Source organism: Chelonia mydas, chromosome 5, assembly GCF_015237465.2.
Source record: "Chelonia mydas isolate rCheMyd1 chromosome 5, rCheMyd1.pri.v2, whole genome shotgun sequence".
NCBI classification, from domain to species: domain Eukaryota; kingdom Metazoa; phylum Chordata; order Testudines; family Cheloniidae; genus Chelonia; species Chelonia mydas.
In genome coordinates, this window is record NC_051245.2 from 244,172 (window position 1) to 385,320 (window position 141,149).

The 141,149-nt window shown below is 51.7% G+C and overlaps 2 protein-coding genes across 6 annotated transcripts; one reads left to right on the plus strand and one right to left on the minus strand.

Moving 5' to 3' along the window:
* Positions 1–28,937: 28,937 nt before the first annotated feature.
* Positions 28,938–92,499, plus strand: CA9 (carbonic anhydrase 9). Of its 3 annotated transcripts, none has more exons than XM_043546467.1 (13): positions 28,938–29,166; positions 52,171–52,200; positions 63,644–63,814; positions 71,244–71,386; positions 72,701–72,793; positions 73,342–73,408; positions 73,977–74,134; positions 74,387–74,528; positions 81,145–81,219; positions 90,525–90,548; positions 91,327–91,362; positions 91,694–91,787; positions 92,155–92,499. In XM_043546467.1, exons 1-13 carry the CDS (start codon positions 29,064–29,066, stop codon positions 92,219–92,221), a joined length of 1,203 nt encoding a protein of 400 aa, XP_043402402.1. In that variant the 5' UTR covers positions 28,938–29,063; the 3' UTR covers positions 92,222–92,499. The 3 variants fall into 3 exon arrangements, with proteins under 3 accessions (XP_043402402.1, XP_043402403.1, XP_043402404.1); XM_043546469.1 differs by lacking the exon at positions 28,938–29,166 and adding an exon at positions 30,847–30,955; XM_043546468.1 differs by lacking the exon at positions 81,145–81,219.
* Positions 92,500–93,632: 1,133 nt separating this feature from the next.
* On the minus strand, positions 93,633–121,550 carry LOC102930463 (gamma-secretase subunit Aph-1b). 3 transcript variants are annotated; one of them, XM_007071318.4, is made up of 7 exons: positions 121,166–121,456; positions 114,038–114,208; positions 99,802–99,875; positions 99,415–99,537; positions 95,756–95,883; positions 95,002–95,125; positions 93,633–94,683 (listed from the first exon to the last, which is right to left on the minus strand). In XM_007071318.4, exons 1-7 carry the CDS (start codon positions 121,276–121,278, stop codon positions 94,646–94,648), a joined length of 771 nt encoding a protein of 256 aa, XP_007071380.1. In that variant the 5' UTR covers positions 121,279–121,456; the 3' UTR covers positions 93,633–94,645. The 3 variants fall into 3 exon arrangements, with proteins under 3 accessions (XP_007071380.1, XP_037758362.1, XP_037758363.1); XM_037902434.2 differs by having other exon boundaries at positions 114,038–114,540; positions 121,166–121,291; XM_037902435.2 differs by lacking the exon at positions 114,038–114,208 and having other exon boundaries at positions 121,166–121,550.
* Positions 121,551–141,149: the final 19,599 nt, after the last annotated feature.

The window sequence follows — 141,149 nt, forward strand, 5'->3', positions numbered from 1 at the left end:
TCGTTTCTTAAATATAGGTGCAATGTAAGCTGTTCTCCAGTCAGACGGTACTACCTCAGAATAGATTTATTAAAAATTCTTGCTACCAGACTAGCAATCTCATATACCAGTTCTGTCGGTATTCAGGGATGGAAATTATCTGGTTCCCTTGCTTTGAGCACATTAAGCTCCTTAAGTCTTCCTTCCACCAGATGTGGTAATTTCCACTTCTAGACACTCATTTCCATGAGCCATATTGCCTTCATGCACATGTTCTATATTGTCTTCCTTCTTGAAACCCAAGAATTCATTTAGTTTTTCAGCCAGACCTAGATTCTTTATCCTCTTTTCCATCTATATTGCATAGTGGCCCAACCTCATCCTTCTTTATTCTCTATTTATATATCTTAAAAATACACTTATTAGTTATTTTAATTTCTTTTGCAAGAGCTAATTCTGCTTGACTTTTAGCAATTCTCACTTTATTCTTACATTTTTCTAACCTCCATGATGTAGCTTTCTTTGCAGATCAGCCCCCTTTTCCATTTCCTGTAGGATCTCTGTTTACTCCTAATAACCTTTTTGAGGTGTTTATTCATCCAGCTGGGTCGGGAGCCTTTCCCTAAAATTTTTTTCACCTTGCTTGGGATGCAAATTTCAGATAATTTTTTTTATAGCTGATTCAAAAAAATTACAAGCTGCCTCTGCATTTAAGTTCTTAAGCTCTTCACTCCAGTTGATGTATTTCACTAATTCCCTTAGCTTCCCAAAGTCTGCCCTTTTGAAATAAAAAATTATAGCTGATGAGCTGGTTTTAATGATCAACTCACAATCACTTGAGCCAAAGTTATTGCCTATGAGTAGCTCTTCTATGGTGTCCTCACTACTTACCAAAACTAAGTCTAAATTTCATCACCTCTTGTTGGTTCAAGTGACTATTCAATTAACACAACTGTCATCTACTGCATCCAGGAATAAGTGAGCCCTACCAGTGTCAGTAGCATTTATTCATAGAATCATAGAATATCAGGGTTGGAAGAGACCTCAGGAGGTCATCTAGACCAATCCCCTGCTCAAAGCAAGACCAACACCAACTAAATCATCCCAGCCAGGGCTTTGTCAAGCCGGGCCTTAAAAACCTCTAAGGACGGAGATTCCACCACCTGCCTAGGTAACCCATTCCAGTGCTTCACCACCCTCCCAGTGAAATAGTGTTTCCTAATACCCAACCTAGACCTCCTGCACTGCAGCTTGAGACCATTGCTCCTTGTTCTGTCATCTGCCACCACTGAGAACAGCCTAGCTCCATCTTCTTTGGAGCCCCCCTTCAGGTAGTTGAAGGCTGCTATCAAATCCCCCCTTACTCTTCTCTTCTCTTCAATCTATGTCCAATTCTCCAATCTATGTCTGGAAATGCCCCAACTTGATTATCATACACATTGTAAGGAGAGTGATCACTTTAGATAAGCTATTACCAGCAGGAGAGTGGGGTGGGGGGAGAGAAAACCTTTTGTAGTGGTAAACACCCATTTTTTCATGCTTTGTGTGTATAAAAAGATCTTCTATACTTTCCACAGTATGCATCCGATGAAGTGAGCTGTAGCTCACGAAAGCTTATGCTCAAATAAATTGGTTAGTCTCTAAGGTGCCACAAGTACTCCTTTTCTTTTTGCGAATACAGACTAACACGGCTGTTACTCTGAAACCTGTCATTATGCAAGGCACTGCATTTAGCTGTATGGAGTGGAAATCTATCAACTGCATGAAAAAACTTGTACAGATACATACAGACATCATCTTCCTTTCCAAATGCAAACAGATGGACATCATACCAAAAGGACTGAATGTAAAAAATCCATTACAATCTACATACCACACAGACTATGCTGACAGCTTGTGCCACACACTCTCAAAGAAACTGCGGAACCATCTGATCAACATCCTCTACAGCAAACAGGGAAAGATAAAGAATGAGCTCTCAAAACTGGATACTCTCATAAAAAAACAACCTTCCACACAAACTTCCTCGTAGCTGGACTTTACTAAAACTAGACAAGCCATTTACAACACACACTTTGCTTCTCTACAAAAGAAAAAGGACACTAAACTTTCTAAACTACTACATGCCACAAGGGGCCACAGCAATGGTTCCCTCAACCCACCCAGCAATATTGTTAACCTATCCAACTATACTCTTAGGACAGCTGCTTCTGCTGTGCGATCTCGGGGCCTCTCCTTCTGCCCGTCCACCCCCACGAACATGATACAGTTCTGTGGTGACCTAGAATCCTATTTTCGACGTCTCCGACTCAAGAAATATTTCCAACACACCTCTGAACAACATACTAATCCACAGAGACCTCCCGACCAACATTACAAAAAGAAGGATTCTAGGTGGACTCCTCCTGAAGGTCGAGACAGCAGACTGGACTTCTACATAGAGTGCTTCCGCCGACGTGCACGGGCTGAAATCGTGGAAAAGCAGCATCACTTGCCCCACAACCTCAGCTGTGCAGAACACAATGCCATCCACAGCCTCAGAAACACCTCTGACATCATAATCAAAAAGGCTGACAAAGGAGGAGCTGTTGTCATCATGAATAGGTCGGAATATGAACAAGAGGCTGCTTGGCAGCTCTCCAACACCACTTTCTACAAGCCATTACCCTCTGATCCCACTGAGAGTTACCAAAAGAAACTACAGAATTTTCTCAAGAAACTTCCTGAAAAAGCACAAGATCAAATCCTCACAGACACACCCCTGGAACCCCGACCTGGGATATTCTATCTACTACCCAAGATCCATAAACCTGGAAATCCTGGGCGCCTCATCATCTCAGGCATTGGCACCCTGACAGCAGGATTGTCTGGCTATGTAGACTCCCTCCTGAGGCCCTAAGCTACCAGCACTCCCAGCTACCTTCGAGACACCACTGACTTCCTGAGGAAACTACAATCCGTCGGTGATCTTCCTGAGAACACCATCCTGGCCACTATGGATGTAGAAGCCCTCTACACCAACATTCCACACAAAGATGGACTACAAGCCGTCAAGAACACTATCCCCGATAATGTCACAGCTAACCTGGTGGCTGAACTTTGTGACTTTGTCCTCACCCATAACTATTTTACATTTGGGGACAATGTATACCTTCAGATCAGCGGCACTGCTATGGGTACCCGCATGGCCCCACAGTATGCCAACATTTTTATGGCTGACTTAGAACAACGCTTCCTCAGCTCTCGTCCCCTAACGCCCCTACTCTACTTGCGCTATATTGATGACATCTTCATCAGCTGGACCCATGGAAAAGAAGCCCTTGAGGAATTCCACCATGATTTCAACAATTTCCATCCCACCATCAACCTCAGCCTGGTCCAGTCCACACAAGAGATCCACTGCCTGGACACTACAGTGCTAATAAACGATGGTCACATCAACACCACCCTATACCGGAAACCTACTGACCGCTATTCCTACCTACATGCCTCCAGCTTTCACCCTGACCACACCACACGATCCATCGTCTACAGCCAAGTTCTGCGATACAACCGCATTTGCTCCAACCCCTCAGACAGAGACAAACACCTACAAGATCTCTATCAAGCATTCTTACAACTACAATACCCACCTGCGGAAGTGAAGAAACAGATTGATAGAGCCAGAAGAGTTCCCAGAAGTCACCTACTACAGGACAGGCCTAACAAAGAAAATAACAGAACGCCACTAGCCGTCACCTTCAGCCCCCAACTAAAACCCCTCCAACGCATTAAGGATCTACAACCTATCCTGAAGGATGACCCAACACTCTCACAAATCTTGGGAGACAGGCCAGTCCTTGCCTACAGACAGCCCCCCAGCCTGAAGCAAATACTCACCAGCAACCACATACCACACAACAGAACCACTAACCCAGGAACCCATCCTTGCAACAAAGCCCGTCGCCAACGGTGCCCACATATCTATTCAGGGGACACCATCACAGGGCCTAATAACATCAGCCACACTATCAGAGGCTCGTTCACCTGCACATCCACCAATGTGATATATGCCATCATGTGCCAGCAATGCCCCTCTGCCATGTACATTGGTCAAACTGGACAGTCTCTACATAAAAGAATAAATGGACACAAATCAGATGTCAAGAATTATAACATTCATAAACCAGTCGGAGAACACTTCAGTCTCTCTGGTCACGCGATTACAGACATGAAAGTTGCGATATTACAACAACAAAAACTTCAGATCCAGACTCCAGTGAGAGACTGTTGAATTGGAATTCATTTGCAAATTGGATACAATTAACTTAGGCTTGAATAGAGACTGGGAGTGGCTAAGTTATTATGCAAGGTAACCTATTTCCCCTTGTTTTTTCCTACCCCCCACCCCCTCCTCAGACGTTCTTGTTAAACCCTGGATTTGTGCTGGAAATGGCCCACCTTGATTATCATACACATTGTAAGGAGAAAAAAGAAAAGGAGTACTTGTGGCACCTTAGAGACTAACCAGTTTATTTGAGCATGAGCTTTCGTGAGCTACAGCTCACTTCATCGGATGCATAGCATATCGTGGAAACTGCGATATGCTATGCATCCGATGAAGTGAGCTGTAGCTCACGAAAGCTCATGCTCAAATAAACTGGTTAGTCTCTAAGGTGCCACAAGTACTCCTTTTCTTTTTACGAATACAGACTAACACGGCTGTTACTCTGAAACCTGTCATTGTAAGGAGAGTGATCACTTTAGATAAGCTATTACCAACAGGAGAGTGGGTTTGTGGGGGGGGGAGAAAACCTGGATTTGTGCTGGAAATGGCCCAACTTGATTATCATACACATTGTAAGGAGAGTGATCACTTTAGATAAGCTATTACCAGCAGGAGAGTGGGGTGGGGGGAGAGAAAACCTTTTGTAGTGGTAAACACCCATTTTTTCATGCTTTGTGTGTATAAAAAGATCTTCCGTACTTTCCACAGTATGCATCCGATGAAGCGAGCTGTAGCTCACGAAAGCTTATGCTCAAATAAATTGGTTAGTCTCTAAGGTGCCACAAGTACTCCTTTTCTATTTGCGAATACAGACTAACACGGCTGTTACTCTGAAATATGTCTGGGAAGTTAGTCTCCCATTGACACAATTCCCAAAAGTATTTCTATCTCTAATAATATTAAAGAGATCACTGTCCATATCTGAGTCTGATCCTCAGGGTCTGTAGCAGACCCCATAACGCTCTCCCACCAGAACCTCTTTTACAATCTCTTCCCAAACAGAATCTGTATTGTCCATATCATCACTTTGTATTTCTTTACAGTTAACTACAGAGAATGCTACCCCACCATCTTTACCTTTGTTCCTATTTCTCCTAAAAGCACATGTCCCTCAATACCTGTCCCTCAATACCAGTCATGAGTTCTATTCCACCATGTGTCTCTAATCCCTATAATACCTGGCTTGACCTCCTGTTGCACCAGTAGTGCCAGTGCCTCCATTTTATTGCCCAGACTCCTTGCATTCATGCACACGCCTTTCAGTTGTTTACCTTAGACCACATGCACATGGGTGGCGGGTATAAGAGCTCAGGGGAGGCTAAGCATCCCCAAACAGGATGTGTCGCACCTCCCTTTGGACCACTGCCACCGAAAGGGCACCCGGGCCATGGCTCTGCCTCGAGGCCCCGCTCTTGCACTCCGCTCTTCCCCTGTGGCCCTGCCTGCAATGCTCCTATTCCCACTCCCAATCCACTCTTCCTCCTGAGGCCCTGCCATCGTTCTGCCTCTTCCCGTCCCTGCTCCACCCCCTCCCCAAGACCCTCGTGCCTGCCGCTTGTGCCCCTTCCCCCATGGCCCCCCGTTGCCTGCCACTCATGCTTCCTCGCCCCTTCCCCCATGGTCCCCCTGCCCGCCACTTGCCCTCTCCTGATCCACACCCCGCTGAATAATACTGACTGCAATGGCCAGGAAGATCCCCTGCCACCTCCACCAGGCCTAGAGCCCTTTGGAGAATTCTGGTAAGCAGCTGGCAGCAATTAGGGGTGCCTGGGGGCAGCGAATGCCCCCTCCCCAAGTTTTTGTACTTGGGGGCCTGATGGGGGAGGGGGCGAAGAGGTGTGAGTGGTGGGAAGGGTGGCCCTCAGGGGTGGGGGCCAAGCAGGAGCAGGGCCTGGGGCAGAGTGGGAGTGGAATGTGGGTGGGGCCTCAGGGGGAGGAGGCTGAGTGGGGAGTGGACCTCGGGGCAGAGCAGGGGGTAGGGCCACTGTCTGGGCACAGGTGGTCCCCCCACCCCCACTTCTAGGGAGCTTCCAGCACTCAGACCTAGACTCCCCAAATGCAGGCGTCACATGCTGCCCATGCGCACCCAGTTTTCTAGCTGGATTGGATATAGTTCTTTCACTAAGTGTAATGGTTATCTGACTACTACTCCAGTCAATATTTGTATTCTCTTTCTCATTGCTGCCCAGGTTGTCACCCACTTCTACTTCCCCTACCAATTCTTCCCTGTTCGTAAGCAGCAGGTCAAGAGGAGCACAGCCCCTAGTTGGTTCCTCCAGCACTTGCACCAGGAAGTTGTCCCCAACACTCTCCAAAAACTTCCTGGATTGTCTGTGCACTGCTGCATTGCTCTCTCAGAAGATGTCAGGGTGATTGAAGTCCCCCATGAGAATCAGGGCCTATGATCTGGAAACTTCTGTTAATTGTCCAAATAAAGCCTCATCTACCTCATCCTCCTGGTTGGGTGGTCCGTAGCAGACACCCACCACGACATCACCCTTGTTGCTCTTACTTCTAAACTTCACCCAAAGACTCTGAACAGACTGTTCTCAGTTTCATACTGAAGCTCTGAGCAATCATACCGCTCCCTTACATACAGTGCAACTCCTCCACCTTTTCTCCCCTGCCCTTCCTTCCTGAACAGTTTATACCCATCCGTGACAGTGCTCCAGTTAAGGCCTTTACTAACTCTAGTTACTAAAACTAAAAGTTAAGGCTTTTACTTTTCTTGCTTAGCTGAGATCTTTGTGATTACTGAGTTCGTGACCTTTAAAATGGCTCTAAAGGCTGGCTTTTTTAGCCACCTCTCCTTCCCTTTATAGAGGAAATATTCATAAAGTAAGTCACAATGGAACACAAAGTGTGATGATGTTAGTGACTCACAGTGCTCTGATCAGCTCATTGTGTCTCTGCACTCTGTAACCAGTGAATTGCGTACATCGGTGGGGACAGAGTTTACAGTTGTGGGGAATTGGGAAAGAGCAGCATTTCCCAACCTTCTGAATGACACACTGTCCTTTAGCAACCCTCAGAACTTGCCTGTATTCTGGGGCATCAGCCTCCCCGCCCCTGTGGCCACCTTTCATTAGCGTAATACAGAGGAACTGAGAGGGGCATTTCCTGCTGTCTACAGGACCCCCTAATGGGAGAGGGGCTTTACTCAAATGCCACCATGCTGGTCTCTGCTTAGCTGCTCCTCCTCACGGTTGCTTGCACAGTTAAAAAAAAATGGTGCATGTGTTTTGCAAGTAAAAGTGCCATGTTCTGATTCATGGGATTGAATTATTCGCTACTTGGGAGAGTTCGGCATGCTCAGCGTTGCAGGAAGTGAACAGCAGTCCTCAAAACACCAGTGATTATCCCTATGGGGCAGTGCATTCTGCATAATTTGCTAACAGCTAATCACTGTCGCGGGGATGCTTTATTCATGTACAGAGCCCCAAACAATACCAGGCTCCAGACAGAGACTCTTAGCCTTTATCTCCTAGTTTAAACGCTTCCTTATCCAATTGGGAAGAGGAAACCATTCCGTGTGACAGAGGTGACCAACCACATACTGCGAATAGCAAATCCGGTGGAGAAGCAGTGTATGAACAGCCATAATCTGTAAATTATGCAGCCCCATGATGGGGCACCTCCTGACAAATAGTGAAGCTATTTGCAGAGATTCTGGCTCAGGGAGTCATTTGCTAACCCTAGCCAGGACAGGATATTGACCAGCCCTGTTCCTTTATGTGGGCCAAGCCCTGGTCTACACTAGGACTTGAGGTCGAATTTAGCAGCATTAAATCGATGTAAACCTGCACCCGTCCACACGATGAAGCCATTTTTTTTTGACTTAAAGGGCTCTTAAAATCGATTTCTTTACTCCACCCCTGACAAGTGGATTAGCGCTTAAATCGGCCTTGCCGGGTCGAATTTGGGGTACTGTGGACACAATTCGATGGTATTGGCCTCCGAGAGCTATCCCAGAGTGCTCCATTGTGACCGCTCTGGACAGCACTCTCAACTCAGATGCACTGGCCAGGTAGACAGGAAAAGAACCGCGAACTTTTGAATCTCATTTCCTGTTTGGCCAGCGTGGCAAGCTGCAGGTGACCATGCAGAGCTCATCAGCAGAGGTGACCATGATGGAGTCCCAGAATCGCAAAAGAGCTCCAGCATGGACTGAACGGGAGGTACGGGATCTGATCGCTGTATGGGGAGAGGAATCCGTGCTATCAGAACTCCGTTCCAGTTTTCGAAATGCCAAAACCTTTGTCAAAATCTCCCAGGGCATGAAGGACAGAGGCCATAACAGGGACCCGAAGCAGTGCCGCGTGAAACTTAAGGAGCTGAGGCAAGCCTACCAGAAAACCAGAGAGGTGAACGGCCGCTCCGGGTCAGAGCCCCAAACATGCCGCTTCTATGATGAGCTGCATGCCATTTTAGGGGGTTCAGCCACCACTACCCCAGCCGTGTTGTTTGACTCCTTCAATGGAGATGGAGGCAACACGGAAGCAGGTTTTGGGGACGAAGAAGATAATGATAATGATGAGGTTGTAGATAGCTCACAGCAAGCAAGCAGAGAAACCGGTTTTCCCGACAGCCAGGAACTGTTTCTCATCCTGGACCTGGAGCCAGTACCCCCCGAACCCACCCAAGGTGCACTGTACCTTTTAAAATACTATACATGGTTTAAAAGCAAGCATGTGAAAGGATTAATTTGCCTTGGCATTCGCGGCTCTCCTGGATGTACTCCCAAAGCCTTTGCAAAAGGTTTCTGGGGAGGGCAGCCTTATTGCTTCCTCCATGGTAGGACACTTTACCGCTCCAGGCCAGTAGCACGTATTCGGGAATCATTGTACAACAAAGCATTGCAGTGTATGTTTGCTGGCGTTCAAACAACATCCGTTCTTTATCTCTCTGTGTTATCCTCAGGAGAGTGATATCATTCATGGTCACCTGGTTGAAACAGGGTGCTTTTCTTAAGGGGACATGCAGAGGTGCCCGTTCCTGCTGGGCTGTTTGCCTGTGGCTGAACAGAAATGTCCCCCCCTGTTAGCCACGGGGAGGGGGGAGGGTTGAGGGGGGTAGCCACGCGGTGGGGGGGAGGCAAAATGCGACCTTGGAACGAAAGCACATGTGCTATGTATGTAATGTTAACAGCAAGGTTTACCCTGAAAGAGTGTAGCCATTGTTTTATAAAATGTGTCTTTTTAAATACCGCTGTCCCTTTTTTTTTCTCTACCAGCTGCATGTGTTTCAATGATCACAGGATCTTCTCCTTCCCAGAGGCTAGTGAAGATTAGAAAGAAAAAAAACCGCACTCATGATGAAATGTTCTCTGAGCTCATGAGGTCCTCCCCCACTGACAGAGCACAGACGAATGCGTGTAGGCAAATAATGTCAGCGTGCAGGAAAGCACAAAATGACCGGGAGGAGAGGTGGCAGGCTGAAGAGAGTAAGTGGTGGGCTGAAGACAGGGCTAAAGCTCAAATGTGGTGGCAGCGTGATGAGAGGAGGCAGGATTCAATGCTGAGGCTGCTGGAGGACCAAACCAGTATGCTCCAGTGTATGGTTGAGCTGCAGCAAAGGCAGCTGGAGCACAGACTGCCACTACAGCCCCTGTGTAATCAACCGCCCTCCTCCCCAAGTTCCATAGCCTCCTCACCCAGACGCCCAAGAACGCGGTGGGGGGGCCTCCGGCCAACCAGCCACTCCACCACAGAGGATTGCCCAAAAAACAGAAGGCTGGCATTCAATAAATTTTAAAGTTGTAAACTTTTAAAGTGCTGTGTGGCATTTTCCTTCCCTCCTCCACCACCCCTCCTGGGCTACCTTGGTAGTCATCCCCCTATTTGTGTGATGAATGAATAAAGAATGAATGAATGTGAAGCAACAATGACTTTATTGCCTCTGCAAGCGGTGATCGAAGGGAGGAGGGGAGGGTGTTTAGCTTACAGGGAAGTAGAGTGAACCAAGGGGCAGGGGGCTTCATCAAGGAGAAACAAACAGAACTTTCACACCGTAGCCTGTCCAGTCATGAAACTGGTTTTCAAAGCTTCTCTGATGCGTATCGCGCCCTCCTGTGCTCTTCTAACCGCCCTGGTGTCTGGCTGCGCGTAACCAGCAGCCAGGCGATTTGCCTCAACTGCCCACCCCGCCATAAACATCTTCTTTACTCTCCGTAAAGTTTAGGGGACTCATTCCTCTCCGCTGCTCTGACGGAGGGAGGGGCGACTGACGACATGGCTTACAGGGTTGGCTTACAGGGAATTAAAATCAACAAAGGGGGTGGCTTTACATCAAGGAGTATTTCAGGCAGGACTTCATGGAGGGTTCCAATAAGAAATGGTGCACCTAAGTAATTGTTCTTATTGGAACAAGCAGATTGGTCTGGCCTCTGATTGATATATGGCTAGATTTACCTCGCTGCACCTTCTCTGTGAGTGACTGCAGTGTGACCTAGAGGAATGAGTCACCATAAACGTCTCCCCCTTACTCTCACAGATATTGTGGAGCGCACAGCAAGCAGTAATAACAGTGAGAATATTGGTTTTGCTGAGGTCTAAGTGAGTCAGTAAACTGCGCCAGCAGACGGTGCAGAAGGACTGCAAGCCACCCACATCTCATGGCTGCTCGACAGAAGATGGTACAATAGGACTGCTAGCCATCCTCATCTCTTGCCTGCCCGGCAGAAGATGGTATAATAGGACTGCTAGCAATCGTATCACCTGCCTGCTCACCATAAGATGGTTCAATAGGACTGACTGCAGGACTAAAGAGAATGACCTGATCAAGTCACTCCAAATTTAGTCCCTGCGCCCATGTCTGCCCAGGTGCTCCTAATCGACCTCACAGAGGCGACCAGGAGCACCTCGGACATGACGATGACGGCTACCAGTCCTACTGTACCATCTGCTGCCACAAGGCAATGGGTTGCTGCTGCTGTGTAGCAATGCAGTACCACATCTGCCAGCACCCAGGAGACATACGGTGACGGTTACCTGAGCGGGCTCCATGCTTGCCGTGGTATGGCGTCTGCACAGGTAACTCAAGAAAAAAGGTGCGAAACGATTGTCTGCTGCTGCTTTCATGGAGGGAGGGAGGGAACGGGGGACTGACGATATGTACCCAGAACCACCCGCGACAATGTTTTAGCCCCATCAGGCATTGGGATCTCAACCCAGAATTCCAATGGGCAGCGGAGACTGCGGGAACTGGGATAGCTACCCACAGTGCAACGCTCCGGAAGTCGACGCTTGCCTCGGTACTGTGGAAGCACTCCGCCGAGTTAATGCACTTAATGCACTTAGAGCATTTTCTGTGGGGACACACACACTCGAATATATAAAACCGATTTCTAAAAAACCGACTTCTATAAATTGGACCTAATTTCGTAGTGTAGACATACCCCAAGTCTCTGCATGGTGTGATGACATTTACTATAGCAGCTCTCCTGCACTACATGATCTGAGGCCTAGCCAGCGTATTTAAATACACAGGTAGATAACAACCCTCTCTAGATTCATTAGCGCTCCTCAGTTGAGTGACGTGTACTATTAACTTACCCCCTTCGTTTTGTAGATCTGCCAGACAAAGCCATCAAGTGTCTCTGGTGTGATTTGCTCAGCAACTTATAATGGGGAGGACTGTATAGTGACTGTGGCTAGGGACATAGGTTGCATGTGGTGCAAAGGGGTTATAGATCTGCCTCACTCATGGTACAATTACCCTCTACACACTCTTGGCTATTTTCTCCCAGTTCTTGGTTCTTTAGCGTGATGTGACAGTTCAGTGTTTGTCTGTCAACGAGTCACCTTTGATATAGAGAGGAATCAGAGGCATGGAAGGTAGTCAGCAAGCTGGACTCAACTAACCTCTCCAGCCAGGGCTTATCATGCATGCACCTAGGACACAGGGCATGGGAGCCCCTGGAGTGGGGAATGCTGCTTTGGAAATGTGAAGGTGATAAGTACGCTGTGTGTGCTTGGTGTGACCTTCCAAAGGACTATCTACATTGTAAAAATGAGACCATAAAACCAAGAATGAACCTTTGTGTTGAAGCCGGGAATGCAGTCTGGATTGGATTTGGGATACAGGCAATGGGCATTAATAAGGGGCTGTCATCCCCTCCTTGTAGAGCCTATCTCAGGAAATACCTACGTGGACGAGGGCACTAGGCAGCCGAACAAAGCGACCTGGATGGAAGAAGAGAGGGACCCCAGGAGCAGGACACCAGGCTGATGGCTGAAGCTTACCCTGCTCAGGGGTCTCAGTCCACACGGCATGGACTTATCAGGCCTCCGTCACTGTCCTATCTCAGCACCTCACAATTGTGACTGCATTTATCCTTACGAGTTGTGAGGGCAGCACTTCTATTATCCCTGTTCTACAAATGGGGTCTGAGGCACAGACAAGCCCTGGGTATGTCTATGCTGGAACTGGAATGTTAAATTCCGGCATGAGGAGACACACACACTAACGCTGATTGAGTTAGCACGCTGAAATAGAAGTTTCAGAGTGGTAGCCGTGTTAGTCTATATCAGCAAAAAGAACGAGGAATCCTTGTGGCCCTTAGAGACTAACACATTTATTAGGGCATAAGCTTTCGTGGGCTATGGCAACACCCATTTTTTCATGTTCTCTCTCTCTCTCTCTCTGTGTGTGTGTTCCTACTGTGTTTTCCACTGCATGCATCCGATGAAGTGGGTTCTAGCCCACAAAAGCTTGTGCCCTAATAAATGTGTTAGTCTCTAAGGTGCCACAAGGACTCCTCGTTGTTTTTGCTGAAATAGAAGGTATAGGTGCTGTGGAGGGGCTGGCTGCTCTGAGTACATACCTGTGGTCTCAGACGGGATTGTACTCAGGATGGCTAACACCTCCTGCCACGCGTGCTCTGGGGGCTACACTTTATTTTTAGCAAGCTCACTTGATGAGAGCTAATGTGGGTATGTCTCCTTGAGCTGGAATTGACACCTTCCAGCTCTAGTGTAGACATACCCTAAGTGACTTGCCCAAGGTCCCACAGGAAGTCTGTGCAAGGAATTGAACCTGAGTCTCCCAAGGCCCATATTTGAGACCTAATCACTTGGCTATCCTTCCTCTACAGCCTAAGGAGTCCTGTCCTGTAAGGTGTGCCGTGTCTGGGGCTGTGGCCCTTCCAGAGACATGAGTAACACTTCACCAAGGTTACAGACAGCACAAGGAGTGTGAGATGGTGTTTTCGAGGGGAAGAGATGAGAGTTTGCAGACAGCACTTGCAAGGATTGCTCCTCTCCTTTGGTGAAGATTAGGATCCCGTTCACTGTTGCCTTTCTCTGGTACCTCCCCACCCCCTGTGACTCTCCATGAATATTTACTGGCACATTATCATAGACTCAGAGAACTGTAGGTATGGAAGGGACCTCAGGAAGATATCTAGTCCATCCCCCTGTGCTGAGGCAGGATTAAGTAGATATAGACCAGAGGGTCTCAAACTGTGGTCCGCAGACCACCAGTGGTCTGCAAGCTCCATTCAGGTGTTCTGTGGATAGTTCCCTCTAAGATGCATGTCTGGGCAGCCGCACACAAGAGAATGGTCACCCACCTAATTAGTGGAGCCGTGCCTGGACCCTTGAGAAGACACACATGTAAGGTGAGGTGATGGCCTTGGGGGGCAATAAGCAGTAAGCGGTAGGTGGGAGGGGGCAGTGGGTGAGGGGAATTTGGGACATGCAGGGCTGTGGCAGCCAGGGAAAGAGGCGACTTTCCCCAGCTTTCAGGGTTGTGGCTGCCGGGGAGAGACGGCCCTCCTCCCCAGCCCCAGGTCTGTGGCTGCTGTGGCTGGGGAGAGAAGGAGAGACCCCCCCACTCCTTCCCAGCTTCAGCTCTGTGGCTGCTGTGGAGGGGCAGATACCTGCCTTCTTCCCAGCTCTAGTTTGGGGGCTGCCACAGCAGGGGAGAGAGGGCACATCCATCACATTAGAAAGACTACTGATATTAAAATGAGTTGTGTGCTTTTATTTGTAGAACAAAAAAATGTTTATTATTAAGGTTTTTTTATATAGCGCTTTTATCCAAAGCGCTTTACAATAGTTAGCTAACGGGACAAACAACATTTGGAAAGATGTTGGTCTGCCGAGGCCCTTAGCAATTTTCAAGTGTTCCACGAAATTTTTTTTGAGAACCATTGATCTAGACTATTCCTGACAGGTGTTTGTTTAAGCTGCTCTTAGAAGCCTCTAATGACAGGGATTCCACAGCCTCCCCAGGTCACCTGTCCCAGAATTTAACTGCCCTCATAGTTTAAAAGTTTTTCCTAATATCTAAACTGACCCTCCCTTGCTGCAGACTGAGACAATTACTAAGTGTCCTACCCTTAGTGGACATGGAGAACAATTGGTCATGGTCCTCTTTAAAACAGCCCTTAATATATTTGAAGGTTGTTATCAGGTGCCCCCTCAGTCTTCTTCTCTCAAGACTAAACATATCCAGGTTTTTAACCATTCTTCATCAGTCAGGTTGACTAAACCTGTTATCATTTTGTTGCTCTCTTTTGGACTCTCTCCAATTGATATAGAAGTCTATAAAATCATGACTGGTGTTGAGAAAGTAAATAAGGAAGTATTATTTACTCCTCCTCATAATACAAGAACTATGGGTCACCAAATGAAATGAATAGGCAGCAGGTTTAAAACAAACAAAAGGAAGTATTTCTTCACACAATGCACAGTCAACCTGTGGAACTCTTTGCCAGAGGATGTTGTGAAGGGCAAGATTATAACAGGGTTCAAAAAAGAACTAGCTAAGTTCATGGAGGATAGATCCATCAATGGCTATTAGCCACGATGGACAGGGATGGTGTCCCTAGCCTTTGTTTGCCAGAAGCTGGTAATGGGTGACAGGAGATGGATCACTTGATGATTACCTGTCCTGTTCATTCCCTCTGGGGCACCTGGCTTTGGCCACTGTCGGAAGAGAGGATACTGGGCTAAATGGACCTTTGGTCTGACCCAATATGGCCATTCTTATGTTCAATTTGTGCACATCTTTGTTAAAGTGGGGAGCCCAGAGCTGGACACAGTACTCCAGCTGAGGCTTCACCAATGCTGAGTAGAGCAGGAGAATTACCTCTCATGTCTTACAAACAACATTCCTATTAATACACCCTGGAAGGATATTAGCTTTCTTCACAACTGCATCACATTATTGATTCATATTCAGTTTGTGATCCACTATCGCCCCCACATTCTTTTCCGCAGCTCTGCTGCCTACCAGGTTTTTCCCTGTTTTGTATTTGTGCAATAAATTTTTTCCTTCCTTAGTACTTTGCACTTGTCTTTATTGAATTGTACCTTGATTTCAGATCCTTCTGAATTATAATCCTGTTCTCCAAAGTGTTTGCAAGCCCTCCCAACTTGATGTTGTCTGCAAATTTTATAAGTATATTTTCCATTCCATCATCCAAGTTATGAATGAAAATACCGAACAGTACTGACCCCAGGACAGACCCCTGTGAGACCCCCTGGATACACCCTCCCAGATTGACAGTGAACCATTGATAACTACTCTTTGAGTATGGTCTGTCAGGCTTCTCTCTCTTTGTGATGCTGGCTGCTCCTGTGTCTGTCTGTCTGTCTGTCTCTGTCTCTCTCTCTCTGAACGTTCTAACCATAGAATCATAGACCATCAAGGTTGGAAGGGACCTCAGGAGGTCATCTACTCCAACCCCGTGCTACAATATAGTAGAAAGATAAGTTGCCTCAGGATCCCTAATGGGAACTGTAAACCCTGCCTCAGCCTTTCCCCTTTCCTCCTCCCTCTCTCTGGGAGTAGCATTCCTGCCCCCAAGCATACGGGGACCCTGTGTCTGTTCTGCAGGATCTAGCCCTGCCTGTTCTCTTCCCTCACTGTGGGATGAAGTGGCTGCACTGACCAGGAGATTTTGGGTCTGTAGCAAGGCCAAAGGATGTGGTGGGGGGATGTTTTATTATTTATTTTGATTTCTAACTGTTCAGTTTGCCTGAATGTGGAACTGCTCCATGTCCTCTGACATCAAGGGTATGTTTAGTCTGCGGAAGAGAAGAGTGAGCGGGGGATTTGATAGCTGCTTTCAACTACCTGAAGGGGGGTTCCAAAGAGGATGGATCTAGACTGTTCTCAGTGGTAGCAGATGACAGAACAAGGAGTCATGGTCTCAAGTTGCAGTGGGGGAGGTTTAGGTTGGATATTAGGAAAAACTTTTTCACTAGGAGGGTAGTGAAACACTGGATTGCGTTACCTAGGGAGGTGGTGGAATCTCCTTCCTTTGAGGTTTTTAAGGTCAGGCTTGACAAAGCCCTGGCTGGGATGATTTACTTGGGGATTGGTCCTGCTTTGAGCAGGGGGTTGGACTAGATGACCTCCTGAGGTCCCTTCAAGCCTGATATTCTATGAATCTATGATTCTATGTCTACACTGCATTGTAAACCCAAGCTCAGATTCAGGTTTAAGCCCAAACCCCTTTATTGTCCACACTCAAATCTTTCTGATTTGGGCCAGTAAGCCCTCAGGACCCAAGCCCATGGACTGAGCCAAGTCCCACTGGGCTTCAGGTCCAAGCCCTGCCATCTTGCAGTGTGAATGCAGCTCAAGTTGCAAACCCGAGTCAGAAAGTCTGTCTAGTGCCATGTGGACGCGTTAACACAGTTGTGAGATTCGGGTCCAGCAATTGGAAACCCAGGTTTACAATGGAGTGTGGGCTTGGAAACACTGAGTCCACAAACATGAGCCCAGAGACGCAAGTTTAGGGTGCAGTGTAGACATGCCCTGAGAGGCTTCATATGGTGTGCTGGGCTGAAGTCCTGCAACCCATCCATCCTTTCTTGGCTGTGTGCCCCTGCCCAGCGCTGAGCCCAGGAGTGTTCAGTGCCCTTTGGAGACCTCCACTGTTTTGCAACAGGTTGACTCTGCGTTGTGTGAAGAAATACTTCCTTTTATTTGTTTTTAAACTGCTGCCTATTCATTTCAATTGGTGACCCCTAGTTTTTGTGTTTTGAGAAGGAGTAAATAACACTTCCCCATTTACTTTCTCAACACCAGTCATGATTTTATAGACGTCTATCATATCCCTCCTTAGTTGTTTCTTTTCCAAGCTGAAAAGTCCCAATCTTCTTAATCTCTCCTCATACGGAAGCTGTTCCATACCCCTAATCATTTTTGTTGCCCTTTTCTGAACCTTTTCCAATTCCAATATATCTTTTTTGAGATGGGATGACCACATCTGCATGCAGTATTCAAGATATATATTCAAGGCAAATATAGTGCCCATATTTTAAAAAGAGAAGAAAGAGAACCCGGGTAACTACAGGCCAGTCAGCTTCACTTCAGTCCCTGGCAAAATCACGGAGCAGGTCCTCAAGGAATCCATTTTGAAGCACTTGGAGGAGAGGAAGGTGATCAGGAACAGTCAACATGGATTCACCAAAGGCAAGTCATGCCTGACCAACCTGATTGCCTTCTATGATGAGATAACTTGCTCTGTGGATATGGGGAAAGTGGTGGATGTGATATACCTTGACTTTAGCAAAGCTTTTGATATGGTCTCCCACAGTATTCCTGCCAGCAAGTTAAAAAAGTATGGATTGGATGAATGGACTATAAGGTGGCTAGAAAGCTGGCTAGATTGTCAGGCTCAACGGGTAGCGATCAACAGCTCGATGTGTAGTTGGCAGCTGGTACCAAGCGGACTGCACCAGGGGTTGGTCCTGGGGTCGGTTTTGTTCAACATCTTTATTAATGATCTGGATAATGGGATGGATTGCACTCTCAGCAAGTTCGCAGATGGCACTAAGCTGGGGGGAGAGGTAGATATACTGGAGGGTGGGATAGGGTCCAGAGTGACCTAGACAAATTGGAGGATTGGGCCAAAAGAAATCTGATGGGGTTCAACAAGGACAAGTGCAGAGTCCTGCGCTTAGGACAAAAGAATCCCATGCACTGCTACAGGCTGGGGACTGCCTGGCTAAGCAGCAGTTCTGCAGAAAAGGACCTGGGGATTACAGTGGATAAGGAGCTGGATATGAGTCAACAGTGTGCCCTTGTTGCCAAGAAGGCCAACAGCATATTGGGCTGTATTAGTAGGAGCATTGCCAGCAGATCAAGGGAAGTGATTATTCCCCTCTATACGGCACTGGTGAGGCCACAGCTGGAGTATTGTGTCCAGTTTTGGTCCCCCCCACTACAGAAAGGATGTGGACAAATTGGAGAGAGTCCAGTGGAGGGCAATGAAAATGATTAGGGGGCTGGGACACATGACGTATGAGGAGAGGCTGAGGGAACTGGGGTTATTTATTCTGCAGAAGGGAAGAATGAGAGGGGATTTGATAGCCTTCAACTACCTGAAGGGATGTTCCAAAGAGGATGGAGCTTGGCTGTTCTCAGTGGTGGCAGATGACAGACCAAGGAGCAATGGTCTCAAGTTGCAATGGGGGAGGTTTAGGTTGCATATTAGGAAACACTATTGCACAAGGAGGGTGGTGAAGCACTGGAATGGGTTACCTAGGAAGGTGGTGGAATCTCCATCTTTAGAGGTTTTTAAGGCCTGGCTTGACAAAGCCCTGGCTGGGATGATTTAGTTGGTGTTGGTCCTGCTTTGAGCAGGGGGGTGGGACTAGATGACCTCCTGAGGTCTCTTCCAACCCTAATATTCTATGATTTTGATATAGAGGAAATTTGATATTATCTGTCTTATTATCCCTCCCTTTCTGAATGATTCCCAGCATTCTGTTAGCTTTTTTGACTGCTGCTGCACATTGAGTGGATGTTTTCAGAGAACTATCCACAATGACTCCAAGATCTCTTTCTTGAGTGGTAACAGCTAATTTAGACCCCATCATTGTATATGTATATTTGGGATGATGTTTTCCAATGTGCATTACTTTGCAATTATCAACATTGAATTTCACCTGCCATTTTGTTGCCCAGTCAGCCAGGTTTGTGAGATTCCTTTGTAGCTCTTCACAATCTGCTTTGGACTTAGCTATCTTGAGTATCAGGGGGTAGCCGTGTTATCCACAAAAACAACAAGGTTTTGTGGGTTAAAAAACCACTTCTTCAGATGCATCTGAAGAAGTGGTATTTTACCCACGAAAGCTTATGCCCAAATAAATCTGTTAGTCTTTAAGGTGCCACCGGACTCTTTATTATCTTGAGTAGTTTTGTATCATCTGCAAATTTTGCTACCTCACTGTTTACCCCTTTTTTCAGGTCATTTATGAAAATGTTGAACACTACTGGTCCCAGTACAGACCCCTGAGGGACACCACTATTTACCTCTCTTCATTCTGAGAACTGAACATTTATTCCTACCCTTTGTTTCCTATCTTTTAACCAGTTACTAATCCGTGAGAGGACCTTCCCTCTTATCCCATGACAGCTTACTTTGCTTAAGAGTCTTTAGCGAGGGACTTTATTAAAGGCTTTCTGAAAATCTAAGTACACTATATCCACTTGATCACCCTTGTCCACATGCTTGTTGACCCCCTCAAAGAATTCCAGTAGATTGGTGAGGCATGATTTCCCTTTACAAAAACCATGTTGACTTTTCCCCAACAAATCGTGTTCATCTATGTGTGTGACAGTTCTGTTCTTTGCCATAGTTTCAACCATTTTGCCCAGTACTGAAGTTAGGCTTACGGGCCTGTAATTGCTGGGATCAGCTCTGGAGTCTTTTTTAAAAATTGACATCACATTAGCTATCCTCCTGTCATCTGGTACAGAAGCTGATTTAAATGATAGGTTACAGACTACAGTTAGTAGTTGTGCAATTTCACATTTGGGTTCCTTCAGCACTCTTGGGTGAATACCATCTGGTCCTGGTTGCTTCTTCCTGTTTAGTTTATCAATTTGTTCCAACGCTTCCTCTAAAGACACTGCAATCTTGGACATTTCCTCAGATTTGTCACGTAAAAAGAATGGCTCAGGTTTGGGAATCTCCCTCACATTCTCAGCCGTGAAGACCGAGGCAAAGAATTCATTTAGTTTCTCCGCAATGGCCTTATTGTCCTTGAGTGCTCCTTTAGCATCTTGATCATCTAGTGGCCCCACTGGTTGTTTAGCAGACTTCCTGCTTCTGATGTACTTAATTTTTATTTATTTTTTGCTATTCTTTTTGGGTCTTTGGCTATCTATTCTTGAAATTCTTTTTGTCCTTCCTAATTACATTTTTTACACCTCACTTGCCAGAGTTTATGCTCCTTTCTATTTTCCTCAATAGGATTTAACTTCCAATTTTTAAAGGATATCTTTTTGCCTCTCACTGCTTCTTTTACTTTGATATTTAGCCATGGTGGCACTTTTTTGGTTCATAGAATCATAGAATATCAGGGTTGGAAGGGACCTCAGGAGGTCATCTAGTCCAACCCCCTGCTCAAAGCAGGACAAATCCCCAATTTTTTTTTACATCGGATCCCTAAATGGCCCCCTCAAGGATTGAACTCACAACCCTGTGTTTAGCAGGCCAATGCGCAAACCACTGAGCTATGCACTCCCCCCTTCTCTTACTATGCTTTTTAATTTGGGGTATACATTTAAGTTGAGCCTCTATTATGATGTCTTTTACAAGTTTCCATGAAGCTTGCAAGGATTTCACTTTTGGCACTATACCTTTTAATTTTTGTTTCACCAACTTCCTCATTTTTTATAATTCCCCTTTCTGAAATTAAATGCTACCATTTGGGGCTGCTGTGGTGTTTTCCCCGCCACAAGGATGTTACATTTATATAATTTATTGTGGTAACTATAACCAAGAAGTCCAGCTATATTCACCTCTTGGGCCAGATCCTGTGCTCCACTTAGGACTAAATCAAGATTTGCCTCTCCTCTTGTGGGTTTCAGGACTAGCTGCTCCAAGAAGCAGCCATTTAAGGTGTCAGAAACTTTATCTCTGCATCCTGTCCTGAGGTGACATATACCCAATCAATATGGGGATGTGAAATCACCATTATTATTGAGTTTTTTATTTTAATGGCCTCTAATCTCCCTGAGGATTTCACAGTCACCATCACCATTCTGGTGAGGTGGGCAGTAGTATATCTCTACTGCTATGTTCTTATTATTCAAGCATGGAAGTACTATCCATAGAGAGTCTATGGTACAGTTTGGGTCATTTAAGATTTTTACTTCATTTGATTCTACGCTTTTTTTCACATATAATGCCACTCCCCCATCAGCATGACCTGTTATGTCCTTCCGATATATTTTGTACACTATTACTACTGTGTCCCATTGATTATCCTCATTCCAGCAGGAGAAAAAAAACTTGTGTAGTGATAATCAGGGGCTCGTTCACCTGCACATCTACCAATGTGATACATGCCATCATGTGCCAGCAATGCCCCTCTGCCATGTACATTGGCCAAACCGGACAGTCTCTACACAAAAGAATAAATGGACGCAAATCGGACTTCGAGAATTATAACATTCAAAAACCAGTCAGAGAAGACTTCAACCTCCCTGGACACTCAATTACAGACCTAAAAGTGGCAATTTTTCAACAAAAAAAACTTGAAAAACAGACTCCAACGAGAAACCGGAATTAATTTGCAAACTGGACACCATCAAATTAGGCTTGAATAAAGACTAGGAATGGATGGGTCATTACACAAACTAAAAACTATTTCCCCATGCTAATTTTCCCCCTACTGTTACTCACACCTTCTTGTCAACTGTTTGAAATGGGCCATCCTGATTATCACTACAAAAGTTTTTTTTTTCCTGCTGATAATAGTCCACCTTAATTGATTTGTCTCGTTAGAGTTGGTATGGCAACCCCCATCTTTTCATGTTCTCTGTATATATATATCTGCCTACTGTATTTTCCACTCCATGCATCTGATGAAGTGGGTTTTAGCCCACAAAAGCTTGTGCCCAAATAAATTCGTTAGTCTCTAAGGTGCCACAAGTACTCCTCGTTCTTTTTTCATTTGACTGTTTCTCATCAGATCCTATCTGTATTTTATCTTCCATCCTCTCCTCCTTACTAGGACATAGAGAATCTCCATTAATAGATCCTCCCCTAAGGGATGTCTCTGTCCAAATTATGTGCTCCTCTGCACCTGTCGGCTTTCCTTCAGTCTTTAGTTTAAAAACCTGCTCTACGACCTTTTAATGTTAAGTACCAGCAGCAATCTGGTTCCATTTTGGTTTAGGAGGAGCCCATCCTTCCTGTATAGGCTCCCCCTTTCCCAAAACATTCCCTAGTTCCTAATAAATCTAAACCCCTACTCCCTACACCATTTTCTCATCCCTGCGTTGAGACTCTGCAGTTCTGCCTGTCTAACTGGCCCTGTGCGTGGAACTGGAAGCATTTCAGAGAATGCTACCATGGAGGTCCTGGACTTCAATCTTTTACCTAGCAGAGGATGTAGGATGCCATGCTCATCTACCTGGCATGGGAGGTCTCCTGTGATGAAGCCAGGCCCTGGGGAGTGGCTGAAGGCATGTCCCACTGTATCCCAGCTGAGGAGCTGGAAGGAGGAGCTGATGGACATTCTGAGTGACACTCAGTTCAACCCAGAGCTCCAGGGAGTACCCAGGCTAGGCACGTGGACACAGAGAGATTCCATCAGCAAGTCCAGAGGTGCCTGTATTGGCCTGGCTGGTGCATGGGCCAAGCCCTACTATTAGGGTGACCAGATGTCCCGATTTTATAGTCCCGATATTTAGGGCTTTTTCTTATATAGGCTCCTATTACCCCCTACCCCCATCGCGATTTTTCACTCTTGCTGTCTGGTCACCCTACCTGCTATAGCTACAAAAGAACCTGACTTGCCTGGAGACAAGGGGATTAGGGATAACCTGTGCTCACTACCAGCTCTGGAAAGAAGCAGCAGGTACACTCTGGTGAAGGACATCAAGTGGGCAGCAGCTCCTCCGCTGCCCAACCAAGGAGCTTGGATGCTCTCCAGGGGCTTTGCTGAGCAGTTTGTGGCCAGGCCTGGGCTGCTGCACTCTGTAGCCTGAGCAGGCCTGGAATTTCCAGCTGAGGTTGTTCTGGGAGGAATGTGCTTCTCCCTCCCTCCATTCACAGCCAGTGCAACTGTCACCTTTCCTCAGCGCCGGCAGCTGCTCCTCGGGGTACCCCTGGCACAATCCAGCGATGAGCAGTCCTCCCCTGGTTGCCCTCTTGGTGGCAATGACTGAGTTCAGCCCAGTAACATGGCTGCAGAATGTGGCCAGTCACCTGAGGGACACACTGAACCTGCCAAGTATGTGACCTATTTAGCAGGAGCCCTTGGCACAGTGAGCCAGGCTGAAGAAGCAGTCCCAGCACAGGGGTGCCCAAAGGCAGAAAGAGTCCATTGCATTAAGGACAGGCATAGCAGCAGGGCAAGCTGGCTCGGGCCTGTATGTTTAACTGCAGAGGAGGTAGCAGGGCCCATGTGAGCATGGCTTGCAGGAGATGGGATGCATGCTCTTTGAGCAACCACTCCCTATGGGTTGAAGGGTGCGACTGCCACAAGCAGGAGTTTAGGCAGACTAGCATCCTGGTGGGGGAATTTGTGATTATGGCATAGAACTGGGACGCTGGAGACCTGAAGTCTATTTCCAGCTCTGCCACTGACCCCTCTGTGACCTTGGGCAAGTCCCTTCTGAGATCTCTGCCTGTTTCCCCATCTGTACAGTGGGGCTAGTAATATGCCTTGCCTCCCAAGCATGTGAAGCTAACTCCATTCATGTCTGGGGAATTGGGTAACAGCTCCAAGGCTCTGTTGCAAATGTGAGCGCATGGCCTCTGAGGTTAGCTAGGGCATGCACGGCTTTTAAGACTTGACTGGACCACTATGATTATCTAGGTTGACCTCCTGCATAACACAGATCATCGAACTTCCCTGTATTAAAACCTGTGACAAGGCCAAGAGCTGTGCTGGAGTTTGAGCATATTTTTTAGGAAAACATCCCATCTTGATTTAAAAATCTCCAGTGATGGAGGATCCACCACATTCCTTGGTAAATTGTTCCAATAGTTAATTACTATCACTGTTAAAAATTTGCACCTTATTTCTAGTCTGAATTCATCTACCTTTAACTTCCCGCTGTTGTGTCGAGTTATACCTTTGTCTGCTAATGTCCATGTAGGTAGTTATATGTTGTGATCATCACCCCTTCATCTCTTTGAGAAGTTAAATAGATTGAGCTCCTTAAGAATTTCACTACATGGCATGTGTCAAGGCTGATTCCTCACTCTGGCACTTCGAGGGCAGAAGATGGGGGCCCACAAGGATTCTAAAAATTAACACTGGCCGCTCCAGGCTTGTATTAAACTCCCAAGGTTACAGCTTCTCTCTGACCTTGGATTGGTAGATGCTGCCACCACCCAAGTGCAGAATCCCTTTGAGAGCCCAGGAAGGCGCACTTGGGAATTCCTTCCTGTGGGGCACCCTCAAGCCCTTTCACCCGCACCCCCAGGGAAGAGCTGAGAAAGAAAAGAAAAAAAGAAATCAGCTGTTTCCACCAGCTAATAAAAAAAAAAAAACCACATGCACAAACCTCGTAAGACACAGAACTTCAATCCTGTTCTTAAAGAAAGGTAAATTTTATTAATAAATAAATAAAAATACATCTGAAAACTCAGGCTATTGCTAGATTTTAAGAGAGAAAATACAAGGATTAAGCACCAAAAGTAGCTTTCTTGAGGTCCAACTTAAAGGTTACAAGCAAAACAAAAGCACCTGGAGTTAACACAGAGGAATCCACAAGCCATAAAGAAATAAGAGATAAACCTGATCACGTCTTTCTAGACATTTCCTGATCCACTTACATATCTGGGGTTTCAAATGAGTAGTTTCTTGGTTTGATCTGATCATTTTTCATACCTGGCCCAAGCTTTTTAATGCATAGTTGCTGTCCTGGCCCTCTCCCCGGGAGAACAACCACAGACAGACAAAGGGGAAGTTTTTCTCAATTTTAAAATGTTCTAGCCTTCCCATTGGCTCTTTTGGTCAGGTGCCCACAGCTGTCCTTTTACCCAGGGCCGAGTCCAGTGTTTTTGGTGCCCCAAGTGGCAAAAAAACCAACAATTTGCCGCCGAACACAGAGGTGGAGTCCTGCCCGCCGAACACAGAGGCGGAGTGATGGTGCAGCTGCCGAATTGCTGCCAGTGACAGAAGAAGAGTTACATCCCTGCCGCCGAATTCCCGCTGCCGCAGAGGGCGGATTGCTGCCCCAGAGCCCAACGTCCTGCCACCCCTTTACATTGCCCGCCCCAAGCACCTGCTTGGTTCGCTGGTGCCTGGAGCCGGCCCTGCTTTTACCTATGCATAGCAGTGAGACTTTTTAACCTTTTACAGGTAAAGCAAGTAGAGAACAGCTACTAAGAGGAATTTTATAGCTAACTGGCTGGCTGGGTGTCCATAAAAAGGAGTTTACTCCCCACCCCCTTCGTTTATCACAGCATGTTTTCCCATGAGTCAGTCATTCTCATGGCTCTTCTCTCAACGGTCTTTCCAATGTATCCACATCCTTCTTGAAGTGTGGACACCAGAATTGGACACAGGATTCCAGCAGTGTTCGAACGAGTGCCAAATACAGATGTGATATAACCTCTCTACTCCTACTCACTATTCCCCTCTCTATACATCCAGAGGTCACATTCGCCTTTTTGGTCGCTCTGGGAGATCATGATCTGCTGATTATCCCCCAGAACCCCCAACTCTTTTTCAGAGTCACTGCTTCCCTGGATGAAGTCCCCCTGCCTATAAGTATGTCCCACGTTCTTTGTTCCTATATGTATGCCCTTGCATTTGGACGTATTTAAATGCATATTGTTGCCTGTGTCCCATTTGCTAAGTGATCAAGATCCCTCTGTATTATCAGTGACCTGTCTTCTTCATTATTTACCACTTCCCTAATCTTTGTCACCTTTATCAGTAAACATTATCAGTAAAAATTTTGTTTTTTTCCAAGTCATTGATAAAAATGTTTAATGGTGTAAGGCCAAGAACTGATCCTTGCAGGACTCCATTAGAAACACACCCACTCTGACGATGACTCCCCATTTATAATTACATTCTGAGACCTACGGTGTAATCAGTCTGTAATCCATTAGATGTTTGCCATGTTAAATTTATATCACTGTAGTTTATTAATCAATATGTCCTGCAGTGCCCAGTCAAATACCTCACAGATGTCTAAATATTACTATGAGCTTTGTTAGCCAAACTTGTGATCTCATCAAAAAACGGTATGTTACTTTGATGAGACCTGTTCTCAGACATAGCTGTTGAGTGGCATTAATTATATTACATTGTTTTAATTAGTTATTAATCAAGTCTTAAATCAACCATTCCATGATTTTGCTCAGGATCAGTGTCAGGATGACAGGTTAAAGTAACCTGGGTCATCCCATTTACCTTTTTAAATGTTGACACAAGAGCTTTCTTCCACTCCTCTGGAACTTTCCCAGTGTTCCAAGACTTATTAAAAATCAACATTAATGGTCAGTGAGTTCCTCAGCCAGCTCCTTTAATACTCTTGGATGCAAGTTATCTGGACCTGCTGATGTAGAAATGTAACAGTAGTAGATGCTGTTTGACATCCTCCTTGGTTGCTATTGGAATGGAATGTATTTCATCAACATATAATAGGATATGAACACATCATCTGTTTATTTCCCAAATACAGAGCAGAAATGTTACCAAACACTTCTGCCTTTTCTGTATTATTATTGACAGGTCGACCATGCCCATCTAGCTATAGACTATGATCACTGTTAGGATTCTCTCTATATACTTAAACTCCTTTGTATTGTCCTTAACTCTGCTGAGCAGTGGAATGAGGGCAATATCTGCCTCAGGCCTCACTCTCCTGTCAAAGGGTGTCCCCTGGGGCGTGGGCTCCTGAGCCCTCTGTGTCACAGGAAGGGTGGGGGGTGTAGTTATAAGTGGATGGGTCACAAATGCTGTGTTTATGGGGCTCATGGACGAATCTATCCCCAGATCCCATTGCTGTGAGAAGGGCGCTCTGCTTCTGGGGCTCACGGAGGGGTCAGTTCTCAGGTCCCATTGCCAGGGGAGGGGAGGTGTGTTTACGGGGCTTACAGGGGGAGGGGGCCAGGCCACAGCCCCCATTGCTATGGAAGAGGAGCTGTGGTTATGGGGATAATGGAGGGTCGGTCCCAGGCCCCGTTGCTATTGGAGAGGAGCTGTGCTTATGGGAGGGTCAGTCCCAGGCCCCATTGTTATGAGAGAGGAGCTGTGGTTATGAGGTTCACAGAGGGTCAGTCCCAGGCCCCACTGGTATTGGAGGGGAGCTGTGGTTATGGGGATAATGGAGGGTCAGTCCCAGGCCCCATTGGTATGGGAGGGGAGCTGTGGTTATGGGGAGGTCAGTCCCAGGCCCCATTGTTATGAGAGGGGAGCTGTGGTTATGGGGTTCACAGAGGGTCAGTCCCAGGCCCCATTGTTATGAGAGGGGAGCTGTGGTTATGGGGTTCACAGAAGGTCAGTCCCAGGCCCCGTTGCTATGGGAGGGGAGCTGTGGTTATGGGGTTCACAGAGGGTCAGTCCCAGGCCCCATTGGTATGGGAGGGGAGCTGTGGTTATGGGGCTCATGGAGGGGTAAGTCCCAGGCCCCACTGGTATTGGAGGGGAGCTGTGGTTATGGGGTTCACAGAGGGTCAGTCCCAGGCCCCATTGGTATGGGAGGGGAGCTGTGGTTATGGGGCTCATGGAGGGTCGGTCCCAGGCCCCATTGGTATTGGAGGGGAGCTGTGGTTATGGGGCTCATGGAGGGGTAAATCCCAGGCCCCACTGGTATTGGAGGGGAGCTGTGGTTATGGGGCTCATGGAGGGGTAAGTCCCAGGCCCCACTGGTATTGGAGGGGAGCTGTGGTTATGGGGATAATGGAGGGTCAGTCCCAGGCCCCAGTGGTATGGGAGGGGAGCTGTGGTTATGGGGCTCATGGAGGGGTAAATCCCAGGCCCCATTGGTATGGGAGGGGAGCTGTGGTTATGGGGTTCACAGAGGGTCAGTCCCAGGCCCCATTGGTATGGGAGGGGAGCTGTGGTTATGGGGCTCATGGAGGGTCGGTCCCAGGCCCCATTGGTATTGGAGGGGAGCTGTGGTTATGGGGCTCATGGAGGGGTAAATCCCAGGCCCCACTGGTATTGGAGGGGAGCTGTGGTTATGGGGCTCATGGAGGGGTAAGTCCCAGGCCCCACTGGTATTGGAGGGGAGCTGTGGTTATGGGGATAATGGAGGGTCAGTCCCAGGCCCCAGTGGTATGGGAGGGGAGCTGTGGTTATGGGGTTCACAGAGGGTCAGTCCCAGGCCCCGTTGTTATGAGACAGGAGCTGTGGTTATGGGGTTCACAGAGGGTCAGTCCCAGGCCCCACTGGTATTGGAGGGGAGCTGTGGTTATGGGGCTCATGGAGGGTCGGTCCCAGGCCCCGTTGCTATGGGAGAGGAGCTGTGGCTGTGTTTGAGCTGCATTGCTGGTAGGTTGTCTGAAAAGGAAACCCTGTTCAAGCTCCAGGAGCGTCCCTTGGCTCTAGTCCATGTTAAGGCTCAGTGTATGCACACCCTGGTCCCAGCCCAGACCCCCAGCTGGCAATGACATTGAACTTCAGGCAAGCTCCCAATGCAGCATGTATTTCACCCTTCACCTGCCCCGCAGACTTTGCCTGCAGTCTCTATAAAAGGTAAAGGCTGGTGACTCACTGCCCCCTCCCGCTCCTGCCCTCTCTCTCTCCCTCTCACGTAGACACAGTTCAGCTCCAGCCGCCCAGCACAGCTTGCTGCAGCTCTGGCAGCCAGAGGCAGGCTCTGCAGTGGAGAAGTGGGGCCGTCCCACTGAACTGGTACTTGTTAGAGGATGAGCTGCACCAGGCTGGGTCTCTCTCTCCTGCTGCTGGCTGCCCTGGGCTGGACTGAGGACGAGCATGGCTCAGAGCACTCTTCTCACCCCAAAAAGAAAGGTGAGTAGATCCCAGACTCCGTCTCTGGTTCTCTTGGCCACACACAGCTCTCTGGTGTCTGGCTGCTCACTCTAGGGAGAGATGGGACGCAGGGTATATGGTGATGGTTCTGCTCTCCACAGGGCTGGCTGGTGTCTCCCTGCTGGTTCTCTAACACATCCCAAGAGGGCTGAATGAAGCATGTCCTGTTTGTGTCATGGGGCAATTGTCTGCTAGGAGGGCAGTGTCACTGTTGCCTGTCCTCAGGCATGGATCAGCCTTTCAGCCGCAGGACCTCTTGCCCTGCACTTGTTCTAAGGCAGCTCCCTGCAGCTCCCCATGAGCCATTCACAATCTTACTCATCTTGGCCAACGAGAGCCCTGCTGGAGGAATGCCCCTGCACAGACAGTGCTTCAGTTCCTGCCCCCAGTCCCCAAGTCCAAATCCTAGATCGGCTTCCTGTCTCTCAGCATCTGCTGGACCAGCGCACGCAGCCAGGGCACCCATCACAGCAGCAGCTAAACCCCTGGGGACTCCGACCAAAAATTCAGGCAGTGGGGATGGAATTTCTCCCAGCTTCACCTTAACACCCACAAATGGCACCACAATGCAGGGAAGGTTGCCAGCTGTATTGACCCTGGAGAACCCAGCAGACCTGCAAACTGGAATAGCCTGGTCAGGTGTAACCACAGCAACATCTCCCCACCAGGCATTCTGCCAATTAAACAAGCATTTGTGTACACAGCCGTACCGACCCTCCACCCCCTTTGGCTGAGACCCCATGACCCCCACCATGTATAGATCCTGTGCCCCCTTTCGCTCACCCTCCATGTATAGTTTCTGTACCCCCTTTCCCTCACCTTAGTCCCCTCCTTATGTGCACAGACTTATAGGTCTTAAAGCCAAACAAGGGACCATGATAGTCATACAGGCTGACATCCTGCCTAGCACATGGTCCCATTCTTCCCACCATGTACACACCCCTCATCTCTCCTGCTCACCTCGCCCGCTCTCTGCATACAGCTCCTGAGCCATCTCCTGCAGCCCCCCCTTTCTCCTCGCTGGGCCCCACACCCCTTTCCACACATTAATTCCTTTTTCCATCAGTTCAAAGGGATTAATGTCAACTTGGCAGTTACAGCTCTAACACTCAGGGGAAAGCGATGGCATGTGACTGGTATGGTCAGCAACTCAGACGGCGGCCTGGCACAGCTGCCTGGGCAGTGAGGCTGTCAAGATTTATGGCACAGCCACATGGGCAATAAGGTGCTGGGGGGAGGAGAGGCATATGGGGATGGACCTGAAACAGCTGCATGGATATTCCAATGCTGAGCTGGTTTATGGTGCTTTTCATCTGTAGCGTTGGTCTGTTGGCTGTGATCTTGCTCAGATACACTGCTCCAATAGGGTCAGAGCAGGGCTACCGCCAGGTGCCATTTCACACTCACCTCTATGGCCCCTTAGTGCAGTGCTGGGCTATCACAGAACCTGCCTGAATCCCCTGAGAAATCGATGAGGCACCTGGGGAGCAGGAGAGAAAAGTGCAGTGATGTTTTTTTCCAAACAGCATCAGTCATGCTCTGTTCTGCTGGAGGAATAAATTCAGCCACATCTCAGTGCAAGGCCTGGAGGCTGTGATACAGCGGAAGGGCTGTGGTCATGTCTCAGTGATGGAGGCTCTTAGGGACTGTCACACACTTCAGTTCAGTAAGACTTGATTGTCATGACTCACTAGACAAGTGCTGCAAAGTGCAAGGAAGAAACAGTCCACTGCAGTCTCTGTCGGAGGTGGGGATACGATTCGCCCAGGTCAGTGCTTCATGTCTTTGGGGTTTGATCCCCTGGGTCCATTTGTTGTTCCTGCCCATCCCTGCCCCAGGGCAGGTGGTTCCATAGAGTGGGGCTGTTTCTTTCCATCTCCAGGGTCCAGCAGTTCTTCACTCTGGTAAGATATTGCTTAGGATTCCTGATAGTTGAAGTCTGATTTCCGTTTGTTCCCTTGCTGTGAGACATTGGACTAGAAAGTTTCTCTTTCTCTCTCTTCTCTAAAAAGAAAAGGAGGACTTGTGGCACCTTAGAGACTAACCAATTTATTCAATGAAGTGAGCTGTAGCTCACGAAAGCTTATGCTCAAATAAATTGGTTAGTCTCTAAGGTGCCACAAGTACTCCTTTTCTTTTTGCGAATACAGACTAACACGGCTGCTACTCTGAAATCTCTCTTCTCTGTCCACTGGCTGGACAGTCACTGCTCTGTGAGTTTGGCATATGCTTTGTGCCACCTGGTCCTCACCCCTGGTTTATGGTCATTGAGTCTGTATTTGGTGAGGGCTTGTCTATTTCTGCACATGTAGCTGCAGTGATTTCTGTACCAGTGTGATTGTTCTGTGCAGGGATCTGGGGCTGTTTTGGATTTGTTCTCCCTCGCTGCTCAGTGTATGTTTGCATTCTAGGTGCTGGGCTTGTGTCTGGCATGTTTTCTGGCTGTGGGTAAGGGTCTTTGCTCTATCGGTCAGGTGCTGAGAGGGCTGGTGCTGAGCCCAGGGAGTGGGAATGCAGAGGTGTCAGTGCTGCAGGGGGCACGGAGGGGTACTATAGCTGGGGGGTGCTGTCATGTTTCCAGGCTGGAAGTTCCCAGGGGGGTGTCAATACAAGAGTGAGGCTGCAGTTGTGTTGTCCATGTACAGGGGTTTCCTGGGAGCTCAGAGAGTGCGGCAGCTCTAGATGGGTGAGAGCCAGGCAGGCACTGAGTACACAGCAGTGAGTGCAGTTGGAGAGCCTAGACAGACTGAGCCATGGGCACAGAGTAGTGAGTCCTGAGCAGGATGCTGCAGGGTGCTGTGCAGTCAGGATCTAGTACTCCCTACATTGTCTTTGTCGCTGTCTCACTCCAGTATGACCCCCCCCCTCACCTCTTCGTCATCTTCCCCTCATCACCCCCTGTCACCCCCACCTCATCTCAGCCCCCTGCTGACCCTCCATTGCACCCCCCTTACTCCCAACTGGTCCCTGTGTTGCCTCCAGCACCAAGCCCACACCCAGCTCTGTGGCTGGACTAGGCTGCAGCCCCAGGGTCTCTGCATCCTGCCTCTTGTCTCCTAGCACATGCTGCTGGTTGGAAGTGCTGCTTGCATCAGGGCTGGGGTGACTCAGGGGAAGCCGTGGCATGTGGTTTAGTTTTATAGGGTTGTGCTAGCACTCGAGGGATCTGCACAGGCGGCGTCCCGGGGTGCGATTACTCTCCGCAGGTTGCATCATTTCCTCCTACAGTGCCAGGAGATGCACTGAATCAGTGTGGTTTGTGGACGGGATGGTGGGAAGAACCCTGCCCACTGGTGTCAGAGGGGCAGGTCTGGGGCTCTGGGTACAGTGTGTGCTCCAATGGTCAGCGCCAGGGGGAGCTTCAGGCTGAGTGCTTGTAAATCGGCTGCTAAGATCTTGGGGGCAGGATGTGTGTCTGTGCAGAGACCCCACCCTACCTGGGACCACAGGGTGTCTGCTGAGGTCCCCCATCTCAGCGCTTGCTCCATGGGGCAGGAAAGAGCTGAGCTGGGCTGGAATTTGCTGTGGCAAAGGAGCAAGCACTGCCAGGTGCCCTGCCTGTCTCTGGGAGGGGGCTTGGCTCAGGGCTCTGTGTTACACAGTGTAGCAATCTTGCGGGAGGAAGGGGTGCCCTCCTCAAAAGGGTCCTGTCTGAGGTATGGCTTGGGAAAGTCAGCTCTGACCTGCCTCCCTGGAGCCTCTGCCAACTGGTCTGAGAGTTCAGTGCTGGAGTGCGAGGAATGCCCTGCAGAATGGATGGGCCCCAGGCAGCAGGGTGGGAAGCTGCAGAGCAGGACCCCTGGCTATGGGGAGAGGGGATGGCTGTACCCACAGCTGAGCAGTGGTTATTGTAGCAGACTGTGCTGGCAGCATGAGCTCTGCCAGGGTTCTTCTCTGCCCCCCCCCCCCCCATATACACACACACAGTGCGGGCTCCTCAGCTGGGCTTACCCTGTGTCTGGCCAGAGGCCCCCGTGCAGCTCCCCAGCCCTCGGGGCCCTTCCTGCCAATCCCTCGCCTCTCAGGCATGCAGCCACCTGGCCTATGCCTGGCACAGAGACGTTGGCCCTGATAAAATGGGCAGGGTTGTTATCAAGAGCGATAGGGAGAAATAGCATTTCCCTGGGGGAAGGAGAAGGAGAGTGAGATTCCATCTGGGGCCTTGACCCCTCCCACCCTGGAGAGGCTCCCCACGAAGTCTGTCCCGGGACAGTGTTCACCTCCCTCTGCTACCCACTCTCCTTCTCATCCTGCACCTCCCCTAGTCCCTCCAGCCCCATGTCAGTCCCACTGCAGCTATCCTAGTCCATTCCCCTCCCCATTCCTATCTCCCTGCCCAGACCTGTCGCTGTCCATTCCCAGCTTCATTCCTGGTCACCTTCCATCCCAGTCTTGTCTTGGTGCCCTCTCCCATTTCCCTGCTGGTGCAATCTCCCTCATGCTCACACCTGCAGGAGCAGGGGGTCAGTGGCTGTCTGGGGATGGGAAAGGTACCTTGGGGCTTGCCAGCCCTCTGCCACCTTCCTCCAGAGAAGCACAGAGGCCGCTGTAGGGAATTGGCTCAATTCCCAGGCACCAGGACCTGTGCCCTCCACCGCCCAGGAACACAAGGAATGTTCCCTGCAGCAGCATGAGCTGCCAGCTGCGGATTAGAGACTGTCACAAAGGTTTGCACTAAAGCAAGATTTCTAAACATGGCTGAGGTTATTGCGCAGTCAGAGCTCAGTCTGGGAAGGAGCGAGGCCTGCGTGGGTGGTGCCCAGGGTGTGCACCGGAGAGCCATGCCTATGGGCTGTGCCTGCATGGGAGGGCAGGGGATCCTGGAGAAGCTGAATCTGAGCCCTGTGAAGGTGGAGGGGCCAGTGAGCAATGGAGAAGCAGCACCAGATATGGAGGATATGCAGGGAGGGGCCAAGGAACATCAGATGAATAGTGTCTATGGGGCATGTGCCAGGACAGAGAGGTGGAGGGCAGCATGCCCACAAGGAGGAGGAGGGTGGGAATCTGGGAGGTCAGAGCTCCTCATTTTTGGGGAGCGACTGTCCAGGAATGTGCCCTGGCCTCAGGGCCAGGCACCCTCAGGGTGGGATTTGAGGATCCCTAGCATTGTCTGTCACTAATGGAGGGGATACGGGGATCCCCTCAGTTACTGGGTGAGAGGTCTCTGGGTGGAGCTGAGGTCTGGGGGGGGTCTTGTGCCAGGGTAACCCAGGTTCAAGTGCTGTGCCTCAGAGCAGGGGGCAAATGGAGTAGAGGGGGACGGGGCTCTGTGAGGGTGGGAGGGCAACAGAGCAGGTACGAGCCAGTCACTGACCCGAGGACGCATGCACCACACCAGCCACCAAGGCCTGGTTTCCGGCACAAACAGGCTGGCTGTTTGCCAGGAGCTCCTGGGAACTGGGGGCTTCAGCTGTTCCATGGTCAGCAGCTTCTTTTCTGCACAGGACTGGTTCTAACCCACAGCCTTTGCAGCACCTCCCCTGGCAGCAAACTGGCTCTGCTTGCACTCTCTTCCTTGCTGGAGCAGTGTGGACATGCAAAGCTGCCTGCCTTTAATGGCAACTCCTGCCCTAACTTAGCAGTAAGGAAGGAACAGATCGGGCACTCTCTCAGGCACCACCATGATGAGCATCCTCAAAATGCCAGATAGAGAGAGAGAGATTTCTGGTGGCACTTGGGTGTGTGCAGTGACGAGGAGAAAGTGGCTGAAATTAACACAGAGGAACTTTAGGCTGAATCTCAGGCTGCCAGAGGAGGGTCTCCCTGGGCAGGGCCCTGTCATCTGCAGCATTTCTTGCTGGGCTTGACAGAAGCCTAGAAAATGTGCAGGTGGCTGGAGTCTGCCTTGGCTCTGGGGATGGGCTGGGACAGAGTGACAGGCTGTCTTGTTTCTGTGATTCTTTGAGCCCAGTGGCAGCTCAACATGCCTTGTGTGCAGCTCTCTCTGCTGAGTTCCCTGGCTGGGATTCTCACCACAGCAAAATCTTGGCCCTGCCAGTTACCCTGTGAATGTGGTGACCTAACCTGTGGGTGGCCAGTTGACCATTCACTCAAGGCTTTTGAAGTTATAACCACTGAAGCCTCACTCCTCCTGAGAGATAGGTAATGGATAGTCAGTGATCATGTCACCCACCACTGAAATGTGTCCTCCTCTGGTGTGGTACGTGGCAGCTGTTCAACAGTGAATAGCAATGCTACTCAGCCATTTCTGACTGGAAGAAAACTGTACCCGACTGCAAGTACAGGGGGAATTTATGTGGCAGGCCATAATTACCTGCACAGGAATTGGGCCAGGGCCCCAGTGCTACCATCCCTTGTGCAAAGTGCTGGGGGATTGTTAAAGCCCACAAGTGGTCAGGACCTTGGTATTACAGCCTCTCCAGCAGTGCCTCTTTGCCCCACACTGGGGCACTGGGTCAGTGTGGAGGCAGAGAGAGGAGCCCCAGTCACCCATGCCATGATGGGCAGTACCTAGGTGTTCCGTTGAGGTGCCTCATGCAGGTGCTGATCAGGCCCAGCTCTGCATAAGCTTGTGAGAGCTGATGGGATCACAGCACAAGGTGGCCTGGCCAGAGGCTGTGGGAGTTGCCAGATGATGGTCTCCAAGTGAGACCAGTTCTGCTGGTCTGAAGGGACAGGGTGGTAGAGCTCAGGGAAATGCTCATTGCCAGCTAGGAAACATTTTGCTTTGTGGGGGCTGAACAGTAAAGTGTGTTCTGCCTGAATCTCTTTGGCTAAGAATAATTCCTAGGTGCACCTGGAGAACGGTCTGTCGGGCAGAGTCCATCCACCCCCCGCCCAGCACAATGGGGTGTCTGTGTGAAGCCCTTTAGGGACAGCAACCTGTGCTGGGGAGCGTTGGCCTGTCAGGAGCTGGGCAATGGAAATTCCTAGGCTCTCTGCCCGGGCTCCCCCTAGTTCGGGGGGGGCAAACTTTTTGGCCTGGGGGCCACATTGGGGTTCTGAAACTGTATGGCAGGCCGGATAGGGAAGGCTGTGCCTCCCCAAACAGCCTGGCCCCCGCCCCCTAACCGCCTCCTCCCACTTCCCGCCCCCTGACTGCCCCCCTCAGAACCCCTGACCTATCCAACACCCCTTGCTCCTTGTCTCCTAACCGACCCCCCCAGACCCTGCCCCTATCCAACCCCCCCACTCCCTGTCCCCTGACTGACCCCTGCCCCTTATTCAACCCCCCTGATCCCTGCCCCCTTACCATGCCGCTCAGAGCACCGGGACTGGCAGCCACGCTGCCCAGCAGAGCCAGCCACACTGCCGCGCAGTCTAGAGCACCGGGGCAGGCCGGCGGCTCTCGCAGCCCCGCTGCCCAGCAGGAGCTCGCAGCCCTGCCACCCAGAGCGCTGGCAGCATGGTGAGCTGAGGCTGCGGGGGAGGAGGGACAGCATGGGAGGAGATTGTGGGGCAAAGCTGAGTGAGTGTGTGTGGAATAGACTCTTCCGGGAGCAATGGGAATGCAGCCTCCTGGCCTCTGCCTCCATCACATCCCTGAGTGACTATAGGGCCCAGTGCTCATTGCCAAGGCAACTGGAGCAGGGAGACCTGATTCCTCTCTTTGTGTATGGGCCAGGCAGGGGCCTGGGGGAAGGAGCACAATCATCTCAGGGCACTAGCAGTGAGCAGGGAGGGGCTCGGAGAGAGGACGGGGGCAGGAGAAGACAGCGTTGGAAGAGTTCTCTAAAAACATCCGCTCAATGTGCAGCGGCAGTCAAAAAAATTAACAGACTGCGAGGAACAGGTAGAAAAGGGAGAGATAATAAGACAGAAAATATCATAATGCCACTATATAAATCCATGGTGCCCTCACGCCTTGAATACTGCATGCGGATCCATTCACTCCATCTCAAAAAAGATAAATTGCAATTGGAAAAAGTACAGAAAAGGGCAGCAAAAATTATTAGGGGGATGGAACAGCTTCTGTATGAGGAGAGATTAAAAAGACAGAGACTATTCAGCTTAGAAAAGAGACGGCTAAGGGGGAGGTCTGTAAAATCACGAGTGGTGTGGAGAAAGTGAACAGGGAAGTGTTCTTTACCCCTTCACACAAGTATTTCTTCACACAGTGCACAGCCAGCCTGTGGAGCTCCTTGCCACAGGGTCAGTGTGGGGAGCAGGGGCTGGCAGCTGGGGAGACACTGGAACCTCTCAGTGAGGGAGTGGTTTGCGTTGTGGCTAAGCACAGCCCTCCAGCATCCCCTGTGGTGAGTTCTATTTAAGTTGGGTGGGCTGGGTACCAGGCCCTGGTACCATTGTGGATGGTGACAGGACTGTGCCCTGTGCCTGGAGGTGTTGGATGCTCAGGGCTGAGTTGTGCAGGGGTGAGTGCCTCTGTGTGCTCCTGATGGTGGCTGTGTCTTTGCAGCTCGCTGGGAAATGGCGACGGGTGAGAGAGCTGCCTGTGTAGGCCTCACTTTGTTTCCCATCAGAATGGCTGGGACAGGCTGACGTGAGGCCAGAGGACAGCAGTTAATGGGCCAAGATACCATGTGGATAAGCACAGTGCAAATGCAGGGCGAGTGAACTGCAGGAGCAAGGCAGAAAGAGGGGAGAGAATGCGGAGAGGGGAGAGGACGGAGCGTGAGGAGGGAGATGCAGATGCAGCTGATACACTGACCCCTGGTGACCCACCCAGGCTCCGCCATCAGCATTTGGACACCCAAGGCCAGACTTTTCCTCCCTTATACATGCTGAAGTCTCTGGGAGCACTTACAGAGTAAGGGTAGCAGAATAGGCCATAATGAATTACCTTCCCCTGCCTTAAGAGCCTGAGTGGGATTTCAGAGTTTGGCTCAGGCCCATTGCTCTGAGGGATACAGAGGAACCATTTTGCCTGCTATGAAATACAGTCCCCCCTGAGTCAGGGCATGGCAGCTGAGTAACAGCCACACAGCACTCTACACAAGAGTGACGAACAGGAAATGGAGGGGTGTGATGCAGCAGGGAGGGGGAGTGTTGACCTGGAAATGTGGCAGGGGAGTTTCACTGGGAATGGGAGACCTGAGAGCCTGTAACCTGAGCCAAGAGGGGGAGGGGGAGGTAACACCTCTGCCTGGGAATGTGGAAAAAGGCTGCAGGAGAGAGCCTTTGGGGGGGGGGGGGTTGTTAGTTTCAGTTTGGTGCTGGGTGGAGGAACACAGGGAACCCCAGGGCTGGGGTCTAAGCTCCCTGCTCCCCCAGAAGGACTTGACTGAGGGGCCCTGGTTGTACCCACAAGCTCTGTTTTGGACTGTGTTCCTGTTGTCCAATAAACCTTCTGGTTTACTGGCTGGCTGAGAGTCTCAGTGAATCCCAGGAAGAGGGGTGCAGGGCCTGGACTCCCCCCACACTCCGTGACAAGGGGAATCCTGGACTCAGTGAAACTGTAGGCAGGAGCAAGGAATGCGGGACAGGCTCACCTAAGCAGGGACGGGTTGGCAGCAGACATGCCAAACCCGTGAAAAAATGCAGAAATTGGGCTTGTTTTTGGCTTAATTGGCTTGTGAGTTCCTTGTTGGCTAGTTTTTGGCTTTTAGCTTTTTGCTTTTTTTTTTTGATCGGATCCTGGCAAGCAGGGGCAACGAGGAGCAAGCAAGGACAACGGGGGGAGAGAGTCAGGGGTGTACAGTGGGCCCACCCAGCACGCCGGGGGGATCTAGTCACATAGAGTGTTGGGGTTCTTAGGGATTGGCTTGTTTTGGCCTTGTTTTGAAATGGGATTAGTTTGATTTTTGTCTTATTGTGAAAGTCGGGGTGCTTATTTACAGCATGAAAGCTGGCAACTGTGGTTGGCAGGCCGTGCTGCTGCCTGGGCAGTTCTGCTGGGGCCAGTGCTGTGAGCCCCGTATCTGTGGCTCTTAGTCTGGTTTCTGTGCAGGCAGCGCCAGGATGAGCTGTGCAGCAAGATGCCTGCCGAACACTCATCATCTGATAGCAGATAGGAAAGATTTATGTGGGAATTGGACTCTTCCTGGGAGCAGAGGTGAGGGGGAGGGGCCTGGAAGAATGAGGAGAGGGGTCGATGGGGGGCTCTGGCAGAGCTGCAGAGAAGAGCGAGGGCCCTGTTCAGTATGGCGCGGGGGGACTGATTGGCCTCTGAGGCTGGGAAATTCCCTGGGGAGCCCCAGGCCTCAGAGGCCGCCTCTAGCCCAGCAGCTTTAGGGCTGACTCTGCCCTGGGCTAAACATGGCACACGTTACATGGATTAAGAACTGGCTAACTGATAGGTCTCAGTGTAAGTGTAAACAGGGAATCGTCATCGAGCAGTGCTGGGGATTGATTCTTGGCCCTATGCAATTGAACATCTTTATCAGTGACCTCGCAGAAAACATTCATTCATCACCAATAAAGTTTGCAGATGGGAGTGGTAAATAGTGAAGAGGGCAGGTCATTGATACAGAGCAATCTGGATCACTTGGGAGGCTGGGCACAAGTAAACAACAAGTCTTTTAGTACAGCTAAATGTAAGTGTACCCATCCAGGAACAAGGAATGCAGGCCATATTTACAGGATGGGGGACTCTATCCTGGGAAGCAGTGACGCTGGAAAAGATTTGGAGGCTGTGGTGAATAATCAGCTGAACAAGAGCTACCAGTGGATTGCTGTGGGCAAAAGGATTAATGCGATCCTTGGATGCATAAACAGGGGAATCTCAAGTAGGAGTAGAGAGGTCATTTTACCTCTCTATTTGACACTGGTGCTTTAATGCTGTGTCCAGTTCTGATGTCCACAATTCAAGAAGGAGGTTGATAAACTGGAGAGGGATCAGAGAAGAGCCACGAGAGTAACCAGACGATTAGAAAACCTGCCTTAGTGACGGACTCCAGGAGCTCACTCTATTTAGCTTAACAAAAAGCAGGTGAAGGGGTGACTCGATTACAGTCTGTAAGCACCTGCATGGGGAACAAATATTTAATAATGGGCTTTTCAGTCTAGCAGAGAAAGGTCTAACATGATCCAATGGGTGGAAGGTGAAGCTAGACACATTCAGACTGGAACTGGGATGTACATTTTTGACAGTGAGAATAATTAATCATTGGAACAGTTTTCCAAGGGTGGTGGTGGATTCTCCATCTCTGTCCATTTTTAAATCAACATTGGATATCTTCGAACAGATCTTCTCTGGGAATTATTTTGGGGAAATTCTCTGGCCTTTGTTCTACCTGAGGTCAGACTAGATGATCACAGTGGTCCCTTCTAGCCTCAGACTCTATGAACAAAGTGGGGGGTAGGGAAGGGAAGGGTGACAGTCAGGAGCTGCTAGTCAGCAAGTGAGACTAAAAGCTCTGCAGAGCTTTCTCCCCACTCTAGCAACATCACCTGTGTGCAGCCAGCATAGCTGCACCAAATAGATTCCTGCACAGGGAGTGTGGAGCCAGTGCTTCGGGCGGAGGCAGCGCACGGAGCCCCGTGGCCCTCCCGCCTAGGAGCCGGACCTGCTGGCCACTTCTGGGACGCAGCGCAGTGCCAGCCAGGACAAGTAGGGACTAGCCTGCTTTACCACCGCAACACTGTCGACTGGACTTTTAACAAAAACTGTACACCTGGTCACCCTCGGTCAGACTGGTCCTAGGGCCTGTGCTGTGCAGGGGGTCAGACTGGTCTTAGGGCCTGTGCTATACACAGGGTCAGATTGGATGGTCACACTGGCCCCTTCTAGCTTCACAATCTGTATTCCATGTCCTCGTTGCAGCCCAGGCCCAAGTACCCCTCCAGCAGAGCAGCTTTGGCAGCTTTTAGCAATTGTGGTGGTCTGATCCAGTCAGATATCTGCACACTTGTGGTGTTTGAGTCCTGCCCACAAGCCGCCAGCCCTGGGCCCACACTATAGAGGGAAGCAGTGGTGGGGCAGCAGTGCCACTGCAGCTACATCTACACTCTAAGCTAGGGAGCGAATGCCCTGCTGCTGTTCACGTACTTGTGCAAGCTCTGCTAGAACGAGCGCATGGAATCACTGCCCTTATCCATGGTGTAATGATGCAGCCTTTGGCGGGACACTACTGAGAGTATCAATCCAGGACAAGTTGCTTAGAGCAGGGCAGTTACAGCCCAAGGCTGGGGTTCCTTTGCACACCAAGCCAGCCAAACAGAGAGGACTTTGGTTTTACCCACTGGCTAACTAGAAGTCATACAAGCAATTCCCTTAGATACTCCAGTGTCCCAGTACCACCAGCAGCACCACTTCTTATGGGGACGAATGGTTATGAAAACCAATACCCAGTAAAAGAAAAAAGGTTCTCCCGATCCCAAAGAACCAAGCCTCAGACCCAGGTCAATATACAAGTCAGATCTGACCCACAAATCACGCTGTTGCCAATCCTTTAGAATCTAAAGGTTTATTCATAAAAGGAAAGAAATATAGATGAGAGCTAAAATTGGTCAAAGTAATCAATTACATACAGCAATGGCAAAGTTCTTGATTCAGGCTTGTAGCAGTGATGAAATAAACTACAAGTTCAAATCAAGTCTCTGGAAAACATCCACAGCTGGGATGGGTCATTCAGTCCTTGGTTCAGAGCTTCAGTGTAGCAAAGTTCCTCCAGAGGTAAGAAGCAGGATTGAAGACAAAATGGAGATGACGCAGCAGCCTTTTATAGCCCTTTTGCCATGTGGAAGGACCCCTTTGTTCTTACTGTGGAAAATCACAGCAAGCAAGATGGAGTTTTGAGTCACATGAGCAAGTCACATATCCATGTGTCATAAATATAAAGGGAAGGATAAACACCTTTAAAATCCCTCCTGACCAGAGGAAAAACCCTTTCACCTGTAAAGGGTTAAGAAGCTAGGATAACCTCGCTGGCACCTTACCAAAATGACCAATGAGGAGACCAGATACTTTCAAAGCTGGAGGGGGGGGGAAACAAAGGCTCTCTCTGTCTGTGTGATGCTTTTGCCAGGAACAGAACAGGAATGGAGTCTTAGAACTTAGTAAGTAATCTAGCTAGATATGCGTTAGATTCTGTTTTGTTTAAATGGCTGATAAAATAAGCTGTTCTGAATGGAATGTATATTCCTGTTTTTGTGTTTTTTTGTAACTTAAGGTTTTGCCTAGAGGGATTCTCTATGTTTTGAATCTGATTACCCTGTAAGGTATTTACCATCCTGATTTTACAGAGGTGATTATTTTACTTTTTCTTCTATTAAAATTCTTCTTTTAAGAACCTGATTGCTTTTTTCATTGTTCTTAAGATCCAAGGGTTTGGGTCTGTGTTCACCTATGCAAATTGGTGAGGATTTTTATCAAGCCTTCCCCAGGAAAGGGGGTGTAGGGTTTGGGGAGGATTTTGGGGGGAAAGACGTTTCCAAGCGGGCTCTTTCCCAGTTATATATCTGTTAGACGCTTGGTGGTGGCAGCGATAAAGTACAAGGGCAAAAGGTAAAATAGTTTGGACCTTGTGGAAGTTTTAACCTAAGCTGGTAAAAATAAGCTTAGGGGGTTTTCATGCAGGTCCCCACATCTGTACCCTAGAGTTCAGAGTGGGGAAGGAACCTTGACACCATGCATGATTCAGTTCTTTACAGGTAGAGCAGCCGTTGCTCACATGCTGCCTTGAACATTCCCAGGAAGGCTTCCCATATGTAGATTGGAGTCTCCCAAGCTCTATTGTCAGTGAAGTGTTTCTTGATTGGGCACTTAATCTGAAAATTCCTTTCTCAAGAAGCTGACCACATGCCTCACTAATGCTACTAAGAATCAAACACATTGCGATACAAGTACAGAGCCAATATTCATAACTTCAAATACAAAAATGATACACACATACAGACAGCCCTAATTATAACCAGCAAATTACAACCTTTTCATAGACACCTTACTTGACTTCCTTTGTACAAGACTTGGTGCAACTGTAGGGCCTTGGTTGCCACAATGATCTATATGTTCACAGTTTATGTCCATAACGTCATGCATGATGACATGGGTAGTAGCACTGGAGGCACGGTGGGGCCGTGCCAAATACATGCCCCCCATTTCAGGCATGTTTGTACTCAACACAGCTAAGCCAGGCTCTGCTGCCGTTACCCATGCTACCGGCGCTATGCTGTTATTTATGTATGTCTATGAACAGGTTTCAGAGTAACAGCCGTGTTAGTCTGTATTCGCAAAAAGAAAAGGAGTACTTGTGGCACCTTAGAGACTAACCAATTTATTTGAGCATAAGCTTTCGTGAGCTACAGCTCACGAAAGCTTATGCTCAAATAAATTGGTTAGTCTCTAAGGTGCCACAAGTACTCCTTTTCTTTTTGTCTATGAACAGCAACTCACACCCAGCTCATAGCGTAGACATACCCTAAGACAGCCCCTGAGTCCTCTGTAGAATGGGGAGGGTTCTCCCCCTTCCCCCCACAGCAGTGCCATTGGGTCTCAGGGAAATGAACAGCCTCAGGGCTGGGCCTGGGAAAATCGATCTTTCTCATCCATAAACTCACTCTATTAATATCAGGTGTCTTTCCATAGCCATTGCCAAGGGTGGGGCCAGAGAGCAGCGCTGTCAGCCCATCAGGCTCACCTCCTGAATGGGCCGAGTGTGACAACACCACTGCCAGGCTCCCGGCCCTGCTCAGAGTCAGGGCCATGGAGACCCCAGCTACAAGAGCTGTACCTTGTGGGATGGGGGTTTGACGCAGCAGGGAGGGGGGAGTGTTGACCTGGGAATGTGGCAGGGGAGTTTCACTGGGGATGGGAGACCTGAGAGCCTGTAACCTGAGCCGGGAGGGGGATGGGGAGGTAACACCTCTGTCTGGTAAACTGGACAAAGGCTGCAGGAGAGAGCCTGCTGGGGGGGGGTTTGTTTTCAGTTTGGTGCTGGGTGATGGAACGCAGGGAACCCCAGGGTTGGGGTCTAAGCTCCCTGCCCCCCAGAAGGACTTGACTGAGGGGTCCTGGTTGTACCCACAAGCTCTGTTTTAGACTGTGTTCCTATTGTCCAATAAACCTTCCATTTTACTGGCTGGCTGAGAGTCACAGTGAATCCCAGGAAGAGGGGTGCAGGCCCTGGACTCCCCCACACTCCGTGACAATGGGTTGTTCTCCGCCCCAGGAATTGGGGGCTCCACTGGCCCCTTTCACTGCCCTCCTCTCCAATGTTTGTGTCCCCAGATTCTCTGAACCCACTCACCCCAGCCCCCACATTGCTGCCTTTCTTGTTCTAGGGTCTGCTTGCCCATTTCTAAACTTCATCAACCTGGAGAGAAATGCATATTAGAACCAGCATGGTACATGTCACTGTGATCAGAGCAACTCCCCACCAGGGAACCCTGCCCCTCAGTGACATAAGAACAGCCATACCGGGTCAGACCAAAGGTCCATCTAGCCCAGTATCCTGTCTTCCAACAGTGGCCAATGCCAGGTGCCCCTGAGGGAATGAACAGAATAGGTAATCACCAAGTGATCCATTCCCTGTCCGCTCATTCCCAGCTTCTGGCAAACCATCCCCAGCTGGGGAACAGGGGCCTTGCACCAGGCCTGAACCTCAGTACCCCCAAGGTCTGCCTGCCTGAGATTGGGAGTGAATTCGAGAGGGGAAGACATCCCACACCCAAGATCCTTCAGAATCAGAGGGTTAGAAGGGACTGCAAGGGTCCAGACCTAAGGATGCTGAGCAAGAGCAGGTTAGCTGAGTTCCGTGGCCTATTGACCTCCCCTTTCCTACCTCCCCCCCCCCCACCCTTCTGAAGGGTTGCCAACCCTTCAGGATTGCCCTGGAGTTTCCAGGAATTAAAAATTAATCTTTCATTAAAGATTATGTCATGTGATGAAACCTCCAGGAATATGTCTAACCAAAACTGGCAACCCTACCCCTCCTGGAGCTAAGCCGTAAGGCACCTACCTGCTCCTCCTTAAGATCCAGCTCTGCTCCAGGGCCTAAGGGAAAGTGCCAATGGCTCAGGGCTAAGCAGAAGAGCCAGTGGAGAGAGCTGAGAATGATTATCTTGTAGCAGGCCTAGGTAACTCTGCAGTCTTAGCCCTGCTCCCCTCCTCCCTGCATTGTGTTTCTCAGGCTCACTCATTTCTCTCGAGCTCTTTGGGGCGGCTCAGTACCTGTGAGACTGAGCGTGTCTCTGGGGCAGTACGGTGCTCCAGAGAGGCTCCCTTGCAGCAAGCAGCTCATAGATCTTAAGGCCTGTTGGGAACATTAGATCATCTAATCCGACCTCTTGTATACCACAGGCCAGAGACGTTCATCCAGTTACCCCTGTATTGAGCCCAATCGCATGTATTCGAGTAAAGCTTTTCCAGAAAGGTACCAGTCTTAATGTGAAGACAAGAGGTGGAGATTCCACTCTAGGAGTTTGTTTCAGTGCTTAAGCACTGTTACAAATTGTGCCTTATTTCTAATTTGATTTTGTCTGGTTTTAACTTGTAGCCATTGGTTCTTGTTTTGCCTTTCCTGCTAGGTTGAAGAGCCCCTTATTACCAGGTATTTTCTCCCTAGGAAGATCCTTGTAGGCTGTAATCAGATCATCTCTGTCTTCTTTTTGATAAGCTAAAGAGATGGAGCGCCTTAACTCTTTCAGTCTAAAGCATTTTTCAGCCCTCACATAATTTTTGAGGCTCTACTCTGCACCCTCTATAATTTATCAACAGCTTTTTAATAATGTGGACACCAGAATTCACCGCAGTATTCCAATGCTGTAAATATAGAGAGGTAAAACCACCTGCCTAGCCTCCTCCCTACTCCCCTGTTTATATGCCCCATGAGCACATGGTCTGGAGTTTCTTCATCTCATTAGGAATGTAGGGAAAAGTGTAGCCTTCCTGCTAAGCTAAATGTCTTCAGGCTTTACTCTTTGAGAGCACTGACCCAGAAGAGGTAGGGGTGAGGGGTCGGACTCTGGGAGGGAGTTTGGGTGCTGGGTGCAGGCTCTGGGCTGGGGCAGTGGGTTGGGGTGTGGGCGGGGGGTGAGGGGTGCAGGCTCTGTGAGAAAGTTTGGGAGCAGGGTGTGGGTTATGGCCTGGGGCAGGGAGTTGGGGTGCGGGAGGAGTCAGGGGGTGGCATTTACCTTGGGCGGCGCAGCTCCCAAAGTGACCAGCACACCCCTCTGGCAGTGGCTCCTAAGTGGGGGTGTCTTGGGGGGTCTCTGTGCACTACTGCCCGCAGGTGCCACACTTCCCGGCCAATGGGAGCTGTGGAATTGGCGGTTGGGGGGGCAACGCGCAGAAACAAACACACACTGCAGGGCTGCTCCTGAAAGTGGCGTGGAGGGAGGGAGGCAGCGTGGTCAGGGAGTTGCCTTAGTATAGCAACCAGGCAAGGTACTAACAAACTTCAACAGGACTTTATTTTTAAAGTGGAAACCTCATTACAAGCTGCTGCTGCACCCTCGGTAGCTGTCACTCTGCCTCCTCAACTTCCCCCGCCCTTTCCTGTCCTTTCAGACTCCCAACAGCCAGTGCTCCCAGTTCTAATAATTACAAGCAGCATCTAAACACCACATTCCCTCCTCTGTTAAGAAACTCTCCCAATTAAAATAAACATTATTGTTCTAACCACAGGAACAAATATGAAATAAGACACTATACTGTTGGCAGAAATATTACACTGAAAACACCGTAGATACTACATATCATAGTCTCTAGTCCAGACAGGTGGTCGTCTGGGTCTGACAGGCCGTCTCTCAAGCCCCGGTTCCAGGTCAATGTCTTGTTGTGTTGATACTACAGTGAAGCCGTCCAATGCAGACTGGGTGTTGGCATAATCTCCTCTTGGTGCATAGGCAGGTGCAAGATAAGAAGCATTCCATACCTGCCCATCAGAAAGTTGATAGGTGTAAGGTCCCTTCTTCTCTATGATTTTAAGAGGAGCTGTGAATTTATGGTCCCCTTTGAGTAAAATTCCAGGTTTTTGTATTCTAACGAAGGAACCGCACTCAAACTTTGGTTCCTTAGCTTGTCTGTGAAAGCCTTATACTTTGCTTGGTTCTGTTCAACTGTTTGTCTCAGATCATCCTCGGTTGGGGCATCCGGTCGTGCCTTTAACAATCCAGGAATGTTCAGTTTAGTATTCATTTGTTTCCCATGCAGTAACTCTGCGGGCGATCTTTGCATGGTGGTATGTCGTATAGCCCGGTATGCTTGCAAGAAATCAGTAGTGAAGGTTATCCACAATCGCCCTTCCAGTTTAGCCGTTTGCAAAATCTCTTTCAAACTTCTATTAAACCATTGGATTTCCCCACTGGCTTGAGGGTAATATAGGGATGACCTTCTGTGTAAAATGTTCCTCTGTGCTAGAAAAGTTTCAAACTCCAGGGAAGTAAATTGACTACCATTATCTGAAACCAGTTCTTTGGGGTTACCTTCCCTGCTAAAAACTGAAGAGAGGAACTTAATTACTGTAGCAGAAGAGATTTGCGATGTAAACACTACCTCAGGCCATTTACTGAAATAGTCTATTAAAGTGATGGCATAATGGCAGTCACCTGGAGCAGTATCAAAGGGTCCTACAATGTCAATCGCCACTTTTTCCCATGCAGATTCAGGAAGAGGAACAGTCTGTAATGGAGGGGTACATGTCACTGCTGTCTTATCATGCATTTGTCAAGTGACACAGGATTTTAGTTCAGCCTGTGAAATTGTATGCCCCAGAAAGGAGAGTTCAGTTTATCTAAATTTGCATTTGGACCTATTAAGCTTGAGGCCTGCTTTGCTGATGCAGTTTAGTACAGACTGCAGGTTATTGTCATGTTCCTCAGAAGTATTTCCAAACACGATAATATCATCCAGATAGCACTGAACTCCATGTTGATTCTTCAGAATCAATGACATCATTTTTTGGAAGGCACTTGGGGCAGATGCGAGACCCTATGGAACACCTTTAAAACGAAATAGTCCCTCATGTGTAATAAATGCTGTGAGGTCTGTGCTATCTTCATGCAACGTAACCTGGTAGTATGTGCTCTGCAAATCAAGAGTAGAAAACATCTTTGCTCCATGGAGTTCTATAAATGCTTCTTCTGTGTGAGGAAGAGGATGGCTGTCAATCACAATAGCTCTATTTGGCTCCCTTAAATCCACACAAAGGTGAATGCCTCTACCCTTCTTCTGCGTCACTACGACAGGTGAAACCCATTCTGAGGAGTCAATGTCTTCAATAATGTCCTTTTGAACAAGTTTTCTAAGTACCTCTGAAACAGCTTCCCTGACTGAAAATGGTAGCTCCGTAACTTCTGTTGTACAGGCATCACATTATTCTATATTTTAACTTTATGCAGAAACCTATAAGCACAGCCGAGTTTCTCCTCAACCTGGTGTTGGGTCCCAGCTGAAACTGGTGTGTGTACCGCAGGAGTGCTTTGCTGAGGAAGATCAATTCGTCCATTAACTACCCTGAGATTTAAAGCAGCCAATAAATATCTGCCAAGGATAGGAGTGCCTTTGTGGACAATGTAGAACTCTGCAGTTACACAGCAATCACCAAAAGTAACTATTGTTGGCAGGCAGCCACATACTGGAATATGGTTTTTCAAATAGCACACCAAGTGAAGTTTGGGTTGAGTAAGAGGCACATCTTTAAAGTAATGCAAATAGATGGAATCAGGTAGTATAGATACTGCTGAGCCAGTGTCCAACATTAGCTGAATAGGGTGTGGTTTGCCTGAGGGTATGGCGGAAACGTTTACAGTGCACTTTATTCGTTCTGGAATATGTGCAGTAGTGATTTTGTCCACGCTCAGCACAGTAACATCTGGTATTGTAACTGTATGCACCTGTTGATTGAACTGGCTGCTGTGACATACTGTAGCAAAATGTCCAATCTTTTTGCAATGATTGCACTGAGCTACTTTTGCCGGACATCCTGTGTAGCTTGCAAGGTGTTGTGGGGATCCACAGCGAAAGCATGCTTTTACTGTATTTTGAATTTGCTGATTTGGTGGTTTTTCATTAGTTTTTCTCTTGCAATTGTGTGTCTGCAGCAATAGTGAACTTTTCTGCAAAGGAGTCACAGCCTGGACTGTGCCTCCTGTATCCATGCTCATCATTTTGGCTTCAGCTGTAGCTGACTCAATCTGAGTAGCAATGGTTATTGCTTTTTCTAGTGTAAGTTGTGGTTCTAGAAGTAAGCGTTCTCTTACACAAAGCATGGTTGTTTTCTCAATGAGCTGGTCTCTAATCATCTCATCTGCCATATTCCCAAAGTTACAAGTTACAATCAGACTCCTCAGGGAAGCAATATACTGCATTATAGTCTCCCGTGTTTTCTGCTCACGCTGGCGAAATCTATAGTGATTAGCTACTACATTCAGTTTTGGCACAAAAAGGTTCTTTAATGCAGTGAGTGTAGTCTCATATTTATCATCTGCAAGGGGAAAAGTGTAAAATATACGCTGCCCTTTTGCTCCAAGGCAGTGGATTAGCAGAGCACGCTTTCTTACTTCAGAAATCTCTGTAGCACTGATTGCAAGCAGATAAGTCTCAAACATATGGATCCAGGCAGTAAAAGCAATTAGAGGCTCACCTGGGCTTTGCAGAAAGGTGCAGGTGGGTTCACAGGCAGAAGATCCATCCTCGTCGCCAAAATGTTGTAGCAACCAGGCAAGGTACTAACAAACTTCAACCGGACTTTATTTTTAAAGTGGAAACCTCTTTAACAAGCTGCTGCTGCACCCTCGGTAGCTCTCAGGCCACCTCCTCAGCTTCCCCCCCCTTCCTGTTTCCTGTCCTTTCAGACTCCCAACAGCCAGTGCTCCCAGTTCCAATAATTACAAGCAGCATCTAAACACCACACTTAGCTCTGCTGTGCTGCTGCTGGTACGTCTCTGCGCCCCTTTGGGGGGCGGGGGGCAGTGGGTCTCCATGCACAGCCTGGGGTGGAGCAGTGCGTGGAGTCGCCTCCGCCCGCCAGGGACACGCAGAGATGTGCCAGCCGCTTCCGGGAGTGGCGTAGGGCTACCAGCCACAGAATACAGGCAGCCTGCCTGCCTGAGCCCTGCTGCACCACCGGCTGGGCCTTGGGGGCTGGTTGTCAGGTGAGATTTGTCCTGCATTTTGGGGGCCCCCCTATGTAACGATGATGGCTTTGGTGGGACCCAACGGAGAGTGCCAATTCAGGACAAATGGCTTAGAGCAGGGCAGTTACAGTCCAAGGCTAGGGTTTTTCCACCTCTAAGGCTAACCAAACCAGCCAAACAGAGAGGACTTTGGTTTTACTCCACTAGCTAACCACAAGTCACACAAGCAATTCCCTTAGACACTCCAGTTTCCCAGTATCACCAGCAGTGCCACGCGTTATGGGGACGAATGGTTATGAAAAACAATACCCCAGTAAAAGAAAAAAGGGTCTCTCAATCCCAAAGGACCAAGCCCCAGACCAGGGGTGGGAACACTTTTTGGCCTGAGGGTCACATCGGGGTGCGAAACTGTATGGAGTGCCGGGTAGGGAAGGCTGTGCCTCCCAAACAGCCTTGCCCCCACCCCCTATCCACCGCCTTCCACTTCCCAGCCCAACTGCCCCCCTCAGAATCCTCGACCCATCCAACCCCCCCTGCTCCTTGTCCCCTGACTGCCTGCTCCCAGGACCCCCCCCACCCCAATCTTCCCCCCCTGGGACCCCACCCACAATCCAACCCCCCTGCTCCCTGTCCCCTGACTGCCCCCCGACCCCTAGCTACACCTCCACCCCGTGACAGGCCCTCCTGGGACTCCCACGCCCTATCCAACCTCCCCTGTTCCTCATCCCCTGACCGCCCCCCCCCAAACCTATGCCCCATCCAACTACCCCGATCCCTGTCTGCTGACTGCCCCCAGGGACCCCCTACCCTATATCCAACACCCCCCGCCACTGCCCCCTTACCATGCCACTCAGAGCAGCAGGCGCTCTCAGCCAGCCGCACTGTCCGCAGGGCGAGCTTAGGCTACGGGGGAGGGGGGACAGCAGGGGAGGAGCCGGGGACTAGCCTCCCCAGCCAGGAGCTCAAGGGCAGGGCAAGGACGGTCTGGTGGGCCAGATATGGCCCACGGGCTGTAGTTTGCCCATCTCTGCCCCAGACCCAGGTCAATATACAAATCAGATCTTACCCACAAATCACGCTGATGCCAATCCTTTAGAATCTAAAATCTAAAGGTTTATTCATAAACGGAAAAAGATAGAGATGAGAGCTAGAATTGGTTAAATGGAATCAATGACATACAGTAATGGCAAAGTTCTTGGTTCGAGCTTGCAGCAGTGATGGAATAAACTGCAGGTTCAAATCAAGTCTCTGGAGAACATCCCCAGCTGGGATGGGTCATTCAGTCCTTGGTTCAGAACTTCAGTGTAGCAAAGTTCCTCCAGAGGAAAGAAGCAGGACTGAAGACCAGATGGAGGAGCTGCAGGAGCTTTTTATAGTCTCTTGCCATGTGGTCTCTGCTTTCTTTGTCCCAAAGACAAGCTGTCCATCCCATGGCCTGGCAACACCTCAGAGTTCTGTCCATAGGCCTGTCCCTGCACACCTTGCTGAGTCCCAAGGCGTATCTGCCTTCTCTCAGTGGGTCACTTGTATCGCTGATGGTCCTTAATGGGCCATCCAGCAGGCTAGGCACAGCTGACACCAGCTTGTCTGGGGTGTCACCCAGAAGCACAGCACAAGTTTGAACTACAGACAGTATAGAGCCAATACTTAAAATTTTAAATACAAAAATGACACATGCACACAGATAGCATAATCATAACTAGCAAACCGTAACCGTCTTTTAGACACCTTATTTGACCCCCTTTATACAAGATTTGGTGCCACTACAGGATCTTGGTTGCAACAATGATCTATACGGTCCCAGATTATGTCAATAACGTCACACCCTGTCATTGGGGGCCCTGTGCCACTGCGCTGTTTGTTTCATGGTAAATCCTCTTCTGCCTGAGTGAGAGGAGGGGGAAGGGTGAGAAACTGGGAGGGAACTGGGAGCAAGTGTGGGGCAGTGCAGCTGGGCGGGGATTGGAGGGCTGCCTGGAACTGGTTTGTTTGCTGCCAGCTCATGGCTTCCACTCATTCTCTCTCTCTCTCTCTTTTCTTTTCAAGGTCCTAACCACGGTCACTGGAGCTATGCAGGTAAATACACTATGGTTACTCTTACCCTTTCATATCCCGCAGCAGGCCCTGGGCCCGTGCCAGCTAGGGTTAATTATTACAGGGCTGCCTTGCTCACTCCCATGTTCTGCCTTGCCCTGCCCCTGTTCAGCAGCAAGGAGGGGATCTGTACCAACCCCAGAGGGGCTCACAAGCATTTCTGGGGCCTGACAGGCCCAGGGAAAGGTGGGAGCTGCTCAGATTCAAATAAGAGAGAGTGACCCTGTCGGAAGCCATTGTTGGGCCCCATCCTGCCCATCTGTTCTGTGTTCCCACAGGCTAAAAGGTTCATTCACTCACTGAGCTGGACTTCACACACACACACACACACACACACCCCCGGGGGTCACTGGGAGAGCCAGGTTCCATGTTCACGCAGACCTAGGGTTGCTTCCTCTGCTGGAACATCGACCCCTGGCTTAGAAGCACCTCCTCTCTTATGGGGTATTGACTCACCAGTCCTGTGTTCCCCTGCCATATGCACCCCACTTTGCAGCGAGGCTGGCTGTGCAGCTCCCTGCCCATAGGGAGGTGGCCCAGGGCACAAGCCAGGCTCCTGACCCTGTGCCTGCCTGGTGAACTGGCTGTTCTGTTGCCCGCAGGCACAGCCCAGCTGGATAGAGAGTTCCTCACATCACTGGCGTCCCACACCCCTGGGGCCTTTAACTGGGGCTGGGACTGGAAATCTCAGCTGTGCCTACAGGACCTTTGCTTTGCTCTTTGAGCTTCCTGGCTCCCCTGACTCCACCATGCTGGGCTCCTCTGCTTCCTTATTTTCCTTCCATGCTGGGTTTCCCTGCTTCTCTCTCCACCCACCCCATGCAAGCTGCTGTCCTCCCGACATTCACACCAAGGCCCAGGTCACCATTATCCTGAGCCTTGTGTCTCATTTGCCCTGTAAATCAGCGTGGGGACACCTTATGCTCACTTTGCACTGGTGTCAGTGACAACACAAGGTGCAGGGGACTGGTGAATTAGGCCCCAAAATGTGAATTGGGCCCTAGAGAAAGGTCTCACTCAGGGTATGTCTATACTACAAAATTAGGTCTAATTTATAGAAGTCGATTTTTTAAAAAGTGATTTTATACAGTCGATTGTGTGTGTCCCCACTAAGCACATTAAGTTGGCGGAGTGCATCTACAGTACCGAGGCTAGCATCGACTTTCGGAGCATTGCACTGTGGGTAGCCATCCCACAATTCCCGCAGTCTCTGCCGCCCATTGGAATTCTGGGTTAAGTTCCCAATGCCTGATGGGGCAAAAACATTGTCGCGGGTGGTTTTGGGTAGATGTCGTCAGTCGCCCCTCCCTCCATGAAAACAACAGCAGACAATCATTTCGTGCCTTTTTTCCGTGCGGGCGCCATACTGCTTTCAGCAGACGGTGCAGTAGGTCTGCAAACCCTCATCATCGAACGACCGCTTCCGCTGCCACTCTGCTCTCCTGCTCTCCTGATGCTATGAATCCACCTCGCAGGTCCTCTACATGACCATCGTCATCCATCGCTTCAGCTGCCACTCTGCTTTCCTGGTGGTCTTGCAGAGCCGCTTCCACTGCAACTCTGCTCGGCTGCTCTTGTCGTGCCATACCACGGCAAGCATGCAGCCTGCTCAGCTGTTGTGTCCTGGCAGCAGACGGTGCAGTAGGTCTGCAAAACTGGTCATCCAACTACCACCTCCCCTGCAACTCTGCTCTCCTGCTCTCTTGCAGACGCCATATCATGGCAAGCATGGAGCCCGCTCAGATCACTGCGGCAGTTATGAGCATTGTAAACACCTCGCGCATTATCATGCAGTATATGCAGAACCAGAACCTGCAAAAGCAGGCGAGGAGGCGACGGCAGCATGGTGACGAGAGTGATGAGGACATGGACACAGACTTCTCTCAAACCACCGGCCCCGGCAATTTGGCCATCCTGGTGGCAGTGGGGCAGTCTCATACCATGGAATGCCAATTCTGGGCCTGGGAAACAAGCACAGGCTGGTGGGACCGCATAGTGTTGCAGGTCTGGGATGATTCCCAGTGGCTGCAAAACTTTCACATGCGTAAGGGCACTTTCATGGAACTTTGTGGCTTGCTTTCCCCTGCCCTGAAGCACAAGAATACCAAGGTGAGGGCAGCCCTCACAGTTCACAAGCGAGTGGCGATAACCCTGTGGAAGCTTGCAACGCCAGACAGCTACCGGTCAGTTGGGAATCAATTTGGAGTAGGCAAATCTACTGTGGGGGCTGCTGTGATCCAAGTAGCCAACGCAATCACTGAACAGCTGATATCAAGGGTAGTGACTCTGGGAAATGTGCAAGTCATAGTGGATGGCTTTGCTGCAATGGGATTCCCTAACTGTGGTGGGGTGATAGAAGGAATGCATATCGCTATCTTGGGACCGGACCACCAAGGCAGCCAGTACATAAACCGCAAGGGGTACTTTTCAATGGTGCTGCAAGCACTGGTGGAGCACAAGGGATGTTTCACCAACATCAACGTGGGATGGCCGGGAAAGGTACATGACGCTCGCATCTTCAGGAACTCTGGTCTGTATGAATAGCTGCAGGAAGGGACTTACTTTCCAGACCAGAAAATAACCGTTGGGGATGTTGAAATGCCTACAGTTATCCTGGGGACCCAGCCTACTCCTTAATGCCATGGCTCATGAAGCCGTACACAGACACCCTGGACAGTAGTCAGGAGCTGTTCAACTACAGGCTGAGCAAGTGCAGAATGGTGGTAGAATTTGCTTTTGGACATTTGAAAGTGCGCTCGCGCAGTTTACTGACTCAGTTAGACCTCAGCGAAACCAATAATCCCACTGTTATTACTGCTTGCTGTGCGCTCCACAATATCTGTGAGAGTAAGGGAGAGACGTTTATGGTGGGGTGGGAAGTTGAGGCAAATCGTCTGGCCGCTGATTATGTGCAGCCAGACACCAGGGGGTTAGAAGAGCACAGCAGGGCGCGCTGCGCATCAGAGAAGCTTTGAAAACCAGTTTCATGGCTGATCAGGCTACGGTGTGACAGTTCTGTTTGTTTCTCCTTGACGAAAACCCGCCCCCTTGGTTCACTCTACTTCCCTGTAAGCCAACCGCCCTCCCCTCCCCCCTTCGATCACTGCTTGCAGAGGCAATAAAGTCATTGTTGTTTCAAATTCATGCATTCTTTATTCATTCGTCACACAAATAGGGGGATAATTGCCAAGGTAGCCCAGGAGGGGTGGGGGAGGAGGGAAGCACTGGGTGGGGTGGTGGAGGAGGGGAGGAGGGAAGGACAAGGCCACACTGCACTTCAAAACTTATTGAATGCAAGCCTTCTGTTGCTTGGGAAGTCCTCTGAGGTGGAGGCCCCTCCCACCCCCCGCATTCTTGGGCGTCTGGGTGAGGAGACTATGGAACTTGGGGAGGAGGGCGGTTGGTTACACAGGGGCTGCAGTGGCGGTCTGTGCCTTTCCTACACCTCAACCATACGCCGCAGCATATCATTTTGATCCTCCAGTAGCCTCAGCATTGCATCCTGCCTCCTTTCATCATGCTGCCGCCACCTTTCCTCTTGATCCCGCCACCTCTCCTGTTGCTCCCGCCACCTGTCCTCTCGCGCTTCCCTCCTGTCCTCGCGTTCATTTTGTGCTTTCCTGGACTCTGCCATTGTCTGCCTCCATGCATTCTGCTAGGCTTTTTCAGTTTGAGTGGACTGCATGAGCTCAGAGAACATTTCATCGTGAGTGCGTTTTTTTCTCCTTATCTACGCTAGCCTTTGGGACAGAGATGCTAGTCACAGCGTTGAAACATTTGCAGCTCTGGGAGGAATAAAAGGGAGATTAAAACTGAAAAAGACACACTGGCCATTTAAAAGGAGGGGCTGATGTTGTCGGGTTAACGTGCAGCACAAACCCAACTAACCCCCACCCCCAATTCTCTTTGATGATCGCTTCACCCCTCCTCCCACCGCATGGCTAACAGCGGGGATGATTTCTGTTCAGCCACAGGCAAACAGCCCTGCAGGAACAGCCACCTCTGAATGTCCCCTTAATAAAATTCCCCTATTTCAACCAGGTGACCATGAATGATATCACACTCCTGAGGATAACACAGAGAGATAAAGAACGGATGTTGCTTGAATGCCAGCAAACACCCACACTGCCATGCTTTGTTTTGCAATGATTCCAGATTAAGTGCTACTGGCCTGGCGTGGTAAAGTGTCTTACCATGGAGGACGCAATAAGGCTGCCCTCCCCAGAAACCTTTTGCAAAGGCTTTGGGAGTACCACCAGGAGAGCTTCATTGAGATGTCCCTGGAGGATTTCCACTCCATCCCCAGACACGTTAACAGACTTTTCTAGTAGCTGTACTGGCCACGAATGCATCCCAAGTCTTCAGGGCAAATTAATCATTAGAATCATAGAATCATAGAATATCAGGGTTGGAAGGGACCGCAGGAGGTCATCTAGTCCAACCCCCTGCTCAAAGCAGGACCAGTCCCCAACTAAATCATCCCAGCCAGGGCTTTGTAAAGCCTGACCTTAAAAATATCTAAGGAAGGAGATTCCACCACCTCCCTAGGTAACGCATTCCAGTGTTCCACCACCCTCCTAGTGAAAAAGTTTATCCTAATATCCAACCTAAACCTCCCCCACTGCAACCTGAGACCATTACTCCTTGTTCTGTCATCAGCTACCACTGAGAACAGCCTAGATCCAGCCTCTTTGGAACCCCCTTTCAGGTAATTGAAAGCAGCTATCAAATTCCCCCTCATTCTTCTCTTCTGCAGACTAAACAATCCCAGTTCCCTCAGCCTCTCCTCATAAGTCATGTGTTCCAGTCCCCTAATCATTTTTGTTGCCCTCTGCTGGACTCTTTCCAATTTTTCCACATCCTTCTTGTAGTGTGGGGCCCAAAACTGGACACAGTACTCCAGATGAGGCCTCACCAGTGTCGAATAGAGGGGAACGATCACGTCCCTCGATCTGCTGGCAATGCCCCTACTTATACACCCCAAAATGCCATTGGCCTTCTTGGCAACAAGGGCACACTGTTGACTCCTATCCAGCTTATCATCCACTGTAACCCCTAGGTCCTTTTCTGCCGAACTGCTGTCTAGCCATTCTGTCCCTAGTCTGTAGCGGTGCAAGGGATTCTTCTGCCCTAAGTGCAGGACTCTGCACTTGTCCTTGTTGAACCTCATCAGATTTCTTTTGGCCCAATCCTCCAATTTGTCTAGGGCCCTCTGTACCCTAACCCTACCCTCCAGGGTATCTACCTCTCCTCCCAGTTTAGTGTCATCTGCAAACTCGCTGAGGGTGCAATCCACACCATCCTCCAGATCATTTATGAAGATATTGAACAAAACCGGCCCCAGAACCGACCCTTGGGGCACTCCACTTGATATCGGCTGCCAACTAGACATGGAGCCATTGATCACTACCCGTTGAGCCCGATGATCTAGCCAGATTTCTATCCACCTTATAGTCCATTCATCCAGCCCATACTTCTTTAACTTGCTGGCAAGAATACTGTGGGAGACCGTACTTCCCCCGATCGCCATGAGTTTTCAAAGATAATGGCCAATGGCTCTGCAATCACATCCGCCAACTCCTTTAGCACTCTCGGATGCAGCGCATCCGGCCCCATGGACTTGTGCTCGTCCAGCTTCTCTAAATAGTCCCGAACCACTTCTTTCTCCACAGAGGGCTGGTCACCTCCTCCCCATGCTGTGCTGCCCAGTGCAGTAGTCTGCGAGCTGACCTTGTTCGTGAAGACAGAGGCAAAAAAAGCATTAAGTACATTAGCTTTTTCCACATCCTCTGTCACTAGGTTGCCTCCCTCATTCAGGAAAGGGCCCACACTTTCCTTGACTTTCTTCTTGTTGCTAACATACCTGAAGAAACCCTTCTTGTTACTCTTAACATCTCTTGCTAGCTGCAACTCCAGGTGTGATTTGGCCCTCCTGATTTCACTCCTGCATCCCCGAGCAATATTTTTGTGCTCTTCCCTGGTCATTTGTCCAATCTTCCACTTCTTGTAAGCTTCTTTTTTGTGTTTAAGATCAGTAAGGATTTCACTGTTAAGCCAAGCTGGTCGCCTGCCATATTTACTATTCTTTCTAGAATTAAACATGCTTGCTTTTAAACTGTGTATTATATTTACAAAGGTACACTCACCAGAGGTGCCTTCTCCACCTTCAAGGTCTGGGAGCCCAGGCTGGGAGGGTACTGTCTCCAGGGTGATAAACAGTTCCTGGCTGCCAGGGAAAATGGTTTCTCCACTTGCCTGATGTGTACTATCTTCAACCTCCCTCTCCTCATCATCTTCCTCGTCCCCAAAATCCTCATCCCTGTTGTGCGAGAGTCCCTTGCAGGAGTCCATGTACAGGTGTGGGGTAGTTGTAGGGGCACACCCTAGAATTGCATGCAGCTCATCATAGAAGCGGCATGTCTGGGGCTCTGACCCTGAGTGGGCGTTTGCCTCTTGGGTTTTTTGGTAGGCTTGCCTGAGCTCCTTAAGTTTCACGCGGCACTGCTGTGGGTCCCTGCTGTAGCCTCTGTCCTTCATGCCCTGGGAGATTTTTTCAAATATTTTGGTATTTCGTCTTTTGGAATGGAGTTCTGATTCATCTCCCCATACAGTGATCAGATCCAGTACCTCCTGTTCGGTCCATGCTGGAGCTCTTTTGCAATTCTGGGACTCCATGGTCACCTCTGCTGATGAGATCTGCACAGTCACCTGTGCTGATCAGTTTGCCACGCTGGCCAAACAGGAAATGAAATTCAAAAGTTCGCGGGGCTTTTCCTGTCTACCTGGCCAGTGCATCTGAGTTGAGACTGCTGTCCAGAGCAGTCACAATGGAGCACTGTGGGATAGCTCCCGGAGGCCAATACCGTCTAAATGCGTCCACACTAACCCAAATTCAACCCGGTGACGTCGATTTCAGCGCTAATCCCCTCATCGGGGAGGAGTACAGAAATCGATTTTAAGAGCCCATTAAGTTGACAAAAATGGCTTCGTTGTGTGGATGGGTGCAGGGTTAAATCAATCTAATGCTGCTAAATTTAACCTAAACTCATAGTGTAGACCAGGGCTCAGACATGCCAATGGTCAGATCTGCCCTCCTGAGGCCCAGTGATGGGCTGGAGGTGGGGGTCCAGTACCTCTTATATCGGGATTGTGCACCAGCCCAAAGAAGGCTAAATGCATCCCTGTGTCTCCACCCATCCTGTTAGCCCATTAGCGCTAAGGGCGTGTTCGGTGCGGCGCTGAGCCGTGTTGACCAACGCCCCGTGAGCGCTAAGGGGGGGCGTTCGGTGCGGTGCCGAGCCGTGTTGGCCAACACCCCGTTAGCACTAAGGGGGGGCGTTCGGCGCGGTGCCGAGCCGTGTTGGCCAACACCCCGTTAGCACTAAGGGGGGGCGTTCGGCGCGGTGCCGAGCCGTGTTGGCCAACGCCCCATTAGCGCTAAGGGGGGGCGTTTGGTGTGGTGCTGAGCCGTGTTGGCCAACACCCCGTTAGCGCTAAGGGGGGGCGTTCGGCGCAGTGCCGAGCCGTGTTGGCCAACACCCGGGTGCATGGCTTTACTCCTGCTTCACACCACCAGGGTTGTACTGAGCTATTTGCAAACAGCGACAGGCTGCGATGTGCTGCCACACCCTAGGCTTGTGAATACCCTGGGTATTGATCCTAAACCAGTCCCCTGGTCTGCTCACTCCATGTAGGGGAGAAACATGTAAACGCTGTCTCATGAGTCCGTCCTACCACTCTTCACTGTGCTCACGCGAACTGCACCTCTCTGAGTGCTCTGCCTGAACCGGTCCCCTCTCATGCCCCCCTAAATATTTCCTCCCTGGATACTCACTCTCAAATTCTCCTAACACAGACCCCAGGCTCTTCCCTACATGCTCATCCTACCCTGTTCCCTGGGTGCTCCTGCTGACCATCTCCCTAAGTGTCCACCCCAAACTGCTCGGCCCTTAATGCTCTTCCCTGCGTGTCCATTGTAAAGCTCTCTTCTCAGGTGCGCCCCTAAATGATTCCACAATGGTTTCACCCGACATTGTTCCTCTCTGGATGCTCGCCATACCTGTTCATTGACGGTTTGCCCTACACTGCTCCTCCCTTGGTCCTTGCCCTAAACCGTTCTGTGAGTGTTCACTCTAAATTGCTCCATCTCTGGGATTCACTCAAAAAACATTCGTCCAGCGTTCACCCTAAAGTGCTGCTCCCCACATGCTCACGCTGAATTATTCCCTGGGTGTTTTCCCTTAATTGCTCCTCCTTGGGTGTTCACCCTAAACCAAGCCATTGGTGTTCATCATAAACCTTCCCAGGTGTGTGCCCTGACCAGTTCCCCGGTCACTCACTCTAAGCCACTCTGCCTAGCAATACGCACCATGAATTGTGCTCTGTGGGTGCCACCCATCTCTACTCCTCCCTCAGTGCTCACCCGAAGTGTCCCCCAGGTGCTCAGCCTAACCTGTTCCTCCTTATGAGTTCCAGCTTAAACCTCTCCTGGGGTAACTAGGAGCCAGCTGTGACCCACCAGTACCGCTGTTTCCAGCTAAAGCCCTGCTCAGGACTTTTAAATATCCTGCTCCCTCTAGCATGGCAGCGGGTCCTGTGGGACCTGTGGGATCCCAGTCCCTCTGCAGGGGTCTACCAATAAGGAAAATAGCCCATTCACTGAGCCCAGGCAGGGAAACCCAGAAACCTTTATAGGCACTCAAAATACAGGAATAAGGAACAGCGCAGCCTAACAGGACTTAAAGCAGACACGTGCCTGGGGAGGAGCTATGTGGGCCAAGGGTCCCCCAGAAGTGGTGACGCACACGCGCACGTGTGTCTTCAGTCACAGCCCCTGTAGACGCACACGCGCACGTGTGTCTTCGGGCACAGCCCCCGTAGATGCACACGCGCACGTGTGTCTTCGGGCACAGCCCCCGTAGACGCACACACGCACGTGTGTCTTCGGGCACAGCCTCCGTAGACGCACAAGTGCACGTGTGTTTTCGGGCACAGCTCCCGTAGATCCACATGCGCACGTGTGTCTTCGGGCACAGCCCCCGTAGACGCACACACGCACGTGTGTCTTCGGGCACAACCCCCGTAGACGCATACGCGCACGTGTGTCTTCGGGCACAGCCTCCGTAGACGCACACGCGCACGTGTGTCTTCGGGCACAGCCCCCGTAGACGCACACGCGCACGTGTGTCTTCGGGCACAGCCCCCGTAGACGCACACGCGCACGTGTGTCTTCGGGCACAGCCTCCGTAGACGCACACGCGCATGTGTGTCTTCGGGCACAGCCCCCGTAGACGCACACGCGCATCTTCGGGCACAGCCCCCGTAGACGCACACGCGCACGTGTGTTTTCGGTCACAGCCCCTGTAGATGCACACGCGCACGTGTGTTTTCGGTCACAGCCGCTGTAGACGCACACGCGCACGTGTGTCTTCGGGCACAGCCCCCGTAGATCCACACGCGCACGTGTGTCTTCGGTCACAGCCCCCGTAGACGCACACGCGCATGTGTGTCTTCGGGCACAGCCCCCGTAGACGCACACGCGCACATGTGTCTTCGGGCACAGCCCCCGTAGACGCACACGCGCACGTGTGTCTTCGGGCACAGCCTCCGTAGACGCACAAGCGCACGTGTGTCTTCGGGCACAGCTCCCGTAGATCCACATGCACACGTGTGTCTTCGGGCACAGCCCCCGTAGACGCACACACGCACGTGTGTCTTCGGGCACAGCCCCCGTAGACGCACACGCGCACGTGTGTCTTCGGGCACAGCCCCCGTAGACGCACACGTGCACGTGTGTCTTCGGGCACAGCCTCCGTAGACGCACACGCGCACGTGTGTTTTTGGTCACAGCCCCCGTAGACGCACACGCGCACGTGTGTCTTCGGGCACAGCCCCCGTAGATGCACACGTGCACGTGTGTCTTCGGGCACAGCCCCCGTAGACGCACACGCACACGTGTGTCTTCGGGCACAGCCTCCGTAGACGCACACGCGCATGTGTGTCTTCGGGCACAGCCCCCGTAGACGCACATGCGCACGTGTGTTTTCGGTCACAGCCCCTGTAGATGCACACGCGCACGTGTGTTTTCGGTCACAGCCCCTGCAGACGCACACGTGCACGTGTGTCTTCGGGCACAGCCTCCGTAGACGCACACGCGCACGTGTGTCTTCGGGCACAGCCCCCGTAGATACACACGCACACGTGTGTCTTCGGGCACAGCCTCCGTAGACGCACAAGCGCACGTGTGTCTTCGGGCACAGCTCCCGTAGATCCACATGCGCACGTGTGTCTTCGGGCACAGCCCCCGTAGACGCACACGCGCACGTGTGTTTTCGGTCACAGCCCCTGTAGACGCAAACGCGCATGTGTGTCTTCGGGCACAGCCCCTGTAGATGCACACAGAGACTTGGCTCTGTCTGTCTCGGTCTCATGCACACACAAGGGCTTCATGTGTACATGGACACAGGTCCCTGTGTTGCCCAGCTGCGTGGAAATGGGAGAGACGGGACTTGCTCTCTGTGGTGCCGCCTGTGAGTTTCTGGTGCTGCTCACTGTGCAGTGAAGTCCTGTTGCCCACAGGGCCGCCAGCATGTTTCCATTCATGGCCGTAGCTCTGCTGCATGTCTCTCCCCCCCGCCATGTGACTTGCGTTAGCAGTTTTGCCTCATGTCTCCGAGCTGGCCAGCCAGGCTGCCTCTGAAAGGGCCATGAAGGGCAGGGCAGCAAAGCGTTCCCTTAGTGGCAGAGAGGGAGCAGCACAGCTGCGCCAGGAGCGTGTCTCTCCCTGCCAGGATCAGGCTGTAACTCCTCTTCTCACAGCTTGTCCAGCTGCTCCTTAAAATAGATGCTCCTGGCAGTGCACAGGGCACAGAGCCCAGTCCTGTGACAGCTGCCCCAAGATTCCAGCAGCTTCAGAGCCCAGCACTGTCTGCTGGCAGAGCAGGCCCTGGCCATCGGCTGCTGTCTGGGCAGGAAGCAGCATCGCAGTGCTGCGCCTGAAAAGGCTTCTGAGCAAACCTGGAGGGAGCTAGAGCACAGGGCAGGAGCCCCCCAGTGCATTGTGCTCAGGGCAGGTACCACGAGGCGGGGCAAGAGGGTGCTTGCACTGTCCGTTCCCTGTCCCCCCCACCGCTCCGGGGTAAAATTCAGGGGTAAGTGGCCATCAGTGAAACGGACTGAGTGTGACTAAACACACTGCGCTGCACCCAGGCCAGCACAATCCCTGTGGCACATGCTTGTCAGGAGGGAGCACTGTTTGCAGCTGCGCTCCCCACAGGCCCCCTGGTCTGCTCAGACCTCTGACATCACCATCCTGTGAGTGCTGCAGCCTCTGCGGGTGGGCCTGGAGCCCCCTGCACATTCCTCCTCCCCGGCAGGCTCCCTCACCCCGCAGGCTCACCCACTCGTCTCTCTTTTCCCCGCACAGATAAGGCCCAGTGGCAGTTGGAGTCCCCCTACTGCGGTGGGCAGATGCAGTCTCCCATCAATATTGACACCAATTCCACAATCTTCAGCCCTGAGCTGCAGCCTGTTGTGCTGGCAGGTTGCAACCTGGACCCCAGTGAGCAGCTCAGCCTAACGAACAACGGACACACAGGTCAGTGGCGGGGCTGAGTCGTGTATGCTGGGCTCACAGGGCAGGGAACTTGCTTCACAGGGTGCTCAGACGAGACGGGATATTTTGAGACATTTCCCATAGATTAGTCCCAGCCTCTTCCAGCAGGGGGCGCTGTGTGGAGTGGGGCAGGAGCACTCACTGTGGGACTCACAGCTACTCCAGCCCCAGCCTCTCCCAACAGGGGGCACCCTAAGGAGTGGCGCAGGGCACTGGCTGTGGGGGGAGCTCCCGGCTGCCCCAGCCTTTCCCAGCAGGAGGAGCTGCAGGGAGTGGGGCAGGAGTGCTGGCTGCTGGGGGAGCTTAGGGCTGCCAGGTGTCCGATTGTTGACGGGAACGCCCGGTCGAAAAGGGACCTTGGTGGCTCTGGTCAGCACCACCGAGTGGGCCATTGAAAGTCCAGTTAGCGGTGCTGCTGGGCTAAAGCAGGCTCGACCCTACCTCTCCTGGCACCACGCTGGGCCCCAGAAGCAGCCAGCAGGTCCAGCTCCTAGGCAGGGGGGCCATAGGGCTCCATGCGCTGCCCCTGCCCCGAGAACCGGCTCCGCACTCCCATTGGCAGGAAACCACGGCCAATGGGAGCTGGGGGAGTGGTGCCTGCGGGCGAGAGCAGTGAGTGGAGCCTCCTGCCTAGGAGCCGGACCTGCTGGCCACTTCTGGGGCGCAGCAGGGAGCCTGCTGACCCACACCGCGCCACTGACCAGGAGCCGCCGGAGGTAAGCCCTGAGTCCCAGCCCTGAGCCCCAACCCCCTGCCCCAGCCCTGAGCCCTCCCAAACCAGAGCCCCCTCCTGCACCCCAAACCACTCATCCCTGGCCCCATCCCAGAGCCTGCACCCCAAGCGAGAGCCCCTCACCCCCTCCCACACCCCAACCCCCTGCCCCAGCCCTGATCCCCCTCCTGCACCCCAAACCACTCATCCCCGACCCCACCCCAGACCCGCAACCCCAGCCAGAGCCCGTCACCCCCTCCCACACCCCAACCCCCTGCCCCAGCCCAGTGAAAGTGAGTGAGGATGTGGGAGAGCGAGCCACTGAGGGAAGGGGAATGTAGTGAGTGTGGGGGCAGGGCCTCGGGGAAGTGGCGGGACAGGGGGCAGGGCCTTGGGGCAGGGGTGGGGCTAGGGTGTTCAGTTTTGTGCAATTAGGAAGTTGACAACCCTAGGGGAGCTTTCAGCTACTTCAGTCCCAGCCTCACCCAGCAGAGGCGCTGTGGGGAGCAGGGGGCAGGAGCACTGGCTGTGGGGGGAGCTCCCGGCTACTCCAGCCTGGTCTCTCCCAGCAGAGGCGCTGTGGGGAGCAGGGGGCAGGAGCGCTGGCTGTGGGGGGAGCTCCCGGCTACTCCAGCCTGGTCTCTCCCAGCAGAGGGGACGCTGTGGGGAAGCAGGGGGGCAGGAGTGCTGGCTGTGGGGGAGCTCCCGGCTACTCCAGCCTGGTCTCTCCCAGCAGAGGGGACGCTGTGGGGAGCAGGGGGCAGGAGCGCTGGCTGTGGGGGGAGCTCCCGGCTACTCCAGCCTGGTCTCTCCCAGCAGAGGGGACGCTGTGGGGAGCAGGGGGGCAGGAGCGGTGGCTGTGGGGGGAGCTCTTGGCTACTCCAGCCTGGTCTCTCCCAGCAGAGGGGACACTGTGGGGAACAGGGGGGCAGGAGCGGTGGCTGTGGGGGAGCTCCCGGCTACTCCAGCCTGGTCTCTCCCAGCAGAGGGGACGCTGTGGGGAGCAGCGGGGCAGGAGTGCTGGCTGTGGGGGAGCTCCCGGCTACTCCAGCCTGGTCTCTCCCAGCAGAGGGGACGCTGTGGGGAGCAGCGGGGCAGGAGTGCTGGCTGTGGGGGAGCTCCCGGCTACTCCAGCCTGGTCTCTCCCAGCAGAGGGGACGCTGTGGGGAGCAGGGGGCAGGAGCGCTGGCTGTGGGGGGAGCTCCCGGCTACTCCAGCCTGGTCTCTCCCAGCAGAGGCGCTGTGGGGAGCAGGGGGCAGGAGTGCTGGCTGTGGGGGAGCTCCCGGCTACTCCAGCCTGGTCTCTCCCAGCAGAGGGGACGCTGTGGGGAGCAGCGGGGCAGGAGCGCTGGCTGTGGGGGGAGCTCCCGGCTACTCCAGCCTGGTCTCTCCCAGCAGAGGGGACGCTGTGGGGAGCAGGGGGGCAGGAGCGCTGGCTGTGGGGGGAGCTCTTGGCTACTCCAGCCTGGTCTCTCCCAGCAGAGGGGACACTGTGGGGAACAGGGGGGCAGGAGCGGTGGCTGTGGGGGAGCTCCCGGCTACTCCAGCCTGGTCTCTCCCAGCAGAGGGGACGCTGTGGGGAGCAGCGGGGCAGGAGTGCTGGCTGTGGGGGAGCTCCCGGCTACTCCAGCCTGGTCTCTCCCAGCAGAGGGGACGCTGTGGGGAGCAGGGGGCAGGAGTGCTGGCTGTGGGGGAGCTCCCGGCTACTCCAGCCTGGTCTCTCCCAGCAGAGGGGACGCTGTGGGGAGCAGGGGGCAGGAGCGGTGGCTGTGGGGGAGCTCCCGGCTACTCCAGCCTGGTCTCTCCCAGCAGAGGGGACGCTGTGGGGAGCAGCGGGGCAGGAGTGCTGGCTGTGGGGGAGCTCCCGGCTACTCCAGCCTGGTCTCTCCCAGCAGAGGGGACGCTGTGGGGAGCAGGGGGCAGGAGCGCTGGCTGTGGGGGGAGCTCTTGGCTACTCCAGCCTGGTCTCTCCCAGCAGAGGGGACGCTGTGGGGAGCAGGGGGCAGGAGCGCTGGCTGTGGGTGAAGCTCCTGGTTTTACAGTTCCAGTCTCCCCCAGCAGGCCCCACTGGGGTGCCAGGTCTGGGTAAGCTCTGGGCTCACTGTTCTGCCCCTCCCAGTGAAGGTTCCCTGACTGTCCTAGAGTTTCACAGATTCCTGGATTCCAAGGCCAGAAGGGACCATCAGATCCCTAGTCTGACCTGCTCTGTAGCACACGCCCTTGAATCCCACCACAGTCCCCTGCACTGAGCCCCAGAACTGGTTTGGCTAAAGCAGCTTCCAGAAAGGCAGCCAGGCGTGAAGATGTCAAAGGGTCGGGGAATCCAGCACTGCCTCTGGCAGTGTGCGACAGGTGTTAATCACGTAAAAACATTCTTCCAAATTTGTGCCTAATTTCTCATTTGAATTCATGTGGTTTCAGCTCCCAGCCATAGGTTCTTGTTCTGCCTTTCTCTGCTCGAGTAAAGAGCCCTTGGAACCTGTTATTTTCTTCCCAGGAAGGTACTTAGGGCTAAGGTACTTAGGTAAATAAGGGTTTGTGTACATGGGGACACACAGGAAAATTAATCTGAATTAGCCAAAGGTATGAATTTAAAGCGGATTAGTTAAACTGTCTTAAACTCCTGTGTGGATGCTCTAATTCAGAATTAGAGTGGCCTTTTTTCAGTTTTGTTTAGTTCACTTTAATTCTGATTCAGAGTGTCCACATAGGGGTTTAATATGATTTAACTAATCCACTTTAAACGTTAGTTTCCTGAGTGTTCCTCTGTTGTAGACAAACTCTACACCATAATCAAGTCACCTCTCAATCTCCTTTTTGATTAAACAGATGGAGGTCTCTCACTAGGAGACATTTTCTGTAGCACTCAACTCATTTTTATAAATCTTTTCTTCACCCTCTCTAATTTTTAAATGTGGACCCCAGAACTGGGCGCAAGTTCCAGTATCGGTCTCACCAATGCCTTATACAGGGATAAAAGCACCTCCCTGCTCCTCTGCTAATCCCCTATTTATACCCCCAAGGATCTCATTAGCCCCTTGTGCCACAGAGTTGCCCTGGGAGCTCCTGTTGCATTGCTGGTGCACTGTAACCCCTAAATCCTCTTCTGAGTTGCTGCTCCCCATGACGTAGCCCCCAGTCTGTAAGTGCAGCCTGGACTCCTTGTTCTTACATGGAGAACTTGGAATTTGGCTGCATTAAAGCACATTTTGTTTGAACGGGCCCAGCTTACCAAGTGATCCAGATTGGTCTGTGTGACTGCCCTGTTCTCATCCTTATTGCTCTGCCGATCTTTGTGGCATCAGCAGTGACTTACTGCCAGAGCATTAGTGAAACTGTTGAATAGTGTCAGGCCTTGAACTGATCCCTGCAGAACCTCACTATAGACTCCCCTGATCCACTCCCTGAGGTAAGTGGGAAAGCGGGATACCGGGAGGAAGCACAGGCAGGAATGTCTGTGAGGGGAGGGCTCCTGCCTCATACTGGGAATGAGGGGCGATCAACAGGTTATCTCAAGTGCTTATATACAAATGCACAAAGCCTTGGAAACAAGCAGGGAGAACTGGAGGTCCTGGTGATGTCAAGGAACTATGACGTGATTGGAATAACAGAGACTTGGTGGGATAACTCACATGACTGGAGTACTGTCATGGATGGTTATAAACTGTTCAGGAAGGACAGGCAGGGCAGAAAAGGTGGGGGAGTAGCACTGTATGTAAGGGAGCAGTATGACTGCTCAGAGCTCCGGTACGAAACTGTGGAAAAACCTGAGTGTCTCTGGATTAAGTTTAGAAGTGTGTGCAACAAGAGTGATGTAGTGGTGGGAGTCTGCTATAGACCACCGGACCAGGGGGATGAGGTAGATGAGGCTTTCTTCCGGCAGCTCACGGAAGCTACTAGATCGCATGCCCTGATTCTCATGGGTGACTTTAATTTTCCTGATATCTGCTGGGAGAGCAATACAGCGGTGCATAGACAATCCAGGAAGTTTTTGGAAAGCGTAGGGGACAATTTCCTGGCGCAAGTGCTAGGGGAGCCAACTAGGGGGGGCGCTTTTCTTGACCTGCTGCTCACAAACCAGGTAGAATTAGTGGGGGAAGCAAAAGTGGATGGGAATCTGGGAGGCAGTGACCATGAGTTGGTTGAGTTCAGGATCCTGACGCAGGGAAGAAAGGTAAGCAGCAGGATACGGACCCTGGACTTCAGGAAAGCAGACTTCGACTCCCTCAGGGAACAGATGGCCAGGATCCCCTGGGGGACTAACATGAAGGGGAAGGGAGTCCAGGAGAGCTGGCTGTATTTCAAGGAATCCCTGTTGAGGTTACAGGGACAAACCATCCCAATGAGTCGAAAGAATAGTAAATATGGCAGGCGACCAGCTTGGCTTAATGGTGAAATCCTAGCGGATCTTAAACATAAAAAAGAAGCTTACAAGAAGTGGAAGGTTGGACATATGACCAGGGAAGAGTATAAAAATATTGCTCGGGCATGTAGGAAAGATATCAGGAGGGCCAAATCGCACCTGGAGCTGCAGCTAGCAAGAGATGTCAAGAGTAACAAGAAGGGTTTCTTCAGGTATGTTGGCAACTAGAAGAAAGCCAAGGAAAGTGTGGGCCCCTTACTGAATGAGGGAGGCAACCTAGTGACAGAGGATGTGGAAAAAGCTAATGTACTCAATGCTTTTTTTGCCTCTGTTTTCACTAACAAGGTCAGCTCCCAGACTGCTGCGCTGGGCATCACAAAATGGGGAAGAGATGGCCAGCCCTCTGTGGAGTTAGAGGTGGTTAGGGACTATTTAGAAAAGCTGGACGTGCACAAGTCCATGGGGCCGGACGAGTTGCATCCGAGAGTGCTGAAGGAATTGGCGGCTGTGATTGCAGAGCCCTTGGCCATTATCTTTGAAAACTCGTGGCGAATGGGGGAAGTCCCAGATGACTGGAAAAAGGCTAATGTAGTGCCAATCTTTAAAAAAGGGAAGAAGGAGGATCCTGGGAACTACAGGCCAGTCAGCCTCACCTCAGTCCTGGAAAAATCATGGAGCAGGTCCTCAAAGAATCAATCCTGAAGCACTTACATGAGAGGAAAGTGATCAGGAACAGTCAGCATGGATTCACCAAGGGAAGGTCATGCCTGACTAATCTAATCGCCTTTTATGATGAGATTACTGGTTCTGTGGATGAAGGGAAAGCAGTGGATGTATTGTTTCTTGACTTTAGCAAAGCTTTTGACACGGTCTCCCACAGTATTCTTGTCAGCAAGTTAAGGAAGTATGGGCTGGATGAATGCACTATAAGGTGGGTAGAAAGCTGGCTAGATTGTCGGGCTCAACGGGTAGTGATCAATGGCTCCATGTCTAGTTGGCAGCCGGTGTCAAGTGGAGTGCCCCAGGGGTCGGTCCTGGGGCCGGTTTTGTTCGATATCTTCATAAATGATCTGGAGGATGGTGTGGATTGCACCCTCAGCAAATTTGCGGATGATACTAAACTGGGAGGAGTGGTAGATACGCTGGAGGGGAGGGATAGGATACAGAAGGACCTAGACAAATTGGAGGATTGGGCCAAAAGAAATCTGATGAGGTTCAATAAGGATAAGTGCAGGGTCCTGCACTTAGGATGGAAGAATCCAATGCACCGCTACAGACTAGGGACCGAATGGCTAGGCAGCAGTTCTGCGGAAAAGGACCTAGGGGTGACAGTGGACGAGAAGCTGGATATGAGTCAGCAGTGTGCCCTTGTTGCCAAGAAGGCCAATGGCATTTTGGGATGTATAAGTAGGGGCATAGCGAGCAGATCGAGGGACGTGATCGTTCCCCTCTATTCGACACTGGTGAGGCCTCATCTGGAGTACTGTGTCCAGTTTTGGGCCCCACACTACAAGAAGGATGTGGATAAATTGGAGAGAGTCCAGCGAAGGGCAACAAAAATGATTAGGGGTCTAGAGCACATGACTTATGAGGAGAGGCTGAGGGAGCTGGGATTGTTTAGTCTGCAGAAGAGAAGAATGAGGGGGGATTTGATAGCTGCTTTCAACTACCTGAAAGGGGGTTCCAAAGAGGATGGCTCTAGACTGTTCTCAATGGTAGCAGATGACAGAACGAGGAGTAATGGTCTCAAGTTGCAATGGGGGAGGTTTAGATTGGATATTAGGAAAAACTTTTTCACTAAGAGGGTGGTGAAACACTGGAATGCGTTACCTAGGGAGGTGGTAGAATCTCCTTCCTTAGAGGTTTTTAAGGTCAGGCTTGACAAAGCCCTGGCTGGGATGATTTAACTGGGAATTGGTCCTGCTTCGAGCAGGGGGTTGGACTAGATGACCTTCTGGGGTCCCTTCCAACCCTGATATTCTATGATTCTATGATTCTATGATCAGTGAGGATTCCCCATTGGCAGCTGTTTTTTGAGAGCTGTTGGTTAGCTGGGGCATAATCCATTTAACCTGTGCTCTGTTTCTACTGTATAGCGCTACGGTTTTAACTTCCTGTTGTACTGTACTGAGTCTCAGTATGTTACATCTCTACCGTTCCCTCTGTCAACCAAACTCCTAATTGCATCAAAGAATGAAATCAGTTTGTTTGACAAGACCTGGTTTCCATTACACCACATTGACTATTTTCGATAACACACATCTCCGCCTGGTGCCAGCGCATGGATCAGAGCCCACCTCTGACTCCTCCTGCCCTTCACTCCCTCTCTCCTGCAGTTGTCCTTCAGCTCCCAGGCTCTCTGACTATTGCCAGCGGCTACCCCCAGGAGTACAGAGCAACGCAGCTGCACCTGCACTGGGGCTCCCCGGAAGGGCCGGGCTCAGAACACACCGTGGACGGACGCCGCTATGATGGGGAGGTAAAGATCCGTCGTGGACCTTCCCCTCTTGCCTGCTGCTCCCCGGGTGTGCCTCAGTTCCTGGCGATGATCACATCAGTCCCACCCACTCCAGCTGTCTGCACAGGGTGAGGGCTAGTGCCCTGAGGCGGTTGTGGCCCCCCCAGGTCACTGGCTGCCCTTTGTCCACACTGCAGCTCCGTTGGCGGGGAGGTTGCCACCCCTGCCCTCAGTGGAGTGCTCCGACCACGATCTCCGCTCTGGACTCAGACCCTCTGAGGGCACAGGTCAAGTGCCCAGTGCCCAGCAACCCAGAGGGAGGAATCGTGCGCTTCGGGCTGAGCAACTGAAATCAAAGCAGAGTTTATGACACAGCCTGAAACATGGAAGCAGAGGGGAAGTGAGGCAAAACTCCCCCATGGAAGGGACATTGTGCCAGCAGGGTGGGGGTGGGGAGAGAATAGCCTGGAGCCAGGCACCCGGTGCACAGCGCAGGGACAGACCCACACGGGGAGCACTCACTCTGCGTACAGGATAAACAATCCATACTGCTCTGCAGCCAGACTGCCCTGGCGCTAACCAGGTGCTCGGGCCACAGGGAGCCCACCCCCACCTAAGTCCAGGGCCCATCACAGCCCCCTTTAAAATTGCCCGAGAATGTGCCTAGGGGGCACAAGCTACCCCAGGGGACCCAGGCCCTAAGGAGGGGGCAACGCAGAGCTCCCCAGTGCAGGCTGCCCTGTGCTGGAGGATGATTCATCTTTTCCCCAGAGCTCTGGCCCACTTCTTGGCATGTGAGGGCCATGATATTCTCTGGGCCTGGGAGTGGGGACAGCTCGCTGTGCCCTCGTCCTTGGCACCAGCCCAGAGCTGTGTGGTCACAGAGATCCTGGGGCTGTTTTCCGCCTACCCTCCCTCCCGCATTGCTGTTCACACGGAGCCGCCAGGGCCCAGTGCATCAGGGAGGACAGGAGTTGGAGCTGGCTGTCAGCATGCTGCTGTCCCAGCGAGAGGGGCACCAGGGAGACGACCTTGAGCCCTGCCCCATGTGCAGAAAATGGGGGAGGCTGGTGGCAGGGTGGGCTCTTGGGACAGCAGGGGCTGGCAGCAGCAGCAGTATGCTCAGGTCACCGTAAATGGTTTGGGGAGCTTGCCTGGTGCCAAGTGGGGGGCTCTGGCCAGGTGACCAAGCCCCAGGCGCTGCTAATGGAGAGGCCCTAGTGCTGGGGCTGGCCAGACCTGGTTGGGTCACCCTGGGACCAGTGCAGGTCTGGGTGGTCCAGCACTCATCCATGGCACAATGGAGCCTCAGGGGGTTCTGTGCTTTGATTCCAGATCCATATGGTTTATTACAACCCCAGCTATGAGAGCATCAAAGAGGCAATGAGGCAGCCCGGTGGCCTAGCAGTGCTGGCAGCTTTCCTGCAGGTGATGCCAATGGGGGCAGCCACTGGGAAGGTGGGGTGGGGGCAGTGCCAGGCAGGGATGTTCTGATCACTGGGCTGGGCGTGGCAGGGTAGGCGAGGACTGAGAGCATAGGCAATTCTGGGGTGGAGGGGAATAGGGGCAGTGGAGGGCAGGGGCTCTCCAGGAGGGAGGAATGCCCTGTCAACTGGGCCATGCCAGTGCGGAGATGGGACATGCCCCGATCACCAGGCCATGCTGGTGGTGGGAGGCAGAATGTGCTCTGCACACTGGTCCAGGTGAGGTTAGGGGATGCCCTAATCGCTGGTCAGTGGTAGGGTTCATGCTTTGATCCTGGTCAGGGGGTGGAAGGGCCGTGCTGGGGGATGCCCTGACCCCAGCCGAGTCAGTCAGGGAGGTCACAGGTCGCTCCTCTGCCTGTGAGAGTGATATTAGTCCCATGTTCGGAGCGATGCTCCCTGCTGTGACCAAGCTGCGGGGGGCTCAATAGGCAGGAGACTTGCCCTTCCTGGTGCCTGTGCTCTCACACCTGCTGAGTCTGTGTGTTACAGGTTGGGCCGGAGGACAACGTGCACTATCAGCCTCTGCTTGAGCAGCTGGATGAGATCCAAAAGGAAGGTAAAGCCTTTGCGTGCCTAATGCCCACCATGGGGACAGCCCGGGGCAGCGAGCGAGCTGCCTGCTGCGTGGAGAGGCTTGTGCATGCCAGACAGACAGAGGCAGGCAGCTCCTGTGAGACAGACAGGCAGTGAGTGGCCAGCTCAGCAAAGGCCTTTCAGGGATTCCCGCTCAGCATTTGCATGCCTGTCTCATCCCTCGGGATTCTCCGGGCTCCCACCCTGCACCTGTCCCAATGACATGACTTCCCTGTGCCTTAGGCTCGTCCATCCAGGGCTTGTGCAGACTGGCTGTGCCTGTCCAGCGCATTGTGCTTCTGCAGCGAAACCAGGGGGCAGTTCCCATGCGGCGGAGCAGTGACCGCTCACCGTCTCTGGGGGTTGGCTCCTGGGGACGTGCTGACCAGGATCTTGCTGTCCTGATTCGGATCCCCAGGGGCCTGTGCAGTTCTTGATTGTTGCTGTGCTCTAGTCCGTGGAGCTGTGCTGCTCTAGATTGTGCTGTCTCTCTGTTCTAGAGCATGGAGACATGCTGCTCTAGAGCACCGGCAGTATTTTTTCCCTTCTAGGCAAGGAAACGGCAGTGGCTGGGTTCAATATTGAAGGGTTGCTGCCCGCCAACCTAGGCCGCTATTACCGCTACAGCGGCTCTCTGACCACCCCTCCCTGCTACCAGACGGTGAACTGGACTGTCTTCAACCAGACGGTGTTGCTGTCCAAGGAGCAGGTCCGTCCGGGGGGTGAGGGCCTGCCTGTTCTCCTCTTGGGGGTGGGTGGGGCTGCCCGCAGGTGGCTCTGCCATGCCTGTCACACTAGGAGCTGCGAGCCAGCACCACCAATGGCAGGGGTGGCTCGTAGGCAACCGGAGACTACCTGAAGCCAGCCCCCTTTGCACCAGGGCACTGAGTGCTGAATCCTGGCTGCATTCATGAGGCTCCCAGGGGCAGCTTAGTGACTCCGTTCAACCCTCCCTCTCCAGATCTCGCTGCTGGAGACCACGCTACAGGGAGACGATGACAAGGATCTGCAGAACAACTTCCGGCTAACCCAGAGCCTGCACGGACGGAAAGTCCTGGCGAGTTTCCAGGCAGCCCTCAGCCCGAGGCGGGTCCCGCTTCCTGGTAAGGAGCCGTGGGATGTGGCTGGGCGGTTCTCTCCTGCATGCCACCTTGACACAGACAAGCCTGGCAGAGCAGAGCAGAATCAGGATGCTGGTGTCCCAGGAAGGAATAGCTCACGTAAGCTAGTATCAGTGAGCGCTGGGCCCACAACAATGCAAGGGCCTCTGTGGGGAGAGACAGTTTGGTCTCCAGGGCCCACTCTGTCCTGGCCTCACAGCTGACATGCCAGCAGGGCACAAAAGGAATGTGTCTGAACAAATAGTCACAGCAAGTTGTTTGCAGTTTTCGCCAGCTCACTTTGGGACCCAGGCTTTTGGGTGCTTCTCTGTGTGTCCCCAGCCCTGCTAGCCAAAGCTAGGCAGGAGCTGCAGGGGAGCCGGGCTCTTTGAAATCCCAGAACACACCCTCCAGGGGTATTTTGTTACTCCCACTTCTGGGCCTGGCTATGCCTCTGCCCCACTTCTGAAAGAGCTTGGTCAGTTCAGCTTCTTTGAACCCTTCCCTGGAACACCCCTTCCCCAGCTTAGGTGCTTGTTGAGCTTCCTGACCCACCAGTGGTCTAGGAAAGCCGCAGTCTCACTGCCCCACTTCTGAAGCACTCAACGACTGAGGCTGGGCCAAGCAAGTGGGCCAAGCCCCGGCATGTCTCTGTGTCTCACCCACAGACAAAGCCACCCTGTGCAGGATACAGCTGGTGTGTACCAGGCGATAACAGAACCATTAACAGCCTGTGATACCGCATTGGGTAAACATTTGCCTGGCGGAGCTCCATAATGTGTCACAAAGTCCTAGTGTTTTGGGCCCAGTTTCAGTTACTGCCTGTAGAGCAGACGATTAACCCACCACCAAGCCGCGTGTGCTGGTGGACGTGCCGGAGCTCTGGCACAATGAGGGCGGCAGAGGCCTTGGAAATTGCAGTCACTGAGCTCACCCTTACAGCACATGTCATGCAGGTGAGGGTGGGTTTCAAGGAGAGACAGTGCAGGCGCCCTAGAAAGAGGGGTCACATGCTGTGGGCTCAGCAAGCCCTGGGGATGTCAATCCTGCTGCTGCCCAGCGTGAAGGAGGAACCAGACTCGCTGGAGAAGAACATGTCCCTGACTCTGCCCCACAGGCACCTTGATGTATCTGCACAGACGTAACACGGCTCCCTGAAGCAGTGAGGAGAGGCAGGTCTGGGTGTCCCACCTCCACAGGGGGATATGATCCCCTCTGTCACGTGGGGCAGCACAAAACCATCAGTGGGCTCTGGCCAGAGCTGCTGCCCCAAACCAGGACGAGCTGAGCCCTTCTCTAACCCCTTAGCTGGGGCTGCTGTCCGAGTGCCTCCCACACAGCAGCCTGGGTGCCCCAGGGAGACAGTGTGATTGTGCCAGGACAGCAGGAGGGGACAGGGTGACACGCTAACGTGCTGTTCTTCCTCTGCCATCCCAAACATTACCGGTTAAAACAGGCTCTGGAGGCAACGGAGGCTGGGACTTGCAGCCTCACAGGGAGTGGGGCAGAGGAGGGGACTGTAGCACTGTGAAGGGGCTGGCACTATGATGGGCCACAATGCCTCCTTGCCTGCAGTGACCATGGTCTGGCAAGAGCCTCTGCCTTTGGGCAGATGTGGGAAAGGAAATGGGCTGCAGGCCAGGGCAGGGCTGAGCTGCCTCCGGCTGCACGTGAGACCAGGCAACTCGGTGGTGGCACTGAGCATGTCGGCCGTACCAGGAGGCCCCGGCGCTGCACATTGTAAGGGCGGGGCTGGCAAGAGCTGCCCCAGCCATGGCTCCTGGGGTCTGCCCGCCCCTTTCCCAGCCAGGCTTTGAGTTCCCGGGGCACAGTGTGAGTGATTCATCTTCCACACCCTGGTCAGAGCTTGGCTGCTGCCTTGGGGAATGGCAGAGGACCCTGCAGCTCTGTCCCTGCTAGGTGCTTGCTGGAGTGGGGCGGGGGCAGCTGTCTCTCGCAGCCACACCAGCTCCCTCTGTAAGTGCCCTGGTTGAGGGGGCTCGAAGGGCCCCTTGTGATGGTGTCTTGGGGGGGGAGTGATGGTTAGCACAGGGCAGTGCAGGTGCCATTGGGCCCCTGCCGCCCTCCTGGCTGGGCTTGCTCTGCTCGCTTTGCTGTAGGCGCTGAACCTGCAGTGAGAGCTGAAGCCATTGGTAGCATGGCTGAGGGCCCATTTCCTGTGTGCCTCTTTAATTTCTGCGGGCTGGGCATCCGGGGTTCTGGCCCTCCTGGGATGGTGCTCATGAGCTGGCACCCTGGTGCAGCATGCACCCACGGGCCAGGGCTCTGCTGGAACAGCTCAGATCCACTGACCCACTCTTGGACCTCTATGGCTCCCAGAAGTTAAAGGTCCCTGGAGGTGGGGGAGGGAAGTGGCTAGGCCCAGCTAATGCGTCTCTGTTGTCTTTGGGGCAGGTGATGCAGCTCAGAGGGACAGATTCCCTCTGGCAAGTTCCTGGCCCACTGGCTGCTGGGTGGAGAGGTCCCCAGGCTCAGTGGGAGGAGGCCCTTCCAGAGCAGCGTCCTCTGACTCCGGCCTAGCCCTGGACATCTCTGTCAGGCTGTAGCAGGGCGTGGAACTTGGCTTGGGGTTGTGTATGCAGGAGGAAGGTGCCACTTGCTGCAGAGTTCAGGGCTTTCTTCGTGGCAGCCTGCGGTTCAGCATGACTCCTCCAGCCAGGCTGGGCCCAGGTCCCTGATCTGAGCCAGACCCCTGTCTCTGCCACCCAGGTGCTGTGGGCAGTGCCTAGGGCAGGGGTGGGCAAACTATGGCCCAGGGGCCACATCCGGCCCTTCAGATGTTTTAATCTGGCCCTCAAGCTCCTGCCAGGGAGCGGGGTTGGGAGCTTGCTCCCCACAGCACCAGGAAGCAGCGGCATGTCCTCCCTCCGGCTCCTACACATAGGGACAGCTAGGGGACTCCACACACTGCCTCCGCCCCAAGCACCGCCCCTGCAGCTCCCATTAGTCAGCAAACGGGGCCAATGGAAGTTGCAGTGGCGGCACCTGCAGGCAGGGCAGTGTGCAGAGCCGCCTGGCCGCGCCTCCACGTAGGAGCCAGAGGAGGACATGCCGCTGCTTCTGGGAGCTGCTTGAGGTAAGCGCCGCCCAGAGCCTGCACCCCTGACCCTCTCCCGCACCCCAACCCCCTGCCCCAGTCTGGAGCACCCTTCTGCACCCTGAACTCCTCATTTCTGGCCCCACCTCAGAGCCCATACCCCCAGCTGGAGCCCTCACTCCCTCCTGAACCCCAACCCCCAATTTTGTGAGCATTAATGGCCCACCATAAAATTTCCATACCCAGATGTGGCCCTCAGGCCAAAAAGATTGCCCACCCCTGGCCTAGGGGCACACGGTCCCAAAGGAAGCCAAGTCCCCGGCAGGGAATCAGGTGTAACCCTTCTGCCTGTCAGACTTGGCAGCAACAAGGGCCGGGTTCAGTATCTAGGGGTTCCATTCCAATAACACAATGCAAAACCGGCTTGAGCCCCCACCCAGTGACCTGGGACAAATATATACCACCCCCGCTGGGCGCCTCCAAGAGGCAATACTTCCCCTCTCGCAAGCACATAGTCTGAGTGTAGCAAAAAGCCTTTTAATAACAGAGAGAAACAATATGGCATTATGTTGGGGAAACACCACCAACAGGATTCATAACACAACCCATGAGCAAAAAACCCACCCAAGCAAATTGGAGCATGTCCTTTCCCTTTGGTTCTTGAGTCCAGCAACCCAAAATCACCCAAAGTCCCAAAAGTCCAACGACGCAAAAGTCTCTGTCCTTGGTCAGGGCAGCCCCAGAGTTCAAAAGTTTATCTGCAGAGTTTTAACCTCCCAACCTGGGTGGAGATTGGCGGGGGGGGCGGTGTTAAGGGGCACCTTACGTGGTCCAACACTGATGGCCCCACCTCTCCATGGGGCTCCGCTCTGCCAGCCGCTCTGCTCTGCTTGCCGTCCCGCAAACTGAACTGCTCCGCCAGCCGCTCTGCTCACCGTGCTGCAAATGGCTCTACCATATAGCTTCAGGCTCCCCCACTACTTTACACAACACTCAGTGATTTCAGCTCTTTTGTGATTTCAGCTTGTAGTAGGGGAGCCTCAGTGCTGGTGCACCATTAGCCCAAAGTGAATTCAGCTCAGCAGCCTGTAACTAGACTCCTAACGGAATCAAAATTAGCTCTGATATTCCATAGTAAAGAGAGGAGGAAGTGCAATTAGCATGTAAGACCCTCACCAGGGGGCCCATACCACCAGATATTAATACCTGTCCCTAGCCTCTCTCAATTCATAGAGTTTTGGAACCCATGTCCCTTGCCTAGTGAGTGCTACTTAAAAAGAAAAGGAGTACTTATGGCACCTTAGAGACTAACCAATTTATTTGAGCATAAGCTTTCGTGAGCTACAGCTCACTTCATTGGATGCATACTGTGGAAAATACAGAAGATGTTTGTTTTTATACACACAAATCATGAAAAAATGTGTGTTTATCACTACAAAAGGTTTTCTCTCCCCCCACCCCACTCTCCTGCTGGTAATAGCTTATCTAAAGTGATCACTCTCCTTACAATGTGTATGATAATCAAGGTGGGCCATTTCCAGCACAAATCCAGGGTTTAACAAGAACGTCTGAGGAAGGGGGGCAATATGAAAAAGAGGCTGCTCGACAGCTCTCCAACACCACTTTCTACAAGCCATTACCCTCTGATCCCACTGAGAGTTACCAAAAGAAACTACAGCATTTGCTCAAGAAACTCCCTGAAAAAGCACAAGATCAAATCCGCACAGACACACCCCTGGAACCCCGACCTGGGATATTCTATCTACTACAGTTATTCTGAAACCTGTCAGAGTGCTACTTAGTTGATGGTGAGTCCCTCCATCATAACAAAAGGCCAAGTGCAGTTCCACTGTCCTTGATTCCCATAATCAGGGTAATAACAATTTATTCTTCCTGCCCCAATAACAGAGACACTGGGGATCCCACAGCAGCCAAAGTGACCATTTGGGCAGCTATGGCCTCATTCTAGGCGGGGTGGGTGTGCCTATGCAAATGAGATCAGCCCCTGAAGTTCTTTTCCACAACTTAGAATCATAGAATCATAGAATATCAGGGTTGGAAGGGACCTCAGGAGGTCATCTAGTCCAAACCCCTGCTCAAAGCAGGACCAATCCCCAATTAAATCATCCCAGCCAGGGCTTTGTCAAGCCTGACCTTAAAAACTTCTAAGGAAGGAGATTCTACCACCTCCCTAGGTAACGCATTCCAGTGTTTCATCACCCTCCTAGTGAAAAAGTTTTTCCTAATATCCAACCTAAACCTCCCCCCCTGCAACTTGAGACCATTACTCCTTGTCCTGTCCTCTTCTACCACTGAGAATAGTCTAGAACCATCCTCTTTGGAACCACCTCTCAGGTAGTTGAAAGCAGCTATCATATCCCCCCTCATTCTTCTCTTCTGCAGACTAAACAATCCCAGTTCCCTCAGCCTCTCCTCATAAGTCATGTGCTCTAGACCCCTAATCATTTTTGTTGCCCTTCGCTGGACTCTCTCCAATTTATCCACATCCTTCTTGTAGTGTGGGGCCCAAAACTGGACACAGTACTCCAGATGAGGCCTCACCAATGTCGAATAGAGGGGAACGATCACGTCCCTCAATCTGCTGGCTATGGCCCTACTTATACATCCCAAAATGCCATTGGCCTTCTTGGCAACAAGGGCACACTGCTGACTCATATCCAGCTTCTCGTCCACTGTCACCCCTAGGTCCTTTTCCGCAGAACTGCTGCCGAGCCATTCGGTCCCTAGTCTGTAGCGGTGCATTGGGTTCTTCCGTCCTAAGTGCAGGACTCTGCACTTGTCCTTGTTGAACCTCATCAGATTTCTTTTGGCCCAATCCTCCAATTTGTCCAATCTGTATCCTATCCCTGCCCTCCAGCGTATCTACCACTCCTCCTAGTTTAGTATCATCCGCAAATTTGCTGAGAGTGCAATCCACGCCATCCTCCAGATCATTTATGAAGATATTGAACAAAACCGGCCGCAGGACCGACCCCTGAGGCACTCCACTTGACACCGGCTGCCAACTAGACATGGAGCCATTGATCACTTGCCGCACCTCACCACCAGATGTCAGGGTGGAGCTCATCCTGACTCTGCTTACACAGGCAAAGCCGAGCCTAACACTGACTTGTGCTGAACACACGGGGCACAGCAGTCGGAGCCCTGACTTTACCTGCCTGGCCCCTAATGCAGGGTCCTGCCCCATTAGTGAGGGCTTCGGGCTGGAGTGAGCATTCTAGAAAGAGCCCAAAGCTGACAGCAGGGTGGTCCCAGGGGCAGGGATGGCGTGGGCACAGGATTTGGAGTGTCCTTGCCGCAGGAGTTTGAATTCAGTGAGTCTCTGGGCTGCTTACGGGATGAGGGGGAGACTGTGAGGGTTCCTGGGACATTTTTGGATGCAGGTGCGGGGCCAGGGTTGGGCTGTTCCTGGCTTCGGTGCAGGCATTCCAGGGGAGTTGCTGGGTATACCTGGGCTGGGGGGATGGCTGAGGGGTGATCACAGGGGGTGCTGGGAGGCCCCTGGATCATGCGTGTTTGAGTCCCTGTATCTCACCACAGACGGCGGAGTTCCCCCCATGACGCCCGCCCCTGACAGTGCCACAGAGGGAAGCACGGACGAAGCTCCCGGAGCAGGTATCGCTTGCCTCCTGGTGGCTTTTGTTATCCCCTCGGGGGCTGGCTCTGGCTCTGCCCTGTCTGTCCTGCCCATCTCCCTGCAGCCAGCACAGCTGTGGGGGGGGGGGGGGGCTCCACCTTGTCTGGGCAGAGTCAGAGCCTCTGCTGGGGCTCTGGCCAGAGGCTTCGGGGCTCTGAGGGGCAGCGTGGCCTGACTCTGCTGGTGGCTGGGTGCGGCTGTGGATCTGTGCAGGTTGAGTGCTCCTGAGGGGCAGGGGCTCGGGACTGTCTCAGTGGCTGGCTGTGGGGGATGGATGGCTCTGCTCCGGGGGGGGGGGGGGGGGGGCCGGGGCGGGGTGCTTGCTGGAAGGAGGGGTGTGGGGTGGTCTCAGTGGCTGGCTGCGGGGGATGGATGGCTCTGCTCCGGGGGGGGGGGTGGGCAGGGGGCGGGGTGCTTGCTGGAAGGAGGGGTGTGGGGTGGTCTCAGTGGCTGGCTGTGGGGGATGGATGGCTCTGCTCTGCGGGGGGAGGGGCAGGGGCGGGGTGCTTGCTGGAAGGAGGGGTGTGGGGTGGTCTCAGTGGCTGGCTGCGGGGGATGGATGGCTCTGCTCCGGGGGGGGGAGGGGGGGCAGGGTGCTTGCTGGAAGGAGGGGTGTGGGGTGGTCTCAGTGGCTGGCTGTGGGGGAAGGATGGCTCTGCTCCGGGGGGGGGGGGGGTAGGGGCAGGGGGCGGGGTGCTTGCTGGAAGGAGGGGTGTGGGGTGGTCTCAGTGGCTGGCTGCGGGGGATGGATGGCTCTGCTCCGGGGGGGGGGGAGGGGGGGCAGGGTGCTTGCTGGAAGGAGGGGTGTGGGGTGGTCTCAGTGGCTGGCTGTGGGGGAAGGATGGCTCTGCTCCGGGGGGGGGGGGGTAGGGGCAGGGGGCGGGGTGCTTGCTGGAAGGAGGGGTGTGGGGTGGTCTCAGTGGCTGGCTGTGGGGGAAGGATGGCTCTGCTCCGGGGGGGGGGGTGGGCAGGGGGCGGGGTGCTTGCTGGAAGGAGGGGTGTGGGGTGGTCTCAGTGGCTGGCTGTGGGGGAAGGATGGCTCTGCTCTGGGGGGGAGGGGCAGGGGCGGGGTGCTTGCTGGAGGGAGGGGCGTGGGGTGGTCTCAGTGGCTGGCTGTGGGGGATGGGCTCTGCTGTACTAGGTATTCCCAGGGGTCTTTTTGGAGGGTGGGGGGATGGGAGTGTCAGTAGCTAGTTTGTCCCCTGTATCTCAGACTCTTGTTGGCTGGGGTGTTTTGTTTCTTTTAAACACCGTACGAGGGGGTCGGGGGAGAGAGATAGGCCATGAAGGGCCTTGAAAGGGAAGCAAGGAAGCAAATGTTGGATGTGCTGGAGCCGTGGTTCTCAGCCAGGGGTCCGGGGCCCCCTGGGGGGCTGCGAACAGGTTTCAGGGGGGCCGCCAAGCAGGGCCAGCATTAGACTTGCTGGGGCCCAGGGCAGAAAGCCGAAGTCCCGCTGCATGGGGCTGAAGCCCACAGCCCTGAGCCCCGCCACTCGGGGCTGACGCTGAAGCCTCAGTAATGTAGCTTTGCAGGGGCCCCTGTGGCGGGGGGCCCCAGGCAAGTGCCCGGCCTGCTCCCCCCTAACGCCGGCCCTGGCTTTTATGTGCAGAAAACCAGCTGCTGTGGCACAGGGGGGCCGTGGAGTTTTTACAGCATGTTGCGGGGGGCGGGGGTGAGAACCCCTGTGCTAGAGAAGAGGGTGGCAGGGGAGGGATCTGTGGCCAGAGTGACAGGCTAGGAAATTAGCTTTGCAACAGCATTCCCCATGCATATGAGACACGCATCAAGACTGGCGCAGTAATGGAGACATGAGCTGACGTGTTCTAGCTTGTGGTTGGATACGAAAGGTCGTATTTGAGTGATATTATGCAAAAAAAGCTGCAAGACTCAGACTCAGTCTGGATGTGAGGAACTAGAGAGTGCTCCATGTCAATGATGACACCCCAGTGACAGGCCTGAGTGACAGGCAGGGTTCTGTTGCTGTCCACTGTGGTCAGGAAAGGAGGTAGTGGACTTGTGTTTTGGGGGAGATTAAAAGCTCTGGTTTAGCCATGTTGCACTTGAGCTGACGGTGAGACTTCCAGGAGGCAATGTCAGGGAGAGAGGCTGAGATGTTAGTGTTCTACAGAATGAGACTGGTCTGTGAATCACCATCATAGAGCTGGTATTATGTTTGCAGATGAAATTACTCAGTGCTAGGTGTAGCGGGAGACGAGCCGGGGCCCAAGGCCAGAGCCCTGAGGAACCCCCCAGACAGCTGAAGTGGGACTGAGGGGGAAGTTCAGAAGGACTCCTGTAGGAGCAATTGGAGAGGTGGGAGGAGACTCAGCGAAGGGCAGTCACACAAGCCAAGGCAGGACAAGACTTCAAGAAGAGCATGGGCGACTGGGTGGCAGGCAGCTGACAGGTCAAGGCGGATGGGTCTGAGTGTCGGCTAAGAGGTCATGACAGACTTGGGTGAGTGTGAAGTGCAAGGAACAAGAGCCAGAGTGGAGCGGAACGCCAGCCAGCGAGCGTAAACCTTGTGTCCTGTGGCCTTAGAACTGAAAGGGAACTAGGCTTGTTTGTTATGATGGGAGAAACTAAAGCATGCCTGCCGGCCATGGGAAGGTGTTGTTAGAGAGGGGCATGCCCCAGAGACCAGTGAGCGGTTACGGAGAAGGGAAAAGGAGGAAATGAGAGTGGCACAAGGGAGCAGATGGTCCTGGGGATCGAGGAGGCGAGCAGATGAGAAATTTCTGCCTCTGTTCTCAGGGAGAAGGCGGCGAGAGCTGTAGGAGGCAAAGGGAAGGCAAGCCGAGAGGGGGAAGGTCACGTTATAGTTTGTCAGTCTGCTCTTGGAAGGAATTGCCGCGTTCCTTTGTGGAGAGATCAGCGGAGGCAGGAGGAGCAGAGGGTTTGAGGAGTGACTCAAATGTGGCAAAAAGAGGGCTGGGACTGTGGGGGTGCGACTCAGGTAAGGTGGAGACGTAGCGTCGTTTAGCAAGGCTGCTGGCAGAGCTGAAAGAGGCGAGAACATAAGAAGGGCCCTACTGGGTCAGACCCAAGGTCCATCCAGCCCAGGATCCTGCCTGCTGACGGTGGCCAATGCCAGGTGCCCCAGAGGGAGCGAACAGAACAGGGAATCACCAAGTGACCCATCCCCTATCGCCCATTCCCAGCGTCTGGCAAACAGAGGCTAGGGACACCATCCCTGCCCATCCTGGCTCATAGCCATTGATAGACCTATCCTCCATGAACTTATCTAGTTCTTTTTTGAACCCTGTTATAGTCTTGGCCTTCAAAACATCCTCTGGCAAGGAGTTCCACAGGTTGACTGTGCGCTGAGTGACGAAATACTTCCTTTTATTTGTTTTAAATCTGCTGCCCATTCATTTCATTTGGTGACCCCTAGTTCTTGTGTTATGAGAAGCAGTAAACAACACTTCCTTATCTACTTTCTCTACACCAGTCATGATTTTATAAACCTCAATCATAGCTCCCCTTAGCTGTCTCTTTTCCAAGCTGAAAAGTCCAAGTCTTATTAATCTCTCCTCATATGGAAGCCGTTCCATACCCCGAATCATTTTTATTGCCCTTTTCTGAACCTTTTCCAAGTCCAATATAACTTTTTTGAGATGGGGCGACCACATCTACACGTAGTATTCAAGATGTGGGCGTACCATGGATTTATAAATAGGCAACATGATATTTTCTGTCCTATTATCGATCCCTTTCTTAATTATTCCCAGCATTCTGTTTGACGGCCACTGCACATTGAGTGGATGTTTTCAGAGACCTATCCACAATGACTCCAAGATCTCTTTCTTGAGTGGTAACAGCTAATTTAGACCCCATCATTGTATATGTATAATTGGGATGATGTTTTCCAACGTGCATTACTTTGCATTTATCAACATTAAATTTCATCTGCCATTTTGTTGCCCAGTCACCCAGTTTTGAGAGACCCTTTTGTAGCTCTTTGCAGTCTGCCTGGGTCTTAACTATCTTTAGTAGTTTTGTATCAGATTTGTAATGGCCTGCCTCGCTTGGATGCTCAGAGTATTTCTGGATTTCCAGGGCTCCATGATGGAGTTTTAGGCTATTCCTTGATTCAGAGCGAGGGTTGGGGGTGGCCCTTGGCTGGAAAAGCCCCTCCCCCCCAGACTGTGCATGTTCGAGTCCCCTGTAAGCTCAACCCAGATGGCAGCGATCCTCCTGTGACTCCTGCCCCTGAGGATGCTGCAGGGAGAAGCACCGACAAAGCACCCGAAGAAGGTACTGCTCCCTTTGGTGGCTGGAACTGGTTCTTCTATCTCTGTGCTTCCTACCTGCTTGCAGCCAGCACAGCTGCTGGGAAGGGCTCTCCTTGGGCCAGTCAGAGTCGGAGCCTCTGCTGGGGTTCTGGGCTTGATGGGCTTTGGTGCTGGGATTGTCTTGTGTTGGAGTTTGGCTGGAGGGCCGTCCTAGCCTGGGCTCTGGTGGTGGTTGGGGAATCATAGAATATCAGGGTTGGAAGGGACCTCAGGAGGTCATCTAGTCCAACCCCCTGCTCAAAGCAGGACCAATCCCCAATTAAATCATCCGAGCCAGGACTTTGTCAAGCCTGACCTTAAAAATTTCTAAGGAAGGAGATTCCACCACCTTCCTAGGTAACGCATTCCAGTGCGTCACCACCCTCCTAGTGAAAAAGTTTTTCCTAATATCCAACCTAAATCTCCCCCACTGCAACTTGAGACCATTACTCAACTTTCAACTACCTGAGAGGTGGTTCCAGAGAGGATGGTTCTAGACTATTCTCAGTGGTAGAAGAGGACAGGACAAGGAGTAATGGTCTCAAGTTGCAGTGGGGGAGGTTAAGGTTGGATATTAGGAAAAACTTTTTCACTAGGAGGGTGGTGAAACACTGGAATGCGTTACCTAGGGAGGTGGTAGAATCTCCTTCCTTAGAAGTTTTTAAGGTCAGGCTTGACAAAGCCCTGGCTGGGATGATTTAATTGGGGATTGGTCCTGCTTTGAGCAGGAGGTTGGACTAGATGACCTCCTGAGGTCCCTTCCAACCCTGATATTCTATGATTCTATACTCCTTGTTCTGTCATCTGCTACCACTGAGAACAGTCTAGATCCATCCTATTTGGAACCCCCTTTCAGGTAGTTGAAAGCAGCTATCAAATCCCCCCTCATTCTTCTCTTCCGTAGACTAAACATCCCCAGTTCCCTCAGCCTCTCCTCATAACTCATGTGTTCCAGTCCCCTAATCATTTTTGTTGCCCTCCGCTGGACTCTTTCCAATTTTTCCACATCCTTCTTGTAGTGTGGGGCTCAAAACTGGTCACAGTACTCCAGATGAGGCCTCACCAATGTCGAATAGAGGGGAACGATCACGTCCCTCGATCTGCTGGCAATGCCCCTACTTATACACCCCAAAATGCCATTGGTCTTCTTGGCAACAAGGGCACACTGTTGACTCATATCCAGCTTCTCGTCCACTGTCACCCCTAGGTCCTTCTCTGCAGAACTGCTGCCGAGCCATTCGGTCCCTAGTCTGTAGCGGTGCATTGGGTTCTTCCGTCCTAAGTGCAGGACTCTGCACTTGTCCTTGTTGAACCTCATCAGATTTCTTTTGGCCCAATCACCAATTTGTCTAGGTCCCTCTGTATCCTATCCCTACCCTCCAGCGTATCTACCACTCCTCCCAGTTTAGACTCTTCCCCCTCATGTTATTCTCCCAGGGGATCCTGCCCATCAGTTCCCTGAGGGAGTCAAAGTCTGCTTTTCTGAAGTCCAGGGTCCGTATTCTGCTGCTTTCCTTTCTTCCTTGTGTCAGGATCCTAAACTCGACCATCTCATGGTTCATGCCTCCCAGGTTCCCAACCACTTTTGCTTCCCCTACTAATTCTTCCCAGTTTGTGAGCAGCAGGTCAAGAAGAGGTCTGCCCCTAGTTGGTTCCTCCAGCACTTGCACCAGGAAATTGTCCCCTACGCTTTCCAAAAACTTCCTGGATTGTCTGTGCACTGCTGTATTGCTCTCCCAGCAGATATCAGGATGATTGAAGTCTCCCATGAGAACCAGGGCGTGCGATCTAGTAGCTTCTGCAACTTGCCGGAAGAAAGCCTCATCCACCTCATCCCCCTGGTCCGGTGGTCTCTAGCAGACTCCCACCACGACATTACCCGTGTTGCTCACACTTCTAAACTTAATCCAGAGACTCTCAGGTTTTTCTGCAGTTTCATACTTGAGCTCTGAGCAGTCATACTAATCTCTTAACATACAGTGCAACTCCCCCACCTTTTCTGCCCTGCCTGTCCTTCCTGAACAACTTATATCCATCCATGACAGTACTCCAGTCATGTGAGTTATCCCACCAAGTCTCTGTTATTCCAATCACATCAAAATTCCTTGACTGTGCCAGGACTTCCAGTTCTCCCTGCTTGTTTCCCAGGCTTCGTGCATTTGTGTATAGGCACTTGAGCTAACCCGCTGATCGCCCCTCTTTCTCAGTATGAGGCAGGAGCCCTCCCCTCTCACGCGCTCCTGCTCGTGCTTCCTCCCGCTATCCCACTTCCCCACTTACCTCAGGGCTTTGGTCTCCCTCCCCCGGTGAACCTAGTTTAAAGCTCTCCTCACTAGGTTAGCCAGCCTGCTTGCGAAGATGCCCTTCCCTCTCTTCGTTAGGTGGAGCCCATCTCTGTCTAGCAGTCCTCCTTCTTGGAACACCATCCCATGGTCAAAGAATTCAAAGTCTTCTCTCCGACACCACTTGCGTCGCCATTCATTGACTTCCACGATTCGACGATCCCTACCCCGGCCTTTTCCTTCTATGGGGGGGATGGACGAGAAGACCACTTGTGCCTCAAACTTCTTTATCCTTCTTCCCAGAGCCACGTAGTCTGCAGCGATCTGCTCAAGGTCATTCATGGCAGTATCATTGGTGCCCACGTGGAGAAGCAGGAAGGGGTAGCGATCCGAGGGCTTGATGAGTCTCGGCAGTCTCTCCGTCACATCGTGAATCTTAGCTCCTGGCAAGCAGCAGACTTCTCGGTTTTCCCGGTCAGGGCAGCAGATAGATGACTCAGTCCCCCTGAGGAGAGAGTCCCCAACCACCACCACCCGCCTCCTTCTCTTGGGAGTGGTAGTCGTGGAACCCCCAACCCTAGGACAGTGCATCTCATGTGGGCTGTGTGTGTGGAGGTCTCTCCTGTGCTCGAAGGGCCCTGGGCTCTGGCAATGGCTAGTGGGGGGATGGGACACTTTCTCTGGAGTGGGAGGGGCTCTAGGTACATGGGCACTAGAAGAATAAACAACATTCACACTTTGTCCATGAGGCACTTTCAGGCTGTTTGGGCTTTCTGGGCTCTGGGCACTTCCCCTGCACACACCCTGAGTTCCAGTGCCTGGTGCCACACACTTGAACTCCTGGTCTTGGCCTTCAAGGCCCTTTATCACTTGAAGGACTCAGTGATTATGGCAGATGTACACTGGCACAGGAGTTCCCAGCATGATGGTAACAAAACCTGATCCTTGCCTGCCGGGGGGGTTCTATTACCTCTGCATATGGCATTGCTGAACACTGTGTCCTGCTCCGGAGGCCGCACTTCAAAGGGAATGTTGAAAAATAGGAAAAGGTTCAGGACAGAGTGGTGAGTGTTCAGGATTTGGAAAAGCTGCTTTAGAATGGAGACTAAATAAACTCCATCTATTTAGTTTAGCCACGAGAAGGCTAAGAGGTGACTGATCACATTCTACAATTACCTCCATAGGGAAGAGATGTCTGCTAACAAAGCGCGCTTAATTCTACCAGACAAAGGCAGAACAAGCTCCAATGGCTATCAGCTGCAGCTAGACAAATTCAGACTAGAAATAAGGCACAAATATTTAGCAGTGAGAGTGATTGTGCCACTATTTAATGGTGTGTGACTGTTTGAAAAGGTTAAACAGAATGACCCGGGTAACTACAGGTTTGTCAGGCTGATGTTGTTCCTGGACAAAATAATGGGACAGCTGATATGGGACTTGATTAATAAAGAATTAAAGGGGGTGGGTGTAATATAATTAATGCCAACCAAAATGGGTTTATGGAAAATAGAGCTTGTCAAATAAATGTGCTATTTTTTGATGAGATTACATTAAAGGTAAGTACTGATGATGCAATAGCCAGACTTCTGTATGGGATTTGACTTGGTACCACAGGACATTTTGATTAAGAAATTAGAATGATATACAGTTAATATGGCACACAGCTGGATTAAAAACTGGTTAACTTTTAGATCTCAAAATGTAATTGGGAATCATCAAACAGGTGGGTTGTCAGTGGGGTCCTACAGTCATCAGTTCCTGGCCTTATGTTATTTAACATTTTTATCAGTTACCTAGAAGAAAACGTAAAATCATCACTGATAAAGTTTGACACAAAAATTGGTGGGGCAGCGGTAAATAGTGAGGAGCACAGGTCACTGACACAGGGATCGGGATTGCTTGGAACCTGGGCGCAAGCAAACAGTATATGTTTTAATATAGCCAATGTAAACTTATACATCTAGCAACAGAAAAATACAGGATCAAAGACTGCAGCCTGTACATACGGGACAGGGGCCTCAATCCTGGGAAGCACTGACTCTGGAAAAGCCTTGGGGTTGTGGTGGATAATCAGTATTTCCCAAGCTGTGTTGCTGGCTGGGTTTTGGCACAGTTCCTGTATGGATGTCCAGCATCCTGTGTGGGCAGCGGGAGTCTCTCGGGAAAGGAGGAAGGGGGCTCTGTGCTCTGTCAGAGGCTAGATTGGTAATGGTCATGGCCAAAGGACTGTCGACCTCCCCTCGCTCCCCCAAGGCGGGGGCGGGGCCGAGGGTCTCCCAGTGCAATTCTGTGTGTGACGGGGGCATCGCTGAGGGTGAGAGACGCTGCTGGTTGGGCTCTGGGTTTTTCTGAACTGGAAATTGGTGGGGTGCGGTTAACAAAGCACCGGAGACCCAGGAAGAAATGGAGCAGAGGCCAAGCCCCAGGGAGCAGCTGAGCCATGCTGAAGGACTGACTAGCTGGGTTTAGAGCAGCTGCGTTGCTGGGGCTGGTTCGGTGCAGAGTGGGCGAGTGTCCCTGTTGGAGGGAGAGGGGCAACCATGGGGGGCGGGCATTCGCAGCTCTGCTGGGGGGCAGGGGCTCTTCAAAGTTGTTTTACCAAAACCAAATAAAAGGGGGCAGAGGGGCTGTGATGGGACACGCCTGCCCATTGCTGCAGTCAGCCCCCTTCTCTCTCTCTCACCGCCCTCCCCCACGGCCAGCTCACCATGTTGCATCTGTTGCAGGTGCTGGCTGCCCACCATGCGCAGGTAAGAGCTGGGCCCAGGCCCCACACCCCAAGGATGGGGCAGAGGCGAAAGAATTGACAGGCATCCCCTTAACACCAGCTTGTCGTGGGAGGGCACCAGGGTTAGCCGCCAGGCCAGGGCAGTGCCAGTATGGGGGGTGGTACCTGCTTCCTTAAGGCACACCATGCTGGGAGGGGCTGGGGGAGTGGGAAATGTGTCCACGGGGTGACATGAGTTTACATTTGGGGGGGGGGGGGGGGAGGAGTTGGCTGTGTGCCAGGAAAGAGCCTGGCACTGCACATGGGGGTGGGGGGTACACACACAGATTGGGTGGGTGGGTGCAGATTTCAGTGACCACATGCTGGGATGGGTGGGGGGGCAATGTTCCCTCTAATTTTTGACAGGCCGTATGCACAAAAAATGACTTATGTGCAAATTGTTGTGCTTCTATGCAAATGTTTGTGTGCATGGTGTCTCGCTGTGTGCACGGGGTTTAGTATCTGTGCACGCGTGCACCCATGCACAGCTTAGAGTGAACAGGGGGAGGGGAGTGGGGGGCTGCACACTGGGCTAGAATGGGGATGGGACAAGGCTGCACACTGGGCTCGGATGGGGGAGCAGCTTGGTGGCTGCATGCTGGGATGCGGGGATGCGATGGTGGGACAGTGGGCTGGGGCACAGGGGGGTTGTACATGGGAAGGGTGGGAGGGGCACAGTGGTTGCTGTGGCATTGGCACCTGTCCCCGCCCAGCCTCACCTGCTGTCTCGGTGTCCTCCCCCCCGAATGTTTCATGTTTAGATTCAGAAAACCAGCTGGGCCTCTCCCTGCAGACAGGTGAGTGCTGCGGGATGGGCTGCCCTGGCCTCCCTGCCAATTCCTTGCCCTAGGGCCACCCAGCTTCTGCTGCCTCGACCTCCTGCCCCGGGCCACACAGCCTCCCCCAGCCTGGGGCTACCCAGCTTCTGTCACCTCCATCCCTTGCCCTGGCTCTCCTGGCCTCTCCCTGCCCCTGTGCTGTGGCACCCCAGCCCTGCTCAGGGCCACTAGCTTCCTCCTCCCTCCCTGGGAGCATCGCTTGGCTTGGTCTCACTCTCCCAGGCCTTGAGCTCTCCCCCCCCATCTGTGTCTGGTGCCTCACCCCCCCCTTGCTCTCCTGTGTCTGCAGCGGACGTGCTGGCCGGTCTCTTTGGGGTTCTCTTTGCAGTCACGGCTCTGGCCTTCCTCATCTACATCCACAAACAGCGGAGTCAGAACACAAGGTGAGAGCTGGGAGCCACCGGCATGCTCCTCGCCCCGCTCCCTGGCTGCGGGAACCACACCCCGACCCTTCTTCCTCCCTCTGGCCTGAAACCCCATTCAGTTTATGATTCTCCCTCGCTGCCCCCCCAGCCAAATTCCCCTTCCCCCCTGTGCCCTACCCTGCAAAGGCTGGGAGAGTCGCAGCTCACCTGGCACAAGCCACTCCCGCGTGTAGGGAGAGAGTGCCCAGAGGCCGGGGGGTGTGTGAGTGGGGAGCACCTGCCCCATGATGCAGAAGGGGGGGCTGCCAGGGAGTTGCAGGCGATCGGTCCTTTCTCAGCTCATTCCAGGGCTCCCTGACGCCCCAGTGTTCTCCCTTCCCTGCAGGCCGGACTCTCACCCCAAGCCCAACGTCATCTACACAGCAGCCACCACAGACGAGAACGCGGTGTAGGCACTGCCCCTGCTGCCCAGCGAGGGCCTCTGGCACATGGAACGGAGACCAGCACACGCTCCCTTGGGCTCTGCTGGCTGGACCCTGCCACCCACGGCCAGCCAAGCACGCCCTCCCTCCCCACCAAGGGGCCAGAGCAGCAGGGGCCCCTCCTCTGGGGCCTTCACGCCTTGAGGCCCGGTTACCTGCACTGAGGCTCAGCAGAGACTGAGGGGAAAAACTCTGCCCCTTTCAGAGATACTTTTTTTAAAGATACAATAAAATAAATGAAATAGAAACCTATTGCTATGCCAGCCCTGCCTCTGCGGCAGGAGCTATCGCCCCTGGGGGCCAGGGCCCCTCCCACCATTGCAGTGATGGCCCTGCCTCTGCTGTGGGATAGCCCCAGGCAGATACACCAGGCCAGGGCTAGGAAGCACCCCTGTGTGGGACCAGCTGCCCTCAGCAGCACAGTGGATGGCTCCAGCTAGAGCAGCCAGGAAGCCCCAGATGTGGGAGTTAGCAAGGGGTGCTTGTTACAAGCAAGCAGGGGATGTGTCCCCCCGCTGGGCTGGGGGTGCAGGAACCAGAGTGTAGGTCCCATTGCCTGTGGTTAGTGAAGAACCAGTAGGACGTTCCCCAAAGGTCAGGGTACGGGCTCCAGCGGCCTGGGCTAATCCCAACTCGGGGGACGCTGCAGCTGGGCTTTGCCTTCCTGTCCCGCCCTGAGCACTCATGTAGCTACTCTGGCCCACACCCCCGCCAGTGGATTCGTTCTTAGTGCACCTTGGGCTGAGCAGCAGGAGAAGTCATTGCCATGGGGCCTGTCACAGGAGGGAGTGGGGGTTCCCATGGCCACTGGCCTGCCCCCAGGGGCTCAGCAGCCAGACACCCTGCATGCAGCAGTAGAGGCTAGACAGCCACTGCCCAGCTTCCTGTGACCCTCCAGCAGGGTTTGTTACTGTGCCAGCCTGGAGCCCAGCATCCACCTGGCAACATCCAACCAGAGCCCCACTCACCCACTCGATGCCAGTGCCACGTGCCGTGGTACTGGCTGACGCCTAGTGGCCATGTGGAGTCCCTGCACCATTTCTGTAAAACAAGGGAAACAACACACACACACACACACACACACAGAGTCTACAAACCTCCCCTCCCAAGGACAGTGGCAGTGTGGTCCAGTGGATACAGCACGGGACCAGGGCTCAGAACAGCTGGGTTCTGTTCCAGGCTCCCCCACTGGCCTGTTGGGTGACTGTACACAAGTCAATTCCACGCCTGTGCCTTGGTTTCCCCAGCTGTAAAACAAGGATAATGACCCTACCCATGAAATGCTGCATACAAGCTGGGTATCACCCCAACTTCCCACTCCCAGCATGGCAGATGCACCGCATGCGCAGGACCCATCCCATCCCCCACAGCCACACACAAATTCTCTCTGAGGCTGGTATTTCTCTTTATTGATATAAAAGCCCATTACAAACTCAGTCAGTCTTGGCTCTCTGCCCCGGCGCCTCTGCATGGCTTCCAGGGTCCCTGCTCCCAGTTCCACCTCACATCCCCAGGGCTGGTGCCAGCTCGGGCACCTCATATCCACCCCCACCAGAGAGATGGGCAGGGTCACTGATCCTGCCCCGGATAAACCTCTGCCACCGCCCCTCCTCCCAGCATGTCTGCACGAGGCATGCACTACCAGCTGCACTGTGCCGGCACCACCTGCCCATCCCCTTCCCGTACCAGCATCAGCCCTTTGGCACCACTCATCCCCTCTCCATGCCAGTGCTGGGCATCCAGTCAGCCTCATCCTTTGCCACCCACCTGTTCTGCATTTCCCATTGAATGCCATCCACCATCCTTCTCAGGCCAGTACCTGGCAGTCTGTCCCATACCAGCAGCCAGGCACTTGGGGCCAGGGCTGGGAATTCAGCCCCCTGGTACAGCCACTCCTGGGCAAGGGGAAAGGACGTTGCAGCTCCTTAGTGCCTGGCATCCCCAGCTCGGCGCTTTGATGTATCCAGGCAAACTGCTGGCCAGACCACAGACTTCCTGGGGCTGAGAAGGACTCTCCCTGTATGTGCAGAAAGAGCCCACCACACCCACACACTGGTTCTGGAGCAGGCACAGTGAGTTCTGGAGAACCCCTCGCACCATGTTAAACCACGGGTCTTTCAAGGGTGGGCTAAAAACAGTCCAGGTCCACAGCATGGAGAGACCGGGACTGGTAGGACAGGGTGAGCAGCCCTCAGCTATCAGACGTTCTGCTGGCTACTCCCTGGCTGCAGGAGCCCCCGGACACCTGCCTCCAGCAGGGACTGATCGGGGGACTCCCATTCCAGAAGAGAGAAATGATATTGCAGAGAAGGCAACTGTAGGTCCCAGCTGACAGCACCAGAGGGAGGGCAGGGCAGGCAGAGAGCAGCTGAGGGGAGAGCTCCTGATGGACCCTCAGGATCCTGGCTGGGGGCCTGTCTCGCTCTGCTGCCCTATGGAGAAGCAAAGGCAAGGGGGTGAGTTCAGGCACCCAGCTCACAGGGTTCCAGAGTAGGTCATTTCCTGCCCCATTCTCACAGAAAAAGGGCAGCACCCTGAGGAATAGCCCCAGATTGGGGTGTTTCCCCACCTGCTAGTGCTAGGGAAGAGTTAACGTCACTGCTGAAGGGGCTCAGATCAGGGCATTCCCCCTGCCCCAAAGCAGGCCATGTCCTCCCCCAATACTGGGGTAGCCCCTCCCAGCATTCCCCTCAGAGGCATGGCCTCGGCAGGGCTCCTGCTCTGGATGTGGGGCTGGAGCAGATACTCACCCCGCAGGGACCGGAGCAGGTTCCGAGTGCAGCCTCCTGACAGGATGTAGGCCCATGCCGCCGTGGCAAACATCAGCAGGTAGGAGGGGACGAGGCTGCCCACGTACAGGGGGTTCCAGAACGTCTGGGAGGAGAGCAGCAAACAGGGTAAGAGCAGGGAAGGAGCCGGGGGAGCCCCAGAGCCAGTTATGCCAGAGCTGGCCTCTCCCCGAGCCCTGGCCTGCTGGCTCAGGCCCCCTCGATGCTCTGATCTCCTTCCCTGACACTCCTGGCTCCGCACCTGGCTGGGGCACGGTGCTCTGAGGGGTATGGGGCTGGTGTGCCCAGGGCACCGGGGTGTCTCGCTGGTCTGCAGCAGGATGGCACTGCCCCATGGAGCTAGTGGGTCCTGCAGACTCCTCTGGAGCATTTGGAGTTTGAGGTTCAGGGGTGCTGCATCTCTCACTCACAGGCTTCAGTACCTGGAGGCTGCCTCTGTCCGTTCACACTCAGGCAGGTCTCACAGGTGACTCCCTGGAGCAATGGTCATGGGGAACACCCAGTTCTCCTGGGGGCAGGGACGGTCTTTCTGCATGCGGCACCCATCCTGACAGGGCCCACATCCTGAGGGGGCCCTCGCACATCTACCAGATAGTAATTCCTGGCCCAGCACCACCCACCCACTTCCCTGCAGCACTCAGGCAGCGGTGACCCGGTGGTGTGGGAGCAGCCTGCCCAACCGCCCACATCTCCGGTTTGCCCTGCCCACGCTTACCGATCCTGACACAATGAGGTGAGTGAGGATGACGGCCACCATCTCCCACCAGTGCTGGGTCTCACAGCCGTGGAAGAAGAGGATTCCCCAGAAGGTGTGAAGGAAAATCATCACCATGGTCATGAAGGCTGTGAGGAGGAGCATAGACGGTCACAGCTAGGCTGGCAAGGCTGTCCACCAAGCAGAGCCCTGGGCAGAGTCAGGGCCGTAGTGGGGTGGGGCACCCATCAACAGAGGGTGAGGAGAACTGGCTTTACCTGAGGGGCAGCGTAGGGCACTGATGTGGAGAGCCGTGCTGGTGAGGGGATGGGTGCGGTGTGAGCAGGATGTCCGTGGGTGATGGGGGGAGGGGGGCGGCAGTGGGCAGGCAGTTTGAGGGGCTGTGGTAGTGGGGTGCCTTAAGGAGGAGGCAGCGATGAGGGGCAGTGTGGGTGAGAAAAGGGTCGATGGTACTGTTAGTGGAGACATGGCAGGAGTGGGGGAGCAGACTAGAGTGAGGAAGGGATGGGTTGGGTGCAGTGCGGGAGGGGCAGGGGCTGCTACACCTGTTGCTTAACTGAGATCAGGAAGCAAAACTGCAAGCCTCTGTTTTGTGTGTTCCAGTTCCAATTCCAACAGATCTTTTTCGAGATGGGGCAACCACATCTGCAGGCAGTATTCAAGGTGTGGGTGTCCCATGGATTTATATAGCGGCAACATGATATTTTCTGTCTTATTATGTGTCTCTTTCCTAACGATTCCCAATATTCTGTTCACTGTTTTGACTGCCACTGCACTTTGAGCGTATGTTTTCAGAGAACTATCCACAGTGATTCCAAGATCTCCTTCTTGAGTGGTAACAGCTAATTTAGACCATCATTTTATATGTACAGTTGGGATGATGTTTTCCAATGTGCATTACTTTGCATTTATCAACATTGAATTTCATCTGCCATTTTGTTGCCCAGTCACCCAGTTTAGTAAGATCCCTTTGTAGCTCTTTGCAGTCTGGTTTGGACTTAACTTTACCTTAAGTAATTTTGCATCGTCTGCAAATTTTGCCACCTCACTGTTTACCCCTTTTTCCTGGTCATTTATGAATAAGTTTAATAGGACTGTCCCAGTACAGACCTCTGGAGGACACCACCATTTACGTCTCTCCATTCTGAAAACTGACTATTTATTCCTACCCTTTCCCATCTTTTAACCAGTTACTGATCCGTGAGAGGACCTTTCCTCTTATCCCATGACAGCTTACTTTGCTTAAGAGCCTTTGGTGAGGGACCTTGTCAAAGACTTTCTGAAAATCTGAATATACTATATCCACTGGATCACCTTCATCCACATGCTTGTTGACCCCCTCAAAGAATTCCAGTAGATTGGTGACGCAGGATTTCCCTTTACAAAAACCATGTTGATGCTTCTCCAACAGATCGTGTTCATCTAGGTGTCTTACAATTCTGTTCTTTACTATAGTTTCAACCATTTTGCCCAATACTGGAGTCAGGCTTACCGGCCTGTAATTGAGAGGATCCCCTCCGGAGCCCTTTTTAAAAATACGCATCACATTAGCTATCCTCCTGTCATCTGGTACAGAAACTGATTTAAATGATAGGTTACAAACCACAGTTAGTAGTTCTGCAATTTCACATTTGAGTTCCTTCAGAACTCTTGGGTGAATACCATCTGGTCCTGGTGACTTATTACTATTTAGTTTTTCAATTTGTTCCAAAACCTCCTCTAATGACACCTCAATCTGGGACAGTTCCTCAGATTTCTCACCTAAAAAGAATGGCTCAGGTTTGGGAATCTCCCTCACATCCTCAGCTGTAAAAAGACCATTGCAAAGAATTAATTTAGTTTCTCCGCAATTGCTTTATCATCCTTGAGTGCTCCTTTAGCACCTCGATCGTCCAGTGGCCCCACTGGTTGTTTAGCAGGCTTCCTGCTTCTGATGTACTTAAAGAATTTTTTGTTATTACTTCTTGAGTGTTTTTGCTAGCTGTTCTTCACATTCTTTTTTTGGCCTTCCCAATTATATTTTTACACTTCATTTGCCAGAGTTTATGCTCCTTTCTATTTTCCTCATTAGGATTTAACTTCCACTTTTTAAAGGATGCCTTTTTGCCTCTCACTGCTTCTTTTACTTTGTTGTTTAGCCACCGTGGCACTTTTTTGATTCTCTTACTATGTTTTTTAATTTGGGGTATACATTTAAGTTGAGCCTCTATTATGGTGTCTTTAAAAAGTTTCCATGCAGCTTGCAGGGATTTCACTTTTGGCGCTGTACCCTTTAATTTATGTTTAACTAACCTCCTCATTTTTGTGTAGTCCCCCTTTCTGAAATTAAATGCTACAATGTTGGGCCACTGTGGTGTTTTCCCTGCCACAGGGATGCTAAATTTAATTATATGATGGTCACTATTACCAAGTGGTCCAGCTATATTCACCTCGTGGAACAGATCCTGGGCTCCACTTAGGACTAAATCAAGAATTGCCTCTCCTCTGGTGGGTTCCAGGACTAGCTGCTCCAAGAAGCAGCCATTTAAGGTGTCAGAAACTTAATCTCAGTATCCTGTCCTGAGGTGACATGTGCCCAGTCAATATGAGGATAGTGGAAATCTCTATTATTGAGTTATTTATTTTAATAGCCTGTTATAAATATACAGGGAAGGGTAACAATCTTTATGTATTCAGTAATATAACATTTCTCCTGGCCAGAGGTTACCTGTAAGGGGTTAAAAAGCTCAAATAACCTAGTTGGCACCTGACCAATGGGGAAGAAAGATACTTTGAAATCTGGGGGTGAGGAGGCTTTGTTGTGCTCTTTGTTTGTGTGGTTTTTTAAGGAGAGAAAGAAACTAGGGCCTCCCCCTCCCCCAAAAAATCTCTTAAGATCCTGCCTAAAAAAGCATCCAAAATTACTAAAACAGTAACTAAAGCCAGAAAAGGCGTCAGATTATTTTTTGTTTTAGCTTGTGAATTTTCCTATGCTGGAGGGAGGTTTATTCCTGTTTTGGTAACTTTAAAACTAAGCCTAGAGGGGGATTCTCTGTGTCTTAAATCTTTTTATTTTTCCCTGTAAAATTGCCTTCCATCTTGATTTTGCAGGGGTGATTCTTTTACTTTTTTTAAATAAAATTCTTCTTTTAAAAGCCTAATTGATTTTCAGTGTCCTAAAGACCCACAGGTTTGGTCTGTGCTCACCTGTACCAATTGGTGAGGACATTATTCTCAAGCTTCCCCAGGAAAGGGGGGTGTAGGGGCTTAGGGTGATATTTTGGGGGAAATAGGAACTCCAAGTGGTCCTTTCCCTGAATCTTTATCTAAATCACTTGGTGGTGGCAGCATACCATCCATCCAAGGACAAGGGATTTGTGCCTTGGGGAAGTTTTAACTTAAACTGGTAAAATAAGCTTAGGGCATCTTTCATGCGGGTCCCCACATCTTTACCCCAAAGTTCAGAGTGGGGAGGGAACCCTAACACAGCCTCTCTAATCTCCCTGAGCATTTCACAGTCACTATCACCATCCTGGTCAGGTGGTCAGTAGTATCTCTCTGCTGCTACATTCTTATTATTAGAGCATGGAGTTACTATCCCTAGAGATTCTATAGCACAGTTTGGCGGGTAGATGGTGCAGTGGGGAGATGGTGCAGTGGGTTGTAGGCCCATTGCTCACCCGAGGTCAGGAAGTAGAGCTGTGAGTCTCCATGGATTCCCACAGTGCCAGGCCCCAGGGCATCTGCCAGGAGGTTAATCATGGAGAAGGCGCCACTCATGAGCCCAAAGCCCAGGCCAGCTACTGTGGGACAGAGAAAACACATGTTGCTGAGTCAGAGCCAGAGACTCTCAGAGAGGCTCCCTGACCTGTCTCCAACCCCCAGAGGCCTCCCCCACAGCCCTGCACAGGGACCCCACAACACTTGCTTCCATTCTGAGGGATCCCTGGTGAGAAGTCTCCTTTTCCCAAGAGCCCCCTCCCCTCCTCTATGAGATGCTACCTCCACTCATCCCATATACCCCATCGCACAAGCTGGAGTCAGCCCTGCCCCATTGAGGAACATACCATATGCCATCTGCTGGATGGAAATCGGGGAGCAGCCATCTTCGCTGAGGGTCACCAGCCCTTCGACTGCCTTCCTGGACAGAGAAAGGAGAGAGTCCCAGTCACACCCCAGTGTACGGCTGCCCATGATGGGATTACTAGGCTGGTTGATAACAGTAACTGTGTAGACGTACTGTACTTGGATCTTTGCAAGGTGTTTGATTTAGCACCACACGATAGTCTGATTAAAAAATTACCTCTACGCAATACCAGCATTTATTAAACATAAATTAGCATAAATTTATGCATAAGCATAAATTAAACAGATTTAGAACTGGCTGACAGATCTCAGAAAGGAGTTTTGAGAAAGTAAGAATATTTTGTTATATTTTTATGAGTCCTGTGAGCCCATTTCCCCTGTGTGCTGCATCATTGCCAAATGGGTGGAAAAGGGCTATCTGTTCTCAGGGCAGGCAAAGAAACAAAGGAGTGGGTGTCATCGAACTGTCTGGGCTTTAGGCCCCACGTCAATGTAGCATCTGAGAAGACAAGGGCAAATCCAATCCCTCAGACATTAACACCCAGTGACCAAGGCCCCAGAGGGATCTGATTTCCCACCTCTCAGCAGAGAGGCTAAGCAACTTTCCCCAGCTGGAGAATAAAGGACTGGGGAGGTGTGAGATGGGTGGCGGGGGGGGATCAGAGCTGGCAGCTGGGAGGAGCCGGGCTCTCACCTGGAGTCTGACCAAGGAGGTCAGACAGAGACAGACAGAGCTTGAACCAAGGGGTTCTCTACATCTTGGCTGGGTGCTGGGTTGGCCAGACTGGATGACGCTCTGTCAGTTCTCTGGGCTACTCTAAGGGCTCCCTGTACTGTGTCCAGGTGACTAATAAAGCCAGCTGTTCTGGCAGTGCTGTGTGAGTGTCACTGCAGATGCTGGGTGAGATGCATTAATCCCTGCAGAGTGGGCAAGTCTCCATCAGGGTCTGTCTCAGTGGGACTTGCTGAGCAGAGCTCACGGGGTGAAGCAGGGGGGCTGCAGGCCCAGAGGTCCACTCTCAAGAGGTTGTTACACTGGAGAAAGAGTGAGACCCCCCCCAGGGGGTCTGGCCCACTGATAGGCTCTTCCCAGAGACTGTTCCATGGCTCTGTGACAGCTGTTAAGAGGGAATCATAACTGAATGGGGCATTTCTGGTATGGTTCTAAGCCCGATGCCATTCAATTTTTTTATCAAAGGATCTGGAAGTAAATATAAATATCACTGCTTATAAAATTTGCTGATGACAAAGACTGGCAGAATGGTAAATAATGACAAGGACAGGGCAGTCACATAGTATAATCTGGATCGCTTGGTAATCTGGGCCCATTCAAACAAAATGCATTTTAATACAGTCATATGGGAATGCACACCATACCTACAGAATGGGGGACTGTATCCTGTAAAGTAGTGAATTAAAAAGGATTAGGAGTCATAGGGGATAAGCAACTGAACTGAGCTCCCAGTACAAACCTAGAATGATATAAAATTAACATGACCCACATTAAACAAATTAAAAACTGGCTAACTGATAGAGAATCATCTCTGAACAGGACTCTTTCCAGTGGGGTCCCTCCAGAATTGGTTCTTGGCCCTATGCTATTTAACCATTTTTCAATGACCTGGAAGAAAACAAAATCATCACTGATAAATTTTGCAGATGACAAAAAAGAATTGGGAGAGTGGTAAATAATGAAGAGGACAGGTCACTGATACAGAGCAATCTAGATCACTTGGTAAACTGAGTGCAAGCAAACAATAGACACATTTTAATATGGCTAAACGTAAATGTATCCATCTAGGAACAAGGAATGCAGGCCATACCTACAGAATGGGGGACTTTATCCTGGGAAGCAGTGACGCTTGAAAATATTTGGGGGGGTGTGGTGGATAATTAGCTGAACATGAGCTCCCAGTGCGACGTTGTGATCAAAAGGGCTAATGCGATCCTGGGAGGCATAAATAGGGGAATCTCGAGTAGGGGCAGAGAAGTTATTTTGCCTCCATCTTTGGCATTATTGGAACCACTGCTGGAATCCTGTGTCCAGTTCTGGTGTCCTCAATTAAAAAAAAATGAGGATAAATTACAGAGGGTTCAGAGATGAGCCAGGAGAATGATTAAAGCATCAGAAAACCTGCCATATAGTGATCGACTCCAGGAGCTCAGTCTATGTAGCTTAACAAAGAGAAGGTTAAGTGGGGACTTGATTCCAGTCTCCAAGCACCTACATAGGGAACAAATAATGGGCTCTTCTATTTATCAGAGAAAGGTCTAACTCGATCCAAGGGGTCGAAGTACAACATAGACAAAGTCAGACTGGAAAGAAGGTACAAATTTTTTAACAGTGATGTTAAACAACCATTGGAACAGTTTACCAAGGGCTGTGGTGGTTTCTCCATCACTGACAATTTTTAAATCAAGATGGGATGTTTTTCCTCACAGCTCTGCTCTAGGAATTATTTCAGGGCAGTTCTCTGGCCTGTGCTCTGCAGAAGGTCAGATAGATTCATAGATTCTAAAGAGAAGAGTGGACCGCTATGGTCATCTATGTATAAACAGGTGATTAGTGAGGAGGAAGTGATTTTAGCTCTTTATACTGCATTGGTTAGGCTGCTACTGCATCCAGTTGTAGGGTTCACATTTTTAAAAGGATGTTGAAAAACTAAACAGGGTGCAGAGAAGAGCCACAAAAATAATCCAAGAGCTGGAAAAATGCTTTACAGCGAGAGACAAAGAAAGACCGAGAGGAAACTAAAGACCCTCACGGGGAGAAAATACCAGGTACTAAAGGGCTCTTTAATCAAGAGGAGAAAGGCCGAAAAGAACCAATGGCTGACAGTAAATGGCTCAGCACAGGAGTGACTGGATGACAGTAGCTGGCCTGTGCTCTGCAGGGGGTCAGACTAATGATGCCTTCTGGCTCAAACACTATGAATCCTGGCTTCTAGGCCTGGCTCTGACACTACCTCGCTGGGCCATGCAGTTTGAGCCCAGGCATGAAAGGGTTTTTGATACCAAACAGGGAGATGCCGTAGTACAGGGTTACTGTGTTTAGAGCCAGCCCTGGCCCCTTACTGACACCTGGTTTAGGCTTATGAACTTGGCCACATTTAGCAAGATTCCCTGTCCTGGGGTGATCCATCTCCCGTTTCCCCCCCCAGCCCCGCTTCTGGCAGTTGGAGGCTTAGGGTGACCCATGGGGTTGCATCCCTGACCATCTTGGCTAATAGCCATTGATGGACCTACCATACTTTTCCAGTTCTTTTTTGAACCCAGTTATAGTTTTGGCCTTCACAACATCCCCTGGCAAGGAGTTCCTCAGGTTGACTCTGCATTGTGTAAAGAAGTACTTCCATATGTTGGTTTTAAAACTGCTGCCTGTTAATTTAATTGGGGGACCCCTGGTTCTTGTGTTATACAATGAGGTAAATAACACTTCCCTATTCATTTTCTCCACATCAGTCATGATTTGATAGACCTCCCTCGTCTCCCCCCTTAGTCACCTCTTTTCTAAGCTGTACAGTCCCAATATTTTCAATCTCTCCTGGTACAGAAGCTGTTCCATACCCCTGATCATCTTTGTTGCCATTCTCTGAAGCTTTTCCAGTTCCACTATACCCTTTCTGAGATGGGGCCACCAGAACTGCACACAGTATTCAAGGTGTGGGCAAACCATGGATTTATATAGTGGCATTATGCTATCTACAGTCTTATTTTCTATCCCTTTCTTAATGGCTCCCGACATTCTGTTTGCGCTTTTGACCTCTGCTGTGCTCTGAGCTAAAGAGTTCAGGGAACTATCCACAGTGACTTCAAGCTCTCTCTTTCGTGAGCGGTCACAGCTCGTTTGGACCCCATCCCTGCCTATGTTTAGCTGGTACAGATGTATATCGACCACGAGCAGGTCACTTCCTTTCACTGTGCCCCTCTTTGTCGGTTTAGACAGTCAGCTCCTTGGGGCAGGGACTGTGTCTCAGGCTGTGTGTAGCACTGAGCACAAGGCCCCATTCTCATAATCCAAAGGAGGCGGCTTTGTGGCCTGAGAGGCACCTTTGTCCAGCAGGCGGCATTAATCCTTGGTGCCCTCTGACGCCCTGAAGGTAAATGGGAAATAGCATCATAGAACTGGAAGGGACCTTGAGAGATCATCTAGTCCAGTCCCCTGCACTCAAGTATTATCTAGACCATCCCTGACAGGTGTTTGTCTAACCTGCTCTTAAAAATCTCCAATGATGGAGATTCCACAACCGCCCTAGGTGATTTATTCCAGTGCTTAACCACTCGACAGTTAGGAAGTTTTTCCTAATGTCCCACCTGATCAGGTGGTTCCGCAGTTTCTTTGAGAGCGTGTGACAAGCTGTCAGCATAGTCTGTGGTATGTAGATTGTAATGGAGTGGAAATCTATCAACTTCATGAAGAAACTTGTACAGATACAGACAGACATCATCTTCCTTTCCAAATGCAAACAGATTGACATCGTACCAAAAGGACTGAAGGTAAAAAATCCATTACAATCTACATACCACACAGACTATGCTGACAGCTTGTGCCACACACACTCAAAGAAACTGCGGAATCACCTGATCAACATCCTCTACAGCAAACAGGGAAAGATTAAGAATGAGCTCTCAAAACTGGATACTCTCATAAAAAACCAACCTTCCACACAAACTTCCTCGTGGCTGGACTTTACTAAAACTAGACAAGCCATTTACAACACACGCTTTGCTTCTCTACAAAAGAAAAAGGACACTAAACTTTCTAAACTACTACATGCCACAAGGGGCCACAGCAATGGTTCCCTTAGCCCACCCAGCAATATTGTTAATCCATCCAACTATACTCTTAACCCAGCAGAAGAATCTGTCCTATCTCGGGGCCTCTCCTTCTGCCCCTCCACCCCTACGAACATGATACAGTTCTGTGGTGACCTAGAATCCTATTTTCGACGTCTCCGACTCAAGGAATATTTCCAACACACCTCTGAACAACATACTAATCCACAGAGACCTTCCTACCAACACTACAAAAAGAAGGATTCTAGGTGGTCTCCTCCTGAAGGTCGAAACAGCAGACTGGACTTCTACATAGAGTGCTTCCGCCAACGTGCACGGGCTGAAATTGTGGAAAAGCAGCATCACTTGCCCCACAACCTCAGCCGTGCAGAACACAATGCCATCCACAGCCTCAGAAACAACTCTGACATCATAATCAAAAAGGCTGACAAAGGAGGTGCTGTTGTCATCATGAATAGGTCGGAATATGAACAAGAGGCTGCTCGGCAGTTCTCCAACACCACTTTCTACAAGCCATTACCCTCTGATCCCACTAAGGGTTACCATAAGAAACTACAGCATTTGCTCAAGAAACTCCCTGAAAAAGCACAAGAACAAATCCGCACAGACACACCCCTGGAACCGCGACCTGGGGTATTCTATCTGCTACCCAAGATCCATAAACCTGGAAATCCTGGGCGCCCCATCATCTCAGGCATTGGCACCCGACAGCAGGATTGTCTGGCTATGTAGACTCCCTCCTCAGGCCCTACACGCCCTACGCTACCAGCACTCCCAGCTATCTTCAATCCATCGGTGATCTTCCTGAAAACACCATCCTGGCCACTATGGATGTAGAAGCCCTCTACACCAACATTCCCCACAAAGATGGACTACAGGCCGTCAAGAACACTATCCCCGATAATGTCACAGCTAACCTGGTGGCTGAACTTTGTGACTTTGTCCTCACCCATAACTATTTCACATTTGGGGACAATGTATACCTTCAAATCAGCGGCACTGCTATGGGTACCCGCATGGCCCCACAGTATGCCAACATTTTTATGGCTGACTTAGAACAACGCTTCCTCAGCTCTCGTCCCCTAATGCCCCTACTCTACTTGCGCTATATTGATGACATCATCATCTGGACCCATGGAAAAGAAGCCCTTGAGGAATTCCACCATGATTTCAACAATTTCCATCCCACCATCAACCTCAGCCTGAACCAGTCCACACAAGAGATCCACTTCCTGGACACTACAGTGCTAACAAGCGATGGTCACATAAACACCACCCTATACCGGAAACCTACTGACCACTATTCCTACCTACATGCCTCCAGCTTTCACCCAGACCACATCACACGATCCATCGTCTACAGCCAAGCTCTACGATACAACCGCATTTGCTCCAACCCCTCAGACAGAGACAAACACCTACAAGATCTCTATCAAGCATTCTTACAACTACAATACCCACCTGCGGAAGTGATGAAACAGATTGATAGAGCCAGAAGAGTTCCCAGAAGTCACCTACTAGAGGACAGGCCTAACAAAGAAAATAACAGAACGCCACTAGCCGTCACCTTCAGCCCCCAACTAAAACCTCTCCAACGCATTATCAAGGATCTACAACCTATCCTGAAGGATGACCCATCACTCTCACAAATCTTGGGAGACAGGCCAGTCCTTGCCTACAGACAGCCCCCCCAACCTGAAGCAAATACTCACCAGCAACCACATACCACACAACAGAACCACTAACCCAGGAACCTATCCTTGCAACAAAGCCCGTTGCCAACTGTGCCCACATATCTATTCAGGGGACACCATCACAGGGCCTAACAACATCAGCCACACTATCAGAGGCTCGTTCACCTGCACATCCACCAATGTGATATAAGCCACTATGTGCCAGCAATGCCCCTCTGCCATGTACATTGGTCAAACTGGACAGTCTCTACGTAAAAGAATAAATGGACACAAATCAGATGTCAAGAATTATAACATTCATAAACCAGTCGGAGAACACTTCAATCTCTCTGGTCACTCGATTTCTGACCTCAAAGTGACTATCCTTCAACAAAAAAACTTCGAAAACAGACTCCAACGAGATACTGCTGAATTGGAATTAATTTGCAAATTGGATACAATTAACTTAGGCTTGAATACAGACTGGGAGTGGTTGAGTCATTATACTAAGTGAAACTATTTCCCCTTGTTTATTCCTCCCCCTCCCCCCCCACTGTTTCTCAGACGTTCTTGTTAACTCCTGGAAACGTGTGGAAATGGCCCACCTTGATTATCACTTCAAAAGGTTTTCTCTCCCCCCAGCCCACTCTCCTGCTGGTAATAGCTCATCTTAAGTGATCGCTCTCCTTACAATGTATATTTTTTTCATGGTCTGCGTGTATATAAAATCTCCTCACTGTACTTTCCACTTTATGCAAGCTGTAGCTCATGAAAGCTTATGCTCAAATAAATTGGTTAGTCTCTAAGGTGCCACAAGTACTCCTTTTCTTTTTGCGAATACAGACTAACACGGCTGCTACTCTGAAATTAATCATTTTTGTTGCTCATCTGTACTTTCTTCAATTTGTCCACATCCTTCCTGAAATGTGGCAACCAGAACTGGACATAATACTCCAGTTGAGGCCTAATCAACACAGATTAGAGTGGACGAATTACTTCTCGTGTCTTGCTTACAACACTCCTGCTAATACATCCAGAATGATGTTTGTTTTTTCTGCAACAGCGTTACACTGTTGACTCATATTTAGCTTGTGATCCACTGTGACCCCCAGATCCCTTTCTGCAATACTCCTTCCTAGACAGTCATTTCCCATTTTGAACAGAACCAGACCCAGAATCGATCCCTGTGGCATCCCACTCATTATGCTCTTCCAGCATGACTGTGAACCACTGATAACTACTCTCTGGGAACGGTTTTCCAAGCACTTATGTACCCAGCTTATAGTAGTTCCCATTTAGGTTGTATTTCCTTAGTTTGTTTATGAGAAGGTCATTGAGACAGTATCAAAAGCCTTACTAAAGTCAAGATATACCACATCTACCACATCCCCCCTACCAACAAGGCTGGTTACCCTGTCAAAGAAAGCTATCGGGCTGGTTTGACACTATTTGTTCTTGACAAATCCATGCTGACTGTTACTTATCTCATTATCTTCTAGGTGTTTGCAAATTGATTTCTTAATTATTTGGTAATTCACTGAGGGCAGGGCCCAGACTTTACCCAGATCAGGGCTGTGCTGGCAGCTGGCCAAGGATCTGAGGGTTATACCTGATTTTCAGTGCAGGTTCAACTGCCTATGAACATGCATAAGAGAACAGTAGCTCCTGGCGTCCGAGATGGGGGGGGAGAGTGGGGAAGGTGTCTCTTTAAAATAGGGTTCTTGCGCCTCCTCCATCCTGCAAATCAATGTGAATTTGCCTGAAGCCTCCTCTGGATTCTCCTGTTAGGGAGTGTCTGGAGAGGATGAGACCAGGCAAGCCACACGAGAGTTGCACTGACTGGAAGCTGTTTATGAGGCCCAGAGCTGAAGGCTCCCAGGGGCTTTGAGATGCACAAATGCAGGGACTTTCTGTACAGATTATACAGGAGGCAGGATGGCCTTCAGGCTAAAGCCCAGGAATGGGAGTCCGATATGGGGTCTGTTAGTGGCTGTGCTCCGACACATGCTTCCTAACTCAGTTCCCCATCTGCTAACACTGGCGGTTAATAGTGCCCTGCCCCGAGGGGCCGCAAGGCTGAGTTCAACAGCGTTTGTGAAATGCTTCGAGAGCCTTGAATCCACTGTACTAGAGTCAGGGAAAGAACAACAGCGCTGACCTGCTCCATCCACATAGGGAACCAACCCTGCAGAGCCCAGGAAGCAGCACCAGTTCCTGACAGTTTGCCAACAGGGAACAGACATTCTGGGTTTTATGCAGGAATCACTGGGCGAGGGTCGCTGGCCTGTGCTATGCAGGAGGTCAGACTGGATGATCATAATGGCCCATTCTGGCCTTGCCTTACCAATCTCTGACTAAACAAAGGGAGGGACCCAATTCCCAGAAGAGTGACTCTGCGCTTCCGGGCCAAGGCCGAGAGAGCCTTGTGCAAACAGGATCAAATCGTTTGCAATCAGAACCCAATCTCCACTGAGCAAAACATGAAACTTTTGTAATACACAATCACCACCTACTGGCTACTGTAGGGAATGCAGTTCAGGAACCTGAGAACCAAGTCCTGATGCACAGATCTGGGTGTCAGATCAGGTGAAGTGAGGGGCTGCCCCTGCCCACCCTCACCCCAGAAAAATCTGAAGAGACCTTCTATAAAAGTTTCTCTTGGGCTGAGCCCAGCAGAAGTGTGCAAGCAAGTAGAGTTGTGAACCACCAAGGCCATGGTATCGGCCCCTCCAGAGTGGGACTCATAGGAGCATCCTGGACCCAAGACCAGAATCCAAAGAACATAGAAACTGTCTGCTGATGAGATCCGATCCCAAACTTCTAAGTAACTGCCTCATTGCTCTTTACCTGGGTCTGAGCCTTTTAGTTCAGAATGAGCACAAATGATAACAGGTGGGCATAATACCATCTCAGACATTGCTTGTCACCTCTACAAGCTCAGTCAGGACTTAAGGCAGAGCCCTGAAATCACCTTCAAGCCGTCCCCCCCACTCCATGCTTTTGTTCTATGTACAGATCTGGGCCTGGATTCTGCTGAGCTTGGAGGGGAGAGGAAGTTGGCTGTATACAGCCTTTGCAGTCCCCTGAGACTGGGACTGTCCAGGGATCATAGAATACCAGGGCTGGAAGGGACCTCTGGAGGTCATCTAGTCCAACCCCCTGCTCAAAGCAGGACCAATCCCCAACTAAATCATCCCAGCCACGGCTTTGTCAAGCCTGACCTTAAAAACTTCTAAGGAAGGAGATACCACCACCTCCCTAGGTAACGCATTCCAGTGTTTCACCACCCTCCTAGTGAAAAAGTTTTTCCTAATATCCAACCTAACACCCCCCCCCCCCCCCGCAACTTGAGACCATTACTCCTTGTTCTGTCATCTGCTACCACTGAGAACAGTCTAGATCCATCCTCTTTGGAACCCCCTTTCACGTAGTTGAAAGCAACTATCAAATCCCCCCTCATTCTTCTCTTCTGCAGACTAAACAATCCCAGTTCCCTCAGCCTCTCCTCATAACTCATGTGTTCCAGTCCCCTAATCATTTTTGCTGCCCTCCGCTGGACTCTTTCCAATTTTTCCACATCCTTCTTGTAGTGTGGGGCCCAAAACTGGACACAGTACTCCAGATGAGGCCTCACCAGTGTCGAATAGAGGGTGTTGGCAATGCCCCTACTTATACATCCCAAAATGCCATTGGCCTTCTTGGCAACAAGGGCACACTGTTGACTCATATCCAGCTTCTCATCCACTGTCACCCCTAGGTCCTTTTCTGCAGAACTGCTGCCGAGCCATTCGGTCCCTAGTGCGTAGCGGTGCATGGGATTCTTCCTTCCTAAGTGCAGGACTCTGCACTTGTCCTTGTTGAACCTCATCAGATTTCTTTTGGCCCAATCCTCTAATTTGTTTAGGGCCCTCTGTATCCTATCCCTACCCTCCAGCGTATCTACCTCTCCTCCCAGTTTAGGGTCATCTGCAAACTTGCTGAGGGTGCAATCCACACCATCCTCTAGATCATTTATGAAGATATTGAACAAAACCAGCCCCAGGACCGACCCTTGGGGCACTCCACTTGATACCGGCTGCCAACTAGACATGGAGCCATTGATCACTACCCATTGAGCCCGACAATCTAGCCAGCTTTCTATCCACCTTATAGTCCATTCATCCAGCCCATACTTCTTTAACTTGCTGGCAAGAATACTGTGGGAGACCATGTCAAAAGCTTTGCTAAAGTCAAGGAACAACACGTCCACTGCTTTCCCCTCATCCACAGAGCCAGTTATCTCGTCATAGAAGGCAATTAGATTAGTCTGGCATGACTTGCCCTTGGTGAATCCATGCTGACTGTTCCGGATCACTTTCCTCTCCTCGAAGTGCTTCAGAATTGATTCCTTGAGGATCTGCTCCATGATTTTTCCGGGGACTGAGGTGAGGCTGACTGGCCTGTAGTTCCCAGGATCCTCCTTCTTCCCTTTTATAAAGATGGGCACTACATGAGCCTTTTTCCAGTCGTCGGGGACCTCCCCCGATCACCAAGAGTTTTCAAAGATAATGGCCAATGGCTCTGCAATCACATCTGCCAACTCCTTTAGCACTCTCGGATGCAGCGCATCCAGCCCCATGGACTTGTGCTCGTCCAGCTTTTCTAAATAGTCCCGAACCACTTTTCTCCACAGAGGGCTGGTCACCTCCTCCCCATGCTGTGCTGCCCAGTGCAGTAGTCTGCGAGCTGACCTTGTTCGTGAAGACAGAGGCAAAAAAGCATTGAGTACATTAGCTTTTTCCACATCCTCTGTCACTAGGTTGCCTCCCTCATTCAGTAAGGGGCCCACACTTTCCTTGACTTTCTTCTTGTTGCTAATATACCTGAAGAAAACCTTCTTGTTACTCTTAATATCTCTTGCTAGCTGCAACTCCAGGTGTGATTTGGCCTTCCTGATTTCACTCCTGCATGCCCGAGCAATATTTTTATAATCTTCCCTGGTCATTTGTCCAATCTTCCACTTCTTGTAAGCTTCTTTTTTGTGTTTAAGATCAGCAAGGATTTCACTGTTAAGCCAAGCTGGTCGCCTGCCATATTTACTATTCTTTCTACACATTGGGATGGTTTGTCCCTGTAATCTCAATAAGGATTCTTTAAAATACAGCCAGCTCTCCTGGACTCCTTTCCCCCTCATGTTATTCTCCCAGGGGATCTTGCCCATCAGTTCCTTGAGGGAGTCAAAGTCTGCTTTTCTGAAGTCTGCTGCTCTCCTTTCTTCCCTGTGTCAGGATCCTGAACTTGACCATCTCATGGTCACTGCCTCCCAGGTTCCCATCCACTTTTGCTTCCCCTACTAATTCTTCCCGGTTTGTGAGCAGCAGGTCAAGAAGATCAGACCAGTCCCAGGCATAAATTCAAGCTGCCTGAGGCCTGCTCTAATTACACCTACTGACCATGATGCAAAGGGCGTCAGGAATAGCTGAAGAGGAGAGGTGCTCTGGCCACGTCCCTACATGGGGTCCAGCATAGAGCCACTGCACTTGTGCGTCACCCAGGAATTCTCCTCCTTGTGCAGGGGGGTGCCAATGTAGCCAGTTAAACCAGAATTAGGGGGCATAAGAACCAGGCCCCAAGTGTGCGCTTTGAGCAAAAGAATCCTGGTGAGCCAAGTACCCAGGGCACCATTAGCTGCTCAGTGCTCCAGGCTTCGGGATGAAACATAGCACTATGGAAGCGTCGCAGCCGGGAGTTGCAGCAGACACTCACACAGAGAAGAAAGTGGCCTGTTTCAAGATTGCTGTGGGAATATGAAGAGTCCCTTTAGGAGAAGTCCCCGCCCAAGCTGTAACGTCCACCTCCACTTAGCCGCTTCTCCCCAAGCGCCTCCGCCCTTTCTTAGGTGCGTCCCCCCTTCAGACCTGGGGAGCTCAGCAGTGGGGGGGGGTCCCTGCAGGACGGGGGGAGCTGGCAGAGGGCAGCGATTTGCTCTCGTCCAGTTACTAGATGGATGGATTCCAAAGCTGGATGGGTGCACTGTAACAGGGAAAAGCAAAACTCCCCACCCCAGCCACATGAGGACATCAGAATCAGCCCCAGCTTCTCAGATGTTCAATACACATTACCATGTTTACAAAGCTGCGCAGACAACGGTTCCAGCAGCTCCCAGCAATGGTGTAATCCACCCGTTCTTGCCACCATGACCCGAACAGTTCTGCCCCTCCCACCCTTACTGCAACATGTATATCCAGCTTCCTCCCTGCGGCGTCCGGCCTTCACCCACCTGCACTCAGCATGCCTAGGCCCAGTACTGAGATGGAAGTTTGCCTACCCTGGGTAGGCCAGGGAGGTGGCCCGTGCCATTAGGGAAGCCGTACAATAATCTATATATCAGAGGTCTTGCCTACATATCAGGCAAGAGCGCTGTGGCCAGTGCTTGGGATGTAGCATCCTGGCCAGTGACTCAGCCAATCCATCCTTGATCCCTTATTACCCATCACAAATGGTCCACAACAGACTCGGACCTCTTCCACCAGCCCACTGGGAGCTGCATACCGCCCGCTGCACCGTTCACCCTCCCAGTACTGGACAGAGATCACGTGCTCAAGGCAAAAGCGGAGACCAGCTCTCCCATGTCTGTCCTGAATGCACCGGGACAGTCAGCAGCCCCTGGTGAGATGGGCCAGAATTTCACAAGAGCTCAGCTCCCACGCAGACACCTAGATAATGGTCAATTTCAGGCACACACAAGCACCCAACATGCTGAGCTCTTTGTAACTCCGGCCCAAGGGCTCTCACAGGACTGTACCTACCACAGGCTGGAGATGCGGGGGCAGGTGATACGTAGATTGTACGGCTACAGAATGAGGAATGCACCTCACTGCTGTAGTAGGGAAGCTAGCAGGACGCAGAGGAGTGCTGGGTCGGGGTTGGGTCGTGGCTTGGAGCAGGATGCAGCGTAAGCATTGCCAGATTCTCAGACACACTGGATTTTTCTACTATGCTAATTTCTTGGCTTTCCCCCTTTGTGGTAAAGCAGCACTCGTAAGAATGTTGCGTTAAATGAACGCGAATCAAAAAGACAATGGAGAGGTGACTTGCTTACAGTGTGTAAGTGCCTTCCTGGGAAAACAATGCCATGTACCAAAGGGCTCTTTAATCTAGCAGAGATGGGCTGAACAAGACCCAACACTGGAAGCTGAATCTGGACAAATTCAGGTTAGAAATTAGGCACAAATGTCTAACAATGAAGCTGATGAACCATTGGAAGAAAGTCCTATGGGCAGTGGTGGATTCTCCATTGCTTGGTGTCTGATCAAGCTTGGATGTCTTTCTGGAAGCTGCTTCAGCCAAACACTAGTTATTGGGCTCCATGCAGAGGGAACTGGGGAAAATTCAATGGGTTGTGCTACATAGGAGCTCAGACTAGATTATTTAATGGACCTTCTGGCCTTAAAACTAGATGAATTTAATCACAATTATGATTCTATTTACTATTAGTATTGCAGGAGCACCTAGGGGCAGGAGCTCAGGGCTCCTTTGTGCTGGGCACTCTAAACACCTGTAACAAAAACAAGAGAGACAGTCCTTGCACCACAGAACTCACAGTCTGAATACGTAATGAGAGACAGCAGGTGGATCAAACAGACAAGCGGGGTGGGGCAGCAGGGTGAGTGTAAAGTCCTGGCTTGTGCAATAAGCAGTGCAGTTACAGTTTGGACTGACAGTCTAGAAAGGCAGGTAGTGTGAGGCACCCCACACCACTCCTTACCTGAGCAATTTGTAGTAGAGAAATCGAAAGGCCTCCTGTAGGAGCACGGAGAACAGGACCCCGAATATTAGGAGGCCCTTCTGCAGTGGCTCATCTCCTGGGTCACTGGCTTTAACCGCAATGAACCAGACTAACGATGACAGGAGCAGGGAGACCAGCCAGAAAAAGGCCCTGAAAGAGAGACAGGCCATTTTGGAACGTGCAGCACCATACTGCCTGCCTGCTTCAGACAGCCACCCAGGCTGGGCAGTGTGGAAAGGGCCCCACTATCTGCACATCAGTGGGGTGCAGCTCCAGGCCTGGTCAGGCTCGGCAGAGCTAGGGGTGGGGAGAGGTGTGGATACCTGTGGCAGGAGTCTCAGCTGGTGGAAATCTGACTCCCATGCGCCAGCCGAGAGAACGAATCTGTGCTGACACCTCTCTGCGAGAGCATGACGGATCATGTGCTCGGCCCCTCCAGACAGAGGACTGGTGCTCTCCTGCCACCGTCCACAGCAGCCCCTCTGAGAGCAGCAGGATGCAGTGCCCAGACCAGTGGGGGGCCCAGAAACATGGAAAGTGGCAGAAAAACCCTACTGCTAACCCAACTCAAGATCCTGCAGTGCATGGACAGAGACCCCCCCCTACATCTGGTGTCCACCCCACAACAGACACACCACTCAAACCATTGAGTGCGCAGGGACTGCGCCCTTAGCAGCAGCTCCAAAATGAGGCCCTTGTGCTCCTCAGCCAGGGAGCAGACTGGGGCAGTTAGTACCCCACCTGAAGCACACGGCACTCAGCAGAACATAGCAAACGTCTGGAACACCTGGTAGCAAGTGAAAGACACGCAGCCCCCATCACTGCAGGTCTCAGGCATGCTGGGTGCAGCAAGGGGAGCCAGGTCCCAAGGCAGCTGGCCCGCAGAACTGAGGCCTGTGGCCCAACACACACAGGACCATACCTGTTAGAACAGAGGGGGGCAAACTACGACCCGTGGGCCACATCCGGCCCACGGGACCATCTTGCCCGGTCCTCGAGCTCCTGGTTGGGGAGGCTAGTCCCCGGCCCCTCCCCTGCTGTCCCCCCTCACCCGCAACCTCAGCTCGCCGCACCACCAGCGCTCTGGCCTGTTGCTCCTGCCAGGCAGTGCAGTGGCGTGGCTGCGAGCTCCTGCCGCTCTGAGCGGCATGGTAAGGGGGCGGGAGGGGGAGAGGTTGGATAAGGGGAAAGAGGGTTCTGGGGAGCAGTCAGGGGACAAGGAGCATGGGGGGTTGGATGGGTTGGGGCTTCTGGGGGGGGGAGTCAGGGGGCAGGAAATGAAGAGGGGGCAGATAGGGGGCGGGGGCCAGGCTGTTTGGGGAGGCACAGCCTTCCCTACCTGGCCCTCCATACAGTTTGGCAACCCCGATGTGGCCTCGGGCCAAAAAGTTTGCCCACCCCTGAGTTAGAGGAAGAGCTGGATTAGGTCCCAGCAGCCACGTCCTCAGGCACGGCCAGGAATGTCTCACTTTGTCTAATATGCCAAACAAAAGGGCTCTCAACATTTCCCTTCCACAGCCACACTCCCCATCCTGTCCATGCGGTACAGAGCGACTCTCATTCTTCCAGCTCCGATCTTCACCACCCAACATGGCATCGGTGTCTCTTGCTGCCATGTCACCTGACTGCCCCACACCCTGCTCTCTCGCTGAATGCTACTCTCTCCTGCCCACCGGGACTGGCACTGGAGTTATTTCCCCTCCCACCGCACCCTGGCCCCCAGCTGCCTTTTCCAAGCTGAATCTTTATTTTATTTCCTGCCAATGTCTGCCCTGCCCAGTGCTGCAAAGAGAGCGAATGCCGACGGACAGCATGGCACATGTTTGCACTGCTGTAAATGACAGCACAAGGGAATGGTGACTTGTCCCACAGAGCATGCCCCATGATGGAGCAGTCTGCATCTCCAGTGGTGTCCGATGGAGCTGCTGTAGGGCTCAGCCCCTGAAATCTGCAGAGGTGCTCAGCTCCTGTTCCCTGAGCTCCCGCATTCTCTCTGACCCAGGCTGCCCCAGATCCTTCTCTTGGGGCACAGGGGACTGTTGCTGGTCTGCCCCATAGAAAATATACCCAGACCTGAAAACTCCTTCTCTCAGGTCCTGCTTTGTTGATCTACCTGGCCCCCATTGTGCACACCTCACACTCTTTAGTGTACAAAAATTAAACAATACACAACAAATGGAAGAAAGGAGAAGGGGATGGCAATGGATTTAAATCAGAGTTAGGAACTGTAGAACACTGAAACGGGACACAAAGAGAAACCTGTGGCCAGCAGAGATAAGGACAATAAGAGTGTTTAAAATATGTTTGAAAGACAATGGATTGGTCTATTACTGACAATGGATTGGTCTATTACTAGATGGAAGTAGTAGAATTATCAAGAATAATGAGAAAAGGCAGAGGAGTTCAGTAAATATTTCTGTTCTGTTTGTGGGAGACAGATATTGTAGGCTCATCATATGATAATATAACTCTTTCCATTCCACTACTTTCTCAGGAGAATGCCACACAGCAGCTCCAACAGTTAGATGGTATTTTAAAAACAGCAGGTCCATATAACCTGAACCCAAGAGTTTTAGAAGGGCTGGCTGAGGAGCTCGTTGGACTGTTACTGCTGATTTTCAAAATGCCCTAGAACGCTGGGGAAAGATACAGAAGGCTGGAAGAAAGCAAATAGTATGCCAATATTTTGAAAGGGTAAACAGCATGACCTGGATAATTATGGGCTTGTCAGCCAGACATCGATCCTGGGCAAGATAATGAAGCAGCTGATATGGGACTCTAATAATGAAGAATTAGAGGAGGGTAATATAATTAATGCCAATCAGCATGGGTTTATGGAAAACAGATCCTGTCAAACTAGCTTGATGAGACATGGTGGGTGAGGTAATTTTTTTCTTGGACCAACTTCTGCTCGTGAGAGAGACAAGCTGTCTTCACTCTCAGTACCTTTCCCAGACCTGAAGAAGGGCTCTGTATAAACTCAAAAGCTTGTCTCGCTCACCAGCAGAAGCTGGTCCAATAAAGGATATTACCTCACCCACCTTGTCTCTCATTCCTGGGACCAACATGGCTACAACACCATTGCAAACTAACTTGATAACACAGTTACTATTAACAAGGGGGAAGGAATGCAAGCCAAAATAGGGAAAGAATAGATTCAAGACTATTTAGATAAGTAGATGTATTCAAGTCAGCAAGACCTAATGAAATTCATTCTAGTTCCTACTTACAGAACTAGCTGAAGCAATCTTTGAGAACTCCTAGAGGATGGGTGAGATCCTAAAGGATTGGAGAAGGGCAAACATAGTACCTATCTTTAAGAAGAGGAGCAAAGAGGACCACGGAATTACAAACCAGTCAACCTAACTTCAATACCTGGAAAAATACTGGAAGAAATTATTAAACAGATCAATTTATAAGCGTCTAGAAATAAACAGGGTTATAAGGAATAGCCAGCATGGATTTATCAAGAACAAATCATGCCGAACCAATCTCATTTCCTTCTTTGACAGAGTTACTGGCCAAGTGGATATGGGGAAAGCAGTAGATATGATGTATCTTTATTTTAGTAAGACTTTTGACAGTCCCATGTGACATTCTCATAAGAAAACTAGAAAAATGTGGTCTAGATGAAATTACAATAAGGCAAGTGCACAACTGGTTGAAAGACCGTATTCAAAGAGTCATTATCAATGGGTTGCTGTCAAACCAGGAGGGTGTATCTAGCGGGGTCCTGCAGCGGTCAGTCCTGGGTCCGGTACTGCTCAATTTTTTTTCGTTAATGACTTGGGATAATGGAGTGGAGAGCATGCTTATAAAATCTGCAGATGACACCAAGCTGGGAGAGTTGGAAGCACTTTGGAGAACAGAACTAGAATTCAAAACAACCCCGACAAATTGGAGAATTGGTCTGAATTCAAGGAGATGAAATTCAATAAAAACAAGTGCAAAGTACTTCACTTGGGAAGGAAAAATCAAATGCACAACTACAAAATAGGGAACAACTGGCTAGGTGGGAGTACTGCTAAAAAGGATCTGGGGGTTAGAGATCCTGGGGATCACAAATTGAATATGGGTCAACCACATCATGCGGTTGCAAAAAGGCTGGTATCATTCTGGGGTGTATTAACTGGAATTGTGTACGAAAACCATGGGATGCAATTGTCCTGCTCTCCTTGGCGCTGGGTGAGGCCTCAACTGGAGAGCTGCGTCTAATTCTGGGCACCACCTTTTAGGAAAGGTGTGGACAAATTGGAGAGAGTGCAGAGGAGAGCAACAAAAATGATAAAAGGTTTAGAAAAACCTGGCCTGTGAGGAAAGGATAAAAAACACTGGCCTGTTTAGTCTTGAGAAAAGACAACTGGGAGAGAGGCCCTGATAGCAGCCTTCAATACCTTAAGGGCTCTTATAAAGGGGAGTGTGATCAATTGTTCTTCATGCCAACTGAAGGTGAGACAAGAAGTAATAGGCTTAAACTGTCGCAAGGGAGATTTAGGTTAGATATTAGGAAAAATTTCCTAACTATCAGGGTAGTTAAGCTCTGGAACAGACTTCCAACAGAGGCTGTGGAATCCCTATCACTGGACATTTTTAACAACAGGTTGGACAAACCCGTCAGGGATGGCCTAGGTTTACTTGGTCCTGCCTCAGAGCAGGGGGCTGGACTTGATGACTTCTCGAGGTCCCTTCCTGCCCTACATGCCTACGATTCCATGATTCTATTATCTTTTTTTGAGATTAAAAGGTTGGTTGCTAAAGGCAACAGTGTTTTTGTAATAAACGCTGATTTCTGTAAAGCGCTTGGTACTGCACACCATTCTGATTAAAAAACTAGAATGATACATGGTGCACATTAAATGGATTAAAAGCTGGCTAACTGTAGACAGGGTGTTTATAGTGGGGTCCTCCAGGAATCAGTACTTGCTATGCTATTTAACATTTTTATGAATGACCTAGAAGAAAAAGTAATCAGACAAAGTTTGCAGATGACAAAAAAATTGGGGGAGTGGTAAATAACAAAGAGGACAGTCACTGATTCAGAGCGATTTGGATCGCTTGGTGAATTGAGCACAAGCAAACAACATGCGTTTAATATGGCTAAATGTAAAGTTCTACATCTAGGAACACAGAATGTCGGCCATGCTCACAGGATGGGGGACTCTATCCTGGGAAACAGAGACTCTAAAAAGCTTGCGGGGGCATAGGTACTGGAACTACGGGTGCAGGGGATGCTGCAGCACCCCCTGGCTGGAAATGGGTTTCCATTATATACAAGCTTTACAGTTTGGTTCAATGGCTCCCAGCAGCCCCACTACACAAATTGTTCCAGCACCTTGGGGGGGATGGATAATCAGCCAAACACGAGTTCCCAGTATGCATCCAATGAAGTGAGCTGTAGCTCACGAAAGCTTATGCTCAAATAAATTGGTTAGTCTCTAAGGTGCCACAAGTACTCCTTTTCAGTATGACACGTGGCCAAAAGAGCTAATGCGATCCTGGGATGTATAAACAGGGGAATCTTGAGTATGAGTAGAGATTATTTTACCTTTTTATTTGGCAATGGTGCAACTACTGCTGGAATACTGTGTCCAGTTCTGATGTCTGTAATTGGTGATAATTTGGAGAAGGTTCAGAGAGGAGCCATGAGAATGATTAAAAAATTAGAAAAAATTAGTGATAAACTTTTAAGAAAGAGGTGGTTAAGGTGTGATTTGATCAGGCTATAAGTACCCACATGGGGAACAAATGTTTAATAATGGGCTCTTCAATGGAGCAGAGAAAGGCATAAAGTGATCTAATGGCTGGACATCGAAGCTAGACAAATTCAGACTGGAAATAAGGTGTATGTTTTTAACAGTGAGGGTAATTAACCATTAGAACAATTTACCAAGGATCATGCTGGATACTCCATAACCTGACAAATTTTAAATCAAGAGCAAATGTTTTTTGAAAAGCTCTACTCTAGAAAGTATTTTGGGGCAGTTCCCTGGCCTATGCTGTACAGGAGGTCAGACTAGACCTATGACCAGTGCTATAATCCCAACTGTACACACAAAATGACCGGATCTAAATTAGCCGTTACCACTCAAGAGAGAGATCTTGGAGTCATTATGGACAGTTCTCTGAGAACATCCACTCAATGCGCAGCAGCAGTCAAAAAAGGTAACATAAGAACGGCCGTACTGGGTCAGAGCAAAGGTCCATCTAGCCCATTATCCTGTCTTCTGACAGTGGCCAGTGCCAGGTGCCCCAGAGGGAATGAACAGAACAGGGAATTATCAAGTGATCCATCCCCTGTCGCCCCTTCCCAGGTTCTGGCACATAATTTTGGGAATCATTATGAAAGGGATAGTTAATAAGATAGAAAATATCATATTGCCTCTGTATAAATCCAGAATATGCCCACACCTTGAATACTGCGTACAGATCTGGTCACCCCACCTCAAAAAACATATATTGGGATTTGAAAAGGCACAGAAAAGAGCAACAAAAGTGACTGAGGGTATGGAACAGCTTCCTAATGAGAAGACATTAATAAGACTGGGACTGTTCAGCTTGAAAAAGAGATGACTAAGGGGCAATGTGACAGAGGTCTATAAAATCATGACTGGTGTGGAGAAAGCAAATAAGGAAGTGTTATTTACTCCTTCTCACAACACAAGAACTAGGAGTCACCCACGGAAATTAACAGGCAGCAGGTTTAAAACAAACAGAAGGAAATATTTCTTCACACAGCGCACAGTCAACCTGTGGAACTCCTTGCCAGAGGAGGCTCTGAAGGTCAGGACTATAACAGGGTTTAAAAAAGAACTAGGTAAGTTCCTGGAGAACAGGCCCATCAATGGCTACTAGCAGGGATGGTGTCCTTGGCCTGTGCTTGCCGGACGCGGGCAAGGGGCGACCGGGGATGGGTCACTGGGGGATTCGCTGTCCTGTTCGCTCCCTCTGGGGCGCCCGGCCCGGCCCCTGACGGCGGACAGGACACGGGGCTGGATGGACCCTTGGCTCTGACCCCGGGGGAAACAGGAGGTCCGCCCGGGGCTCCGCCAGGGCCCCCCCGGGGCCAGGCAGGGGCAGGGCCCCCCCGGGCCGCTCCCGCGCACTCACCCGGCGACGAGCACGATGACGCGCAGCGGGTCCCGCAGCACGGTGAAGAGGAGCAGCCCGAGCGCCGGCCCGAAGGCGATGAAGCTGCAGCCGAAGAAGACGGGGAGGGTCATGGCGGGCCGGGCCGGGCCGGGCCGGGCCGGGCCGAGCCGAGCCGGGCCAGGCGGGGGGCACCAGGGCTCGGTCAGTCGGTCCGGCTGCGGCTGCGGCTGCGGCTGCCACTCCCGGTCCCGGTCCCGGTCCCGCCCCGCCGGCCCCGGCCCCGGCCCCGCCCCTTCCGGGGGCCTGGTGACATCACGTCCCGCAGCCCGGCCGCGTTAAAAGGGCAACGCCGGGGCTGGCGCTGGGCCCCTCCGCGGGCCGGACCGCTCTGGTGACCTCGGTGCGGCTGGAGCCCCCGAGCCCCACCCCCCTGTCCAGCCTGGGGCTGGGCGTCCCTAGGCCGCAGCGCGCGCCCCGGGGTGCGACGGACGCGCTCAGGCCGCGGGCCCCGCCCCTGTGACCCTCCCTCCTGCCGGGGCCGCGCGGGCTCCCCGGGGGGGCCGGGGCTTCCTCTGCCTGCCCGGCACGCGCCTGGGTGCTGGGTAAAGGAGCCGGGCGCTGCCCTCGGGGAGGCTGGGGTCGGCTGTGGGGACGAAGGGCGGGGCGGGTGGGGGAGTCTGGGGTCGGCTGTGGGGACGAAGGGCGGGGGCGGGTGGGGGAGTCTGGGGTCGGCTGTGGGGACGAAGGGCGGGGCGGGGCGGGTGGGGGAGTCTGGGGTCGGCTGTGGGGACGAAGGGCGGGGCGGGGCGGGTGGGGGAGTCTGGGGTCGGCTGTGGGGACGAAGGGCGGGGCGGGGGGGGGGAGTCTGGGGTCGGCTGTGGGGACGAAGGGCGGGGCGGGGCGGGGCGGGTGGGGGAGTCTGGGGTCGGCTGTGGGGACGAAGGGCGGGGCGGGGGGGGGAGTCTGGGGTCGGCTGTGGGGACGAAGGGCGGGGGGGGGAGTCTGGGGTCGGCTGTGGGGACGAAGAGCGGGGGGGGGAGTCTGGGGTCGGCTGTGGGGACGAAGGGCGGGGCGGGGGGGGAGTCTGGGGTCGGCTGTGGGGACGAAGGGCGGGGCGGGGGGGGGAGTCTGGGGTCGGCTGTGGGGACGAAGGGCGGGGCGGGGGGGGGGGAGTCTGGGGTCGGCTGTGGGGACGAAGGGCGGGGCGGGGCGGGGCGGGGGGGGAGTCTGGGATCGGCTGTGGGGACGAAGGGCGGGGCGGGGCGGGGCAGGGCGGGGGGGGGAGTCTGGGGTCGGCTGTGGGGACGAAGGGCGGGGGGGGGGAGTCTGGGGTCGGCTGTCGGGACGAAGGGCGGGGCGGGGGGGGGGAGTCTGGGATCGGCTGTGGGGACGAAGGGCGGGGCGTGTGGGGGAGTCTGGGGTCGGCTGTGGGGACGAAGGGCGGGGCGGGGCGGGGGGGGGAGTCTGGGGTCGGCTGTGGGGACGAAGGGCGGGGCGGGGGGGGGAGTCTGGGGTCGGCTGTGGGGACGAGGGGCGGGGCGGGGGGGGGGAGTCTGGGGTCGGCTGTGGGGACGAAGGGCGGGGCGGTGGGGGGAGTCGGGGGTCGGCTGTGGGGACGAAGGGCGGGGCGGGGGGGGGAGTCTGGGGTCGGCTGTGGGGACGAAGGGCGGGGCGGGGGGGGAGTCTGGGGTCGGCTGTGGGGACGAAGGGCGGGGCGGGGGGGGGGGTCTGGGGTCGGCTGTGGGGACGAAGGGCGGGGCGGGGGGGGGGAGTCTGGGGTCGGCTGTGGGGACGAAGGGCGGGGCGGGGGGGGAGTCTGGGGTCGGCTGTGGGGACGAAGGGCGGGGCGGGGCGGGGGGGGAGTCTGGGGTCGGCTGTGGGGACGAAGGGCGGGGGCGGGGGGGGAGTCTGGGGTCGGCTGTGGGGACGAAGGGCGGGGCGGGGGGGGGAGTCTGGGGTCGGCTGTGGGGACGAAGGGCGGGGCGGGGCGGGGCGGGGGGGGAGTCTGGGGTCGGCTGTGGGGACGAAGGGCGGGGCGGGTGGGGGGGAGTCTGGGGTCGGCTGTGGGGACGAAGGGCGGGGCGGGTGGGGGGAGTCTGGGGTCGGCTGTGGGGACGAAGGGCGGGGCGGGGTGGGGGGGAGTCTGGGGTCGGCTGTGGGGACGAAGGGCGGGGCGGGTGGGGGGGAGTCTGGGGTCGGCTGTGGGGACGAAGGGCGGGGCGGGGGGGGGAGTCTGGGGTCGGCTGTGGGGACGAAGGGCGGGGCGGGGGGGGGAGTCTGGGGTCGGCTGTGGGGACGAAGGGCGGGGGGGGGGGGGAGTCTGGGGTCGGCTGTGGGGACGAAGGGCGGGGCGGGGCGGGGGGGAGTCTGGGGTCGGCTGTGGGGACGAAGGGCGGGGCGGGGCGGGGGGGGAGTCTGGGGTCGGCTGTGGGGACGAAGGGCGGGGCGGGGCGGGGGGGGAGTCTGGGGTCGGCTGTGGGGACGAAGGGCGGGGCGGGGCGGGGGGGGAGTCTGGGGTCGGCTGTGGGGACGAAGGGCGGGGCGGGGCGGGGGGGGAGTCTGGGGTCGGCTGTGGGGACGAAGGGCGGGGCGGGGCGGGGGGGGAGTCTGGGGTCGGCTGTGGGGACGAAGGGCGGGGCGGGGCGGGGGGGGAGTCTGGGGTCGGCTGTGGGGACGAAGGGCGGGGCGGGGCGGGGGGGGAGTCTGGGGTCGGCTGTGGGGACGAAGGGCGGGGCGGGGCGGGGGGGGAGTCTGGGGTCGGCTGTGGGGACGAAGGGCGGGGCGGGGGGTGGGGAGTCTGGGGTCGGCTGTGGGGACGAAGGGCGGGGCGGGGGGGGGGAGTCTGGGGTCGGCTGTGGGGACGAAGGGCGGGGCGGGGGGGGGGAGTCTGGGGTCGGCTGTGGGGACGAAGGCCAGGCCGGGGGGAGAGTCTGGGATCGGCTGTGGGGACGAAGGGCGGGTGGGGGAGTCTGGGGTCGGCTGTGGAGATGAAGGCCAGGCCGGGGGGAGAGTCTGGGATCGCTTGTGGGGACGAAGGGCGGGGGGTGGAGTCTGGGGTCGGCTGTGGGGACGAAGGGCGGGTGGGGGAGTCTGGGGTCGGCTGTGGGGACGAAGGCCAGGCCGGGGGGAGAGTCTGGGATCGCTTGTGGGGACGAAGGGCGGGTGGGGGAGTCTGGGGTCGGCTGTGGAGACGAAGGCCGGGGCGGGGGGAGAGTCTGGGATCGCTTGTGGGGACGAAGGGCGGGGGGTGGAGTCTGGGGTCGGTTGTGGGGATGAAGGCCAGGGCGGGGGGAGAGTCTGGGATCAGTTGTGGGGACGAAGGGCGGGGGGGGGAGTCTGGGGTCGGCTGTGGGGATGAAGGCCAGGGTGGGGCAGGGTCATCTGGAGCCAGGCCTTTTGGATCCTTCCCCCCCAGAGCAGAGCGCTGAAGCTCCCTCCCTGAGCTCAGGGGAAGGGCAGGGTGGGAGCTCCAGGAATGAACTTGGCCTGCCAGGAAGCCGGGACGCCAACCCTGCCGCAGGCACAGAGTTCAGCCAAGCCAAACCACGTGCGGAGCACAGAGGATGCACCTGTTTCCTGAGGTGGGTGGGTCTGATCAGCTGCTTGGCCAGGCCCTGCCGCTCTGACACCTCAGGGCCGACCCTGCCATGGACCTCACAACCCGAATCGGACATATCGCAGCAAGGGGGCCAGCCAAGAAAGGAGGGAAGCAGCATTTAAATCAACACGGCTGCCCTTCCCACTTTTACAGGGAGATGATTTCCCAGTCTGATTCACGTGCCTGGCAGGGAGCTTCCCTGACATCGCCCTGACTCCTCCATTCCCCCAAGTTAGCACACCCTGTGAGCCCCCCTGAGTTCCTCTCCCCGCCCCCTCCCCCTCCACAAAAGTTCAGTGTGGACAAATAGTTTGGCCAACTCTGCTCTAGCCTGGCTTTGTCTACACTGAACTTTTATTGGTCAAACTTTTGTCATTCAGTGGTGTGAAAAAAAACATACACACCCCCCAATGACAAAAGTTTTACAGATGGAAAGTGCCAGCGCTTTGTCGAACAGTGGCTACACTGCGCACCTTTTAGCGGCATGCATGTAGCAGCACAGGTGCCTAGTGTAGACATACCCTGTGTTTACTGTCTGCCTTAGCCAGGAGGCTTAGGCTAAACCTTTTCCCTGCTCTGTCCCACCCAGAGGGCCACAACTTTCCTTATAGGCTGTTAATTGCTGTCTTCCCCGGCCTGGAGACTCTGGGCTAAAGACTGCTTACTGCTCTGCCACGCCCAAGGGGCTTGAGCTGCAGACTGCTAATGACAGGTTTCAGAGTAGCAGCTGTGTTAGTCTGTATTCACAAAAAGAAAAGGAGTACTTGTGGCACCTTAGAGACTAACCAATTTATTTGAGCATAAATAAATGAGTGAGCTACAGCTTAAGCTCAAATAAATTTGTTAGACTGCTAATGGTCGTTTGCCTCTGCGGGGAGGCTGCGAGCTACAAACTGCTGACTGCTCGGCCCCACCAGCAGGACCCAAGCCCAAGTGCGGCTGCCTGATGTGGCAAGGTGGGGTGGCCTCCCTCCCCACTTGACAGCGAGAGACCACTACAGTCCTGGTCTACGGAGAGCTTGCTTCGGATGATGAGGACGGGGGATTGGGGGTAGTTTGAAGGCCAGAAGAGGAGGTTCAGGAAAAATTTTCTTTCAGGTCCTCATCAGGTTGTAGTCTGATGACATGCCATATGAGTTCCAATGTGGGGTGGTAGGTGACAACTGGGGTGTGCAGTAAAAGGGGTTTTTATTTCTGTGTGGAAGCAGGTTCTCTCGGAGTATTAGCGTGGCTCATTCCATGATGAGATCTACTGCTCTGGTGAAGTGTCCTGGTTTGGTGAAGGCTGTTTCACGTGTGTTAAGGTGCACGTCCTGGACTTTCTCCTCAGAGCACATGCTTTGCTAGCTGAATGAGACACTGGTCAGACATTGGTGTGTTGTGCCTGCCGAGGCATGCCTGTGTCACAACCAGTTGGCCTGTTGCTGGGTTTGATATGTTCTTCCCAGTGACTTGGCTACTGGTGCTGTGTTGGCATACGGTACGTTTGCTGGTCAGGGACTCAGCGTTACTGAGCACAGGAGCAATGATGTGTCAAGAGGAATGGAGCATGTTTCTATTTGGGTTTAATGTCTGACCCCCTTTGGGTGGGGGTGGGGTTGCTGCTTTAGAAGAGGTGGTCCCAGAGCTGAGTCAGCTCTGTTTGTTGAGTGTCCGGGGAATTGGTCCAGTTCTTCCCAGCAGCTGTCAGCGCTGCATCTCCCACACACAAGGTGCATTCGTGTGAGGTGTCTATTGGGGTTTTATCCCAATCAATGAACCAGTTCAAGCTGGGCCCCAGACGTCACTTGTGCAGAATGGGCTGGACTGTCCCATAGGAGGGATTCACCAAGGTATTTAGGCACCAGGTCCCAGGTTTGGCTCCATTGCAATTCACAAAACTCTGCCCTGTTACCTGCTTGTCAGCATTTGCACTCCTGCCCCACTCTGGGCATCAGGATGCCCCAGCCCTAGAGCAATTCACAAGCCAGGGAGACGGGCAAATGCATGCCTAGCTCACTGCAGGGCCTGATCCCATAGGGGTGCTAAGAGTCTGCTGACTGGATTGCAGCACTTTCAGAATCCGTCAGGAGGAGATGGTGGAGCTGCCACATTATACCTTCTACCCCAGTGATAGAACCTGTCTGGGCTGTGGGAAACCTAGGAGTCAGTTCCCTCCTGTCTGCCAGAACCTGGGCTCCCACATCTAACCACTGGGCCAAAAACTAGGGGTGGCCAAACTTCACTAGCTGGAGGTGAGAGTATCTCCTCCTCCAGCTGCTGTGTGGTATGAGGCCCCTGCCTAGCTCACTGTCACAAAGCAGCCTGACTCCAGGAGATGGTTTCTGGCTGTGTGTCCCTGCAGCCCAGGCTAAGGCACCAAACTCCCTGAGAGGGATGGGGCATGGACAAATCCCTGTTGTTGGCATCTCCCATTGGTTTCAGCCCTGCTCAAGCCCCAAACTCCAGCAGGTATGCCCCATGGGGCTGAAGCCTGGAGACCCCCTCCCCATTGGGCAGAAGACCCAGCTCCCCGCTGCCAGGCAGAGGACCTGAGCCTCCCCCCGACCCAACCCCATAGGTGGAGAATGGGTGGTGAAGTGGGGGGCTCTGCAAGCTTCACTTTACCTGTAAAAGAGCCGCATGTGGCTCACAACCATGGTTTGGCCACCCCTACTCTAGAGCTCTGGCCCTTTGGGGGCAGGACAAAGCAGGAAGCAGGCTTTAGCCTAACCTGGCTAAGGCAGCCAGCAAATACAGTCTGGAGCCTACAGTCTTCTGGTTTGGCCAAGCCACAAGCAATGCACAGGCCTTCTGGCCTTGGAGTGAATAGGCTGCCACCCTGGGATTGGGGTTGGCAGCAGAGGGTAGGGGTTCCAGGCCTACCTTACTCCACAGGGTCCCAGCCCAGAGCCATAACAGTGGTGAATGATTTTACCACTGGGTCAGTGGGGATCCTACTGAAACATGCTGATTCTTTCGGGGGGAGGGATAGCTCAGTGGTTTGAGCATTGGCCTGCTAAACCCAGGGTTGTGAGTTCAATCCTTGAGGGGGCCATTTAGGGATCTGTGGCAAAAATTGGGGATTGGTCCTGCTTTGAGCAGGGGGCTGGACTAGATGACCTCCTGAGGTCCCTTCCAACCCTGATATTCTACGATTCTAATAAAACTGGACTAAAGCCTGTTTCCCTTGGGCTACTTCCATAGGTGCTGGAAGTAGGCGTGCTGGGAGGGCTGCTGCACCCCTTGGCTTGAAGTGGTTTCCATCATACGCAAGGTTTGGCTCAATGGCTCTCAGCACCCCCACTATACAAATTGTTCCAGCATCCCTGGCTACTTTGTACCACAGTCTGGGCAGGGGGTTCCGTAGTCCAAGAGTCCTCTGTCTCCTCGGGGTACACTGCAGATGGCAGTCCCGGCAACTCCTCTCCAGGTCAGTCTTCCCTGGGGTCAGGGTGCTGCACAGTGCTGGTTCAGCTCCGGAGTTCTGCAGTGGACTGGAGACATCTGTCTCCTTCCCTGGTAGCTGAGCTGCAGGGCCCTCCCTTTATACTTCCTGTCCCACCCTGGTACTTCCGATGCAGGTTTGGCTCTGCCAACCAGGGGGAGTGTAGTGGTGCCTTGCTGTCAAGTCCAGAGGGAGGCCATTCCACCACATTACACACCCCACCCCCTCAAGTCCATCTCTAGGAAAAGGCAAAGAGATGGCAAAGTCCCCTTCTCCCAACCGAGAGAAGAAATTGGTATTGATGTGGTCCCTACCAGTCCGATGACACACCGTGAATGTGTAGGGTTGCAGGGTGAGATACCAATGCATCAGTCAGGCAGACATTTTCTTGACCATGTTCAGCCACTTTAGGGGAGCAGTCAGTCAGAAGCACAAAGGGGGTCCCAGGAGCTAATATCTCAAGGCACTCATGGCCCACTTGACTGCCAGAGCTTCTTTCTTGATAACCGAGTAGTTCTTCTCTCAGAAGAGCAACTTGCAGCTGATATATAATATGGGGTGCTCTTCCCCGTTAACCTCTTGGGAGAGGATGGCTCCTAGTCCCGCTACTAAGGCATCTGTCTGTAAAAGGAAGTCCCAGTTGAAGTCAGGGCTGAACAGCAGATGGCAGTCCTTGACTTTAGCAAAGCTTTTGACACGGTCTCCCACAGTATTCTTGCCAGCAAGTTAAAGAAGTATGGGCTGGATGAATGGACTATAAGGTGGATAGAAAGCTGGCTAGATTGTCGGGCTCAACGGTAGTGATCAATGGCTCCATGTCTAGTTGGCAGCCGGTATCAAGTGGAGTGCCCCCAAGAGTCAGTCCTCAGGCCGGTTTTTGTTCAATATCTTCATAAATGATCTGGAGGATGGTGTGGATTGCACCCTCAGCAAGTTTGCAGATGACCCTAAACTGGGAGGAGAGGTAGATACGATGGAGGGTAGGGATGGGATACAGGGGGCCCTAGACAAATTAGAGGATTGGGCCAAAAGAAATCTGATGAGGTTCAACAAGGACAAGTGCAGAATCCTGCACTTAGGATGGAAGAATCCCATGCACCGCTACAGACTAGGGACCGAATGGCTCGGTAGCGGTTCGGCAGAAAAGGACCTAGGGGTTACAGTGGACGAGAAGCTGGATATGAGTCAGCAGTGTGCCCTTGTTGCCAAGAAGGTCAATGGCATTTTGGGATGTATAAGTAGGGGCATTGCCAGCAGATCGAGGGACGTGATCGTTCCCCTCTGTTCAACATTGGTGAGGCCTGATCTGGAGTACTGTGTCCAGTTTTGGGCCCCACACTACAAGAAGGATGTGGAAAAATTGGAAAGACTCCAGTGGAGGGCAACAAAAATGATTAGGGGACTGGAACACATGACTTATGAGGAGAGGCTGAGGAAACTGGGGATGTTTAGTCTGCGGAAGAGAAGAATGAGGGGGGATTTGATTGCTGCTTTCAACTACCTGAAAGGGGGTTCCAAAGAGGATGGCTCTAGACTGTTCTCAGTGGTAGCAGATGACAGAACAAGGAGTAATGGTCTCAAGTTGTAGTTGGAGAGGTTTAGGTTGGATATTAGGAAAAACTTTTTCACTAGGAGGGTGGTGAAACACTGGAATGCATTACCTAGGGAGGTGGTGGAATCTCCTTCCTTAGAAGTTTTTAAGGTCAGGCTTGACAAAGTCCTGGCTGGGATGATTTAGTTGGGGATTGGTCCTGCTTTGAGCAGGGGGTTGGGCTAGATGACCTCCTGAGGTTCCTTCCAGCCCTGATATTCTATGATTCTATGAGCACTGGCTCTTGGCACAGTTGGTCTTTGAGGGTCTGGAAGGCCCGTCCACACTCTGGAAGACCCGTCCACACTCATCCATCCACTGCACACATCGGGGACTGTCTTTTTTTCAGGAGCCACGATCAAGGCAAAATTGGGGACAAAGTAGTGGTAATATTTTGCTAGCCCCAGAAATTGCCACACCTGTCTTTTTGTGGTAGGGGCTGAGTAGGCCTGCAGACCCTGGAGCTTTCCCACTAGGGGCCATACTTGGTCTTGCCACAGGGTGTATCCCAGATAAGTGATCTCCTGCCACCCAATCTTGCACTTCTTGGGGTTAGCAGTCAGCCTGGTGGTGCGCAAGGCTCTATAGACAGTGGTGACCTGGTTGAGGTGGTCTTCCCAGTGGCTGCTGTAAATCACTGTCTCATTGAGATAGACTGGATCCTACAACCCCATTATGCCTGCACCACTGCCTATCAGCTGCTGGAAGGTGGCCGGGGTGCCATGGAGATCGAAAGGCATCCAGGTGAATTGGTACAGCCTGGTCAGGGTAGTGAATGCAGTCTTCTCCCTAGAGCTTGGCTCCAGTGGAATTTGCCAGTACCCTTTGGTGAGATCCAGGGTGTTCCTGGGCATCACTGAGGGAGTTTAGCTGCTCATTGATCCATGTCATCAGATAAGCATCGAATTTAGAGATGGTGTTGACTCTCTGGAAAATTAAGGCAGAACCCAAGAGTCTCATCAGACTTAAGGACCAGAACAAGGGGACTGTGCCACTCATTTTGGGACCTCTCGACTACGCCTAGTTCCACCATGGCCTGGACCACCTCCTCAACTATTTCGGGTGTTTGGCATGGCAATTGCCTTCATGACCTCCTGAGGTCCCTTCCAACCTGATATTCTATGAATGGCCTCATGGTCTCTGAGACAGCTTCTCCCGGGTTCATCAATATTCTATGTTGTACAAGTGTAGTCTGTCCTGGCTGAGCCATGAAGGTTTTAGGGAATGCTTTCAGCAGGCTCCTGACTTGCTTCTGTTGCTCCTCAGTCAGAGTATCCCCCAGTTGTGGCCCTTCAGAGTCCATTAGGTCAGGAAGCTGGGGCCCTAAGTCTGGCTCCAAGGCATATGGGGTGATCAGCAGCCCCTCGCGCTTCCGCAATGCCTTTAACAGATATGACAGATTTACCATGTCATTTTCCTTCCAGTCGGGTTGGGACACTTCATAGGTGACCGGCCCAACCTGGCGAATGATCCCATAAGCCCCCTGTCAGCGTGCTAGGGCTCTCCTCCTCCTACCCTCTGAGGAGTCAAAACTCCTTTCATCAGGCTCAAAAGGTCCTCTCCCGGGCTCCCTTGTTAGAAGTTCACTCCTGTGCTTTCTCGGGTGCCTCGTCCACTTCCTCAAAGGGCTCTCCCTCAAAGGCTACTTCAGGCTGATGGGACCCCCAGGTTTGCAGCATGCAGGACCTCCACAAATCCCCTCTAGTCATGGACCAAGATAACAGGATATGCTAGCCTTGGTGCTGGCCTACCGTCATGGTCTGCGCCTCCCCCTTCATCGTCACAGTGACCCAGGCCTTGGAGTAGGGCTTCACCTCCCCGTGGATGCATTGCAGCCGAATGACTCCCAGTGATAGATCCAGGGGCTGGATGAGGTCCTGATGGTCGAGAGTCTGCCTGCATCCAGCGTCAATGAGGGCTGACACTCAGACTCCGTACATGTCCAGGGGAACTATCAGCTTACCAGGAGGGCTGCTTACAGGCCTGAGACTCCCCAGAGCAGACCCGGCTGAAACTGCAGTCCAACATGGGGCACTCGCATCAAAGGTGCCAAATCAGCTGAAGGTGAAACAAGGGCCAATTTTGGGGTGCCTGGGCCAGTCTAGAGTTGGGTGGGGGCATTGGTCACCTGCCATCTGGGGCTTCCCCACCATGTCTGGGTTCTCAGGTATTATATATAGCTGGACCGCTTGGTAATAGTGACCATAATATAATTAAATTTAACATCCCTATGGTGGGGAAAACTCCACAGCGGCCCAGCACTGTAGCATTTAATTGCAGAAACGGGAACTACACAAAAATGAGGAGGTTAGTGAAACAAATTAAAAAGGTACAGCACCAAAAGTAAAATCGCTGCAAGCTGCGTGGAAACTTTTTAAAGACACCATAATAGAGGCTCAACTTAAATGTATACCCCAAATTAAAAAAAATTAGTAAGAGAACCAAAAAAGAGCCACCGTGGTTAAACAAAGTAAAAGAAGTAGTGAGAGGCAAAAAAAGGCATCCTTTAAAAAGTGGAAGATAAATCCTAATTAGGAAAATAGAAAAGACCATAAACTCTGGCAAATGAAGTGTAAAAATATAATTAGACGAAAATAGAATTTGAAGAACAGCTAGCCAAAGACTCCAAAAGTAATAGCAAATTTAAAAAAAAAATACATCAGAAGCAGGTGGGGCCACTGGACAATCGAGATGCTAAAGGAGCACTCAAAGATGATAAGGCCATTGCGGAGAAACTAAATGAATTCTTTGCATCGGTCTTCACTGTTGAGGATGTGAGGGAGATTCCCAAACTTGAGCTATTCTTTTTGGGTGACAGATCTGAGGAACTGTCCCAAATTGAGGTGTCATTAGAGGAGCTTTCGGAACAAATTGATAAACTGAACAATAATAAGTCTCCAGGACCTGATGGTATCACCCAAGAGTTCTGAAGGAACTCAGATGTGAAATTCCAGGACTACTAACTATCATCTGTAACCCATCATTTAAATCAGCTTCTCTACCAAATTACTGTAGGATAGCTAATCATAGAATCATAGAATATCAGGGTTGGAAGGGACCCCAGAAGGTCATCTAGTCCAACCCCCTGCTCAAAGCAGGACCAAGTCCCAGTTAAATCATCCCAGCCAGGGCTTTGTCAAGCCTGACCTTAAAAACCTCTAAGGAAGGAGATTCTACCACCTCCCTAGGTAACGCATTCCAGTGTTTCACCACCCTCTTAGTGAAAAAGTTTTTCCTAATATCCAATCTAAACCTCCCCCATTGCAACTTGAGACCATTACTCCTCGTTCTGTCATCTGCTACCATTGAGAACAGTCTAGAGCCATCCTCTTTGGAACCCCCCTTCAGGTAGTTGAAAGCAGCTATCAAATCCCCCCTCATTCTTCTCTTCTGCAGACTAAACAATCCCAGCTCCCTCAGCCTCTCCTCATAAGTCATGTGCTCTAGACCCCTAATCATTTTTGTTGCCCTTCGCTGGACTCTCTCCAATTTATCCACATCCTTCTTGTAGTGTGGGGCCCAAAACTGGACACAGTACTCCAGATGAGGCCTCACCAGTGTCGAATAGAGGGGAACGATCACGTCCCTCGATCTGCTGGCTATGCCCCTACTTATACATCCCAAAATGCCATTGGCCTTCTTGGCAACAAGGGCACACTGCTGACTCATATCCAGCTTCTTGTCCACTGTCACCCCTAGGTCCTTTTCCGCAGAACTGCTGCCTAGCCATTCGGTCCCTAGTCTGTAGCGGTGCATTGGATTCTTCCATCCTAAGTGCAGGACCCTGCACTTATCTTTATTGAACCTCATCAGATTTCTTTTGGCCCAATCCTCCAATTTGTCTAGGTCCTTCTGTATCCTATCCCTCCCCTCCAGCGTATCTACCAGCGTACCTATCTAATGTGATGCCAAGTTTTAAAAAGGGCTCCAAAGGTGACCCTGGCAACTACAGGCCAGTAAGCCTCAGTTCAGTACCAGGCAAATTGGTTGAAACTATCGTAAAGAACAAAATTGTCAGGCGCATAGATGAACAATTTGTTGGGAAATAGTCAACATGGTTTTAGTAAAGGGAAATCATGCCTCACCAATCTACTAGAATTCTTTGAGGGGGTCAACAAGCATGTGGACAAAGGAGATCCAATGGATATAGTGTATTTACATTTTCAGAAAGCCTTTGATAAGGTCCCTCACCAAAGGCTCTTAAGCAAAATAAGCAGTCATGGGATAAGAGGGAAGGTCCTCTCACGGATCAGTAACTGGTTAAAAGATAGGAATCATAGAATATCAGGGTTGGAAGGGACCTCAGGAGGTCATCTAGTCCAACCCCCTGCTCAAAGCAGGATCAATCCCCAATTAAATCATCCCAGCCAGGGCTTTGTCAAGCCTGACCTTAAAAACTTCTAAGGAAGGAGATTCTACCACCTCCCTAGGTAACGCATTCCAGTGTTTCACCACCCTCCTAGTGAAAAAGTTTTTCCTAATATCCAACCTAAACCTCCCCCACTGCACCTTGAGACCATTACTCATTGTCCTGTCCTCTTCTACCACTGAGAATAGTCTAGAACCATCCTCTCTGGAACCACCTCTCAGGTAGTTGAAAGCAGCTATCATATCCCCCCTCATTCTTCTCTTCTGCAGACTAAACAATCCCAGTTCCCTCAGCCTCTCCTCATAAGTCATGTGTTCCAGACCCCTAATCATTTTTGTTGCCCTTCGCTGGACTCTCTCCAATTCATCCACATCCTTCTTGTAGTGTGGGGCCCAAAACTGGACACAGTACTCCAGGTGAGGCCTCACCAATGTCGAATAGAGGGGAACGATCACGTCCCTCGATCTGCTGGCTATGCCCCTACTTATACATCCCAAAATGCCATTGGCCTTCTTGGCAACAAGGGCACACTGCTGACTCATATCCAGCTTCTCGTCCACTGTCACCCCTAGGTCGTTTTCCGCAGAACTGCTGCCTAGCCATTCGGTCCCTAGTCTGTAGCAGTGCATTGGGTTCTTCCGTCCTAAGTGCAGGACCCTGCACTTATCCTTATTGAACCTCATCAGATTTCTTTTGGCCCAATCCTCCAATTTGCCTAGGTCACTCTGTATCCTATCCCTGCCCTCCAGCGTATCTACCACTCCTCCTAGTTTAGTATCATCTGCAAATTTGCTGAGAGTGCAATCCACACCATCCTCCAGATCATTAATGAAGATATTGAACAAAACCGGCCCCAGGACCGACCCCTGAGGCACTCCACTTGACACCGGCTGCCAACTAGACATGGAGCCATTGATCACTACCCGTTGAGCCCGACAATCTAGCCAACTTTCTACCCACCTTATAGTGCATCCATCCAGCCCATACTTCTTTAACTTGCTGACAAGAATACTGTGGGAGACCGTGTCAAAAGCTTTGCTAAAGTCAAGAAACAATACATCCACTGCTTTCCCTTCATCCACAGAACCAGTAATCTCATCATAGAAGGCGATTAGATTAGTCAGGCATGACCTTCCCTTGGTGAATCCATGCTGACTGTTCCTGATCACTTTCCTCTCATGTAAGTGCTTCACGATTGATTCTTTGAGGACCTGCTCCATGATTTTTCCAGGGACTGAGGTGAGGCTGACTGGCCTGTAGTTCCCAGGATCCTCCTTCTTCCCTTTTTTAAAGATTGGCACTACATTAGCCTTTTTCCAGTCATCTGGGACTTCCCCCGTTCGCCACGAGTTTTCAAAGATAATGGCCAATGGCTCTGCAATCACAGCCGCCAATTCCTTTAGCACTCTCGGATGCAACTCGTCTGGCCCCATGGACTTGTGCACGTCCAGCTTTTCTAAATAGTCCCTAACCACCTCTTTCTCCACAGAGGGCTGGCCATCTACTCCCCATGTTGTGATGCCCAGCGCAGCAGTCTGGGAGCTGACCTTGTTAGTGAAGACAGAGGCAAAAAAAGCATTGAGCACATTAGCTTTTTCCACATCCTCTGTCACTAGGTTGCCTCCCTCATTCAGTAAGGGGCCCACACTTTCCTTGGCTTTCTTCTTGTTGCTAACATACCTGAAGAAACCCTTCTTGTTACTCTTGACATCTCTTGCTAGCTGCAGCTCTAGGTGCGATTTGGCCCTCCTGATTTCATTCCTACATGCCTGAGCAATATTTTTATACTCTTCCCTGGTCATATGTCCAACCTTCCACTTCTTGTAAGCTTCTTTTTTATGTTTAAGATCCGCTAGGATTTCACCGTTAAGCCAAGCTGGTCGCCTGCCATATTTACTATTCTTTCTACTCATCGGGATGGTTTGTCCCTGTAACCTCAACAGGGATTCCTTGAAATACAGCCAGCTCTCCTGGACTCCTTTCCTCTTCATGTTAGTCCCCCAGGGGATCCTACCCATCCGTTCCCTGAGGGAGTCGAAGTCTGCTTTCCTGAAGTCCAGGGTCCGTATCCTGCTGCTTACCTTTCTTCCCTGTGTCAGGATCCTGAACTCAACCAACTCATGGTCACTGCCTCCCAGATTCCCATCCACTTTTGCTTCCCCCACTAATTCTTCCCGGTTTGTGAGCAGCAGGTCAAGAAAAGCGCCCCCCCAGTTGGTTCCTCTAGCACTTGCACCAGGAAATTGTCCCCTACGCTTTCCAAAAACTTCCTGGATTGTCTATGCACCGCTGTATTGCTCTCCCAGCAGATATCAGGAAAATTAAAGTCACCCATGAGAACCAGGGCGTGTGATCTAGTAGCTTCTGCGAGTTGCCGGAAGAAAGCCTCATCCACCTCATCCCCCTGGTCCGGTGGTCTATAGCAGACTCCCACCACTACATCACTCTTGTTGCTCACACTTCTAAACTTAATCCAGAGACACTCAGGTTTTTCTGCAGTTTCGTACCGGAGCTCTGAGCAGTCATACTGCTCCCTTACATACAGTGCTACTCCCCCACCTTTTCTGCCCTGCCTGTCCTTCCTGAACAGTTTATAACCATCCATGACAGTACTCCAGTCATGTGAGTTATTCCACCAAGTCTCTGTTATTCCAATCACGTCATAATTCCTTGACATCACCAGGACCTCCAGTTCTCCCTGCTTGTTTCCAAGGCTTTGTGCATTCATATATAAGCATTGAGATAACCTGCTGATCGCCCCTCATTCTCAGTATGAGGCAGGAGCCTCCCCTCACAGACGTTCCTGCCTGTGCTTCCTCCCGGTATCCCGCTTTCCCACTTACCTCAGGGCTTTGGTTTCCTTCCCCCGGTGAACCTAGTTTAAAGCCCTCCTCACTAGGTTAGCCAGCCTTCTCGCAAAGACGCTCTTCCCTCTCTTCGTAAGATGGAGCCCGTCTCTGCCCAGCATTCCTCCTTCATGGAACACCATCCCATGGTCAAAGAATCCAAAGCCTTCTCTCCAACACCACCTGCGTAGCCATTCGTTGACTTCCACGATTCGACGGTACCTACCCAGGCCTTTTCCTTCCACGGGGAGGATGGACGAGAACACCACTTGCGCCTCAAACTCCTTTATCCTTCTTCCCAGAGCCACAGTGATCCGCTCAAGGTCATTCTTGGCAGTATCATTGGTGCCCATGTGGAGAAGCAGGAAGGGGTAGCAAGGAAACAAAGGGTAGGAATAAATGGTCAGTTTTCAGAATGGAGAGAGGTAAATAGTGGTGTCCCCAAGGGAAGTTCTGGGACCAGTCCTCTTTAACATACTCATAAATGATCTGGAAAAAGGGGTAAACAGTGAGATGGCAAAATTTGCAGATGATACAAAACTACTCAAGATAGTTAAGTCCCAGGAAGACTGCGAAGAGCTACAAAAGGATCTCACAAAACTGGGTGACTGGGCAACAAAATGGCAGACGAAATTTAATGTTAATAAATGCAAAGTAATGCACATTGGAAAACATAACCTTAACTGTACATACACAATGATGGGGTCTAAATTAGCTGTTACCACTCAAGGAAGAGACCTTGGAGTCATTATGGACAGTTCTCTGAAAACATCCATTCAATGTGCAGTGGCACTGAAAAAAATGAACAGAATTCTGGGCATCTGTAACGATGCTGGTTCTGGCGCGACCCAACTGAGAGTGCCAATTCAGGACAAATTGCTTAAAGCAGGGCAGTTAGAGCCCAAGGCTGGGGTTTTTCCACCTCTAAGGCAAACCAAACCAGTCAAACAGAGAAGACTTTTGTCTCATCCCACTGGCTAACCACAAGTCACCCAAGCAATTCCCTTAGACACTCCAGTTTCCCAGTATCACCACCAGTGCCACTCGTTATGGGGACAAATACTTATGAAAACCAATACCCCAGTAAAAGAAAAAAGGTTGTCTCGATCCCAAAGGACCAAGCCCCAGACCCAGGTCAATATACAAATCAGATCTTACCCACAAATCACTCTGTTGCCAATCCTTTAGAATCTAAAATCTAAAGGTTTAGTCATAAAAGGAAAAAGATAGAGATGGGAGCTAGAATTGGTTAAATGGAATCAATTACATACAGTAATGGCAAAGTTCTTGGTTCAGGCTTGCAGCAGTGATAGAATAAATCAAGTCTCTGGAGAACATCCACAGCTGGGATGGGCTATCAGTCCTTGGTTCACAGCTTCGGTGTAGCAAAGTTCCTCCAGAGGTATGAAGCAGGATTGAAGACCAGATGGAGGAGCTGCAGCAGCTTTTTATAGTCTCTTGCCATGTGGTCTTTCTTTCTTTGTTCCAAAGACAAGGTGCCCATCACATGGCCTGGAAAAACCTCAGAGTTCTGTCCATCATCAGGTCCCTGCATACCTTGCTGAGTCACAAGGCGTGTCTGCCTTCTCTCAATGGGTCACTTGTATAGCTGATGGTCCTTAATGGGCCATCAAGCATGCTAGGCAGAGCTGACACCAACTTGTCTGGAGTGTTCCCCAGAAGCATAGCACAGGTTTGAACTACAGACAGTACAGAGCCAATATTCATAACTTTAACTGCAAAAATGATACACACAAACAGACAGCATAATCATAACCTGCAAACCATAACCTTGTCTTAGACACCTCATTTGACCCCCTTTATACAAGATTTGGTGCCACTACAGGACTTTGGTTGCAACAACGATCTATATGGTCCCAGCTTATGTCAATAATGTCACAGCATCATTAAGAAAGGGATAGATAATAAGACAGAAAATATCATATTGCCTCTATATAAATCCATGGTACGCCCACAGATGCGTGCAGATGTGGTCGCCCCATCTAAAAACAAAGATATATTGGAATCGGAAAAGGTTCAGAAAAGGGCAACAAAAATTATTAGGGGTATAGAATGGCTTCCATATGAGGAGAGATTAATAAGACTGGGACTTTTCAGCTTGGAAAAGAGGCGACTAAGGGGGGATATGATAGAGGTCTATAAAATCATGAGTGGTATAGAGAAAGTAAATAAGGAAGTGTTATTTACTCCTTCTCATAATACAAGAACAAGGGGCCACCAAATGAAATTAATAGGTAGCAGGTTTAAAACAAAAACAAGAAAGTATTTTTTCATGCAACGCACTGTCAACCTCTGGAACTCCTTGCCAGAGAGTGTTGTGAAAGTCCATACTATAACAGGGTTCAAAAGGGAGCTAGATAGGTTCATGGAAGATAGCCATTGATGGACCTATTAGCCAGGATGGGCAGGAATGGTGTCCTTAGCCTCTGTTTGCCAGAAGCTGGGATTGGGCGATAGGTTATCATCAAGTGATCCATGCCCTGTCTGTTCATTCCCTTTGGGGCACCTGCCATTGGCCACTGTCAGAGGACAGGATACTGGGCTTGATGGACCTTTGGTCTGACCCAGCATGGCCATTTTTATCTAGTCTCTGAGATGCATGGGATGGATATTGAGGATTGATGGTGTCGCGTCCTTCATGGTGTCTTGGGCCGGGCCTAGGTTAGTTCCTTTGGCTCTGGATCCTCTCTTCTCTGGCGCTGGCCATCATCAGGGCCATTGGCCGCAACAGCAGTCTCTGCAGCCAAAGAGCCCTCCATGAAGGCCATGGCTGCACTCAAGGTTGGCGGCCAGTGGCAAAGGCCCCAGGTTCTTCCTTGCACTGAGAGGACATGTATGAACTGCTCAAGGATGACTTGTTCAGTGACTTCGGCACCAGTATGCTCTTAGGGCTGTAGGCACTGCCAGCACACGTCCTTTGGCTGTTGGGCTACAACCCTCGGTTAGGCCTTGGGCGGGTAGGTCTTCTCCTGGAGTTGCTGCCAGAATGTCTCTGGTGTGATCTTGAGCGCATCGAGAATTGCAGGCTTTAGCTGACCTGAGTCTTGGGCTTCCCCTGCCGGGAGCCCCCAGTAGGCATCCTGAGCCAGGCCATCACATAAGAGGCCAAAAGGGTGGCCCACTGCTTAAGAGGCCACTTAGCTGCCGAAGCGACCCTCTCAAAGGCATTGAGGAAGGCACTGGGTTGTCCTCAGGGCCCATTTTTGCCAAGCACACAAGCACAGCAAGGTCAATTGGGGCACTGCTCCCCTGGGGTTGGAGCCCCCAGGGGTCGGTATGAGTGCATCAAGCTGATGCGAGCAATGCAGTTGTCTATAATGGTGTTGGGCCCCTGGCTCTCAGACCGATTGCTGTTGCTGATTCTCAGCTGTTGCATTTGTTGTTGCTGCCGCTGGAGCTGCGCTGCCTGCTGTTGCTCCTCAGCAAGCCATTTGATCTTTTTTTTTTACCTCCATCCTTTCCAGACCAGGTGAGAGGGGGGCCGATTTAATGCTGTCCTAAGCTCATCCCCTTATCTCAGGGCATATATGATGCCCGCATTCTCCACCAAGTGTTGTGGTCTCTCATGCACAAATGGGAGAGGGAGGCCACCCTGCCTCGCTGCATCAACAGCAGCACTTGGGCTCCTGCTGGTGGGGCCGAGCCATAAGCAGTTCACAGGTCGCAGCCTCCTCGCAGAGGCAAACAACCATTAGCAGGCTGGAGCGCTAGCTCCCTCGGGCAGCACAGGGCAGGAAGCAATCTTTAACCCAGTGTCTCTGGGCTAGGGCTGTCACCAATCAAGAGTCTGGGTTCTGGCCCTCTAGGTGGGGCAGAGCATGAACAGTCTTTAGCTTACAGTCTCCAGGGGTGGGCAGACAGAAATCAACAGTCTATCCAGGCAGCTCTGAGCCACTGGGCGGGACAGAGCAGGGAGCAGGCTTTAGCCTAGCCTGGCTACAGCAGCCAGCAAATACAGTCTGGGCCCACAGTCTCGTAGCTGGGACAACACACAAATAATGCACAGACCTTCTGGCCCAGGGGTGAATAGGCCAGCACCCCAGGGGCCTGGGCCCACCCTATTCCACCAGGTCAAAGCCCAGGGCCCAAACAGTGATGAATGGTTCCACCACTGGGTCAGTGGGAATCCTACATCAGGTTTCCCTGGACT

Excerpts from the sequence above, each read along its gene's own strand:
- CA9 (XM_043546467.1), top strand. The coding sequence starts at position 29,064 with ATGAGCTGCACCAGGCTGGGTCTCTCTCTCCTGCTGCTGGCTGCCCTG. Across the intron at positions 52,201-63,643 it reads CGGTCACTGGAGCTATGCAG|ATAAGGCCCAGTGGCAGTTG; the intron begins GTAAATACACTA and ends TTCCCCGCACAG. Across the intron at positions 90,549-91,326 it reads TGGCTGCCCACCATGCGCAG|ATTCAGAAAACCAGCTGGGC; the intron begins GTAAGAGCTGGG and ends TTTCATGTTTAG.
- LOC102930463 (XM_007071318.4), bottom strand. The coding sequence starts at position 121,278 with ATGACCCTCCCCGTCTTCTTCGGCTGCAGCTTCATCGCCTTCGGGCCG. Across the intron at positions 114,209-121,165 it reads GTCATCGTGCTCGTCGCCGG|GGCCTTTTTCTGGCTGGTCT; the intron begins GTGAGTGCGCGG and ends TCTCTCTTTCAG. Across the intron at positions 95,884-99,414 it reads GCTCTACTTCCTGACCTCGG|CCTTCATGACCATGGTGATG; the intron begins GTGAGCAATGGG and ends TCCTCCTCACAG.